The following is a 144,179-nucleotide window of genomic DNA, read 5'->3' as shown; positions in this document are numbered from 1 at the left end:
CTGTGACCATAAAAAATAAAAGACGATTCTCTGTCTAGTGTTAGGCACAGAAGCACTTAAAGAAGCAAAAAATAAAAGACGAAGTTGTTGGTTGGTAGGCTACAAAAGCAAAGAAATAATAAAAGAAGATCTTATTGGTTGGTAGTCTAAAGAAGCAAAGAAAATTAAAGACATTTCTTCTCGGTAGGCAACTGAAGAACTTTAAGCTAAAAAGTAAAGACATTTCTTCTCAGTTTGGTACTGAAGAAAAATAACTTTGACATTCATTGGCAAGAAAGAAGATTAAAGGCAATCCATCTGTGCTTGAAGATTCAAGTGGAAGAATCCAAGCAAGTTTTGTGGACTTTAGGACTTCATACTCGTACAGCTACGGTATCGTGCATTTAAATTCTTTTTTGTATTTTTACGGTCTTTACAGTTAAGTTTTTTATAACTTAAATTTTGTGTGTTTGTGTAACTTAATTTTTTTAATTGTTAAATTTAGCCCTAACATTTAATATGTCTACACTCGGTGGCGACAGGGACTCGACCGCCGTCGACTCGACTGAGTTTAAGCCTGATGATGTTCTTTGCGGTCGGGCAGGCCATTCTGGGGAGGGACCCATTAACGATGAGGCTAAGTCAGTTCGAGAGGCCCGGCATCTTAGACGGGATATTTTGACTCAAATCGGGAAACTTTCTGTGGCCCTAGGTTCTTTGAGTGATAAGCAGGAACTGTTAATTTTTCGATCTAACTTATCTACTTTAGAAGAGGAATTGCGGCATTTCCATGCTCTCTTGAGTAAAATTTTTAACTCTGCAATCTTAGCAGAACTTCGTGATAGGGTAGATCCCGAATTTAACTCGTTAAAAAATAACTTCGAACAAAAAGAAAGTGATTTCTCAGATAGGTTGGATGCTGACATACATCCTGAGGATAGCGCCTCAAATGTAAGCACTAGGATGTCTGAGAGCTCGTCACGGATAGTTGCACAAATTAACCTACAGCTAAGACGAGAGGAGTTCCAGATCCAAGCCGAGGCCGAAGCAAGAGCTGCTGAGGCCATAGCGAGAGCTGAGACCATACGAGTTGAGGCCGAAGCAAGAGCTGCTGAGGCCATAGCGAGAGCTGAGACCATACGAGTTGAGGCCGAAGCGAGAGCTGCTGAGGCCGCCGCGAGAGCTGAGGCCATTCGAGCTGAGGCTGCCGCGAAAGCCGAAGCGAGAGCTGCTGAGTTCGCACTCAAAGACGCACAGTTGAGGGCTGAACAACGTAAGGAGGTACCTTTAGCTGAATATCGTTCTGAGTTGGGCTCCCGGCGTAGCTCTAGGAAGGGCTCTTCTAGGCATTCCAGAAGTGAACATCAATCGCAGTTTAATTTACCTAACCTTTTCCAGACGCCTGTTCAATCTGTAAGTGGACCTGTACAATCCACATGTTTTCCAGCTGTTTCAGGAGGTCTCGGGGCCGCGGTTAAGGGTCTTCCGAAGGCTGTAGAGCCAAGGTCTACAAATTACAACAGAACTCCTCCCCCAGAGCGTACAGGTCACGGGGCCGCCATTAGCAGTAATGCTTTGCCCCCTTCACAGTTTTCAGCGCCGCTAGTTTTTGATCGCTCAGCCACACGTAATTTGGGTGGTTGTGAGAGGCGTATCGCGTCTCCTGATTTTAACGTGTGTGAGGATCGTGATCGGGCTGTGCATGTGACTGAGCCCACTCAGCCCCTTAAGGGATATAGCTTGTCTTCTCCCGCTAAATCGAGTTCTCAACAGCAGGATTGCTTTTTTGAATACCAAAATAGTAGGACGTTTTTCGATAAGGCGGCCTTGATTGGTTACGATGGTAATAATATTATATTATGCCATTTATCTTCTTTAAAAATCGTGTTACGGCCTTGATGGCAGCTTCGCCCTTTAAGGGAACTCGTTTGACTTTGTTGCAAGCAGCTTGTGTTAGAACAGCTGCACAAACGATTGCTAATTTGGTTTCGGACACTCCTGGCTTGTCAGAGGAAGACAGGATAGAAATGTCGTTAGCTCGCTTGTCCCAACGTTTTGGAGTTCGTGGAGGTCTTTTCGCAGAACCAGAAATTAGAAAGTATCGCTATGGTAGCAAATTGACTTCTATCTCTTCCAGTGATTTGAAAGAGTTTAAAGATGAATTGTCGCAGTGTTTGCTTTACGCGAAAGCTTATGGTCAGCGTGATAAATTAGAAGGACGTTTTGTTTTGGATTTGGCTAAGCGACTCCCGTTTGACGCTAAGCAGCGTTATCTTGACTTTTTGGTGATCAGTATGGTAGCACTGAGGAACCTACTTTTCAGAGTTTGTTTGATTTTGTAGTACGGGAGGAAACGCGCAAGTCGACTGATTTTAGCATTATGCTAATGGGCGATTCTGGTGAGTCGCAGCATTTTAAAAAGTTTGGCAAAGGAAAATTGCCTTCATGTCCGGTTAGGCAGACGTCTGTAAAACCCCATGATAATGTCATGTCAGGAAGTTCGCAGTACTCGACTGCTGTTGGCGCACCGCGCGGTGGTGAGGCTAGACGAAAAGACCTGCCGGCATGTATTTGTTGTTCGTCACGTGGTCAAGTTGAATATCATTTTTTGTCTAATTGTAAAGAATTTTTGCGCTTGACACCTAAAGATCGGAGAGATGTCATTGTGAAAGCTGGCAAATGCTTGAATTGTTTGCGCCAGCATATGGTTAGAGACTGTAATCATGCAAATAACTGTCGTAAGTGTGGACCTACCAACGATAGGAAACACTATTTTCTTCTGCATGATTTTTATGTGACGTCACGTGATTCTCTGGATTTGGTCGGTAAAGATGAGGCTGGTGCCAGAGTTCTTGTGCGTAATGTTAAGATTGGAAATGTTAAAGCAGCCTTTAACCGCGTTACTGCTGCTCGTGTTTTGAATCCAATGACTGGCAAATCGAAGTTGGTGTATTGTCAGCATGATCCTGGTTCGCAGTTGACGTTTGTTTTGAGTGATTTGGTGTGCGAACTTGGTCTTAAACCGTATGATAAAGCGTCGTTTAAAATGGATACTCTGGCTGGTCAGAAACCTACTTGTGCTGAACTTGTTAAACTCAACATTCAGTCGTTAGAGACGAATGAACTGTTTTGTGATATAACTTCGGTGGTTAACCCAGCTTGGGCTGACGATGTTAAGACTTTACCACATAAGCAGGATTTAAGTAGTTTCCGTCATTTTCATGACGTGAATATGTTTCATTTGAATGATTGTAGTACTGTAGATGTACTGATTGGAAACGACAACGCTTATTTGATGTGGGCAAAAGAAGAACGTGTTGGTGAAAATCGCAGTGAACCGCATGCTTTACTCACTCCTCTCGGTTGGTTGGCTTGTGGTGGTAAGTCACCCTTAGTTGAAAGCGTTGCTAAAGTGTGCAGAGTGCAGACGTCTTCAGAGTCGGATGTCATCTCTGGCTTTCAGCGTAAAATTGAGTCTCGCGATATGGAAATAGCAGACCTGAATAAAGTCATTCAGGATTTGACTTTGCAAAATGAAACCTGTGAATTGTCTCGCAATGATATTTTGGCTAGAGAACTTGTCGAACCGAATATTGAGTTGAAAGATGGTCGATTTGAGATACCTGTTTCGTTGAAGGAAGATATTGATCTACCTAACAATTTTGTGTTGGCGTCAGATAGAGCTGCTGCTTTAAGAAAGAAAGCTTTAAAACAACCTGAACTTCGTGATTTCCTTACTGACACCATGAAGGATCTTAAATCTAATGGCTATATTGAGCGTGCTGGTGAAGCAGGAAATGTCAAGGGATTTGAATGGTATTTACCATACTTTGTGACGTCACAATTAAAAAAGCGTATTGTTTACGATGGCAAGTCTGAATTTCGAGGAACTTATGTTAATGATGTAATGTCTTCTTGCCCTGACTGGTCTGACTTGTTAAACCCTCTGGCAGATGTCTTGGCTAGATTTCGGCTTGAAAGGTTTGGTTTCATGACCGATGTGATTAAATACTTTTTTCACATTTTGGACTCTTCAATTCGTAAGCCCAAATTTATTGAACTGCTTACGTACACAGGCAGTGCCGTTCGGATCGTGAACGAACGCCCTTTGGTACCTTTGAGTGACGACCCTAGGGATTTTACTGTCATCACCCCTGCCTCACTTTTGACCCCATACTTAGACCCATACTGTGCTGTTGGGCAACCACATGATCGTGACCAATTAAGAAGGGATTATAGGTTCAATTTGTCACTTTCTCAGCAGTTTTGGAGTAAATGGATCGATTTTTACTTGCCAGGTCTTCAGGGCCGAAAAAAATGGCCGAGAATTTGGAGCCTGGTCAACTTGTAGGCCTAGTGGTAGGTTCTCTCCAAGACATTGCTAAACGTGGGAAGTATCAACTTGGGAGGGTGCATGAGGTAGTTCCACAAATTAGGAAAGGGAAGCCTGTGGTTCGTAGAGCCAAAGTTGCCGTCTGCAACTATGATGAGAGTACGGGGAAAGTGAAAGTAGACTACGTGTTGAGGGATATTTCGTGCCTCGCCCCGTAAAGAACACCTAAGTGTTAGGGTTTGAGCCTGGTTTTGTCTGCGGTGGCCGACCCTTGTCTGAGCCCAGAACAGTCGGTTATTATCGCAACAATTGTATATAGCGTCATTTTAGCGTGTACCTATGGTACCAATTTCATGTATCGTCGTGTATTATTTCTTATTGCTGTTCATTCTTTGCATGCCCTTTGTATTTGCCTATTAACTTAAACGTGAGTGATTCAAACAATTTGTGTATCATGTGTTTTTATTCATTGGCTCACAATTGTCGTCAATTCTTTTTTAGTTATGCCATGTCAGACTGTCATAACTAGGGGCCGCTATGTTCCAGACAATGGTTCACCTATTCAAACGTCATATAAAAACCGTTCAAGTCTACTGAATATTACGTCATGGAAGTTGCTAGAAAATGTGCCAAAATTGCACCATCGTTCATAGACTTGTGTCAAACCTGTTTGGACTTGTTTGGGCCTGTTTAAACAGGAAATATTACATCAGCTTTAAACACCTGTTGGAATGACTTCATAATTGTCTTTTATTATTGCGTCACAGTACTGCATACGTGAATTTGAGATATTGCTATCTATTCTGGTCATTCGTAAAATGATTGTTTTAAAGTGGGCCGGACATTTAACTGTTGGCTTAGTGCTTGCTAGCTGGACAAAGGTTCCGTCTTTTATCCAAGTAATTTGTATTGTAGTGACAGTTTTTAGGTGTACGGCGTTGCACCAGTCATTTCGATAGCCGCGGGCTAATTTTACTGGAATACACTTTTGAATAGACGTTTCGAAAGTGTGTTTATTTTTGGGTCATTGCATGCAGACGAACGGATTTGGGAATCTTACGTTACAATTTTCCCACGAAGAGATTATGGTTTACCGCTGTGACCAGACGTTATCAACATTTGCATTAAATAACTGCTCGCAACAATATGTGCTGCCCCACATCATAATTGTCTGGACAAACTAACTAGTTTATTAAATTCATTACATGAAGGTGATTCTTTATAAAATCAAGGAAGAGTGGGTTCCCTGTGGAAAGTTTTCAAACTTTCTCGACTTTGCAGTTCAATCAATTCAAGTTGGAATTCGGGTGGCACTTCATCACACTGAAATAAAACTGAGTTACTGAATAATTTTAATTCAATTTCAATCCTTTTGAAGTTAGAAAATCTGACTGTAAATTCTTCAAGCAAATCTTCAATTCTACAAGCAAACCAGTAATTCTCATAACTTAGCATACTTTTCATAGTTTACAGAACAGTCTTGAGGTCTTTCAGATGGACTACGAAAGTATACAATTGCGCCAGCTTTCATCAGTTGTGCTATGAAAAGTTTTAATTTCCTTGTAAAGCTACTTATTCGCTCGAACATTGAACTACACTACTGACCTTTTCCTGGAAAATGCAAATTGAGCTCAGCTAGCATTTCTGTGATGTCAACTAAAAAGACAAATCATCCATTCTGCATTTTCTATCAAGTTCACATTTTGTTACTTTTTCTCCATGAACTGTTTTATTTCGGGTAACAATAATCGAAATCTTTTAAGGTGGCTGCTCTGCTGAGCCATCGGACTTATGTATAATCCAGTTGCTCACATACCATAGGCTACTAGTACTACGCCCCTAAAAACTGACTGGTACATTTTAATTAAACTAAGATTCAAAGTTCAAAATACTACTTGAAGTGAAAATGATTAGCGGGCCGCACAAACACATTCAATGCTCCAAATCATTTCACAGACCACCTCATATTGGAGTGCCCGGTAACCAAGCTTCAAGGAGGATGTCTCACAGCCCACCAATGCAACAACGTCCTTATGGATTGGCTAAATGGTTCGTTTGTTTTGAATCTTTGTCCTCAAGACTGACAAAGTCTTGATAGGTAGTTCCTGATAGTTTCGCATACTTGCAGAGGCTTTTGACGCAGGGCCGGTTACCGAGATTGGCAGGGTGAAGTTTTCAATTGTTGTTGTCGGGGAATTATTCCATTCACTAGGTGCCGCTGAATGGAGAGCAGTCCTGAAATGCGTTGCTCAAGCGCACACCCCGAGAGTCGAACTTATGCCGGGTGATCTTTAGCCGGGCGCGTAGGCTAACCACTGAACTAACGGGCGGACAATGAAAACTGCTTGGACTTATAGCGTCATACGAAACAACAAGAACGTTTTCACAAAATACAATTTATTGCACAGTCGATATAATGCACTTACAGGCTAGTAATTTAAATACGTCACTTAAGCAAGACAATGGCAAACATAACTGGGCGAATATCTCACCGTACGAAAAACAATGTGAAAGTATAATGACGTCACATTCCATTAAGCAATGGTGCGGATGGTACATCAGGCTCAAGAGGCCATTGCTGAGTGATATTTCGGTTTTCTCAAACTCCACTGTTGTATCGTTGCAAGAAGGAAATGTTCTCACACAACTTTACTTCACCAATTGAAAAACTTCTTCACTTGTGGAAGGGTCATTCTGTACCAAGTGGTCCAGCAAAACAGCAATTTTTAATTATGGAATTTCGTATTAAAATCTAACTGGCTTGTAGAACTGACTAACCTTGAATTTTAATGTGTTAACATTTTGAATAATTGTGGTAAGTTCGAGGAGAAATCACTTTAACTTATAGCCGAAATATCAAAAAATTCAAACTATCACAATTTTCTCAATTTTTGTCCGATTTCCAAGATATAATTTTTTTGAAATCAGGTTAGTGAGTTTTTCAAGCCAGAAAAGTTTGAATGCAAAGTTGCATGGTATGATATGTAGCTTTGGATCACTCGATCGGCATGACTCTAAATCAACCCCAGTGTGGCAATGTATAGGCCTTACACAATTCGAAACTTTTCTACAAGTTCCTAGTATTCGGTTAGGCTAATTGACACATGATTTGTAGAAGCTCACTAACACACAATTCGAGTTCCTTGACAAAAAATGAAAGATCGGTATTGACAGCAGTCACTCATTTCACTACCTACTTCATATACCTGTGGTTCAGTGCTAGCAAACGAAAAGTTCACAACATCCAAGTTTGATCACCTTAAAGGCGAAGTTGGCACCGAACACATCTGATTTCCCGAATTTTCAAGTTTCACAAAAAGCCTATGGTGTCTTACGGCGAAGAAATAGTGTCGTAGAAAAACATTAACCTAGTCTCCGAATATTTCAAACCTTCAGAAATTTAAAATCCTTTCAAATAGCTACAAAACTCAATAGCTTGTACACTGTACAGCAGACCAAAGTGAGCCCAATCTTAATTTCTTTTAAAAAAATTCCGAAATTTTGGAAATTCTTGTCCTACCTATGTTTTTAAAGCTTTGGGCTAAGAAGTTGATTTAGCCTATATGATTAAAAGTTACAAAGTAGCGACAATTATCTCTCACGTTACAACATCTTGTTTGATAACTTTTCTTCTTCGCTTTTCATAATTTACCAAACTTAATATTTATCACTGTTTGATAATTTTGTGAGAATTTTTGTGCCAAGTAAGCCTAATATTAATAGTTTTGCTGATAAAAAGAGAAAATTTACCCAAAACCAACAGATGAAGCTGAGCATACTTGAAGAGTACACCCAACAAATTGCTGAAATTGTGGCTTCGAGTGATTTTTTAGATCCTTTCAGTCTTTTCGTTCCACCCTGGTGCCCACTTATCATTTGTTCAGTTCTCTTGTGTCAAGTAATGCACCATCACTTGTTTCAATACATAGTTATAAGAATATCCATTCTTGTTGCTAACTAGAGAGTTAGGCAGCACCATACATTTACCAGGAGATCAGCAAGAGATGTAAAATTAAAGTGACAGAGTCATAAAATAGTTAAACAAGTAAATGTATTCTAAATTGGATCAACCATGTAACAATGTAATCAAAAAATAAAGAGCCCAAAATGTAGATACCAAACTCATGTTCAGCAAACGTTTCGAAAACTATACTGTTTTCATCTTCAGTGCTATAAATAGCTAAATGTGCTATTTATAGCACTGAAGATGAAGACAGTATAGTTTTCGAAACGTTTGCTGAACATGAGTTTGGTATCTACAGTTTGGGCTCTTTATTTTTTGATTAGATTAACCAGGCGTTCCAACCATTTTGCTCCAAAGGAAGTTATGTTAACAATGGTGTATATAAACAATGTAACAATGGTTTTAATAAACTGATGCTATGGTGTTAAGGGCACCACAAGGCTATTGACTAGCCACGCTTCATAAAGTTTAGCACCAAAACGAGAACTGTTCAATCTCCCAAAACCGATTTGCATCATCACAAGAGAAAAGAAAAACTGCAAAACTTGTACAATCGTGAAACAATAACAAGATCTGGGATCAAGTGTTTGTTAGGTCATGCCTTCAAATGCTTGAGCCACACACCCCACAACGAATTACATTCCATTACAAATGAGTTCAATAGAATGGGAAAAATATCACAAAATCAAAAAACATACAACTGAATTCACACAGCTTATCGCTGGGTTGGTTTTGTCAAATGTCGTATCGGAAAACCAATGTATCAACGGCAGCCATAATGACTAAGTTACAAATCTGCAGCACTGAAAATTGAGACAAGATATTTTAAAAAAAAAGATTTAACATGAGATTGGATTCTGCCATTTCGGCTCCATATAGTTGTTACTCAAATTGACCATGTCATGGGGAGCTAGAAACATAGGCCATGCCAACGTGCAAGCTTCAAAACTGACTAGAGGCCGACCTGCTAATTCTCAAAACTACCACAGCAAAAAGATATAAAGTATTATACATTTTGCCCAAAATTCAAAATCAGAATTACATCGGACTCCAGTCATTATTATGGAGAGAAATAACTTTGTTTGCCCATCAGATTCTATAATAGTACACACTAAGCTTACATCACAATAACACACAATTCACAAACATAGAGGAACGCATAAGTATGCTTAGTATTGAACAATTCAATCTGATTAGCCACGAGCAGTGAAAGACCATTTGATTATCCAGTCCGCTGCTCCCTAGAAGGTTTGCACGTTGGCAAGACTTGTGCATATAGGTCGCTATGGACCAAAATGAGATAAATTGCATGACATAATAATTCGTCCTGGCATCTTGAAAACGAGTACTATTCAGAACCATTTGTTTTTTCTGTACAATAGAATACGTGAATTCAAGGACCCAATTTTTACAAAGTTGTTTTCAAAATAAATGCATTTCAAATATTTTTAAAAATTTTAAATGATTTTAAAAATTACAAATGTTTTCGGCCATTCTAATGTTAGCCCTTTTCAAGTAACCAACTGAATTGCCGTTTCATTCTTATGCGTTTCTTCGATTTTTGTGTATGTAGATCAGATCTGTAATTTCAATTTATGAAGAACATCAGTCAGTAGGTTACTTGAAAAGGGTTGTCATGAGTATGGCCGAAAACGTTTGTAATCTTTAGTTTATTTTTATATTAAATGCCATCTGGTTGTTAGGTTTTATTTGTATACGGTTAAAAAACACACCTCTCTACCAAAATTGAAACATTTACTCCTCACAGTCAGAGTCTTCTTCAGTTTCACCATGGCACATGTGTGCATTCAAGGCTGTCATATACTATCATGCTTCTTCAAGATATCGTGCCAGTGATTGAACGTCTTTTACTTTTTGAGGAATTATGGAACAAGGACCTATGTAAAGGGGATCAGTGGAGTACTCAAGCAGACTGTACGGTGGCTTTAAAAGCCGAAAACTTTGCTTCAACAAGGCATTCAATCCTGAGCATGTTAAGTTGACTGTGTTTGAGGATTTTAAACTGGATGATTTTGCGGTCCTTTTTGTAACTTTTTTCTTGTAACTTTTTCAAAATTTTGTACCCCTGACCACGATAGTGAGACACCCGGTGTGGAAAACTGATGCTGTATAGTGTAGTATGAGCAATTTTCAGCTTGATGTCATCACCTTCTGAAACTTGTTTGCTTCTTTGGTATTTGGTGTGTTTCCTTGTGCTGTCAACTAAGCTATATTATACTATATACGCCTAATTTGTTTAACTGACTGAGTGCAACAAAGGTCCAATTGCTGGAGTTGGGCCCTTCCTGGTCGACAGACATTTGGTCGACAGGACATTTGGTCGATAGAACGATTTATTTTAGGGTTAGGGTTAACTAACTCTAACCCTAACCCAAATGTCCTGTCGACCAAATGTCCTGTCGACTAAATGTCCTGTCGACCAAATGTCTTGTCGACCAAATGTCTTGTCGACCAAATGTCCTGTCAACCAAATGTCCTGTCGACCAAATGTCTTGTCGACCAAATGTCTTGTCGACCAAATGTCCTGTCGACCAAATGTCTGTCGACCAAACGTCCTGTCGACCAAAGGTCTGTCGACCAAATGTCTGTCGACCAAACGACCGGCTGCAATTCAAAAAATACAAGTTTCTAGGAATCTTCCTCTACAAGGCTTAAAATGTGCCATTTCCCCATAGAAGTGCCCTTGTAAAAAATTAGACTGATTGGAGGTTGTTTGAAGGTCAATCAGATTTTCACTTTTTTACCACAGGATGCATAAAACATCATTTCTTTCAATATTCTTCTGTTCAAAGATATTCAAAGGCAAAACTTTGAAAGTTTGACTTTCTTATTCACAATATTTTGCATTCCAGAGTAATAATTGTGCTTGCAGTATAATAACATATTTGACAGGACAGTCACCTGCATAAAACTAGGCTCACTTTTTTATCCCAGTTTTGTCTCTTTGTGGCTCTTGTTTATGCACGGTACTAGCACAAGGCTCCATTAGCTGCAAGAGTTCCCAACAACGACTTGAAACTTCTCGACCTCCTTCACCGCTACCCAATATGTTATATTAAGAAAACTGCTCTGAAGGTTCTTCATCGTCACTTGTGTTATTTTTCTGAGCATCTTGCTCTGTTAGATGATCGTGTTGATGACAGAACCAAAACAGCAATGGTGACAAACTTGGCACGATCACCACATCCAAAAATTCTGAAGTGGCTGGACAGGACAGAATTCGACCATCAATCTCCAATAGAGTCATTTATAACAAGTCGGTCACTAAAGCTATTTCATCTGCTGTGCACAAATGGTAACAAAGAAGCAAGAGCATGCCTTGGCAAATACCCAGTCTCTGGGCATCAGACCCAGCATACAATAAATTTAAAGCCAGTGTCAGTCTCCTGAAGTGGTTAATGACACAGCAGAGCGAAGAATTGCACTAATTCAGTCCTAAAATTCAGCTCTAACCGAAGATGAGACTCAGAACAGTACCTACTGAAGTTAGTAAGCACCCACAGGAAAAGGTTTCCGGTGCCAACCAAAGCAACCCTCAATCTCAACAAAGCCTGAAATGAGACTGTGACGAAAACAGTGGCCGAATGTCATATCCGATTTAACACCACAGTCCTTGACGCTAACATTGTATTTTAATTCATTTATCATGATATCTCTTTGTGATAAAGAAAAATTGTATTATGTTTAAACTTATTTAACTTATGAAAATGATTGAAGTGATGACTGATGAGACTATACTGCCGGTTTCGAATGAATATTTTTCAATAATAATGATAGATGCCGAATTGCTGATAGTTTAGTATGGAAATAAGATGGGTGTTAGTTAATAAATAGTGTTTACATACACACTAAGTTTAATTCTGCATCATACAAATCTAGCTCATTCTCTGCTGTAGTTTTCAAGATAATAGGGGGCATTTCCACCTCTGTAAGTCTGGGTCTGCTACTATTCGGTGAGTCCGATTCGGTGAGTCTGATTCGGTGAGTTCCTAACTTCTAACCCCTAACCTTAACTCCTAACCCCTAACCGGCAATGATAATTAGGCTACGGTACCCGATAATTTAAAAAAAAAAATTGAAAAAAATCCCCCGTTAAGGGATCGGACTCACCGAATCGGACTCACCGAATCGGACTCACCGAATCGGACTAACTGAATCGGACTCACCGAAACGGGCCATTCCGATAAGTCTTGCACACAATATCGGCCTGTGTGCAATAGGGTTTGACATAGGCAGAATGTGGTAAAAAAGTAAAAATCTGATTGACTTTTAAACGACCTCCAATCAGTCTAATTTTTTGCAAGGGCACTTTTATGGGGAAATGGCACATTTTAAGCCTTGTGAAGGAAGATTCTGAGAAATTTGTAATTTTTTGAACCACCCTAATGTTTACATTTGAAACATTTTGCCTATTTTCAGATATTGTTTAGAAGACACTGAAAAAAATCGGAAAAACACAAAAAGTTCAATTAGAAAAAAAGCGAAATCGGGCCCTTTTTGAATTCACGTGTTCAATTGTAACCTTGCCAACAGTTGCTATAGTTGCACAATAATACAATTCGAGCATTGAAAAGAGCTCTCCACAGACTATGTTGTAATAATTGCAGTTTTTATTGAATACAATAGACAGCATAATCTTCAAAGTGTTTCGTTTTTAAATGGGATATTATTGTAAAAGTAATTAATTATTCCATCTCAGCTCACAGAACCAAATTATATATGTGCCATAATAATATTTTATTTTGAAGTAGTTATCTACCTGGCGTCAGCACAAGGCTGAATACTCACTATAGAACAGCAAGCATTGCGTATCGCTGACCATACTGGTGTAGCTAACCATCAAGGCATTTTTTAAAAACAAATGTTCCTCGCAGTCGAGTGTCGTAAGAACTAATAGCGATAGAGACGCATTACGCTTATGAGGCCAGGCTCATCAATATCGCCACCAACACTTCAAGAAAACTGACCATACAAGATATTGTCAGCAGACGATTGTGAAAGTTTAATGGAAGTACAATTGCACAGTAAAATAAAAAAAATATTATAATTAATAAAATACAGTACGGTAGTAATTCTGAAAATGCTAGAGCACGACTAACTTTTTAATATTTACTTTAATTTTTTTATCACAATTTTGAGTCTTTTTAAGATGAGTATTGAGTAAGGTTAAGAAAATTTACTATATTATTTTATTCTTATTCATTTCTGTCGCCAAGTGGTGATTTTTTGTTTAAATAGTTACACTTAGCTGTTGTTGCTAACCAATTTCAATTTATTTAATCTTTGAACCTGCAACATTTTGCATTCACTACTTTATCTTTAGTGATTGCATCATCCTTTTCCACATTTCTATCCTTCACATTTTAAACCTTCAAGTTTGGTTTTAGTTAGGCACTGCAGAGTGCAGAGTTAAAACATGTTTGTAATTCCCACAATACTCATTTCAAGTTTCATAAAGCTCCATAGTAAGTGAGCATGGTCATTTAGTTATACGAAACACTTTGAGCTGGAAGAAGTGAAATTTACATAAAAAGTGCACTTGGCACTTTGGCAGATACAATGTAGACAAAATTTACTGACATAAAAATTTTCAGTAGAGATTGAAGTAACAATTAATCATAAAACGACAGCCCTTCCTGGACCTATGCAGAGTTCATAACATGATGGTAAGATAGCTTCTTTTTTCCATTCATTAATTGCAGGATGGTAGGCTTCAATGGAAAGAACGACGTCGCCTTCATTTTCTCCACCAATGATAAATATCTTGTTATTAACTACGCAAGCAGCAGCAAGGTTTCTAGCGTCAACCACAGGGGCAACACCGCTCCAACTGTCAGTTTGTGGAGAGTACTTTTCAACACATGTAAGGTAGGTTTCTTGATTGCACCCACCAATAACAAATATTTCTCCGTTAAATGTGACAACTGCTGCACCATGTCTAGCACAACTCAGTGATGCTACCATCCTCCATCGTCCTGTAGAGGGGTCAAAACATTCAACAGAATTCAGTGGATCATCCATGTCAAACGAATACCCACCAACGGCATAAAGTAAGCCATTTAGCTCCACCAATCCATGATGAGCACGTGGTCTGTTCATACTGGGAAAGCTAAACCATTTATCAAGTGGAGCATCATACCGTTCACAGGATGAGGTGGGTACATTTTCATCACTGTGGCCTCCAGTGACATAAATGCATCCATTCAATGTGGCAGCACGAGGGTGTTCACGTTTTTCTAACATAGATTTAACTTTATGTGACTTTGGATTGGGTTCATGTATATTTGCTCGAATAACTGCATTACTGTTATATCCTCCAATCAAGTAAACTTCGCTATTTAATTCTGCAATTTCACCACAATTGGGATAGTCTTTTGCAATCGGATTTGTGACATAGAAGAGGCCATTTTTGACGTCATATGTGTACACTCTTCTTTCGGGAGTACCAAGTTTTTCATGTGTTTGACCAAAAATTAATATTCGATTTTGCTTTTCTGCAGGCACATGTTCTAGTATTCCAGTAATCAAATGCTGCATACATGCAGTCGAATCAGTTTGTATTTCTTCAACAAGAACAAAATCTTTTAAAAACTCATGTGATAATTTTTCAAATTTAATGTGTTGAATAAGTTTTGGTAAAGAGTTTTTTCTTTGTATTTTGTGTTTAATCCAACTCATAACAGATTTATATACAGTTTCTTCACATGAACTTTCTCGTTCATTAACCTGTAACAGTTCATACAAAACACCAAAAGATACCATAAAAAAATCTTCTTGCTTTGCAATCATCTCAAGATTTTCAAAGAAGAAAAGAGAAGCTTTTCTCAATGCCGCAGTTACTTTGTAAGCCTGAGCATATGAGTAAACAGTAAAGAAATTTTGCAATGTAAGATGGCTGGATAAAAAACAAGAGCAGTAGTCTTTAATGGAGGTTTGCAAATACTCAACTCTTTCTAAAATGTTGAAATCAAACCCTTTAATGGATAACATTTGCAAATATTCAGCGCACTCCAATATATCATATACATTATCTTCTCTGATGATTATGTTCCCGGTATACATGAAATTTAAGATGGTTTGCATAGTCTGAGCACTAACATTTTTAAGTGTCACAGTTCCTTCAGCTTTTTCGCGCATTTCGGTTGTAAAGAGTTTTTCAAAATAGCTTGAAAAAGCACAAATGACGGACTTATGTACACGAAAAACCTCACCTTCACATACAATGGAAACGTCACAAAACTGTGACTGATTGCAAAATCTGTTCCTGTTCAATTTATCCAATATCTCCCAACTATGGTCATTCTTAAAGTATTTAGAGGCTTTTTTGATACATCTATTTGCTGAGAGTTCCTGCTTTCCAATGTTCTTCTCCTTCATGTACATGCGACAATGCTTTTCAACAAAAGGAATCTTGAAGTATATAGCTCCAGCCAGAAGGTCTTTAACATTTTCCTCTGCAACACTAAGATCACCAGAATATATAAACTCCAACAATGCTGCAATAGTCTTTGGGTTACCTTGTTGCAATTGCATAACTTTTGCATCATTCTTCAAAAAAAAATCCTTAAACATATCAGAATAAACTGAAAGTATACATTTATTAACAGGAAATTTGCAGCCATCTTTTTCAAGATTTGCATCTGTAAATATTTCTGTGGTGAGTCGATCTTCATTGAGTTTCCGTAGCAAATCTGAAGCCTTGGCAATATCATTGTACAGCTCTTCTTCTACACAACTTCGCATTTCTAGCCTTTGTTTTTTAATGGATATTCCAGCCATTGGTGACAGCTACAAACACAAAGCCATGGATAGTGTCACACTTACTAGTGTCATTGAAAACTACAGCATAGTAGGTAGAGTACAGTATAGCTATGAGCCCTGCAAAGGTATTTAATGTGTTAAAAATTTAGCTTTCAGAAAAAATTACTGCTATACAACACAACATGTTCATATTTGTACTTGCTTTTATTAAATTAAACTGTCATCATCTTGCGTTACTGTATAGTGTACAAGCAATGGACTAATTTGACTATGCCTAGCAAGTACTTTGTTTTATGTTAGCTTAAACTTTTTCATGGCATGCTAGCTAGTACATATCGCTTGACGCTTATGCTAGCTCAGTGGCTCTCAGTTTTTTCACATTCTTTCTTTACAAAGCCAAACCCTATCAATTCCTCTTCAACAATAATCATTGTACAAATTTTATACAATAGTCCCGCTTATTAAGCCCACTCGCTTATTGAGGCTAATTTGGTTCTGTCCGAAATTACTCCTATTCATTCCTGCAATAAAAAAACTCACCATTAGTCTAATTTTTAATACATTTTCTTGAAATTGTATAAAAAGGCGTCACAGTTCACTAGTTTTTGCCCTGCTTTCAATAATTTCATGCTTTATTATACTGCTAGCTCAGTTTTTCAAGTTCTGTGATTTTTGGGTTGTACAAAACACGACTCGCGCTGTTCACACAATTCATAAAAAATCGAATTTTTTGGTACACCATAAAAATGCATGACATATAAAAACTGAAACCGATCGTTGTGTACATTTGTTGACAGATTTAGCAACTTTTAACCACAGTGTAATCGGCCATAGTCAATCATAAGTATAGGAGTGACAGAAATTCACCCATGCCTAATAAGCCCAAAATCATCCAGTCCCGAGGTAGGCGCAATAGTGGGGACTACTGTATTACAAACGAAATTGGTTAATTGTGTATCCTATTTGCCAGATGTTTTGATATGATTATCCAATTGATGTGTTTAACTAAATTGCTTAAAAAAGGAATAATACGTGAGAAATGCATATTGCATAAATCAGTTGCAATGACATTACAACTGTTTGAGATTCTGATTAAACCTGAGAGAGTTCAATACAGCTACACAACATAGTGCTTTGTCAGGGATCATCCCAGAGCATGTTGTTGTATATGTATGTATAATCAAAACATTTTTTCCACAAACTGCAGCAATCAAACTTGGTGTTACAGACGGTTGTTCGCCTGGTCAAACGTCATGTAGAAACCGTTCGGGTCTACTGAATATTACGTCATGGAAATTCCTAAAACATGAGCCAAAATTGCACCATCGTCCGTAAGACTCGTGTCAGACCGGTTTAAACCTGTTTGGACATGTTGTTGCGTCGCGCTACTGCTGGCGTGCCTTTGAGTTATCACAAATTTTTCTGATTCATTCTTGAAGTCGTGTGTTGGAAGTCGGTCGCACATTTAACTGGTTTATTTGGTGCTTGCTAGCTGGACAAAGGTTCCGTCTTTTATCCAAGTAATCTGTATCGTAGTGACAGTTTTAGAGGTGTAGGCATTGCACCAGTCATTTCGATAGCCACGGGCTAATTTTACTGGAATACACTTTGAATAGACGATTCGAAGGTGTGTTTATTTTTCGGTCATTACGTACAGACAAACGGATCCGGGAACTTTATGTTACAATTTTCCCACGAAGAATTATGGTTTACCGCTGTGACCATAAAAAAATAAAAGACGTGGTTCTTGTCAGTTGGTAGGTCAAGAAGAAATTAAAGCATAAAAAATAAAAGACAAGTTCTTGTCAGTTGGTAGGTCAAAAAGAAATTAAAGCAAGAAAAATAAAAAACGAATTTGTTAGCTGGTAGGCCAAAAAGCACTTGAAGGCATAAAAATAAACGACGTGTTTGTTGTCAGCTAGTGCAGAAGAACTACTTAGAGTACAAGAAATAATAAAAGAAGATTTGTTGGTTGGTAGTCTACACTCTTACAGAAGCAAAGAAAAGTAAAGACATTTCTTCTCAGTTTGGTACAGAAGAAAAATAACTTTGACATTCATTGGCAAGAAAGAAGATTAAAAGACAATCCATCTGTGCTTGTAGATTCAAGTGGAAGAATCCAAGCAAGTTTTGTGGACTTTAGGACTTCATACCCGTACAGCTACGGTATCGTGCATTTAAATTCTTTTTTGTATTTTTACGGTCTTGGCAGTTAAGTTTTTTATAACTACTGTAGCCTAATAATTTTGTGTGTTTGTGTAACTTAATTTTTTTAATTGTTAAATTTAGCCCCAACATTTAATATGTCTACACTCGGTGGCGACAAGGACTCGACCGCCGTAGACTCGACTGAGTTTAAGCCTGATGATGTTCTTTGCGGTCGGGCAGGCCATTCTGGGGAGGGACCCAATAACGATGAGGCTAAGTCAGTTCGAGAGGCCCGGCATCTTAGACGGGATATTTTGACTCAAATTGGGAAACTTTCTGTAGCCCTAGGTTCTTTGAGTGATAAGCAGGAACTGTTAATTTTTAGATCTAAGTTATCTACTTTAGAAGAGGAATTACGGCATTTCCATGCTCTTTTGACTACAATCTTTAACTCTGCAATCTTGGCAGAACTTCGTGATAGGGTAGATCCCGAATTTAACTCGTTAAAAAATAACTTTGAACAAAAAGAAAGTGAGTTCTCAGATATGTTGGATGCTGACATACATCCTGAGGATAGCGCCTCAAATGTAAGCACTGGGATGTCTAGGACTTCGTCTCGGATAGTGGCACAAATTAACCTGCAGCTAAGACGAGAGGAGCTCCAGATACAAGCTGAGGCCATTAGAGCTGAGACTGCCGCGAGAGCTGAGGCCGAAGCGAGAGCTGCTGAGGCTGCCGCGAGAGCTGAGGCCATACGAACTGAGGCTGCCGCGAGAGCTGAGGCCGAAGCGAGAGCTGAGGCCATACGAACTGAGGCTGCCGCGAGAGCTGAGGCCATTCGAGCTGAGGCAGCCGCGAGAGCTTCTGAGTTCGCACTCAAAGACGCTCAGTTGAGGGCTGAACAACGTAAAGAGGTAATTTTAGCTGAATATCGATCAGAGGTGGGCTCTCGGCGTAGCTCTAAGAAGGGCTCTTCTAGGCATTCCAGAAATGAACATCAATCGCAGTTTAATTTACATAACCTTTTCCAAACGCCCGTTCAACCTGTGAGTGGACCAGGGCAATCCACACGTTTTCCAGTTGTTTCAGGAGGTCTCGGGGCCGCGGCTAAGGGTCTTCCGAATGCTGTAGAGCCAAGGCCTGCGAATTACAACCGAACTCCTCCCCCAGAGCGTACAGGTCACGGGGCCGCCATTAGTAGCAATGCTTTGCCCCCTTCACAGTTTTCTGCGCCGCTAGGTTTTGATCGCCCAGCTACACGTAATTTGGGTGGTTGTGAGAGGCGTATCGCGTCTCCTGATTTTAACGTGTGTGAGGATCGTGATCGGGCTGTGCACGTGACTGAGCCCACTCAGCCCCTTAAGGGATATAGCTTGTCTTCTCCCGCTAAATCGAGTTCTCAACAGCAGGATTGCTTTTTTGAATACCAAAATAGTAGGACGTTTTTCGATAAGGTGGCCTTGATTGGTTACGATGGTAATAATATGCCATTTATCTTCTTTAAAAATCGTGTTACGGCCTTAATGGCAGCTTCGCCCTTTAAGGGGACTCGTTTGACTTTGTTACCAGCAGCTTGTGTTAGGACAGCTGCTCAAACGATTGCTAATTTGGTTTCTGACACCCCTGGCTTGTCAGAGGAAGACAGGATAGAAATGTCGTTAGCTCGCTTGTCCCAGCGTTTTGGGGTTCGTGGAGGTCTTTTTGCAGAACCGGAAATTAGAAAGTATCGCTATGGTAGCAAATTGACTTCTATCTCTTCCAGTGATCTGAAAGAGTTTAAAGATGAATTATCGCAGTGTTTGCTTTACGCGCAAGCTTATGGTCAGCGTGATAAATTAGAAGGACGTTTTGTTTTGGATTTGGCTAAGCGACTCCCGTTTGACGCTAAGCAGCGTTATCTTGACTTTTTAGGTGATCAGTATGGTGGCACTGATGAGCCTACTTTTCAGAGTTTGTTTGAATTTGTAGTACGGGAGGAAACGCGTAAGTCGACTGATTTTAGCATTATGCTAATGGGCGATTCTGGTGAGTCGCAGCAATTTAAAAAGTTTGGCAAAGGAAAATTGCCTTCATGTCCGGTTAGGCAGACGTCCGTAAAACCCCATGATGATGTGATGTCAGGGAGTTCGCAGTACTCGACTGTTGTTGGCGCACCGCGCGGTGGTGAGGCTAGACGTAAAAACCTACCGGCATGTATTTGTTGTTCGTCACGTGGTCAAGTTGAATATCATTTTTTGTCTAATTGTAAAGAATTTTTGCGCTTGACACCTAAAGATCGGAGAGATGTCATTGTGAAAGCTGGCAAATGCTTGAATTGTTTGCGCCAGCATATGGTTAGGGATTGCGTTCATGCAAATAACTGTCGTAAGTGTGGGCCTAACAACGATAGGAAACACTATTTTCTTCTGCATGATTTTTATGTGACGTCACGTGATTCTCTGGATTCGGTTGGGAAAGATGATGCTCGTGCCAGAGTTCCTGTGCGTAATGTTAAAATTGGAAATGTTAAAGCAGCCTTTAACCGCGTTACTGCTGCTCGTGTTTTGAATCCAATGACTGGCAAATCGAAGTTGGTGTATTGTCAGCATGATCCTGGTTCGCAGTTGACGTTTGTTTCGAGTGATTTGGTGTGTGAACTTGATCTTAAACCGTACGATAAAGCGTCGTTTAAAATGGATACCCTGGCTGGTCAGAAAGCTACTTGTGCTGACCTTGTCAAACTCAACATCCAGTCGTTAGAGACAGATGAACTGTTTTGTGATATGACTTCGGTGGTTAACCCAGCTTGGGCTGACGATGTTAAAACTTTACCGCATAAACAAGATTTAAATGGTTTCCGTCATTTTCATGACGTGAATATGTTTCATTTGAATGATTGTAGTACTGTAGATGTACTGATTGGCAACGACAACGCTTATTTGATGTGTGCAAAAAAAGAGCGTGTTGGTGAAAATCGTAGTGAACCACATGCTTTGCTCACTCCTCTCGGTTGGTTGGCTTGTGGTGGTAAGTCACCCTTAGATGAAAGCGTTGCTAAAGTGTGCAGAGTGCAGACGTCTTCAGAGTCGGATGTCATCTCTGGCTTTCAGCGTAAAATTGAGTCTCGTGATATGGAAATAGCAGACCTGAATAAAGTCATTCAGGATTTGACGTTGCAAAATGAAACCTGTGAATTGTCTCGCAATGATAAGTTGGCTAGAGAACTTGTTGAACCGAATATTGAGTTGAAAGATGGTCGATTTGAGATACCTGTTCCGTTGAAGGAAGATATTGATCTACCTAACAATTTTGTGTTGGCGTCAGATAGAGCTGCTGCTTTGAGAAAGAAAGCTTTAAAACAACCTGAACTTCGTGATTTCCTTACTGACATCATGAAAGATCTTAAATCAAATGGCTATATTGAGCGTACTGGTGAAGCAGGAAATGTCAAGGGATTTGAATGGTATTTACCATACTTTGTTACGTCACAATTAAAAAAGCGCATTATTTACGATGGCAAGTCTGAATTTCGAGGAACTTGTGTTAATGATGTAATGTTTTCGGGTCCTGACTTGTTAAACCCTCTGGTAGATGTCTTGGCTAGACTTCGGCTTGGTAGATTTGGTCTCATGGCTAATGTGACTAAATGCTTCTTTCAAATAAAGTTATCCGAGTTGATAGGATCAGCTGAATTTCACAACGCCCTGAGACAGAGAGAGATAAAGTGGGAATTTATGCCTCCGTATGCTCCGGCGCAAGGTGGCGCCTGGGAGGCAATGGTTAAACAATTTAAAATCGCATTTTTTCACATTTTGGACTCTTCAATTCGTAAGCCCAGTTTTATTGAACTGCTTACGTACACCAGTAGTGCCGTTCGGATCGTGAACGAACGCCCTTTGGTACCTTTGAGTGACGACCCTAGGGATTTTACTGTCATCACCCCTGCCTCACTTTTGACCCCATACTTAGACCCATACTGTGCTGTTGGGCAACCACATGATCGTGACCAATTAAGAAGGGATTATCGGTTCAATTTGTCACTTTCTCATCAGTTTTGGAGTAAATGGATTGATTTTTACTTGCCAGGTCTTCAGGGCCGGAAAAAATAGCTAAAAATGGCCGAGAATTTGGAGCCTGGTCAACTTGTAGTGGTAGGTTCTCTCCAGGACATTGGTAAACGTGGGAAGTATCAACTTGGGAGGGTGCAAGAGGTAGTTCCACAAATTAGGAAAGGGAAGCCTGTGGTTCGTAGAGCTAAAGTTGCCGTCTGCAACTATGATGAGAGTACGGGGAAAGTGAAAGTAGACTGTGTGTTGAGGGATATTTCGTGCCTCGCCCCCGTAAAGAACACCTAAGTGTTAGGGTTTGAGCCTGGTTTTGTCTGCGGTGGCCGACACTTGTCTGAGCCCAGAACAGTCGGTTATTATCGCAACCATGGTATATAGCGTCATTTTTTGCGTGTACCTACTACCTATGGTACCAATTTCATGTATCGTCGTGTTTATTCTTATTGCTGTTCATTCTTTGCATGCCCTTTGTATTTGCGTATTAACTTAAACGTGAGTGATTCAAACAATTTGTGTATCATGTGTTTATATTCATTGGCTCACAATTGTCGTCAATTCTTTTTTAGTTATGCCATGTCAGACTGTCATAACTAGGGGCCGCTATGTTACAGACGGCTGTTCGCCTGGTCAAACGTCATGTAGAAACCGTTCGGGTCTACTGAATATTACGTCATGGAAATTCCTAAAACATGAGCCAAAATTGCACCATCGTCCGTAAGACTCGTGTCACCTTTCTGATTCATTCTTGAAGTCGTGTGTTGGAAGTCGGTCGCACATTTAACTGGTTTATTTGGTGCTTGCTAGCTGGACAAATTCTCCGTCTTTTATCCAAGTAATCTGTATCGTAGTGACAGTTTTAGAGGTGTAGGCATTGCACCCCATTTCGATAGCCGCGGGCTAATTTTTACTGGAATACACTTTTGAATAGACGTTTCGAAAGAGTGTTCATTTTTCGGTCATTATATACAGACGAACGGATTCGGGAATCTTATGTTACAATTTTCCCACGAAGAATTATGGTTTACCGCTGTGACCACTTGGGGATGGGCAAAATAGAATAATTAGCTATTCTAGAATACTGAAACCGAATATAGAATACAGATATCTATTCTAGAATAATTGACCGTTTTTACCATCAACACATTTTAATGATTTTACAAAAACAATTTTCACTAAGGATGAAAGGAAAAGTATATCGGAGCTGTGTGCGGCCTGCAATGCTATATGGTAGGTTGGTAGCGAGACATGGGTATTGAGAGAGAGTGAACTGGCAATCCTGAGAAGAACGGAAAGGTCAATGGTGAGAGCAATGTGTGGGATGAAAACGAGAAGGGAAAAAAGGACTGAAGAATTGTTGGATATGCTAGAGATGAGAGAGACCATAGACCAACTGGCAAGGGCAAATGGAGTAAGACGGTATGGACATGTGATAAGGAGGGAGGAAGGAAGTTTTCTTAGAAAGGCACTAGATCTAAAGGTGGATGGGAAGAGGAAACGCAGTCATCCAAGAAGAACGTGGAAACAACAAGTGAAGGATGAATTTAAAAAAGTCGGACTGAAGGAGGAAGATGCAAGGGACAGAGTGAAATGGAGAAAAGGGATTAAAACAATTGCTGCACGGAAACAACCGGCCACCCCCACTAGTGGGGAACAAACCGACAATGGATTATGATGATGAATGAACATCACAAAATTGCTTATTGCAGTGTAACAAATTTAGGCTTTCTAAATGTTCACCCGTCAAACGAGATCTCATCTTGGTGGCAGTTACTCCTGCACTTGAAAAACATCTCTCTGAAGAAGCAGATGTGGCAGTTACACAAAAATATTTTGAAACTGACATAAACAAAAAAAATTGGTTTTTGTTTGCTTTCCACCAAACGAGGGCGTTTCCAACAGATGTAGCACTGGATGATTTCAACAACGTGAGATAGGTATCTATTTCTGAAGGTGGGGAAGCCAATTTTGCTTATTCATCTTCACTGCTCTATGTCGGAATGGCCCGTTTCGGTGAGTCCGATCGCTTAACGGGGGATTTTTTCAATTTTTTTTTAAATTATTGGGTACCGTAACCTAATTATTATTGCCGTTTAAGGGTTAGGGGTTTGGGGTTAGAGGTTAGGAACTCACCGAATCAGACTCACCGAATCGGACTCACCGAATAGTAGCAGACCCGCTCTATGTAGCATCTTCAATCCCGCAGCCCAACAGGTCATCCATGTCACTGTACTCAGTGTACTGGCATAGTAAAAGCTAAGACAAAGCCAACTACCCGTGTGTACGTCGTACTTCCGCAAGACTGTCTGCGAAGAGTGACAACTGCAAAGCACTTGACAAGAAATATCTCTTAAATGTGAACAGCGAAACTCGTGCGTTTTTCCTATGCAGGATTGCACTAAATCGATAAACAATCAATCAATCAATGTTTTATTTGTCAGAAACAGGAACATAGGTACATGTTTGAAATATGCAAGCAATATACACAATGCAAAAGTTACACAAGTTCCTATACCGACAGGGAGACAACGAGACGACCATACGGTCTACTAGTCAATTGCCACCCTACGGAAATGACGATTTTGCCATTTAAAATAAGCTTACAAGAGAAAAATAAAACGTTAAAACGTTCCCGCGCTTCAACATACGCACCAAAAAAGTTTTTTAAGATAACGTAGGCCTAAACACAAAATTCCAAGAAGCAAGCAGAGATTAATCAAGTTTCCGACTGAAACAATTCCACTTCCACCGCAACGAATTCGTTGCGACCAGACGGAGCGGTACAAAGTCGATCGTTAAAGCGGTTTCAATTATCCGATTTCATATGCATTTTGAAACCGGTTAGGCTTCACAACCGGTTATTCTATATTCAGTATTCTATTTTGCCCATCCCTAATCAAACTACATTTCATCTTAAATGATCTCTAGTATGTCACAACGCAAACAATGACCATTGACCACCAATAAGTGTGACATTTTTTATTTTCGCACTTTAAAATTTGTGCAAAGCTCAAATGTTTGCAGCACAATATCTTGTGCATGAAATTACAGCATATGATTACAGTAGCTAACTTTTCTTTTGACGACACAAGTTTGTCTTCTAACCTTATTTCTTTCGCTTCACTTTTGAACACAGACAATTAAGCGAGAGAAGAAACATATATGTTTGTCAAGCAACTCATTTCCTTTGCTTCAGTACGTCTGGCCAAAGTCAATTAAATAAACATAGCATACAAGCAAGAAGCAAATCTTTCAAAGTCTGATTTTCCTGTTTCGCTATCAAGCACGATACAATGTTCGCGTTTTGTTTCCTCTACCTTTTTTAGACCTCTGCTACATTTGGCATATATTGTCTTCTATTGTGATGGTCAGACATAAAAACAAACTGAACTGAGAATCCAAACTACTATCAATCTCTTAATATCGATTGTGCTGAATTGCAACCTTTCATTACATGCTCAAAAGCATATTTTCGCGCAGTGGATGCCAGTTGAGTGATTTGTTTCGACTTGTTGAAACAAATCACTAGCACCTTAAGTGGACAAGTTGAGCTGCTGTGGATATTTACAAGGATGTTCTGTCTTATGTTTACTTATGTTTATTGATGCAAAATTATTATTGAATTACAAAATTATATTGAATTACAAAAGGTTAAAATCTCTCCAAAAGTTAAAACATCATTTTGAACACCCAAAAGTTATTTTTTTCTATCATCATCAAACAACATATTGTGAGTAGATTCAAAGGCCAGTGGTTTTCAACCTTTGCATCTATCAAAAGTGAAAAAAATATTTTGTGGCACCCCATGGAAGGCCAACGATCTTTCATATCGAATGCAGCAGGTTATTAGACCACACCTCAACCATTTCATACCAAACAATTTAGGAAATAGTCAATAGAAAAACTTAGCTAACCATTTGAAAACAAATAAAAAAACATTACTATGAGAAATTGCCTGAGGCACCCCAGTGTACTGTAAATGGGGTGCAACCTATTTCGTCCCCTGAACACTTTGTACCCCCATTTCGTACCCTGAAAAGATTAAGAAAAAAATACAACAGAGCCGAAGTCGCTGATCAGAGTTGCCGCAATGCTGCAAACATTTCATAATTTCTCTCGATCATGTCAGGAGATGAAATAGGTTGCAGGCCTCGTAGGTTCATCGTATTCATTCTCACTCATAGAATTTTCCCTGGGCCTTTTCTTTGTTACTGTAATGCCAAAACTTAGCCTACTAGTATAATCTAATTTTGTAAACAACCTTGCCTTATCAATATTACTCTGAGATCAAAGCCAGACATTGTGATGTAACACTTGAACTAAATTGCGCTGATTAGTGTAGAAGGGATGCAACCTAATTCGTACCATGAACAATTCGTACTGTCAGTTTGTACCTTGAAAAGATCGAAAGAAAAAATTAAAAAAAGTTAAAGTCGCTGATCGCAGTTTCCGCAAACATTTAAAAATTTTCCGCAAACAAACAAACAAAAACTCTGAAGATCATTACCAGAAATTTTAAAATGTTTGCGAAAACTCTGATCAACCCTAACCCTTTTAAAATTTTGCGGAAACTCCGATCAACCCTAACTAATCCCCAACCCTTTTAAAATGTTTGCAGAAACTGTGATCAGCGACTTCGGCAAACTCTTAGGATCATTACCGAAAATTTTAAAATGTTTGCGGAAAAACAGGAACTGCAATCAGCGACTTCGGCTTTGTTCTATTTATTTCTTTCTATCTTTTCAGTTTGTTTGTTTGCGGAGGCGGAAACACCCTAACCTTAAACCCTAACCCTTTTAAAATGTTTGTGGAAACTCCGATCAACCCTAACCTTTTTAAAATGTTTGCGGAAACTGCGATCAGCGACTTCGGCAAACTCTAAGGATCATTACCGGAAATTTTAAAATGTTTGCGGGAAAACGGAAACTGCGATCAGCGATGTTCTATTTTTTTCTCTCGATCCTTTCAGTTTGTTTGCGGATACCGATACTCCGATACCCTAACTACCGATAGCTAACCGATACCCTAACCTTGCAGAAACTGCGATCAGCGACTTCGGCTTTTTTTAATTTTTTCTCTCAATCTTTTCAAGGTACGAACTGACTGTACGAATTGTTCGTGGTACGAATTAGGTTGCACCCGTGTAGAAGTACGTACTAGCTAAGAATTCACTTTTGTTACGCTGATTCAAGGCAGTGGCTATTTGACCGGCGCCGGTCTTTGAATCTGAAACACTATTTGACCGGTCATGACGTCACTATATAGGCATTTTTTTCTTTTTCTCTTTCAAAGCAAAAGACGAGAAGAGTGCAGTTCTAAATTCAACACCTATGTTCAACTGATTCTGTGGTGCGTAGGATAAGTATCGGGCTGGTGCTCCAGAGGGAATGAGTTCGATACTACGCTGAAGCGTTTTTTTTTTTAATTTTTAACTAAATTTTGACCCGAAGTGACTCAATCGTTAGGCTGCTGCATGTTTGTGGTCAATTTTTAATTTGAGTAGCCTACAGCCCAACTTTTTATGTCTTTTCAAATATGAGTAATAAAGTTAGAGTTTTTTAATTTTCTTGAATTTAAGAATTTCTCTGGATAATTTTCCGTTCGTCAATAAGAGGATGTGACCAATGACCATGTTTGCCGAACAACGCAAAAATGTAATGAAAATAGGTTGACGAAATATGTTGCATCCTTGCAAATGTCACCCTAGATTGAGAACCACTGATGTAGGCTATAAAAACAACGCCTTCAAGATAAACTATATTAATATATATATATCATTTAGTTTAAGAATATTAACTTTAGTCTACAAGAAGTCAGTTGCACATAGAGGAGAAAATAAACAAGCTCTAATAAAAGTATTTTGCATTGTTTAAATTGAAGCAAGTGACATAGTGGAGGCACTATTTAATAAAATATTGTAGTTTTGAATGAACCAAGGCAAATTATATCATTGGCAGAGTTGTAATAGGCACAAGATTTGGTCTCTTATTTTATAGCCTAAGCAATTTCGTAGGTGCAACCTATTTCATCCCCTGAACACTTTGTCTCCCGATTTTGTCCCCTGAAAAGATTGAGAAAAAAATACAACATGCCGAAGTCACTGATCGGAGTTACCGCAAATATTTCCCTTGCGAAGACTGAAAGAAAAAATATATACAGAAGTGCCGAAGTCGCTGATTGGAGTTGCCGAAACAGTTGACCACGTTAAGTATCTTGAAATAAAAGTTAATAAACCGAATTTCGAGCTAGGACTATTTTGATAGATCAAACCTCACTTTCGGGTTAGGGTTATCAAATTTAGGGATGGGGTCATCAAATTAAGATTGTAGCCCCTCCATTACAAATGATCACGAGCTGCCACACTGGAATGATCTATTCACTTCCAACTAACATTTCTAGAGAAAATTACAAAGAAAAAGTCACATTTATTTTGTGGTGGCTCATAAAAAATCAATGATTAATTCAAGGTGAAAATTTTAATTTTAAAAAACTCCGATCAGCGACTTCGGCTCTGTTAGTATTTTTTCCTTCAATCTATTCAGGGGCCGAAATTGGGAGACGAAGTGTTCATGGAACAAAATAGGTTGCATTACAATTTCGCAAGCTCTGGACAGGGTGATCTTTAAATTTAGGCAGTGGCTATTTGACTGGCGCCGGTCTTTGAATCTGAAACACTATTTGACCGGTCATGACGTCACTCTATAGGCACTTCTTTCTTTTTCTCTTTCAAAGCAAAAGACGAGAAGAGTGCGTATATAACGGATTTTAATAATTTTTCCATCGTTGGAAAGTACGATCATACATCTACACGAATCAATTGGCTACAAATCCAAAACTGAACTGGTAGGAAGGCTATGAGCTACCCTCCAAACAATCCCAATTCAAAGGGTTTAAATTGTGTTGCGTGGTCTTTGAACTGGACGAATGACAAAAACGGCTAGCATCTTGCTCTTTTCCTAGATGTGAGATGTATCAGTGTTGTCCAAATATGAACGACGATTGCTCGCTTTATAGATAAGACATAAACCTGAACTTTTCAGTTGCATAAAGCAAGACCTACCCTTTCAATTTGCTAAGGTTTAATGATTTTATTGTAAAAATTAAGTTTCTGAGAATCGGTACAAATTGGTGAAGTTTAAGTTATTTCAAGATAAAGATAGTACTTGTTCTGGATTCGTAGCCAATTTATTCGTTTAGATGTATGATCGTACTTTCCAACGATGGAAAAATTATTAAAATCCGAGCAGAAACGAGAAAACTACAGCAAGTTTAGTGGAAGCACTATTTACCGATCACTGCAAACAGGGGTGGCGTATACTGAATAAGGATCGATTCGCCTTTACAATGCATTGGAAAAAAGTGTCGCCGAGCGGCTACGTTTGAACGACGATTGCCCGTTTTATAGATAAGATACAAGCCTGAAACTTTCCATATGTATAAAGCAATACATATTCTTTTAGTTTGCAAAGAATTAATGATTTTATTGCAAAAATCAAGTTGCTGAGAATCGTTACAAGTTGGTGAAGTTTAAGTTATCACAAGATAAAACTAGTATAATACTTATTTTGTGCTACTGTTTAATTGATTCGTGTAGATGTATGATCGTGCTTTCCAATGATGGCAAAATTGTTAAAATCCGAGCAGAAACGAGAAAACTACAGCAAGTTTAGTGGAAGCACTATTTACCGATCACAGCAAACAGGGGGTGGCGTATACAGAATAAGGATCGATTCGCCTTTACAAAGCATTGAAAAAAAGCTTCGCTGGGCGGTTAAGTTTGAACGACGATTGTTCGTTTGGTAGATAAGAGATAAACCTGAAACGTTTCAGGTGAATAAAGCAACACATACTCTTTCAATTCATTAAAGGATTAATGATTTTATTGTAAAAATTAAATTGCTGAGAATCGGTACAAATTGGTGAAGTTTAAGTTATCACAAGATAAATCTAGTACTTACTTTGTGCTTGCCTTTAATTGATTCGGGTAGATATATAATCGTTCTTTCCAACAATTGCAAAATTGTTAAAATCCGAGCAGAAACAAGGAAACTACAGCAAGTTTAGTTGAAGCACTATTTACCGATCACAGCAAACAGGGGGTGGCGTAAACTGAATAAGGATCGATTCGCCTTTACAATGCATTGGAAAAAAGTGTCGCCGAGCAACTACGTTTGAAAGACGATTGCCAGTTTTCTAGATAAAATATAAACTTGAAACTTTTCATGTGCATAAAGCAATACATACTCTTTCAATTTGCAAAAGTTTAATGATCTTATTGTACAAAGTAAATTGCTGAGAATCGGTACAAGTTGGTGAAGTTTAAGTTATTACAAGAAAAAGATGGTACAAGTTTTCGATTTGTAGCTAATTGATTCGTGTAGATGTATGATCTTGCTTTCCAACGATGGTAAAATTGTTAAAATCGGAGCAGAAATGAGAAAACTACAGCAAGTTTAGTGGAAGCACTATTTACCGATCACAGCAAACAGGGGGTGGCGTATACTGAATAAGGATCGATTCGCCTTTACAATGCATTGGAAAAAAGTGTCGCCCAGCGGCTACGTTTGAACGACGATTGCCCGTTTTGTAGATAAGATATAAACCTGAAACTTTCCACGTGCATAAAGCAAGACATACTCTTTGCAGTTGCGTTGGATTGGTACTTTTATTGTAAAAATTAAAATGCGAGCAGAAATTAGATAGCTACAACACATTTAGGTACAATTTTTTATTTTTAATGTTTAATTGGGTAAATTTTTAGTTGAATTGATGCAATTTAGTAAATGTTATATCATTCTAGGTAGTTATATGCAACACTCGACGTTGGTTTAATGTTTTTATTGTAAAAACACAGTAAAATTGTCAAAAAATCCATATCCATTCCGCTTTATCACCTTCATTCCGCCGCTTTTCAGCATCCTTTTTTTTCACCCCTTATGTAGTAGTTGTGTCCGTTTTGTGACGTCATGTTGACCAGGGTGGCGGATTCTATACTTGCACCCAAAAATGTAATGCGTCGTTCGGCAAACACGGTCACATCGCAAAAATGTAATGCGTCATTCGGCAAACACGGTCACATCGCAAAAATGTAATGCGTCGTTCGGCAAACACGGTCACATCCTCTTATGACGAACGGAAAATTATCCAGAGAAATTCTCAAATTCAAGAAAATTAAAAAACTCTGACTTTATTACTCATAGTTGAAAAGACATAAAAAATTGGGCTGTAGGCTTCTGAAAATAAAAATTGACTACAAAAATGCAGCAGTCTAACGATTGAGTCACTTCGGGTCAAAATTTAGTTTAAAAAAAAAAACGCTTCAGCGTAGTATCGAACTCATTCCCTCTGGAACACCAACCAGAGACGTAACCTACGCGCCATCCAATCAGTTGAAGATAATCGTCGAATTTACAAGTTATATACGGTACGCACTCTTCTCGTCTTTTGCTTTGAAAGAGTAAAAGAAAGAAGTGCCTATAGAGTGACGTTATGACCGGTCAAATAGTGTTTCAGATTCAAAGACCGGCGCTGGTCAAAGAGCCACTGCCTTAAATTTAACAAATGTACAGCATGTCCCGCCTAAGTGTGTCGTTACAGTAGCTTAGACACATACCATATATATTTGCTACTTTCAGTCTCTAAAGTGTTGATTCTTACTTAAAGTCTTTGTGAAGTTTTTTAGAAGTCTAAAGACGCTGGTTTGACTCTCAGGGTATGCACTTGAGCAATGCACATTAATGACTGCTCTCCATTCAGCGGCATCTAATGAATGAAATAGTTCCTCGACAACAAGACTTCAACAATCAGAAACTTCACTCTGTCAATCTCGGTGATCAGGCCTGCGTCGGTGGTTCAAAACCTCTACAAGTATGCGAAACTGTATGTATGTATTACAGTGACGATCGGTGAGGGAAAGCAAGGAAAGCAGTGCTTACCTGAGCGAAAACTATGCAAAATATAATGACTGAATTCTAGGTTTAACTTATTATTTTTATCAAGTCTATTTTAACTTGAAAATTACTGTGTTCGTGACTAGAATTACTCGTAACGCTGGTGAGTAGTCTAAGTCCTCATCAAACCGCATTTCTTGCCTATAAATGCCAATTAACGCAAACGCTTTTGTCAGAAACCATCACTGAAGCTCCAGGGAAATCAACTTTCAAAGTTGCTTACCCTACATTGAAAAACGCCTTCGTTTTATCCAATCCTCAATCGTTTTGCAAAACGACACCAGCTGCTTAGCCAATCAGATGTGTTATCTGGTGTTATGGTTAAAGTTGCTTTCCCAGTGACGTCATGCGTATCTCATAGTGGCTGCTTTTGGTTTCAGGCGAAAGGAATACAGCCTCTACGCATGAGTGATTTTCGGGCTTGTAACTATAGGCTACTGAGTACGCTGAAAATAAAGCTGGTTCTCTTACCAAAAAAAACATAGATTCTACAATAAGACATGCAATTCCAAAGGGTACATTAACCAACCAGTACTGAAACAGCACAAGTGTTTTTTAAATTCTTTGGGTCAATAGACTGACATCACAAGTTCAGAGCAAACATACTTGTGTTCTTCAAGAATGGACTAGCTTAATTTATAGGCTAATTATTTGCTCTTTATTAGTGCACCAGTCCAATGCATGTCGTAAATGCTTACAGATGACATTGACAATAATTTTTTGTGCTCAGTCTAAAAAAGCAGCCAACATTCTAGACTAGTCCCAGTTTGATTGATTGATTGAATCTTTATCCTTGGACTGGAAAAGTCCGAAGATTTTGTTTTGGAAATGCTCTCAGAGCGCACCAAATTGGAAGTGTTTTTCAAAAATTTCTGGGGGAGGCCCCCCAGACCCCCCGCTGGAAGTGTTGCCTTCGGCAACACGCCTTCGGGCTTTGCCCGACGGTTACGCCCCTCGTGCCTACTACCTTGCTGCAACATATTTCCAAGTTGCTTTCCCAATGGTTTAAGCCACCGAACGTCACTGATGTATTATAAACTGTATTAAGCTCTCAGAGAAGCTTTCCCAGACTGAGGATAAAAATTCAATCAATCAATCAAATAAGGCTATAAAAATCCTTTACTTCTAGCTGCATGACAAGCAGGAATTTTGTTGCATTTCCTCATGTTTGATCACTTCCTCATAAACCACCTCTTTGATCAATTTTAAAGTCTGATTTAATCGAAAGAGAAAATTTCCTGACAAGTGAAAATCCTGCTCAGAAAAAAGGCAAACTTATTCCAAAACTTCACAACAGACCAACTGTACGATAAAGGTTGCCAGATGATTCAGAATTCCCAGCTCAATTGTTACTGAAAGTTAGCTCAAAAATGGCCCAATCGTCATAAATCAAGCCTAAAGCATAACAAATTGCAAAAAATCTAGTTAAAATGGAAAGAAAGCAAACGAAAAACTCTAACTGTTAATTTTTTTTCGCAACTGCTAAAATTTTCTCACAACTCGAAACAAAACTATCTCGAGTCTGCGTAAAAACCGTAGAACTGGCAACTCTGTTTACGAATCTGATTTACAATCAGCGTTGCCAGACGCCAACGGAAAAATTTCCTAGCAAATGTCGCAAAAATTTCTCACACGCAACCTGCTTAGTTGGTTTTGAATCTTAATGCTGGAACTGACAAATCTTAATTGGTTATTCTTGGTTATTTTGCATACTTGTAGAGGCTTTTGATGCAGGCCCGGTTATCAAAATTGACAAAGTGAAGTTTTCCGATTGTTGAAGTGTTCTTACAAGAGAATTATTCCTCTCACTAAGTGCCGCTGAACGGAGAGCAGTCCTTGCAATGCGTTGCTCAAGCGCACACCTCAAGAGTCGAATCAGCGCTGCTTGGCTAACCAACTGAGCTATCTTGCTACAACTCACCAGAAATTTTCTTACCTACTTACTGGCACGAGAGCTTCTCAAAAAAATTAACTTTCACTAGTGTCAGCTCAAGAATTCGGCCGCTTTCGTTCGAACATGCACAAGTGGGGCCTGGCTTCTTCTCAGAATGCGAGTGTATTGCCACTGAACAAACCGTAGACCATGTCATCCACCACTGCCTAACCCACCGGCCTCCACACGGTGCGCATGGTCTGAGGGACCTGGACGACGAGACTATTGATCGCGTGGTTGATGATTTCCTGTCCTCCAATCTAGCCTGGAAATATCTACTCATACGCCTTGGCCATTCATTTTGTAATCTACGACCAAATTGAGCTCACGTTGCTCTGGCGGGGTATTGACCTCACGATGTTACAAAAACCTAAAATGTGAGTTAACTTTGACCACATGGCGGCGTGTAGTTAACTCACTATTTCAAGTTAATCAACATCATGCTAGCATTCCACTCTGCACAACATTGTTGAAAAGACATTAATGAAGCAAAAAATAGGATAGATGTCAACTACAATTACTACAGTACATTTCTTCACACGTAAGATTCGAAAGCCTTCTGGGTACCGGAGGCCTACTGGCAACCTTATGAGTTTTTGTGCTTTTTTCTCTATAGCCTATTCTATTAATGCAGTTATTATAAAACCATTTGGGAAAACATGTTGAGTTATTTGGACAAATTACCATTTTACCAGTTTGAAGAAACTTTGCAGCCTATTGTGTTGTATTTTGAAGTAGGCTACCGGTACATTGACAATTTTCTTAAAATGTAGCATCATCAATATTTGAAGCTTTTGTATTTAGTAGGCTATTGCAATTTGGGCTGAATATTAAGCTTTGATTCAGTATCTGCAAAATTAAATGTAAAAGAATGCAATTGGTAAGCAGATGTAAGCTTATTTCAGACATTCATTAGGATGCTAGCATTTCTGTCATTTGCAGTAAATAGGCCTAGACCTATATTTCTTCATCGGTACGGTACAATGTTGAAAGCCGTTTGTTGCAATAATAGCCTACGTTTGTTGAAATAAAACTTTAAAAAAGCTTTACTTTGCAGAATTGTTCAATGTTCAGTCCAGTTTTTCTTTGTTTCTGAGCATCACAACGAAAAAAATATAATTATGCCAAACATAGCAAGGGTGTAGGAAAAGGTACAAGCGACAAAACGCTGACATTGCAACGTGAACAATACCAAAGCAAGAAATTCAGTTTAAAATATGGCACGATCGCAACACCTTAATAGAATTTTCTCTCTCTTTTTTACAAAAACAAGAGAGGGAGAAAAGGCTAGTGAAATTTGTTTTTTAACAATGTAGGCCTATATGAGCAAAGAATGAAGATAAAGTATTTTTATTTATGTGTTTATTTGTATCAGACAAGAATGCCCATATTCGAATCACAAAAGAAACAGCACAAAGAAAGTACAAAAATAAGAGGCATACTAACAGCAGCAACGCAAAAGCATTCAAAATGAAAATACGAGCTCATTTTGATCAGACAACTAACCTAAAATTTAACGTTTTTAAACGGTGAATATCCGGCATTGATAAAACGGTAATTTGATTTTCGATGGCAGTCTGACCTCATCAGGGAGGCAACAATAGAGTACCGGTATGACGATAATTCGCATCTTCCAACAAAAGAAAAAACATATTTCCGAAGTAATGCATCAAATATTATACTGTTGAATGTAGCGTCTGAGAGCTTTTTCTCTGACGTCACGCGCTTCACTGGCGTCGAGTCGGATTCTGGAATATTCTTGCATTTAACAAATACCACATGCTGCTGTCCGCGTCTCGGAATTCAATCTAGCAATCAATTTTTGTAAGATGCCTAAACCGGGAATTTTATAAATCTAAATTTGAAAAGTAAAAGTTTAATATGAAAGCTACTTGGCGAACAATCAACAATCTATTAGGTAAATCCCAGTCTAAGACTAACCATGGCATCAAAATAAATGATAGTACAGTCATTGACAGATTAACTATTGCAAATCACTTTAATGATCACTTTTTCTGTGCTGCCCATTCCCTTGCAAAAAAAATTCCCAAATCAAATACAATATTTTCAACATATCGTGATTCTCCATGCTCTGAGACAATTTATATTTATCAAACTACTTTGAATGAAATTAACAATATTATTCATGCTATGCCAGCAAAAACTAGCAATGGCATCGATGAAATACCATCCATAATTATAAAGTCAACCCCAAACAATATACTGCATGCTTTAACTCATATATTTAACTTATCTTTAACCGGGAACATAGTGAGTATCGGGACGCGAAGGCGATTTCAGGCGTTGTTGGGAGAAGGGTGATTGTAGCAAACAACTATTTTTGCACAAATAGGTTGCTCGTAACCGTTCCACTGCATTTTAATGCGCAAAAAGCATACATGACTATTGTAGTTGAAAATATAAATTTATTGCAGGTTTGTAAACATTATATTATACGGTATTCATTATTATACGGTGTTAATATATACGCGCACTAGTCCAGCACAACATTGAATGCACTGAAGCACGTACAAGTCGTACATAGACTACTGTCATTGACACATTATAGTTACGCAATACGCATGTTACCTAACACTATTAACAGCTACACAGTAATGAAAACGATAACATCTATATTCGTACGTTTCGTCAATCAATATAATTGACTTCTTCAAGAAGATACATCAGATGGTGTAACATGACAGAGCACAATACCATGCAATAGTGACAATCAAGGAAGCAAGTAAATGATAAGATTGATGATACAAGCAATTTGAACAACGTAATTAATGCTTCCAACACCTTGATCAAATTTACCCAAGTCAAATATTTTACAGTGTAAATGTCTACTTTATATCGCCATTTAGATTACACTATGTTTCGTAATATAGACAAGTAAACGTAAATATACAACAGCAACTTCACCAATACTCACTTCATACGATTGGTTGTAAATAAATGTGAAGTAAGCATATAATAAACATTACAGTACAATACCAAGCAAGCTTGAAAAAACTGTTCAGGTGTTTATGAGAGTAGCAACTCTATTGGCTGTGAGGTATAACAAATAAGAATAAAGTAGCAATAAAAACGTGTAAACAAAACATAACTAACTTTTGTGTGTGCTTTTTAAAGTAAGTTTTCGAACCTTTCGGTTAGTCACCATTGTGGAAGGTGCAATCTCCGGGGCATTAAATCGTTTCAGTTCATTTTTAGCAAAACAGTTAAATGCAGTGCACACAATTAAGTTAACGTCGGAATGTCCATTATCACATTTTTGCTGAACTAAATCGCCAATACCACAAGACTCTTCGACATTCAAGATTGAAGAAGTAAAAATAAAACGCTAATTCAACAAACTAAACAGTTTCGACTTAGCCAAGTCATCACACAATATAGCAGTGTAATATTGAACAGCCAGCGCTGTCACTGCAAAGCAGCATTCTGTGGGAGCGGATAAACCACCACGGTCAGCTATTTCAAAAAGATGTGCACGATAATGTGGTACCGATTCAAGGAGACTCGGCCCATCAACATTTTTACCAATAACATCTTACAAGCACTCGAGAGATACGGCCAATGTATCCGCTCACAAAATACGTCACATTAGCATTAGCATCGGAGAGGTCATTCACATTAACCGCAGAAAAAAATTAGTAAACCATCAAACATCTGTAAACGGAACAGTTGACATCGAAACGTCAAAGCCGAGTGGAAAAGCATCAAGGGTTGTGAGGTTACCTGCTGCAAGAAGATCATGTTGCTGCAACAAACTAAGAGTGCAAATTTTTTTTCAGCTTCCAGAACTTGTTTTACAAACATGTAAAAATTACCACCATTGGCTTGCTGATACCACCCAAACCGTCCTTCTAATAAATTGGACAAAAATTCTCCAGTGAGAACATAGGTGAAATGATGGTTGGTTATCAATGTTGCGCCAACTCCGGAACCGCACCCATGGTCTAAATGCATGCAGTAAATGTCTGTGAAGTGAACCCAGAAAGGTTTCTTTTTTTCCAAAGTATAAATAGATCTCTAGCTTTTCCCAAGAAGGTCAAACTCGGTTGTTGTTTGATTCCATCAGCTTCAATTGGAGAACACATCTCATCTCTTTTTCGAAAAGCTGAAAAAATGCAGTGCACATTAGTAATTTCTGAGTAGTGTACTACTGTACACCCATTGGTACACAACATACAATTTAGACCTACTATCCTCGCCAGAACGAACCTTTTTCGCCTCGAATCAAAGTCAGAAGATGGTGAATAAACGAGAAAAAAAACTTATTTGCTGGGCCGTAATAAGTACTGTTGTCACTCTACACAATTTCAACCTAATTAAATAAATTTAACAACCAAACTAAAGCCATTCTTTTGATCTTATTCTTACCTTTTGTAGGTGTTGTAACAGACATGATTTTCCACACATTGCAATTAAATTTATGAAACAAGCAGCATCTTTTTTTCATTTCTTCATCTTTCGGAAATCAAAACATTGGTACTTTCACTGCAGTCTTGCAAGACTTGTACCCACTTTTACAGCTTGTTACACAACACACAAACCCCATTTCACAAATATAGATTATTAAAGCACTGAATTTATCACAATAAAACCTAAATGAAAGATCAGATTAAAACCTTGGATTGCTACTAAAATTTAACATATGTATACTTTTGTGTATAAATAACTTTCTGGACTACTAAAAAGCTAGCCCTTTAGTTAGCCTATACTGATGTACGGTACTTCATATTATCGGAATGGCCCGTTTCGGCGAGTCCGATTCGGCGAGTCCAATTCGACTAGTCCGATTCGGCGAGTTCCCTATTCGGCGAGAGCCTTTTTCGGCGAGTGCCCTATTCGGCGAGTTTTTGAAATTTTTAAAAGGAAATTATCGGGTACCGTAGCCTAATTATAATTGCCGTTTTCACATCGTTTTAACGTCGCTAAACGTTGAAATCGTGCAGAAAGGAATAAAAATAAAATGTTTGAACTATTAAATTAAAATTCGTCATGTCAGTTCAGTTACTTTTATTTTTGACCATCATATCAAAAACAATACACGTCAGCATAGCAAAGGTAGAAGCGACAAAACGCGAACGTTAAAACGTGCTTGAATTCGTCATGTCAGTTCAGTTGTTTTTATTTCTGATCATGATATCAAAAACAATTCACGTCAACATAGCAAAGGTGTAGAAAAAGGTAGAAGCGACAAAACGCGAACGTTAAAACGTGCTTGTGACCGAAGTAAGTTATTGAGTTGAAAGAAATTTGGCAAGGTTGCATCACCTTCAGAAAAATTTAAGATATGAAGGAAAAATAAAACCAAGAAAATGTTACAAAAAAAATAATGTTTATGTCTATAAGTTAGTACTTTTGAATAGTTAAAATCATAGGCGCCTAACTATTTTTTTGGCCGTGGGGGCGAAAGCGTGTTTCATCAGCAGCAACGTAAATTCAGCGAAATGTCACGCAGATGGATGACGTAATTATGTCGTCACACTAGGATTGCTTTTATTGCCACACTCGGAGTTATCGCTACGTTCGACCTGCCGGTAATTATTATAAACAAAGCTCAACCAAAACACATGCTTTGCGTCTGCGTTGGCTAGCGGTTGATGGACTGCGACTCTTTAAGCTAAGCACAACATAAAGTTTAGCAACGAACAAGAGACGAAAAGGTTTACTAAAAGGTATACTGTAAATGGAATGAAAATACTAACTTGATCATATGCTTGAAAATATACCTGTTGAAAGCAAAATCATTCATGTTTACATCAATTCAACAGCACGTCACCTTTAATAAATTTAAAAGTTGCTGACATCCGTAAACAGCCCTTGAAAAATAGTTACAGAGAGACGTTTGATTAAGTTTTCGACTTGACATTGCTCCCTTTTCACTACAATATCGCAACTTATGGCTGACTAGCTTTCAAGTTCCAATTCGCTGTAATACGCCCGTTTTCGTGTTGCAGATGAAACAAAAGATGCGCATATTCCCCACCTTTGATCGGGTTTCCATGGCAACGGACGTGTGAGCGCCTTGCAGTTTGCGCGAGTCCGTTGTTGTATTGATTATGCCGCGTGTGCGCAATGCGGTTTGTACCAGCCCTTGTTACGTTGGTTAGTGGTAACCTCGGGCCGAGACTTCAAGTTCATTTTCACAGCAACCGATTCACTGCCGCAACAATTCTCTGCAGAGGTTTCGACTTTCAAAAGCGACAGCGAGACTGTTTGCAAGCGTCTGCAGACGTTAAATCAATGTAAATATGACAGATTTTTTTCTGGGGTGGGATTGTAGCATCGCTACTCGTTCTAGTGATTATTTACTGCAAAGCTGTTGCGGTTTGCATTTAGAAATGTTTTCCTGCTGCCGATCGCTAGTTCATCTATTGTTTTATGTATCAATGCCACATAAAAAGTTGCTCCCACGCGGAAATATGCGTGGGGGCCTGGTCCCCACGGCTTAGGCGCCTATGGTTAATATGATTAGTTTGGATCAACAAATGTGTGACCTACACTCCTACAGCTTAGATTGAAAGGAAATTATCGGGTGGGCTACCGTAGCCTAGTTATCCCGACCAGCAAAAATTTGTTCCAAGAACCCAGTTAGCCTAACAGTTTATTTTTACATTGTAGTAACAGAATGAAAAGGCTAACCAAGTGTGTGGCCTATCGTTTTAACGTCGCTAAACGTTGAAATCGTGTAGAAAAGGGTGCTTTTGCTGACTAGGATACGTTGAAACTGAGAAACATCCAAGCACGTTTTAACGTTCGCGTTTTGTCGCTTCTACCTTTGCTATGTTGACGTGTATTGTTTTTCATATGATGGTCAAAAATAAAAACAACTGAACTGACATGAAGAATTTTAATTTAATAGTTCAAACATTTTCTTTTTATTCCTTTCTGCACGATTTCAACGTTTAGCGACGTTAAAACGATGTAAAAACGGCAATTATAATTAGGCTACGGTACCCGATAATTTCCTTTCAAAAATTTCAAAAACTCGCCGAATAGGGCACTCGCCGAAAAGGGCTCTCGCCGAATAGGGAACTCGCCGAATCGGACTAGTCGAATCGGACTCGCCGAATCGGACTCGCCGAATAGTAGCAGACCCTCATATTATAGCATAGGCCTACAGCTATATCCGTACAAAGCCACTTTAGGGGGTAAAAATGTGTGCAATTTTAATGAAAGTGCCCAAATACCAAAACAGCCATGGACTGAGTTTAAGAATATATAGGCCTAGCGTATATTACAACTACGGCTACTGTGAAACTGGCCAACTCTGCACTTTACGTTCACTCTGTCTGTTATGCAGTAGACTACCAAGACCTTCGTCCTTTAGAATAAAAAAATAACTATGGTCAGTATGATATTAACAAAGTATCATATTGTATTAGCTAGTATTAAGTAAACAAAGTATATATGGTATTCAAAACTGATGAGCAGAGCTGCATGTCAATTTTCTCTAAAACAAGGTCTTTCCATAATATATATGTATATTTCTTATTCCTAAACTGAAGAAATGTTTGTTTCATAAAGGAGTGATTGAAAGTATTTAACATTTTTAGTCAAGTAAACAATTCTTCAGGTGGACATGAAGAAGCAAAAAGTGTACGCCTATTCAGTATGTTTACAGGTTTTTGCAATTTCTATTTTGGGCAGATGCACAAAGGTTTACAAATGATTTCATGTCTGTGGGTGTAAATATTGCTATCCTGTTATGAAGTTGTAGCCTATAAACAACAAATTAACATAGCCTACTTTATCAGATTGTGCTAGTTTTGTAGTTTCCCAAACATTGCTTAATTACATATATACATTTTTGCCAAAATTAGTGACTTTGTTGATGATAGAGCCCTGGGCAACTGCTTCACCTGCCTATGGCCTAGCACAATTTAATATGCACAAAGCTACATTGGATTAGTCAATGATACTAGTCAGTGTATGGATGGTGTGATGTATTGAAATTAACCCATACTCTTACTACTAGCTCTTGTTCTGACAAATTAACTCTTGAAAGCTCTCACTACAATGACAAGGCTACATATCCAATGTACCGTAGGCCCACAAACTAATCATTTGTATAAAAAGTATCCTCAGACCTCAGTCATGCTTTTAATACAAAAAATAAACCTTAATAATCTCAGAACTGCCTGTTTTGTTTCTTATTATTCCACTTTGCACAGAAAACAACACTGGTTCAACAAATTTGCTTCAATGGACAATACAAAATACCGTAATGTCTTAAACCTAGTCTAAATCCACTTGTAAAGTATTTAAATGTTTATTTGCAGATAGCCTACAGAAAACCAGCATGCAAAAGACGTTCATTAGCCTTTCTGTCCCTATTGCACAACTAAACTTCATTACTAACTAGTCTTCAATGTGCAGCCTAACCACCAACAACCCTGTTTAAACTTTGAATACTTGCCAAACAGTGACACTACTGTGCGCAGAAGTGCTCTCGCGAGGTCACGTGATTTCGTATCCCGAAGCTCATTATATCCCCGTCTTTAACGAGTGGAAAATTCTTAAATTCATTTAACTTGGGGAGGGTGATACCTATCTTTAAAAAGGGTAGCTGCAAAGATTCAAACAACTAACAAACAACATTGAAAGAAATTGAAAAACACAAATAGTAAAATGAAAAAAAATACTAGAGGGCCCTTTTTGAATTCACATACCGGTATTCAATTTCTTTTGATTGAAAGAAATCAGAAAGCACAAAAAGTGAAATGAAAAAAAATGGAGTTGGGCCCTTTGTGAATTCACATACCTATATATTCAATTTATTTTATAATTTATCATTTCATTTTTAACATTTACAATACTGTAATTATAAATATCCTTGACTAGTGATGTCACGAGCAGAAAAAACCTTTCCGCTGCTGCACTGCACATGTCTTCCGTACACTACAATGCAAAACATCTCGAAATGTCATACTGCCTCTGCAGTCTGCACCATAAAGAATAAGAGTGCACATCAAATGCAAGGGAATCTATTAAACAAAAGCAAATTTTGGAAAAAATTTAGGGCCTATGTAGGCAATTGAGAAACTTGCACCACTTGTTATCCACCTTTTATAGCTCATCTGAGTTGCTTTTTATTGAATGCTGGATACTTTTAGCCGAAACTTTCTTCTGTATTTACTTTTTTCTGAATATATGCACATGAAATTTCTCTGATCTTCAAATACCTTATAGGCCTGGCATATCACATGTTGTATGGTAGCCCACTGAAATTGCTTTGATACAAAATAAATATCATTCTTTTACAAGTGACCTGTTTAAGTGTGTATTCTTGACACTAACCAAGGCTACCATACCCTAAAAACTTTAATTAACTTGAATGCCTGCATAAAATAATGAAAGCTTTGCCTTGGAATGAAATAATGTTAAATAAAAATAATTAAACACCTGATTCTCAAAACTCTTGACACTGCTTTTGTTTACAAATTAAAATTTACAATCACAATCAGGGTTGCCAGATACTCAAGCTATAGTAAGGCCAAATCCATTATAAAATAAAGCCAAAAAAAGGCCAAATTTTTTATTTACTTCTAAGGCTAAATAAACGCTAACAACTTAATTGAAATAATTTTTTGAAAATACCATTTTACGATCAAATATGACAGATAATAATTTAGCACTGTCAGAGCATAATGACCGGTTCGTTTGCATAATTTGATTAATGAAAAATTACTGTAGTAGCAGATAAACTAGAAACCACTATTACTTCAATTCATGAACAGTGCTATTCGGAACATCTAGCTAAGCAATAAGCATGAATTTGTCTTATTGAGTATATGTACCAGGGATGTCTACAACTAAAGGATTGGAAACTATTTTCAGTGCTATACATGACTACAGAAGAATTATTAAAATAAAACACTGTTTGTATCAACTAAAGAATGTATAAAATTCACTTTCGCAATAACAATATAAAATATAGCCTTCACTCACATCAAAACTTATTTGATGTATAGAAGTTTAAAACCACGAATCTAAAAAATCAAAAATAAACGAATGCAAAGATTTCCTGTCGTTCTGTAGCATTTTGCATATTGCAAACCGGATCAGAAGTAAACGTGGAGTGTTCAAAAATCAGTGAAATGTGTTGACGTAGACTTTTATAATAAACTTATTCACAGACCAACCCAGTACGAAATCAATACGTTTAAGATGTCATAAGAACTAAAACTAATACTCGGTTTTGAAATTATTTAGCAGCAAACAAAATACGAAAAAATTGCACAAATGGAATGCAAACACATCACATTGCAGGGGTTCGAGGTTTTATTTATATTAAATGTTTATAACCCCTGATAACAGCAGAACCGCTGCTGGCGTAACAAAGCTTCGATGGCACAAAGGTAACACGATGAGTCTCAGTTAATTTCCAGTAATATTAAGAGTCTCTGTTAAAATTGAATTTTATGAGTAAATCTTATATTATATTATGAGTCAAAATTGTTTTGTGCAGAGGTATATAAAGCACTTTCGGAAAAAGGAAAAAGAAACAGTTTCGTAATTTAAAATTGGCGAATTCCAACAATGTTTACAAACTAGGTTGAACTCCTGCTAGTGAGATTCCATTGCAGAGGTGAATCGCGGATATACTGAATAAGCAATAAATGGCCATTTTAACAGACTCACTTGAGAAAGCTGCGGGTGGTAGGTTATTTGAGTAAAAAATGATCCATCAATATTATCTCGGTGCACAACAACTGAGTTTTCTTAAGAAACGCAACTAGCCTATTTATTCTCACTGTTGGGTTCAGTGAGTTTTTAAGAAACGTAAATGTTACGTGAGAATTACATTTTGTAGAGAGCTAAAAACAATGGAAATTCATTCGGGTCCCTACAATCACTCCCTGCAAATTTTAAGACCGTGGGATCGAAGATCACACGTCTTAAAATTAACAAAAAAGTAAAATTAAAAAATAAACACGATAATTGATGCAATAATGTGGTTATGCAGGTCATAAAAATCGGATTAAAAAATCCTTTTAAAAAGCATGAAGAAATGGCGTTAAATGATAAGCAAACAAGGGCACAACAATATAGAAGCGTGTTAAAAATAATCGCAAGTTTCATCGGATGAAAGTCTGGCGCAAGCAAGCCTTGACTTGCCATGTTTAATTTTTATTTTTTTATGTATATATATATTTTTTTTTTTTAAAGAGAAATCATGCGAGCGTGGCGTGTGTTCGTCTTTAAGTCTCTGGCTTGATTCGGATAATGTCTTTATACTTCAGAGTTCGATATGATTAGGCTTCTCGTTTCTCGCTTCATCAGAGTGTTTTGTTGCGTTTCGAGCTTTCCGAATCGAACCAGGCTTTGTGCGTCACTGCCAGTAAATATGCTCTGTGTTGATTTCTCCTGAAAGTAATACAAATAAAGGGTGCAGAAATAATGTGTTGTAGCTAAAACAGTATATAAAAACGACATCAAAACAATGCAAAGCGAATTAATTCACGCAAGAGCAATTAACATTAACAGCAGCCACTCACTACAGGACTTCTTATTCCGAAAAAAAACAGTCTAATTATTGGTGGCGAATTAGAGATAATTTAGAAATACCGTCTGGGATGTAGAAAAAGGTAAAGAAACATATAAAAGGTCGCAAGATAACGTTGAAAGAATGTAGAGGTAGAGTATTGAAACGAAGAGAGAAAAAAACACACACGCATTTGGCTAACGCGATCGATTGACGAGAACCAAAATGTCTGACCACAACTGAAGGATAGCAACTGTGCTGAAGTTGAACTCCGTTTATGAAGTTGCAAAAAACTTCAACAAAAATGCAGCCAGCGATTTAGCTGGAGCTGTAAAAAATCTGCTATTTGCAGTATCGCGATGCGATTGAGGGCCTAAGCAATGTTGTTTTACAAATGAGAATAGACTGTGCTATTTCTCAGGCTATGTCAAAACATGCCCTTCAACATGCCAGGTTGACCTCGATAAAAAGTAAAAAATAGCTATGTGGGGACCACATTTAGGTACCATTAGCCACATGCTTTGAAAGGGTACGTGGGGGCCAAGTTTGGACTCCATTAGCCACGTTGCCCAGACAAGATTGCGTGGGGGCTTGATTGCTCCATTAGCCACGCTGCTCAGACAAGATTGCGTGGGGGCTTGATTGCTCCATTAGCCACGCTGCTCAGACAAGATTGCGTGGGGGCTTGATTGCTCCATTAGCCACGCTGCTCAGACAATAAACAAAAAGTTCAAGCGTAGTAGCTTGTAAAAATCAGTGCTATCAAAAAAGGCGTTATTACGTCAGAAATTTTGTCTCACGTCAACAAAATGCGCCAGCGCAAATTTGTATATATTTAGAAAAAATAGAGATTTATTTATACTGTAGTAAGAACTATGCCGAAATTTTGTAGAACAGGGAATAAAGATACATGAGAGAAAATAGGGGAAGTGAACGATAGGCTATGACATGTGTTAGTCTAAATAACGCTTTGGTCGCTTGATTAAACGACCGCGCCGATTGAAGTATTGATGCGAAGGTGCTTCGTCAATTTCCTCATTGAGGTTGAAGTTTGCGTCGACCTGACAAAATGGCAGTTCAGAGCTGGGCGTTGTGGTTGATGACGTAACAGGCTCGTGATTAGAGGCTGACGCAACCTCCTCTTCAAGTGTTGGTAGCCTAGCTGGCTTGAGGCGGTCTATTGACACCGTATCTGGTTTTCCTTTGATATCAAGCGTAAAGTATTTGTCTGTTCTTTCTAAAATGAAATAAGGTCCATGGTAAGGTCGTTGTAAAGGGGCGTTTACTCCGTCGCATCGTACGAAAGCGTGTGAACACTGTTTCAATTCGTCTTCAATGAAAGTGTGTTGGTTTGTGGGATGACGTGGGCGAGTGGGTTTTTGTGTTCGCATATATGCAGACAGATTGTTCACATACGAAGAGATGGGAGGTTCCTCTCCTTCATAGTCAACAAAGAACTGACCAGGTAGGCGCAACGTGGTGCCATACACCAACTCTGAAGCGGAACAATTCAAATCCTTTTTTAGGGCTGCCCTTAAGCCTAAAAGGATCAAACCTAAATTGGAATACCAGTTTTCTTTTTGGCTTTGCGCTTTTACAGCGATTTTTAAGCTTTTATTGAATCGTTCATTCATCCCATTGCATTGAGGGTGATAAGCTGTAGTATGGGTCAATTTGCTCCCAAAGAAATTTGCCATATCTCTCCACAAAACGGACGTAAACTGTCGTCCACGGTCAGATGTAATTTGTATGGGAGCCCCAAACCTAGCAACCCAGCCGAGTAAAAAGGCGTCGGCGCAACTTTTTGCTGTGATGTCAACAAGAGGTATAGCTTCCGGCCAGCGTGTGTATCTATCGATGATTGTCAACAAATAAGAATATCCCTGTGAAGATGGCAAAGGTCCAACTATGTCTACATGTACATGGGCAAAGCGTTGATCGGGCAAAGCGAAATGCTGCAATGGCGTTGAATTGTGCCTGTGTATTTTAGTCTGTTGACAAGCCATACATGTCCGGCACCACTCGCGTATGTCCACCTTCATCTTTGGCCACACGAAACGTTGGGAGATTAAGTTTTGCGATCCTTTAATTCCTGGATGTGAAAGCTGATGCAAATAATCGAACACTTTTCGTCTTGACGATAAAGGAACCAAAGGCCTAAACAGACCAGTGCTTATGTCTCCAAGCAATGACACGCCATACTCAGGCATGCGTTGTTCTATAATATTTAAGGAAGAGTTGCCCGAACGTAAGGGTTCGAGAGTTTCGTCTGTCAATTGTTCACCGGCCATTTTTAAGAAATCCAAACCGCTATTCTCTTTAAATACCGCGTTGATTTCTGATCTACTCAAATAGTCAGCGACGACATTTTCCGTGCCTCTTACATAGCGTAATTCACTAGTGAACTCCGATATGTAGGCAAAGTGTCTGGTCTGCCTGGCTGTGGCATGTTTTAGCGTCGATTTAAATGCTGTGACAAGAGGTTTATGATCAGTCAAGACAGTGAAACTGCGGCCTTCTATGAAGTACCGAAAATGGCGAACGGCTAAGTAAACAGCCAGTAGTTCTCTATCGAAAGTGGAATACCTTTTTTGTGTGGGGCTTAAGCATTTTGAGAAAAAGGCAATCGGTCTTTGTTCTCCTTCGACAGTTTGTTCTAAAACGGCCCCGACCGCGGTCGCACTGGCATCCACGACGAGATTAGTCGAGGCACCGGTTACCGGAAATGCCAACAACATAGATTCTTCTAATTTATCCTTCACATTTTCGAATGCTTGTCTTGATGCATTGGACCATTCCAAAATTTTATAATTTTTTGTTTTGTTAGACAGCATGGATGTTAATGGCTGCAAGAGAGCGGCGACGTGTGGCAAGAACTTTCTATAGAAATTAATCATACCCAAGAAACCACGCAGTTGCTTCATCGTTTTTGGCAAAGAGAAATTTTTTATAGCTTCAATTTTGGATGCTACAGGGCTTAAACCGTGTTTGTTTATCATGTGGCCAAGAAACCTGATTTCGGGCAAACCAAATTGGCATTTTTCTTTGTTCAGTATCAGTCCGTACTGTTGTAATCGTTGAAAGACTGCACGTAAGTGGGTTTCGTGTTCGGCGGCGTTTTTCGAAAATATTAAGATGTCATCGACATAGCAGAAAACGAACGGCAGGCCACGTAATACTTCGTCTAAGAAACGTTGGAATGTCTGTGCTGCTGATGACAAGCCCATTGGCATTTTTCTGAATTGAAAAGATCCAATCGGGGTGATGATGGCCGTTTTAGCAACGTCTTCTTCGGCGATTCGAATTTGGTGATAACTCTTAAACAAGTCTAAATTAGAGAATATAGTAGCACCATGTAGGTTTCCGGCAAAATCGTGAAGAAACGGTAACGGGTATCGATCTGGTTGTGTTTGATTATTAAGTGAACGATAATCGCCCGTTATTCTGAAACGACCAGAATCTCCTTTTGGGACCATATGAACTGGTGAGGCCCATGGAGAGTTAGATGGTTCAATGACGCCAAGTTCTAATAAGTGTTGCATTTCCCGCCGCAAGATGTCTATACGTTCGGGAGAAAGTCGCCTTACGCGTGCATGCACTGGAGGCCCATTTGTTACAATATGATGACGGGTTGTGTGTTTACATGGCTTGTGATAATTAGCAAGCTCAAATACTTGAGGAAATTCTCTGCGTAAAAACAAGTACTGGGAGTTGCAGGTGTTTGCTTCACTGTTCTCACCTGAAGGTTTTGACCTTTTGTTTGTAGATAGTTGGGCACAAGGATGGTGTTGGTTTGGTGATATTAATTTTCTATTGCGGATATCTAACATGAAACCAAAATGATGTAAGAAATCGATGCCGATTATAGCACTTTGAACGTCTGCAATGGCAAAGCGCCAAGAATATTCTTTAGTTGTGCATAATGAGACACGTTTGTCAGAATAACCCAATATCGGTACGGAAGTGCCGTTCACAGCGCGGAGACAAGCGTCTGTTTTACTAGAAGGCATTTGGGAGACGTTGCAAATGTTAGCGGGAAGTATGCTCACCGTGCTGCCGGTGTCAATTAAAAAATTAATGTTGGTTATTGAGTCTTTAACGTAAAATGTTTGCGGGCTTTCCTCTATTGCACCAACCGTCCCCACTAAGCGGATTGGCCGTTCCCATTTTTTGGAAGGTTCCACGTGCATGGTTTTTCACACTTAGTTGATTTGTTGCCGAATCGATTGTGGTAATAGCATAGGCCATCGTTGGTTACAAAAGAAGTAGGCCTACTGTACCGTGGATTGTTGAATTGGTCATGACCTAGATTTCGGGGGCGAAAGCGTGGGCCGCGAAATTCCGATTCATGGCGAGGATGTCTTACTGGAGTCGATGTGTTTGGTCTGAAAGTGGAAACTTTATTTTGTAGTCGATCAACGTTTTCCGCTAAATTTGAAATTTTATTTTCTAGTAAGCTGTTTATTCGCAACTGCGGAGGGGCCGGTTCGCCCGCGCTGCAATTTAAGTTTTTTACCGTCAGAATGTTGTCCGCGCGTTTAGCAAGGATTTCTAAGGGAACGTCCAAATCCCCTGATAAAATTTCTCTTACCCTTAGTGGCAGCTTTTTGAGAAACAATTGTTTGATCAACGGCTGAAAAGTTGCATCCCGGGTCAAATTATTTCCGGCTAAACGTTTTATTTTGTTTAAAAGAGCTGTTGGTCTTTCGTTAGAAATACTTTGATCTAGTAAAACCGATAATTTGTCTTCCACCGGCGTAGCGTAGACTTTACAGATTGCGCTTTTTAGTTTGAAGTAAGGGTCAACTATTGGACGCGCAGCTATGACGTCTTCGACCTCTCTCAATTGATTTACTTTAAGCGTGCGTACAATGGCGTCGTATTGAGCGTGTTGAGACGTGATGTCTGCAGCCCGAAACTGTGATTCGACGCAACCGAACCAAAGTTCGATGTTGTCCAACCACAACTCCGGCAGTTTGACAGAATTATTTAAAGTTGCCTGGTAACACTTAGTGAGATTAGACAGTAGTTCCGAATTATCTCCATTTTGAGAAAAATCATTTGAATTTTCATCCCCAATAGTCATTGTGTGGTGAGTGCGCCTTCTTTGATACAGCTTAATTAAAATAATGACCGCCACAATAGGGATATACACAAACAACATTTTAATTGAGCATATGGCTCGTAAAAATACCCATAACATAGTTTGCATCTGTATCATCAATGTTGTCGACATATTTTACAATAAAATAAATGAAAAGTATAATAGCACTCGCCGTCAGTTGATTTCTTCAATGGAATGTTGGAATGGAATGTTGTTGAATTGCGGAAAGTCTTTGCTGTTCGTTCTTCGGCTTGAAGTTGACTATAAACTAATACTCCTTTTTGGTTGAATTCTTCTCTTTGGATGAGTTTCTTGTTTTCTTCTTACTTCTTTCTTGCCAAGGAAACACTCGGGGCACCAATGCAGGGGTTCTAGGTTTTATTTATATTAAATGTTTATAACCCCTGTTGACAGCAGAACCGCTGCTGGCGTAACAAAGCTTCGATGGCACAAAGGTAACACGATGAGTCTCAGTTAATTTCCAGTAATATTAAGAGTCTCTGTTAAAATTGAATTTTATGAGTAAATCTTATATTATATTATGAGTCAAAATTGTTTTGTGCAGAGGTATATAAAGCACTTTCGGAAAAAGGAAAAAGAAACAGTTTCGTAATTTAAAATTGGCGAATTCCAACAATGTTTACAAACTAGGTTGAACTCCTGCTAGTGAGATTCCATTGCAGAGGTGAATCGCGGATATACTGAATAAGCAATAAATGGCCATTTTAACAGACTCACTTGAGAAAGCTGCGGGTGGTAGGTTATTTGAGTAAAAAATGATCCATCAATATTATCTCGGTGCACAACAACTGAGTTTTCTTAAGAAACGCAACTAGCCTATTTATTCTCACTGTTGGGTTCAGTGAGTTTTTAAGAAACGTAAATGTTACGTGAGAATTACATTTTGTAGAGAGCTAAAAACAATGGAAATTCATTCGGGTCCCTACAACATTAACAAACAAGGCAAGTGTATACTTTACGGTTTACGGCAGGTGCAACTTAATAGAACCGCCCTGTCCACCGCTAACACATTCTCTACTCTCTACCTATGTCTCTACTCACTAATTAAAACGAATATAGGTCAGGCTCTAAGACTAAGTGATGATAAGTGATAGCCTACTCCGCTTTTATATTACAATTGAAATTGAATTTCCTTAAAATAATACTTTCTAAACCGGTCAAAACTTGCAGCCATAAAAAGGGCCAAATAAGGCCAGATTTTCTGGCCTTATCAATTTTTCAATCAATTGCTGCATCAATTTTTTTTAGGCCAACTGCAATTTAAAAAGGCCAGTTTTCTGTAATTTGGCCTAAAAGAAGGACATCTGGCAACCCTGATCACAATCATAATGTTTTTACCTTGGTTGACTGAACAAGTAGTGTTGCCAGAGAAACCATAAAAATGGTGAAAAACAATAATGTTACCAGACCAGATGACCAAATCTAAATGAAAATTAATAATTTCTTCAGTTTTGGTTTTATCCTCAGATTTTATCCCGGTACCGCGACGCAAAGTTCAAACAGTCAAAATTCTGCGCGGTACGGTGGTATTACCGCGTCGTGATTATACTCCATTGCCAGTATTTTTTTTATTAGAAATTGTTAACACTTTTGGCTTTCATTCCGAGCAAAGGTGTAGCTAAAAAATGATAGACCTGTGTTTGCGGCTACTTACACTAGTGTTGTTTTCTAAACTGGTGAGAAAGTCTATTGAAGTGAACCACATTTCCATATCAGTGCAGTGAAAGTATACACAATACTATAGGTCTGCTTGACGATAGAAGGCCCAAAATTATTCTGGCCCGGGGCCCACAAAAGGTTTAACACAGCACTGGTCAGATATTATATATTGTATCTCAACATGGTGTCATGAAAACAAAACTATATTGCAAAAGCTACAACGTAGGCTACATGCAATAACTTTTTTCGTACTGTATTTAACATACGCTATTTAACATAGACTGTATTTAACATACGCTAACCGCGCAGCCGTGGCCGAGTGGTTAGCGCGTTGAGCTCGCAGTCGAGAGCCTGCATGTTCGACTCCAGCCACCCGCACTTGCTGTTGTTTCTCTGGGCAAGAAACTTTACGATAATTGCCTCTACCTAGTGATCGATTTCGAGTAATGGGTAGTACCAAATTTAAGTCATACGTAAAGTAGACAATCGGAAACAGACATTGCTGTCGGCTGCAGCGTGGGTCAAGTGTATGTCGGAAGGCGTACACCGATGCATAGCGCTCAAGTCCGCTTTCCCGCAATGCAGGATAAAGATAAACAAACAAACAAACAAATTGACCGCAGAGAAAGCATAAAAGGTGTAATGGAACTCAACAATTTAAAATCAATTAACCACATGAAAACTACAGAGATTGCAACTTTCATGTTTAAATATTCAAAAAAGCTACTTCCCACAACTTTCAATGATATAATTATGTGTAAACGATCAAGTAGCCTAACAACAAGAAGTAGGGAGACCGGGGAGATCTGTTACAAGGGAGGGTTGTTACAATCCTTTTAACTTTTAAATTAGTTCACATCAACCGCTGAAATTAAGTTGTTTTTTTCAGGTTTTTAGTTTCCATGTGCAAACGAAGCTTCAGCCGTTTTGAAGGCTGCAGTAGAAAATTATTGATGAAAAACTGTTTTAGGGTATGAAAAGTAAATTTTTGCTTTGTCAAAGAAAATGTTATTGCTACAAAATTATGAGTGATATTTAACTGGCTTCAAAGTTAAATCAGACTTGAAGTGCAATACCTTTGATTCATTATAAATATTTTAAAGCTGAGTATCACATGTTTGACATATGTTGATCTTATTCAGCCAACTACTATTGGGGTGAGTTGTTACACAGTGTAATGCTTGCTCATCCCAATTGGAAAAAGTGCTTAATTTGGTACCCAAATAACAAATTTTGTATTATTTAAAATAGTTGATTACATTTTTAAGTTCTACTAATATCTGTTGTTGCTGTATCTGTGCCTAAACATGCCAAAAACTAATAAAGGGTGCCTTATTGAGGCCAAATACCATGAATGGTTGGATAGAGATCATGCGTTTGCAATCCTGGTGACAATGCATAGTCAATAATGATGTTATTTGTTTGTTCATGATTTTTTCTATTAAATTTGGATGTTCAATAAATTCAAGAATGCTGTGTCAACGTACTCCATCAGTTTTAAGTATTTTAGTAAGAAAAATTAGTTAATAGAACAGCCTATTTGAAATTGTAACATTTCAACCCATCTGTGTAACAAGTCACCCCGACACTGGGGTGACTTGTTACAACTGACTCATTGATACATTAATGCAAATATTTTCCTGTAAACATAACTTTGTTAAATTTTGATGTTGTATTTATAACAACTGGTGATGTGGCAAGATTACATAAAATTTTCAGCAACTTTGTGCAAATATTGAAAGAGAAATCTTAGATTTACTGAAAATTGTAACAACCCTCCCCGGTCTCCCCCTAATTCTCCTTATATTCCGATATATTGCAGAATTAACACTTGCAAACAATCAATACGGTAGCTACATGGGGCCAACAGTTTGGAACAAGCTTCCCCCTACTATAAGAAATGAATGCAAAACTGTAAAAGGCTTTACATCAAAAATAAACAAGCTAAATCTTCCTTAAAATGATCCTATCTAAGTATTACATACACCAAACATACTAATATTTTTTTTGCCCAGAAATGATAGGCCAATGTGTGTAGATTCATTAGCAAAATAGTAAGGTTATAAGTACACCTACCTACTGGCCTTCTGGTTCTTGTGTTTTTTATCCACAGAAGTTCTACAGAGTCTTCAAAAGTTTTTCCATCCTCTTCGACCAATCGCCATCTTTCGGTGAAGCGGTGGCCATGTGCTCCAACCAGTTGTTTGTATATCAATATCTTGGACTGGATCGTCATGCTATTGTCTGATTGTTTATCTATTTTTCTAACATGCCGAATTGGATTTTTTTTTCACTTGTTATGGTTTAACGTGTAAAACATACGGTAACCCAAATTTATCATATTACTGTGACATGCCACTATCACATCCCAGCTGGCGATGCCTGTCGTTTTTGCATTAATTCAACGTTTGCTAACGTTGGATCAGTGTGGAGGTGACGAGTTTAGCTGACTGGGGTCTAAAATTATCGCTTTATCAATGCAACTGTTATCAAAGCACGCTTGATATTTTCAAGACATAACTTCCCTGGGTAAAATAAGAATTTCCGAAAGATGATGATGTTGTTCTTGCTAGTTTGTTTTATTTGTTTTGTCATTGTTTTCAATGTCGTCAAGTTATAGGCTATCTATTTTGTGAGTCATGCAAGGCCTATGGTGCGTTGCGCTTGAAATGGCTTTGCCCGTGGTAGGATTTCTTTGTGGAGTTTTCTTTGCTATGAGCTAAACGCATCAAGACGTGTTCCCCTTACGACCATCAGCACTCTTGATTACGCACCATGGCCGATCTTCATAGCAACTGTCCATACAAATCTTAAATAGCCTATATCAGCTAAAGCTATGTGGGCTAATAAAGCTATAGCCTAAATTTATTTGTTTTTTGTTTTGTAACATTTTCTTTTTTTATTTTCCTTTATATCTTAAATTTTTCTGAAGGTGTTCCGACCGTGCCAAATTTCTTTCAACTCAATAACTTACTTCGGTCACAAGCACGTTTTAACGTTCGCGTTTTGTCGCTTCTACCCTTTTCTCGACCTTTGCTATGTTGACGTGTATTGTTTTGATATAATGGTCAGAAATAAAAACAACTGAACTGAACTTTCTATGGTCAGACTGCACAGCACACAATAGCCTGATATGTAGGTCTGATTTACACTTTACACCAGGCCCGGATTTAGGGGGGGGGCAGAGGGGGCAGTTGCCCCGGGCCCCCCGATTTTTAAAGGGCCCCCCTAGGTGGAAAAAAAATGTGATTTTGTGTTATTTTTTCCTTTTGGCCTTTGAAGTTTTTGCAAAATGCTGTGCAGTACTGGACTGATGCTGCTGTAGACGTAGAGATGGTTTTTCGCGAAAAATTTTTTTGCACGGGGGCCCCCCGATCTAAAAGTGCCCCGGGCCCCCCATCAGCTAAATCCGGCCCTGCTTTTCACCCCATTGTATTTGTACGTAATATTTTACAAGCCGTGTACAGCTCGGCTTGGCTAAGCGTTCTCCTTATTTCAGTAAAGTCAGGATACACCTAGCTGCGTCCGACAATATCTGCAACCTCCACTTGTGTCAACGCGCGTCTTTCTCCTCACTGTCCAACAGCAGACCAATTGTTCGGAGTTTTAGCGGTTTTCTATTAAAGAACGAAACACATATGAATAGGCTATTGGCACAGAATACTAAATAGACAGAACGCTAATAATTTTGGTTTAGTTAGTTTGACAATTATGGATCTATGGTACGGTACTATAATAAATTCACAATGTTATTTACCAAACTATTTTGTGTCCACGGTGCAGATAATCCAAAGTGACGCAATTAAGCGGATGATTCCAATATACAGCAACAAACAAAACAATACCACTGCAAAGGTCTAATACAAAGTTTTGCTGTGAAGTAAAACAAATAACATACGGTAACTACATTTCAACTATTTCTTTTCTCTGCATTATGACTACTAGGCCTACCTCTAGCTCTGACATTGCAACCATACTCAACAAATCAAATACTGTACATAAAACTCGGTCAGTGAAAGAATTTACATCATAGAAACGACGCTTTCGTTGGTGTTGTCCATCTGCCAATCTTCTTCGCTATACTCGACTGCCCAGAGATACCAATAAAATGAGGTCATCGTCTCTTCGTCGCCGAAGCGAAAACCTTTAGCAATCCAATTTACGCTTCATTTAACTGACCAGCGTGATGGCGTCGTACACAACTTACGGCACAAACAAAAAGATATAAAATATTCTACACTCCACCCAAAATATGCTACTACATCTAAACAACATATTTTACAAGCAAAATATTTTAACAATCATTTTCTTCATTTCTACACAACCACATGGGTGGCGCGCCTCTAAGTTGTTCGTCAGCAGGTATGATTAAACACAATTTGGTGATGGGACGTTTAATTTCGTTGTTTTTTGTTTTAACCAAAACCGACCGAACCACTTCATTTTTGTCTGGATATGTCTCTATTACACGCCCTAACAGCCATTGCGACCTCGGAACAGATTGATCAACTATCAAGACGATGTCATTTTGCACCAAATTTTGTCTTAACTTTTTCCACTTCTGACGATGGGCAATTGTTGGCAAATACTCCTTGATCCATCTTTTCCAAAAGACGTCAGCGAGGTATTGTACCTGTCTCCAACGATTAGACCAGTTTACATCCCTTTCCGTGGTCTCAGTCAAGGGCAAATTGTTACTTGGTTTTACCATTAGCAAATCGTTTGGTGATAACGGTTTATCGTTTTTTTCTACAAAGGTAATTGGAGTCAAGGGCCGAGAGTTTACAATTGCTTCTACTTCCACAAACAGTGTGCTCAAATTCTCGTCCGTATATGTACTGTGTGGAGACAAAGACAACAGGATTTTTCGTACTGAGCGTATCAACCTTTCCCACGCTCCTCCGTGGTGACTGGCTGAAGGGGGATTGAAATGCCAGTCTATTTCCTTTTGAAGAAGGAAGTTTTCAATCTTTTGCTGATTCCAGGTGCGCATAGCACTTCTTATAACCTTTTCCGCTCCAACAAAATTCGTTCCATTGTCCGAATAAATGTGAGCTACCTCGCCTCTTCTGGCGATGAATCGTCTCAAGGCGTTTATGAAGGAATCAATAGTCAAGGAATGTGCAATTTCCAAATGAACTGCTCTTGTTGTTAGGCAGGTAAAGATACATCCATATCTCTTAACTAAACTCCTACCCTGTTTCACATTGATAGGACCGAAGTAATCAACACCCGTGGCAAAAAAGGGGGGTTGATTTGTTTGCATACGACATGTTGGTAAATCAGCCATCAGTTGCTCACCAGGTGTCGCATTCTGTTTCCTGCATACTGTACAGTCCTTTATCACTCCTCGAATGGCAGAGCTACCTTTCTCCACCCAGTATGCAGTCCGTAGCGCTGTGAAAGTATGGTTTATACTGGAATGACCAGCAGTCACGTGAAAATGTTGAATTACCAGTTTAGTTAGCCATGAATTATGAGGCAAAATGACTGGATGCCTCAAATTGAAGTCTACTGGTGCCTCAGACAGACGTCCGCGAACTCTAAGGGTTTCTTCGTGCAAAAAAGGGTTCAACTTAAGCATAGCATTAGGACAATTTTGTTTCGATGCATCTTTACCTTTGGACAAAAGTCGAAACAGTGCTGGGAAACATTTCCTTTGCTCATGTTGTAGCAAACGTTTTTCGGCTACCTTCAACTCATCTACAGATAGCCGCGGAGATGCATTTACCTTTCCAGAAGGCCTTGAACTTTTCGACTTAAGAAACTCAAAGTATCTCAGCCACCAGGCAGTTGCCTTTTTCAATCGATATAGCGATGAAAAACTACTAATCAAACGGTCGGTAGATGTTTCTGCATTGAAACATGAAAAGACCCGACTGGTAGGAACAACTCGTCTTTCAAACATAGGAAATTCATCCGACAGTTCAGATAGTTTCTCCAGCTGATACGGCCAATGTTCAGGAGACTCGACCAGGAATTGTGGACCTTTCAACCACCGAGAAGATTCGACAAGTGCACCAGCAGACATACCACGAGACACATCGTCTGCCGGGTTGAGCTTTGTAGGCACATACCTCCAGTTCGCAATCTCACTGTGTCGCTCAATTTCCGCCAGTCGGTTTGCTACGAATACAGGAAATCTCTTGCGGCTGTTGTAAATACTCTGTAACACCGCGGTAGAATCAGACCAGAACACTGATTCGCAATCTTTCAACCTCAGCTCCTCCCGAAGTAATACATCCAACCTCACAGCAGCAACTGCGGCAAGCAGTTCCAATCTTGGAATTGTAGTGGCATTGGAAGGAGAGAGATGACACTTGGACATTAAAAACGTACAGTACGCGTTTGAGTTTTGATCGACCATCCGAAGATATGATACGGCACCATATGCTACACTAGAAGCATCAGCAAAATGGTGCAGCTCATATTTTGTGATGACTCTATCGCCGGGGGGTTTCAGACATCTTTCTACACGCATGTTCTCTAACAAGGGAAGACTGGCGAGCCACGCCCTCCAGCGGTTAGCATGCTCTTCAGCAATCGGCTCATCCCAGTCGTATTCATTCAAATTTCTCAAGATCAGTTTGGCTTCAAGCGACACCGGGGCTACAAATCCAAGTGGATCAAACAAGGAGTGAGACATAGACAAAATCCCCCTCCTCGTATATGGTTTCTCAGGAATTTCCACTTTCACTAAAAACTCGTCTCTTCGAACGTCCCAGTGGACCCCAAGAACACGCTCGTTAGCGCAACTATCCATAGCTAAACCTTTGTGAAACTGAGAATGTTGGTCGTTGGGAACCTCATCAAGCACGTCTTCATTGTTAGACAGCCACTTGGTCAAATTGAAACCGGCCATGCTTACAATCGATCGGAGTTCCTTTATTAAACACTTAGCCTCATCTACGGTTGCCACTGACAACAGACAGTCATCAACATAGAAATTATTGTTCACAACCTCTGAAGTTTTTGCAGAAAACTCATTGCCAAACAGATGCGCGGCATGCTTCAGACAAAACGAGCAACAACTAGGCGATGACGTTGCACCAAATAAATGCACAGTCATCCTATACGGGACAGCAGGCTTCGCGACATCACCGTCAGGCCACCATAGAAAACGAAGTGCGTCTCTGTCATCAGGCTTGACCTTGACCTGATGGAACATCGCTTCAATATCAGCAGTAATGGCTATGGGCTCCTTTCTGAATCTATTCAGCACACCAACCAAGCTATTGATTAAGTCAGGTCCCTGCATAAGGTTTTGATTAAGCGAATCTCCTCTGTACTTTGCTGCGCAATCGAAAACGATTCGCAATTTTTCAGGCTTTTTAGGATTAACAACGCCATGGTGGGGAAGGTACCAAGACAAATCGTTCAATATTTCGTGTTCAGGAACTCTTTCCGCATAGCCTCGCTCGACGTAACCTTGCATCACAGAAACGTATTTCTTATGATAAGTGTCATCATTTATCAAACGTTTTTTCAATGTCTTCAACCTGCCTTCTGCCATGGAGCGATTGTTTGGTAACTGAATATCTTTATTTCTCCACAGTAAAGGAAGTTGGAAATGTCCATCAATTAACTCAACAGAAGTTTCCATCATATCCAAAGACACTCTATCCTCTCTAGAGTTAGGACAGTCCAACTTTCCAGGGTAAACGTGTTCATGAGGCGGCAACAAGATCTCATCATCACGAGAAGCCGACAAGAACATGCAAGAATAGTCACACGTTTTCTCTAATGCGCCCGATGCTTTACAAATGGATGGGCCATACAACACCCAGCCAAGTGGAGTCTTCATAGCAGCAGGAGAGCCTCTTTTGCCGTAGCGACTATCTAACACAGACAGTAAAAATGGCGCATCGGCACCGATTAGAAGGCCAACCGACTTGTCTTCCAATTCGGGAAATCTTATCCCTTTCAGGTGGCTAAGCTCCTCAATTGCTTCAATATCCGGGACAGGTTTTGCTCTGACTGGTACCTTGTCAACAGTCAAGACTTGGGACAAACATTCCTCTGTTTCACTATCAAGTGGTTTCACAATCAGAGACAACATCATGCCCTTCATTGTCTCACGTTTTGTCGCCATAGTCTGAATGGGTACTTCTCTTTCTTCCCCAGTAGCGTTCAATCTTTTGGCAATGCTGACGTCACAAAACGACATTTCCGAACCTGAGTCAAGAAACGCGTAAGTGGTGACTTCCCTGCCGTTGCAGCTAACCCTCAATGGAACCGTGAGGAGGAAAGGCTTTCCAGAAGACCTTTCACCGTTTACGCTATGGCACGCGTTTGTGCATACTGTGGCATCTTGACCGCCGTCATGTTTGTGCAGCAACGTGTGATGTGGTCCCGTGCATCCTTCCACTGTACAGCTTTCCTTCGACTTGCAATCAGCGGCTATGTGCGATTTTAAAAGGCATCTAAAACACAAGCCTTCTCTTTTTAACATCGCAAAGCGTTCATAGCGATTCAAGTCTAGAAACTTGCTGCACTTGTCCAACCTGTGCTGGCCCTTGCACAAACAGCATTGTTCAAACCTATTAACACTAGGAGAGGGGGAAAGACTTTCTGATCCAGTGTTGAAAACCCCAACTTTGGGACGTCGGACAGGCGGTAGTGGCTTAGACTCCTTAGGCTTCCTTCCGGGACCGAACACATGACGACCAAATAGCGAGTCTGCAATTTCAGACTGCTCACGTACAAAAGCCGCAAAGTCACAAAACTTTGCTTGATGACCTGTTTTTCTTTGGATTTGGACAGAGGTCTTTACCCATTCCACAGCCAAATCATGGGGCAACTTGTCCACTAAATGCAGCATGGTCCCCAATGAGTTGAGGCTCGCATACTCTCCAATGTCTCTGAGCGTTGTTAGAGACTTGTCCAGGACAACGTAGAATTTGGCCAACCCCTCTACATCTTCTGCTCGCAACTGCTTAAAGGCTTTCAGGGTCTCCTCACAGCAGTTCGCTATGATATGAGGCTGGCCATAAACATAGTACAATCTCTGTCGTGCAAACTTGTAGCCCTGAGTTTCATCGGCTGTGTAATGCTCAACCTTTTCTCTAACACGAGGAGAACATTGCTGAAGCAGGTATACCAGCCGCAGCTCGTCGCTTGGCAGTTTTGAGGCGATATGCGCTTCAAAGTTATGAACAAACGTTGAATACTGTAACGGGTCACCATCAAATTTCTGGATAATTGGCCTTGGCAAAAAGAAATCTTCTATTGGGCCTCCGCTATGACGACTAGCTCTCTTTTCATGAACTGGTTGCCGCGATTGCGAAAACCCTACCACAGTTGGCTTTTCGCTTTCTTTTGTGTCACCAGTGGCAGGAACATAAACGGACCGTCCAGTGTCTAAATCTTCATTACTGTCCCAATTACCATCCGATTGTTGGAGATATTTCGACGGCAGTGAAGCAGAATTATCTCGCATCGAAATAGGTGGACTGCGTTCAGTGGTATTGCGATGCTGGTTGACACTTTCAAAACCAGTCTCATCCAAAACCGTAAATTGGCAACCGCTCTGAGATTCTTCTTCCCAAGCTTCGGCTTCCAATTCAGCCATTTCAATTTCCCTATCCGCCTCTCTCATGGCGGCTGCCCGTTTAGCAGCTTCTTGTCTTTCAGCTTCCAAAAATCGCTCTGCAGTCTGTGCCTTTGCGAGTTTGGCCAATTTCACTTTCACTCTACTCTCTCGTTGCTTGAAGCGTGTCGACGACGCTGCAGAACTGCGACTGCCTCGCGAAGAAACATTTGAAACGCTATCAAAAGCAGAAACTGAACTTTCGGGCAAAGGGGGATAACCTTCTTTAACTGACATTTTAAATTTAGGTCTGACGAACAACTTGAGATAAAGTGAATAACAAAACACATGCAATTTAAATCAAACTAGTCAACAATAATCACAATCAGTAGGCTATGTAATAGCAAATATCAATTAAATCGAATTAGTCTACACAACAATAATAGACTAAACAGTAGCCACAGAATCTTACAACACTATAAAGGAAGAAAAGGCACAATTACAATCAGTATGTAATAGCAGATGTCAATTAAATCAAATTAGTCTACAACAACAATAATAGACTAAACAGTAGCCACAGAATCTTACAACACTATAAAGTAAGAAAGGCACAATTACACTAGTTTGAAAACTGATGTACGTAATATTTTACAAGCCGTGTACAGCTCGGCTTGGCTAAGCGTTCTCCTTATTTCAGTAAAGTCAGGATACACCTAGCTGCGTCCGACAATATCTGCAACCTCCACTTGTGTCAACGCGCGTCTTTCTCCTCACTGTCCAACAGCAGACCAATTGTTCGGAGTTTTAGCGGTTTTCTATTAAAGAACGAAACACATATGAATAGGCTATTGGCACAGAATACTAAATAGACAGAACGCTAATAATTTTGGTTTAGTTAGTTTGACAATTATGGATCTATGGTACGGTACTATAATAAATTCACAATGTTATTTACCAAACTATTTTGTGTCCACGGTGCAGATAATCCAAAGTGACGCAATTAAGCGGATGATTCCAATATACAGCAACAAACAAAACAATACCACTGCAAAGGTCTAATACAAAGTTTTGCTGTGAAGTAAAACAAATAACATACGGTAACTACATTTCAACTATTTCTTTTCTCTGCATTATGACTACTAGGCCTACCTCTAGCTCTGACATTGCAACCATACTCAACAAATCAAATACTGTACATAAAACTCGGTCAGTGAAAGAATTTACATCATAGAAACGACGCTTTCGTTGGTGTTGTCCATCTGCCAATCTTCTTCGCTATACTCGACTGCCCAGAGATACCAATAAAATGAGGTCATCGTCTCTTCGTCGCCGAAGCGAAAACCTTTAGCAATCCAATTTACGCTTCATTTAACTGACCAGCGTGATGGCGTCGTACACAACTTACGGCACAAACAAAAAGATATAAAATATTCTACAGTATTTCTGCGCTGCAACTTTTCAGATTATTCGATAGCCGCTCCGATAGCTCATTTGGTTAGGGCGTCCCTTCTGGAACGAAGAAGCTTCAAGATCAAGCGGCGCTGGTTCGACTCTCGGGGTGTGCGCTTGAGCAACGCACGTTAACAGGGCCGGATTAAGGGTACTGAAGGCCTAAGGTTGTTTACTAGGGAAGGGCCTATTTTTGCAAATCAAGGTACCAAAAGTAATGAAAATACATACGGTACATGAAAAATTGAAATTATTAACGGCAAAATAACTTAAACATAAAAGAAAAATGGGGAGTGGCGTAGCCAGGAATTTTGAATGTTTTTTTGTCTGGCGACTGGCGACACCCGTTGGCGTGTTCGCCCAAGACGACACTCAAGGGTGGGGGGTCTGGGGGGCCTCCCCCAGAAATTCTTGAAAAATTACTTTGAATCTGGTGCATTCTGAGAGCATTTTGAACAAAAATGGGGATATGAATAGCCTATTCTTGTAAAATGGTGCTGTCCGGTGGCATAGCAAAAGGATAAGATCATGTTTTCTTCGACATTTTTCGGAAACAAAGCTAAGTCTCTATATTTTTTTGTTGCTAATTCCTGGCTGAGATATTTGAATGTTTGGTATTGGCCAAACTCGCTCTTTTAATGCAGTTTCGTAAAGGCAAACTTTGTTTTAGAGACATAAAGAGACTGAAAGCATCATTTTCAATATCGTGACGTTACACGCGTGCCAAAAGTTTAAACCTTCAACCCCCCCTAGGCTACGCCACTGATGATGGCGCATAGGCCTAATTTGTTTTGGAAACAAACCCAATTTTTATTGTCAAATTTGAAGCAAATGGAAAAAATTTTGGAAAGAAAGAAATGGATAGTAGGTAGTGTTCCAGACGGTTGTTCGCCTGGTCAAACGTCATGTAGAAACCGTTCGGGTCTACTGAATATTACGTCATGGAAATTCCTAAAACATGAGCCAAAATTGCACCATCGTCCGTAAGACTCGTGTCAAACCTGTTTAAACCTGTTTCAGTTGAAACCTGTTTGGACATGAAATGCTGCGTCACACGAACTGCTCTCGTGCCTTTGAGTTATCACAAATTTTTCTGATTCATTCTCGAAGTTGTTTGTTGGAAGTCGGTCGCACATTTAACTGGTTTATTTGGTGCTTGCTAGCTGGACAAATTCTCCGTCTTTTATCCAAGTAATTTGTATTGTAGTGACAGTTTTAGCGGTGTACGGCATTGCACCCCATTTCGATAGCCGCGGGCTAATTTTTACTGGAATACACTTTTGAATAGAGGTTTCGAAAGAGTGTTCATTTTTCGGTCATTATATACAGACGAACGGATTCGGGAATCTTATGTTACAATTTTCCCACGAAGAATTATGGTTTACCGCTGTGACCATAAAAAATAAAAGACGAGTTCTTGTCAGTTGGTAGGTCAAGAAGAAATTAAAGCAAGAAAAATAAAAAACGATTTGTTAGCTGGTAGGCCAAGAAGCACTTGAAGGCATAAAAATAAACGATGTGTTTGTTGTCAGCTAGTGCAGAAGAACTACTTAGAAGTACAAGAAATAATAAAAGAAGATTTGTTGGTTGGTAGTCTACACTCTTACAAAAGCAAAGAAAAGTAAAGACATTTCTTCTCGGTTTGGTACAGAAGAAAAATAACTTTGACATTCATTGGCAAGAAAGAAGATTAAAAGACAATCCATCTGTGCTTGCAGATTCAAGTGGAAGAATCCAAGCAAGTTTGTGGACTTTAGGACTTCATACCCGTACAGCTACGGTATCGTGCATTTAAATTCTTTTTTGTATTTTTACGGTCTTTGCAGTTAAGTTTTTTATAACTACTGTAGCCTAATAATTTTGTGTGTTTGTGTAACTTCATTTTTTTAATTGTTAATTTAGCCCCAACATTTAATATGTCTACGCTCGGTGGCGACAAGGACTCGACCGCCGTAGACTCGACTGAGTTTAAGCCTGATGATGTTCTTTGCGGTCGGGCAGGCCATTCTGGGGAGGGACCCAATAACGATGAGGCTAAGTCAGTTCGAGAGGCCCGGCATCTTAGAAGGGATATTTTGACTCAAATTGGGAAACTTTCTGTAGCCCTAGGTTCTTTGAGTGATAAGCAGGAACTGTTAATTTTTAGATCTAACTTATCTACTTTAGAAGAGGAATTACGGCATTTCCATGCTCTTTTGACTAAAATCTTTAACTCTGCAATCTTGGCAGAACTTCGTGATAGGGTAGATACCGAATTTAACTCGTTAAAAAATAACTTTGAACAAAAAGAAAGTGAGTTCTCAGATATGTTGGATGCTGACATACATCCTGAGGATAGCGCCTCAAATGTAAGCACTAGGATGTCTAGGACTTCGTCTCGGATAGTGGCACAAATTAACCTGCAGCTAAGACGAGAGGAGCTCCAGATACAAGCTGAGGCCGAAGCGAGAGCTGCTGAGGCTGCCGCGAGAGCTGAGGCCATTCGAGCTGAGGCTGCCGCGAGAGCTGAGGCCGAAGCGAGAGCTGCTGAGGCTGCCGCGAGAGCTGAGGCCATTCGAGCTGAGGCTGCCGCGAGAGCTGAGGCCGAAGCGAGAGCAGCTGAGGCCGCCGCGAGAGCTGCTTAGTTCGCACTCAAAGACGCTCAGTTGAGGGCTGAACAACGTAAAGAGGTAGTTTTAGCTGAATATCGATCAGAGGTGGGCTCTCGGCGTAGCTCTAAGAAGGGCTCTTCTAGGCATTCCAGAAATGAACATCAATCGCAGTTTAATTTACATAACCTTTTCCAAACCCCCGTTCAACCTGTGAGTGGACCAGGGCAATCCACACGTTTTCCAGCTGTTTCAGGAGGTCTCGGGGCCGCGGCTAAGGGTCTTCCGAACAGGGCCTCTGAGAGAAGTTTTCACTAAGGGTACGAAGAGTCATTCCGGGCCCCCCTCTCACTCCGGGCCCCCTTTGTCTTGGGCAAAGCGCGTGATGTTTGCTTAGGCGACAGGCGTATTGCACACCATACAACATTTTACTGCAAAATTAGACATCTGAGCGAAATAATCGGAATGGCCCGTTTCGGTGAGTCCGATCCCTTATTGGGGGATTTTTTCAATTTTTTTTTTTAATTATTGGGTACCGTAGCCTAATTATCATTGCCGTTTTAGGGTTAGGGGTTAGGAGTTAGGGTTAGAGGTTAGGAACTCAACGAATCGGACTCACCAAATCGGACTTGCACCGAATAGTAGCAGACCCCGAAATAATAGTATCAGGCTACAATAAAACTATTATTTAATTTTAATAGACTATGCACAATAATATTGAATATGAAAGATAAATATATCACTTACCTCATATGATATAGGCCTACCCCTGGGGCTTTTTTTCGCTGAGACTTTTCGGTCATTTGTCCGAAATGACTTGAAAAAATTCGGCTATTTTTTATTTATTTCGGTCATTTTTGGTTATATATGGTCAATTGACTATATATTTTTTCGGACACTTTGACCAAATTGACCATACCTTTTTCGGACATTTTGCTAAAAAATCAGTCAATGACCGAAAAAAAAACCCCAGGCCTACCCTACTGCCAGATAAGATTGAGCATCATAAAATACAAGTTTATAAGAACAGAGAATGGGATTGGCCTATTCTAAATTAAATTCTATTTTTATGCATCTGAATAATGACATAATATAAAGTTTAGGTTAACTTGAAATTGTCCTTTTTACACTAAAGAAATGCCAAGCATGAAAAAGAAAGAATATCATAGATTTGTGAATACACAGTACTGATAGATTTGTGAATAGCCTACACAGTGCTGATAAAATGAGTAGAAATACCAAAACTTTGAATCAAATGTGAAACTAGAACAACATTGCTGTGCTACACCAACTGAGAAAATTGACCTGATGTGAATTATGTTTCCTCTTACTTTCCAAAAAAGAAGATGCACGTGTTGAAGACAAAAGCAGAAAAATGCACTTGTATGTTATATAAAATAGAAAAAGATGAAGATCAAAACACAATATATTAAGACATTCTGCAAGTTCAACTAAACGGTGTAGAATACAGCACTAAGCTGGTAAGCAGGCAATAAAAGTTCACTGGAGCATACAAACCCTAATAGTGAAGGTGTAAACGGTTAGAAATATAATAAACAAAAACAAAACAGATGTCAGATTTCTGATATATGAAAAGACAAAAAAATGCTGCCCATGAATAGTTCATTACATCCAAATTCTGCTGTACATGAAAAATTCACTATTTATATATAGTTATTAAATTTTCAGTCCGCCATTTAACTTGAGCATGTACAAAATTTTGCTGAGAATGACAATGACCGTCCAAAAGCAAAAAAACTCAAGCACTTTCAAAAGTTCACACTTCAACAGGCTCAAGAGCATCAAATTAGTAGCTGTAGTATGATATGATTGCAAGTCAGCCCGCAATCAAAACTAAGACATTACTTGTACTACAATAACTCCAAGATCAGTATTTAGTTACTAGTTAGCATAACAGCTTGTCTGGACTTTTCCTTCAAAAACTTTTATAACTTGGTCAAAGTAAACTTTGTCATGGTCTTCTTTAACTCTTAGCCAATGCTTGCATGTCAACTATATACCAAAAGCAGTATTTTGTACATCACTGACTTCATTTATTCAGCAAAACAGATTTTTCTTGCCTTTTTTCCTGCAAAAACTTTAATAAGTTCTTTATCAAAGTTAACTTGTCTGGCTAACTTTGATTCTATGCTGAGCCTTGCCAGATTGACTAAACGCTCTTCACCTGTTGTTGATCTCAAATAATTTTTGATCAGCTTTAGTTTGCTGAAGGATTCTCTGAGGAAAGATATCCTATGCAAAGCCTACTGCACAAGACTGCCTGTCACCTTCATATGCTGAAGACCTGAAGTAGCACTACAAATTGATATTGGTTCAAGTTCTCTATTAGATTGCATGTTTTGTGCTTCACTTGGTTCCTCATAAGCACATGGCTGTTCTATGCCATCCTCAGATTCTAATTCAATAGAAATTTGTGAAAATAGAAAAATGTGGTAATGAAAAATTTGTGGTAATATGGAAATTTTGTGTGGAAATGTTGCCAAAATGTGGAAATTATAAAATTTGACATAAAATACTATCAATAAATAAGAGCATTTAAAGTTTTAAACTGTTGTCTTCCGAAATCAAACAAACATGCAAAAAACTACTTATAATAGCATGCGACTAGCATGTTCCGCTGTTTTCGGTTCTGATTTTGGAATACATCCTGACTTTTGACTTTGAACGTAGGGTGACCATATTCATAGTCAAGATGTCTTTCAGATTCTAGCTGCGGTGTCAAGTACAGTACTTTGCTTACTTATTTTGGACATTTTAATAACTGTTAATAACCGATACTGTTAATAAACTAAGTAGTTGTTTTAGACCTTATTTTACACTATAGTGGAAATATAGCCAAGTAATAGCGTTGCCAGATTAGGAATTCTGTCCTAATTTGAGAAGAGTTTAAAGCTGTTGAAAACAAAAAGTTGCATTTTGGAATTTTTTTAGTTCTGGTTAAAGATCAAAACCCTAACTTTGTTCCTAAGTCTAACCCTTACCTTAACACTTCCTAACTTTAATGTTAACTCTGGCAACACCTGATTGTAACCATGGCAACAAGTGAGAAAAAATAGCCACTTTGTTAATGTAAAAGTAAGTCAAAATACCGTTAAAATCGAGAGGAAAATTACAGTAAAAAATGTGGTAATCTGAGGACAAATGTGGTAATACAAGTGGTTAATCTAGCTTTGTAAAAGTGGAAGCACCATCTGGCTCCTACTACTGTTCTCCTAAATTTATTTTAAAGTGAAATAAGCGTGAAACTACCTTTTTCAAATAGTTTTTAAAAAACCCAAAAGCACTCGGGCTTTCAAAAAAAAATCTGGCGGGTTAGGCAATCTCAACCCTGCTTTTACTACACTATGCCCTTCCGGACAAGAGAACAACCAACTTTTATGATTTAATTTAAGGTGTTTTAACAGAACATTTTTAACGTAAAGCATTAAATCACCACTTTGGGCCCCTAATTTGCGCACAATGCACTTAGTTACCTTTCCGGGCCCTCTTGCTACATTACGGGCCCCCCTCAGGACTAAAGAATAACAACTTTTATGCTTGAATTTAGTCGCTTAGGATGGTTTTAACCAAACATTTTTGCGCGTAAACTATAAAATCACAATTCCGGGCCCCCCAACAATCACAGGCCTGGGCTCTCAAGGGTACGCCGTACCCTCCGTACCCCCCTCTCATAGGCCCTGCTTCCGAAGGCTGTAGAGCCAAGGTCTGCGAATTACAACCGAACTCCTCCCCCAGAGCGTACAGGTCACGGGGCCGCCATTAGTAGTAATGCTTTGCCCCCTTCACAGTTTTCTGCGCCGCTAGGTTTTGATCGCCCAGCTACACGTAATTTGGATGGTTGTGAGAGGCGTATCGCGTCTCCTGATTTTAACGTGTGTGAGGATCGTGATCGGGCTGTGCATGTGACTGAGCCCACTCAGCCCCTTAAGGGATATAGCTTGTCTTCTCCCGCTAAATCGAGTTCTCAACAGCAGGATTGCTTTTTTGAATACCAAAATAGTAGGACGTTTTTCGATAAGGCGGCCTTGATTGGTTACGATGGTAATAATATGCCATTTATCTTCTTCAAAAATCGTGTTACGGCCTTAATGGCAGCTTCGCCCTTTAAGGGAACTCGTTTGACTTTGTTACAAGCAGCTTGTGTTAGGACAGCTGCGCAAACGATTGCTAATTTGGTTTCTGACACCCCTGGCTTGTCAGAGGAAGACAGGATAGAAATGTCGTTAGCTCGCTTGTCCCAGCGTTTTGTGGTTCGTGGAGGTCTTTTCGCAGAACCAGAAATTAGAAAGTATCGCTATGGTAGCAAATTGACTTCGACCTCTTCCAGTGATCTGAAAGAGTTTAAAGATGAATTATCGCAGTGTATGCTTTACGCGCAAGCTTATGGTCAGCGTGATAAATTAGAAGGACGTTTTGTTTTGGATTTGGCTAAGCGACTCCCGTTTGACGCTAAGCAGCGTTATCTTGACTTTTTAGGTGATCAGTATGGTGGCACTGATGAGCCTACTTTTCAGAGTTTGTTTGAATTTGTAGTACGGGAGGAAACGCGTAAGTCGACTGATTTTAGCATTATGCTAATGGGCGATTCTGGTGAGTCGCAGCCAGGGATATCTATAACTACGGGATTGGAAACTCTATCCAGTGCTATACATCAGTAGGGTCATCACATTACTAGGACTACAGAAAGATTAACAAAATAAAATACCGACTAAAAGATATACAAAGTTAGATTTTGCAATAATAATACAAAATGTACACTCACATAAACTTAATTGATGTATAAAAGTACATTTACGCTGCTAGAAAAAAAAACGATGAATCCAAAAAATGAATGAATGCAACGAGTCCAGAAACAGCCTACTGTTGTTCTTTAGCATTGTGCGTACTGCAAATCGGATCAGAAGTAAATGAGGAGTGTTCAGCAATCAGTGAAATATGCTGTTGTATTAACAACTTGTTCACTGATTGATCCAGTGCGAAACCAATCCGTTTACGACGTCATCAGAACTAAAACCAATAGTCATTCTGGAAATTTTTTAAGCAGCAAACAAAATACAACATAACTGCACTAATGGAATACAAACAAATACACAAAGCAGGCAAGCATAGACCTTACAATTTACAGGTGAATTAATGATTACACTTTTGGTTGTTCGTTTAGCCTACTACTTGCTACACTTTGAGGTCAATTTATGTGATTATTTATCACAGCAGCGCACAAAGAAAAATGACCCTACTGGTGTATAAAATGGTTTTCAGTTCCACAGAGTTTCCAATCCCGTAGTTATAGATATCCCTGGTCGCAGCAATTTAAAAAGTTTGGCAAAGGAAAATTGCCTTCATGTCCGGTTAGGCAGACGTCCGTAAAACCCCATGATGATGTGATGTCAGGGAGTTCGCAGTACTCGACTGTTGCTGGCGCACCGCGCGGTGGTGAAGCCAGACGTAAAAACCTACCGGCATGCATTTGTTGTTCGTCACGTGGTCAAGTTGAATATCATTTTTTGTCTAATTGTAAAGAATTTTTGCGCTTGACACCTAAAGATCGGAGAGATGTCATTGTGAAAGCTGGCAAATGCTTGAATTGTTTGCGCCAGCATATGGTTAGGGATTGCGTTCATGCAAATAACTGTCGTAAGTGTGGGCCTAACAACGATAGGAAACACTATTTTCTTCTGCATGATTTTTATGTGACGTCACGTGATTCTCTGGATTCTGTTGGGAAAGATGATGCTCGTGCCAGAGTTCCTGTGCGTAATGTTAAGATTGGAAATGTTAAAGCAGCTTTTAACCGCGTTACTGCTGCTCGTGTTTTGAATCCAATGACTGGCAAATCGAAGTTGGTGTATTGTCAGCATGATCCTGGTTTGCAGTTGACGTTTGTTTCGAGTGATTTGGTGTGTGAACTTAATCTTAAACCGTACGATAAAGCGTCGTTTAAAATGGATACCCTGGCTGGTCAGAAAGCTACTTGTGCTGACCTTGTCAAACTCAACATCCAGTCGTTAGAGACAGATGAACTGTTTTGTGATATAACTTCGGTGGTTAACCCAGCTTGGGCTGACGATGTTAAAACTTTACCGCATAAACAAGATTTAAATGGTTTCCGTCATTTTCATGACGTGAATATGTTTCATTTGAATGATTGTAGTACTGTAGATGTACTGATTGGCAACGACAACGCTTATTTGATGTGGGCCAAAGAAGAGCGTGTTGGTGAAAATCGTAGTGAACCGCATGCTTTACTCACTCCTCTCGGTTGGTTGGCTTGTGGTGGTAAGTCACCCTTAGATGAAAGCGTTGCTAAAGTGTGCAGAGTGCAGACGTCTTCAGAGTCGGATGTCATCTCTGGCTTTCAGCGTAAAATTGAGTCTCGTGATATGGAAATAGCAGACCTGAATAAAGTCATTCAGGATTTGACGTTGCAAAATGAAACCTGTGAATTGTCTCGCAATGATAAGTTGGCTAGAGAACTTGTTGAACCGAATATTGAGTTGAAAGATGGTCGATTTGAGATACCTGTTCCGTTGAAGGAAGATATTGATTTACCTAACAATTTTGTGTTGGCGTCAGATAGAGTTGCTGCTTTAAGGAAGAAGGCTTTAAAACAACCTGAACTTCGTGATTTTCTTACTGACGCCATGAAAGATCTTAAATCAAATGGCTATATTGAGCGTACTGGTGAAGCAGGAAATGTCAAGGGATTTGAATGGTATTTACCATACTTTGTTACGTCACAATTAAAAAAGCGCATTGTTTACGATGGCAAGTCTGAATTTCGAGGAACTTGTGTTAATGATGTAATGTTTTCGGGTCCTGACTTGTTAACCGTATCTGTTACTGGCGTAGACCTTATGGTCTCGCCCTCTGCTAATTCAGCAATTTCACATAGAAGCAGTGACGCTAGAAACCTGAGATTTCTTGACTTTTTCTTTTTTTTCTTGGCCCAAATTTTAATCCCGATTATGTTGGTATCGGATAATTGTGAAGTTCACAATAAACCTTTTGTCACAGCCAGTTATAAAATGCAAGAAATTTCCTGATATTCAATAGCTTGATTGACAGTTTACTATTAGCGTGCGGTTTCATTTTGTGTTTGTTATTCATTACGCGACAGCGCTAAAATTCCATTCTGTACCCAGGCAGCAAAATCCGTCATTTTTACATTGATTCAATGTCGATTTTGCTGTCTGGGTAGGGAGTTGGTCTTTGACGCGATATGAGTCATTCTTTGATGGCAGACAATGATGAGGAAGGTAATTTATTATTTGCGCAAATTGCTTTGTAGTGCAAAAAGTGCATGGAATATTGATTGCACAGAAACGCAAAAACCAAATTGATGAAATTCTGTGTTCTATGCAAGAGGATTTTCAAAATAAAATGTGAAGTGAGAAATTTGACCAAGAAATGGCGAAAATAAGTCAAAAACCGAGTTTTTATCACCTTTTCTACCTAAAATACACAACCACAAATATATTTTGCAAAATAAATTGATTGAAGTGATAGATAAGGCTTTTGACCAACGGCATACTTTTTCCCGTTGTTATTTGATATAAGCCGACGGAGTAATTAGCAATAAGAGAGACGTAGACCTGATGGTCTCGGCCAGTAACTCTTGACGCCAAAAGGAAGCAGTGACAGATACGGTTAAACCCTCTGGTAGATGTCTTGGCTAGATTTCGGCTTGGTAGATTTGGTCTCATGGCTGATGTGACTAAATGCTTCTTTCAAGTAAAGTTACCTGAGTCGCAAAGAGATTTGTTTCGTATATTGTGGTTTGAAGATGATGACCTTGAAAATGGTAGGATGGTACCATTTCGTTTTTGTGTACACCCTTGGGGAATAAAGAGTAGCCCGTATATCGCTTGCTTGGCTATAAAGAAAATGATCGAGCAGAATCCCAGCAGTGCTGGTGAATTGACTCTCTGCAATATTGCAAATAATATGTACATGGATGATTTTATATTTTCGGCTGATAGCTTAGAGGAAGCTCAGCAAATCACTCATGAATCAATTGCTTTGTTTGATAGCCGTGGGTTTAAACTTGGTAAGTGGAGTGCTAACAAGGAGGCTATGATTGTCTTGTCAAATTTGGATAATGAGATGCTTTCACCTTTGATTCGTGACATTGACTTTCAGACTGAAAATATGACTTTGCCATCAGCGAAGACATTGGGTTGTGTGTGGCAAACCGAGTCTGACGAGATGCGTATCGCATGTTCCTTAAAGCCCTTAGCTAAACACACGGGCCGAAGTATGCTCAGTCAGCTTGGACAAAATTTTGATCCGCTAGGCTTTGGAGCGCCATTTTTTCTAAAAGCACGCCTTATACTTCAGCAATTGGCGATAGACAAGTTTGATTGGGACACCGAGGTCCCTGATAGCTTTGTTAAAGAGTGGGAGTTGTGGCTTCGCTCTTTGGACCTGCTTAAGGATTTTTCGTTACCGAGATGGTATTTTGCAAACTCTGGTGTGTGCAGTCCGGATGATATTGTTTCATATCAATTGCATGGGTTTAGTGATGCTTCGAATCAAGCTTTCTCTTCTGTTGTTTACTTACGTAGACTGGTTAACGGAGTTCCGAGTGTATCTTTCGTTCTGGGTAAATCTACCATTGTTGTAAAAAATCAGTTTTCTTGGCCGATAGCTAGAAAAGAGCTTGTTGCCGCTTTGAATACAGCAAGACTCGTGAAGCAGGCCTACGAGGCATTGAAGATGCCCGACTGCCTTAAGTATTTTTGATGTGATTCTCGTACTGTGTTGCTGTGGGTTAAAAACCCTGATTTACGTTTGAATAAGTTTATTACGCGTCGAGTTGAGCATATTTTATTGTTGTCTGGAGCCCAGGATTGGCGTTTTTGCCCTACCGATATGAACCCAGCTGATGTTGGCACAAGGCCAAATCTTATTACAAAGAAAGAATTTCGAGAGTTGTGGTTAAATGGTTCTTATAGTCTTCTCTACCAGTGTGAGGAAATTCCATCTGTAGAAAATGCCACTCCAGTACCTGTCCATAGCCTATATCTTCGTGACGAAGAGGAGTCGCTTGACGTTGGACAGGGTGGTCTTCACAGATTGATCGAGGCCGCACCTTCTTTGTATGTTATGAAAAAGAGAATCGCTTGTTTGGTTGCTTTTGTTGAATTTTTGTGCTGTAAAACGAGAAAGCGTAGCTTTGTGAAGCCAAAACTGGATGCATCTTATCTTAACAGTGCTTCAGAGTTGGCTGTGAAGTTTGTTCAGAAGAGCGTGTATGGCGATGTGGTACATTTAATGACCAAACGATCGCCGGATGCCCTTGAGGAAGTGATAAAGCGAGGTAGTGTTGGCGCTTCGCAACGTGAGAAGGAACTCTTGAAAGAATTACGTTCACTTAAAAAGTACAGACCTTGTGTAGATGACGCTGGTGTAATCCGCATTGAAGGGCGCTTAAGTAATTCTCCCGAGATCTCTCTTGAAGCAAAGCATCCGATTGTTTTACCTTCGAAGCACTTCTTCACTAGGCTTGTTGTACTGTCGCATCATAATGGAAATGCGCACTGTGGAGTACAGCACACTTTGTTGTCTACGCGACAGAAGTTTTGGATCGCTAATGGTAATGCCTCCGTGAAGAGGTATCTTAATGACTGTGGTGTATGCGCGATTGAGAAAGCTCGACCTATAAGGCAGCTCATGTCTGATTTACCTTTGTCTCGCACAACTGCGCATAGGAAACCCTTTTTTGATTGCGGCTTAGACTATCTTGGACCTTTAACTTTTGTCGAAGGTAGAAGTCACAAAAAAGCTTGGGGACTCTTGTTCACATGTATGGCATCTCGCGCTATTCATGTTGAGCTGGTTACGTCATTGTCGCTGAGTGATTTTTTACTTGCCTTTACAAGGTTTACAGATTTACGTGGGCAGGTTAATGCTATCTATTCCGACAATGGAAGTACCTTTCAGGCAGCATCTAAGAAGTTACCCGAGTTGATAGAATCAGCTGAATTTCACAACGCCCTGAGACAGAGAGAGATAAACTGGGAATTTATACATCCGTATGCTCCGGCGCAAGGTGGCGCCTGGGAGGCAATGGTTAAACAATTTAAAATCGCATTTTTTCACATTTTGGACTCTTCAATTCGTAAGCCCAAATTTATTGAACTGCTTACGTACACAGGCAGTGCCGTTCGGATCGTGAACGAACGCCCTTTGGTACCTTTGAGTGACGACCCTAGGGATTTTTATGTCATCACCCCTGCCTCACTTTTGACCCCATACTTAGATCCATACTGTGCTGTTGGGCAACCACATGATCGTGACCAATTAAGGAGGGATTATAGGTTCAATTTGTCACTTTCTCATCAGTTTTGGAGTAAATGGATCGATTTTTACTTGCCAGGTCTTCAGGGCCGGAAAAAATGGCAAAAAATGGCCGAGAATTTGGAGCCTGGTCAACTTGTAGTGGTAGGTTCTCTCCAGGACATTGGTAAACGTGGGAAGTATCAACTTGGGAGGGTGCATGAGGTAGTTCCACAAATTAGGAAAGGGAAGCCTGTGGTTCGTAGAGCTAAAGTTGCCGTCTGCAACTATGATGAGACTACGGGGAAAGTGAAAGTAGACTATGTGTTGAGGGATATTTCGTGCCTCGCCCCCGTAAAGAACACCTAAGTGTTAGGGTTTGAGCCTGGTTTTGTCTGCGGTGGCCGACACTTGTCTGAGCCCAGAACAGTCGGTTATTATCGCAACCATTGTATATAGCGTCATTTTTTGCGTGTACCTACTACCTATGGTACCAATTTCATGTATCGTCGTGTTTATTCTTATTGCTGTTCATTCTTTGCATGCCCTTTGTATTTGCGTATTAACTTAAACGTGAGTGATTCAAACAATTTGTGTATCATGTGTTTTTATTCATTGGCTCACAATTGTCGTCAATTCTTTTTTAGTTATGCCATGTCAGACTGTCATAACTAGGGCCGCTATGTTCCAGACGGTTGTTCGCCTGGTCAAACGTCATGTAGAAACCGTTCGGGTCTACTGAATATTACTTCATGGAAATTCCTAAAACATGAGCCAAAATTGCACCATCGTCCGTAAGACTCGTGTCAAACCTGTTTAAACCTGTTTCAGTTGAAACCTGTTTGGACATGAAATGCTGCGTCACACGAACTGCTCTCGTGCCTTTGAGTTATCACAAATTTTTCTGATTCATTCTCGAAGTTGTTTGTTGGAAGTCGGTCGCACATTTAACTGGTTTATTTGGTGCTTGCTAGCTGGACAAATTCTCCGTCTTTATCCAAGTAATTTGTATTGTAGTGACAGTTTTAGCGGTGTACGGCATTGCACCCCATTTCGATAGCCGCGGGCTAATTTTTACTGGAATACACTTTTGAATAGAGGTTTCGAAAGAGTGTTCATTTTTCGGTCATTATATACAGACGAACGGATTCGGGAATCTTATGTTACAATTTTCCCACGAAGAATTATGGTTTACCGCTGTGACCAGGTAGGCTGCCTATGGTAATACTTTACCTAATGACACTCTAAACCAGGGGTTTTCAAACTTTTTTCCACTGCGACTCCCTCAGAGCAATCAATGTAGTCTCACGCCCTCCCCCCCATAAAAGTATTCAACAAAAGCATATTTAATCAAAAATTTAACCAAATTCGATTTTGAATCATTCTGAAGCATGGATGTCATGCCGGCATCCAGTTATGTTTAGTTTTGCTATTCCAACGTAAACTTCCGAAACGAAAAACGTTTTTTTGCGATGTTATCACGGCTTTGTTACATTTCCAAATTTCCTCCGAATGTTGTTTCCATTTTCTATCAATCTTAGCTAGATAATAGGAGAAAAATTATGAGAATATAATTAATCTACGTTTTCGCACTTTCACCGATTGAATTTATTGCAATCTTTTATGGATTTATTTAAATCAATTTCAGTGTGATAGTTGGTGCTGCATAGGCTATTTTTAACTATTAAGTTTGTCAATGCGTGCACCTGTTGCTGAAAGAACTTTCAAACAAAATAGCCGACACTAATTTTTTTCAATGCCATTGAAAACGATACTGAGAAATCTATATTTTGCATAGGATTCTACATAATTTTTCTTTTTTACCATAGCGTTATTACTGGATTTAGTCTGTACAAAACAACGTTCAAGAACTTTGTGAAAAGTATCGAACGACATAATAACCTCAAGTAGAGGAATGGGCGATTGCGAAAAAACATAGTTTTTATCTTTTCTGGCAAAAAAGAATTGAAAACAATACCGGTACACTGGAATTTCAAGCGCCTCGCGAACCTCCGAAAAACGGCTCGTGACCCCCAGATTGAAAAGACCTGCTCTAAATTCAATTTCGGTAAAAGTGGTGCCTACGTGGTTTTGAAAATGGGCTCTTCATATGTATTGACTCAACTCAGTCATTCGTTTTTAAGAAAAAACTGTACTGTAATGGTATTGGATCTGTATCACTATCAGCCTTACAAAAATTGAGGGCCGAATTTTTCCAGGGGCTAAGGCTATAGCCTTATTAGCCTAATGGTTAATCCGGCCCTGCACGTTAAGACTGCTCTCCATTCAGCGGCATCTAATGGATGGAATAATTCCTCGGCTACAAGACTTCAACAATCGGAAACTTCACTCTGTCAATCTCGGTGACCGAGCCTGCGTCAGTAATTCAAAGCCTCTACAAGTATGCGAAACTGCCAGGATTAAGCTCTGCAAGAAGCTTTCCCAGTCCGAGGATAAAGATTCAATCAATCAATTAAATTTTTTGGTTTGATTGCGTTTGCTGTTTTTTGTTGACGAAGAGTGAGAGTTCTGTCCAACATGATTCCGAGCCTTGAAGTATTCAGGAAAGAATGGCGCAATTTATCGAATTAGCGACATCTGGTGAACAAAATGTTGCACCACTAAGTTATTTTTCAAACAGGTGCTTTTTGTCTGGGGACTTTCCCTTGTTGGACTTTTATCAACAGCAGAATTTCAAAGATATGGGGTCTCTCGGTCTCTTGCTGCAAGGAGCTCAGATTGGAATAAACAATTCAGGTTAAGTTTGATACGAAATGTAAAAGTTTTGTAAAAACACTACTGATGTAATATTGCAAGTGAAATATGGTAGCCTACTTGAAATATAGGAGCTGGTATACAAGTCCCCCCCCCTTGGTAACTCATGACAAAGAGGAATTGACCAAAACATGTGGATTGAAGTGTGTGAACAGTAAAGCAAAGGTAAAGTAGTTTCACCCTATATGTTTGGTCGAGTCCTGTCTTTGTCATGAGTTACCGGGGGGGTGGGGGACTTGTATACCAGCTCCGAAATATAGAATAAGGCTAAACTGTACATGTTCCTGGAAGACTTAGCCAACAGTTCAGTTCAGTTGTTTTTATTTCTGACCATCATATCAAAACAATACACGTCAACATAGCAAAGGTCGAGAAAAAGGCAGAAGCGACAAAACGCGAACGTTGAAACGTGCTTGTGACCGAAGTAAGTTATTGAGTTGAAGGAAATTTGGCACGGTTAGAACACCTTCAGAAAAATTTAAGGTATAAAGGGAAAATAAAAAGTTACAAAAAAAAAAAATTCATACCATCAGTTCGTACCTTAAAAAGATCGAGAGAAAAGATAAAAAAAGCTGAAGTCACTGATCGCAGTTTCCGCAAACATTTTAAAAGGGTTATTGTTTAGGGTATCGGTATCCACAAACAAACAAACTGAAAAGATTGAGAGAAAAAAATAGATCGCAGTTTCCGCAAACATTTTAAAAGGGTTACTGTTTAGGGTATCAGAGTATCGGTATCCACAAACAACAAACTGAAATGATTAAGAGAAAAAAATAGAACATAGCTGATTGCAGTTTTCGTTTTTCCGCAGTTTCCGCAAACATTTAAAAATTTCCGGTAATGCTCCTAAGAGTTTACCAAAGTTGCTGATCGCAGTTTAAAAGATCGAGAGAACATCGCTAACCAAAAGCTACCATACTTTACAATTGGCAATAACTTACCGTACTCTTTAAAAATCTATTCATTATTAGCTGGAACTTGCGGGGGTGTCTTGTAGCGCCACAGACCTCTGTCTCTGACGTCACGCGCTCCATGTCACTAGAATTGTATTCCAGAAGATTCTGGCCCTTGAGCGCATACCGCGGACTGCTCTTCACGTCTCGAAAACTCAATCTAGCAATCAACCTTTTGTAAGGCGCTTTGCCGAATTCCAACTGGGTCATTCCATGCCAAATGAGCAAATTTTTTGGAAAAATTACTCCACATGTCATAGATTTTATTGAAATTTGGCATATCGATCATACAATATGGCTGAAAATTGCTAGACAGACATATTAAGACCCAAGGAATCCAAAAATATAGATTAAAAAGTCGTCAGAGTAATGCTTGATATGATTTTCAATTTGATACATACATTTTTCGGAGGCCAAACTTTGGGGGCCTATAAAAAATGTGTATAAAAATTAAGAACTGAAATTCACATGTCTTATCCTTATACCAATACTCTTTCATGTCAAATAAAAATTATAAATTAATTTTGATAACTACTATGATAAAAGCTATATAAAAGCTATGATAAAAGATTTTCTGACTTGCAAATTTTGTACTTTTTTACACTCATTGTTTAAGATTTTTGTCTATGACATCACAATTTACATTATTGCTTGTTGATGACATCACAATTTACATATTGTTTGGCATGACAATTGTTATGTAGCTGATGAATGAATTGAATACTGGTAATACTAAAAAGCTAAAACCTCAATTGCTAAGGCAACAGGGATCAGTTGTCAGTAGATGTAACAGAAAATATATTTCGCACTTGCTAGTGCGTCGTCAGTTCTGATAAAGGGCAGTTAAAGCCTACAAGTAATGTTTTAAAGAACAATACAATAATATATTTTCTGTTACATCTACTGACAACTGATCCCTGTTGCCTTAGCAATTGAGGTTTTAGCTTTCTAGATATGGACCAGGGATCGTTTCAGAACAAGACTAGGTCAGAAAGCGAGGCAAACTCCGACTCAGCAGCAGCCTAGAGCAGTTAGCTACTGGTAATACTAAGATTTAGTGTTGTAGGCCATGTACCATAGTAGTGGTAACTTGTAGAGTTAATTACTCTTTTAACTGTGATTTCAATTTTAGGTTGTCCTCTTAGTAATGTATTATTCCTAACATGCTTGCCAAATCTTACAACCAGGAAATATAATTTTCCCACTGTTCAAGTGTTCAAAGCCCATCTATCTGCTTGAAGCAGAGAAATGTCAATGATCATAATAAACATGTTCCGGTCCACGACATTAAGACGCGAACAAAACGGCGCAGAAAAAAACGGCGCAGAGACAAAATGGCGCAGAGGCAAAACGGCGCAAAAGCAAAACGGCGCAAAGGCAAAACGGCGCAAAGGCAAAACGGCGCAGACAAAACGGCGCCAAAGTCAACGTAACAATTTTTTTTCTTTTGAAAATACTTAACTCAAGCGCTATAGTTGCTCAATAATAGTTTTAATTCAAACGCGTTGCTCACTTCAAGTTCATTTGGGAAGCACGAAATAACATTACTGTAAAGAAAAACTACCGTGCCATAATATCTAATTTGTGATAATTAAATGAGTTCAATAACACTCAATGACATTCTTAATTCAAATGCGTTGCTCCTTATATTCGAAGTCAAGTTCAGTCGGGAAGTAAAGACCACATTTGGTCGGGGAGCAATTTGAAACAGCGTAAATTTGTTTGCAATAAGTTCAAAGATTATGTCGCATCATTTTCAAGACAAAATACGGCGCGATTAATATTCCCGCATCACACTTTGTGTTCTGTCTCTCACACTAACAACCGTGACGGCTTATCAACTGCCAAGAAACTATTTATTCTGTAATTATCCAGCTGGCAAAAGTGCGACCACGTGCTTAGATGTGAAAATTGTTTGTTTTGAAAGGTGCGAAGATCGGAAACAACTGTTTGCTTGAGATGTAAGCAGATTTGGCTACAAGCCGCAAAAATTATATTCTTACACAGCTAACAATTCCATTGTTATTCCAACATCTGGCAACGTTGAATCAAAGTTATAATGACGGATATTGTTACCTGGATAATTGCTTTGTAGTACAGAATTAGAGAACGTGACAGTTCAGAGAGATGGGTGTCAAAGATAGGATGCAAATCAATATCACAGTTGGACGGAATCTATGGCAAACCAGACGGGTTTTATTTTTACTTTTCGAGCTGAGTACAAATTGCAACGGTTTGCCGATGTTTAGAACGATTCAATTAGCGAAATCAGGAATTGTTTATTTGCCACGTTTCTGCAGAAACAGATGCAAAAATATATAGTTACAGACTTTTCGCAGTCTATACTTACGAGTTACGTCATTTTACATTGATTCAACCATGATGATAATAAATCAAAGCTAAAACAGCAATGTGCTGGTACAAGCTAAAAATAGCACGCTTGAATCAAAAACTTTAACGTCAAAGTTCACGTTGTGACGCCACAGAGATCGGTGAGATTAAAAGAAGTCCGATTGCAGCAGTTTGCAGAAAAATGCTTTGATCATACAATAAGCTCTCCCAGTCAGCAAAGCTGGTCATTTTTACATTGATTCAATGCCTGCAGACAATAAGTCAATGTAAAAAGGACCAGTTTTGCTGGCTGGAACATACTGCGAGTGCGTAGTGTTCTGTAACACAGAACTAGTAAATTCTTTAAAGTCTTATCGAAACTTTTCCTCTGCAAAATAAATAAACAAGATGACGATAATCTCTCTCTTGTAGTCTCATGCCCGATGACGATAATAGCAAACCGAATAAAACAAAATCTATCAAGCTGTCTAGCTCTCAATAAATGACATATGCTGGTCCGTATTTAACTATTTATACCATTAGCCAAACTGGATCAAACAGAAAAAATAAAACCCGTCTGGTTTGACACCCATCTCTCTGAACTGTCACGTGCGCTAATTCTGTAGCCAAATCTGCCTACATTTCAAGCAAACAATTGTTTCCGAATTTTCACGTCTAAGCACTGTGGTCGCACTTTTGCCAGCTCGATAATTACTCATTTAATTATCACAAATTAGATATTATTGCACGGTAGTTTCTCTTTACAATAATGTTATTTCGTGCTTCCCAATGACTTTGGCGCCATTTTGTCTGCGCCGTTTTGCCTCTGCGCCATTTTGTCTCTGCGCCGTTTCGTCTCGCGCCGTTTTGTTCGCGCCTTAACAGTTCTGCTGCTGGAAACGAGTTAGCTCGTGCAATTGTGATGTAATTTAACGTCACATGACGTCACAATGCCGCAAAAATCATAATGTGTTGCCAGTCTGGGGGCCTGACAGGTTGCTTCAATTTTAAACCAAAAAAAACGATTTTTAACCCATTTCCCCGCCAAATTCTTAAAATTAAATAAAAGTCAAAACACCAATCAGTGTGAACAAAGCTTGAAATTCAGCAATAACTTCGAGGTCTAGAGATTCTTAGACTGGGATCATGTTGCCAGGCAACTAGTATATTGATCAATGCACATAGGTCATGTGAAAGAGCTTAGTTTTTATGCAGCAAGGTAATTGAAATATTCTATTATTTTTTAAGGTTTAGACTAATATACCTATTCATTTAGAGTCACTAGACTAGACTGCTTACTGGTACTAGCTAGAAGTCCTGTACGGTAGGCTATCTAACCCTAGTCGCTAAAAAAATCCAAGCAAGCATTTTCTTATGAATATAGGCCATGACTAATTGACTATGCTATGATGTCAACAAAACTTATGAATGTAATGTAAAGGCAAACCAAGCGTGGTAGCCTATAGGTTTCATCGAAAGGAAATATGTTTGCAATCGCCTAATTGGTGAAGTTAAACTTCGGTACCGTACAGTAGCCTAGCTATCGGCCAGCAAAAATTGTCATTTTTACATCGTTTCAACGTCGCCAGACGTTGAAATCGTGTAAAAAAGGAACTTTTGCTGACCAGGTATAGGTTGCAACTGAGAAATATTTACAAAAGCCATTCGATTTGTTCAAAGAACCGAATTAGCCTAACAGTTCGTATTTACATTGATTCAATGTTTAAATACGTTGAATCACTCGGCCTATTATTTTTCTTTACATTGATTTCACGTCTGAACAGGTTGATTCAATGCAAAAAAAACTGTTTTGCTGACTGGCGCGCTTGTAAATGCAATGGTCATTTCGACGATCAATTGCAACACCGATTTGCTCCAAAATTTCAAAGTGCGTTTCAACAGTTTGGCAACCCATTTTTTCATTACCATGGCAACAAGAGAAAAAGGAGAACTCCTCTCACTTTTTCAAAACGCTGGCAGCTAAAGTGTTAATGTCCTGCTTCGAACATGTTCATCTGTTTCTGCAAGTCCACCAATGTCCACAAACTCAATGCTTCTAGCAAAGTGTATTTTATGGCATAATTCCTCCATTTTTTTCCAATGTTGCATTGCTGTGATGAATCCATAACAATTGTGTCTTTGTAAAACTAATGTACCGGTAGTACTAATAGGACAACCTGAAATTGAAATAACAGATAAAAGAGTAATTAACTCTACAAGTTACCACTACTATGGTGCATGGCCTACAACACTAAACCTTAGTATTACCAGCAAAGACATTTATTCTCACACGAGTCAGTTCAATCATATATAGCTAAATATCGATTTCGATCAGCTAGAAGCTAGATCATCTTCAGTTAAGCTTATTCAAATAGTTTCTAACCTTTATAATCATATCAAGAAGTTCTCTGTCAACTTTTTAATTTGCACTTTTAGGTTCCTTGGGTCTTAAAATGTCTGTCTACCAATTTTCAGCCATTTTGTTTGATCATAGGTTAAGAAATTAGAAATATAATAAGAAATTGGACAAAATTACTGAAGCAGAACAGGCAAAAATGGTGATTTTTCTAATGACCATAACTCTACTAATATTTAAAATTTTCCAAAATTTTTTTTGCATTCTTCATATTTCTTTGACATCTACATTCTACAAGTATGCCAAATTTCAATCAATTCTATGACATGTGGTGTAACCCATTTGGCATGGAATGACCCAACTATATTTCATCGACACGTAGATTTGCCGTTGTGTTGCGTTATATGATCATGTATAAAGCTTGCAATTCCAAACCAGAAGCTTAAACCATGATTCTGCATTATTTTTACTAATACTATTATTATTACTAGACTGCTGCTACTAGTATAACGTTCTTGGATCAGTATAATATTATGTTTAGAACTTGTATGCTATGATTTTGGTGCAGCAGTAATATGATTTCTGACTCAAAGCTCAATTCTAAAGTCAATTCCGGTTGTAATCGAGCTAAGTTAACAACGTAGAAGCGACGACAGATTGTATCCAGTTTTGGTGGTGGAGTGTTAGTCATTCGGGTGTTTTTTTACTTTTGGTGTTACTGGATTCTATTCCTTGAAAGCGCTATTCAGTCGAAGATTAAAATCAATAAACAAATACACTTGTAAGCAAGCACTATGCGGTTGAATTTGAGTCAGTGGACGATACAGCAGTAAAGACGACTTCGTGTCCGATCATTCCTCACTGACTTTGCCCAGGAATGTCCCCGTCCTACTGATGGCTTTGTATGAGCGTGTATGCTGAACAACAGCGTCCGCTACATATTTCTACAATCGTCTTCAACATACTTTTTATTTCTACTTCTAATCCTCACAGGGATATCTAAAGAAGGGGATACGAAGGCTTTTATTTAGGGATGGGCAATTCAGAATACCGAATCCAGAAGGATTCGGATCCTAAACTATCCGAATCCAAAATGGCAATAAAACCAGGTAATAAGATTCGGTTTTAAAGATACGCATAAGTCTTGTGCAAGCTGTCAGCTTGAGACAGTGAACTGAAAAAAGTGTGGTTTACTCTCTTTTTCTTTACACTGACACCATTCGCAGTTTCAAAAACGTTTGCACGTGGTTGTGCGTGCACGCGCATGCATCCCTACGTCACTCGCCCGCATGAGCAATCAAAGAAACTAAGCGCGCAATTGTCTTCACGCTTTGTACACCATGCACAATTGTACAATGCTTTTTTTCAATTCATGTGCATATGCGACTCTGCGATAGTTTGACTGGTGGCGTAACAACATTGAGCAGATGTCCCTGCTAAAGGAGTTGGATCTGAAATATCTCAGCATGCTTGCCAATCAGCTTCTTCCGAGCGATGCTTTTCCAGTGCGGGCTTGACGGCAACTAAGCTGCGCTCCCGTTCAGCGTTGCCAGATGGGAAAGTAGGATACTAAATTAAAAAATTCTGGTGAAATTTAGAGGTCTTTGGTGCCAAGCTTTTTGACCTTGGAACCAGATAACTTTTTGGTGAAATTTTCCCCACTCAATTTTTTCAAAAAAAGGTTTTTCAATTTTTTTAAACTTTTTAGCAAATAATCCCTGCTCGTATAGAAAACGTTTTGCAAGGTTTGCGTATGCCTGATGGCAGTGTCTTATGTCTTAAAAAGTATGTGTATTTTAGGCGAAATTGATTTATTTAGGGTGTTTTAAATAGCTGGTGAAATTTTAGTTACTTTTTGGTGTCAAGCAGCTTCCAGCATCTGGCAACACGGCTCTCGTTTGTCTGGCAGTCATTTGGAATGCCATAGCCCTTGATGTGTTGCAGTGTTGCACTACAATAAACATCTACTTTGATTGTGTTGCTTTTGTGTCTAAATTTGCAAATAAACATTGCATGAAATTTTTTTCTTTTTGCGTTGCTGGAGCCTAGAAGTTAATAGGATTCGGTATTCTGGATTCGATTTAGTATTCCGGAATAATTCTGGAATAGTGAATTATTCTGAATTGCCCATCCCTACTTTTATTACGTCTGACAATAGAAGGGCTTTTGTTTATCGTAAATAATCTGTGTTTATCGTAAAATGACAATTGGCACCAATAGTAGTTTAATAAATCTTGTTATGATAACTTGCATTGCGCTATTAGAATCAGGCCTAGGTATTCACAGCATGATCATGGTTGCTTGTTAATTCAACTACCAATATACTTGCTTTACATCTAGCCTACTGCAAAGGCTTTGTTAAAAAAACAGCTTACTGGGAACTTTTCAACTGTCTTTGTAAACAAATATTCTTTAAATATGCTCTACGTAACATTTGCTAACTATCTTCTGTAGATCACTGTACCAGCTGCAGTACAAAACTTTCTACGATTAAAAAAGAACCACATGTTTAAAGCACTACAAACTACCGCCCTGGTAGTGTCATGAGAATAAGGCAATCGCTGTGAGCCTTCGTATCCCCTTCTCTAGATATCCCTGAATCCACATAATTAGAGCTCGACCGATATCACTTTTTCAGGCCGATACCTATATTTATGAAATTTTTAGGCCGATACCGATATATATCGGCCGATATATATCAACTACGAAAAATTTGTTACCAACAAGGTTATTAAGCAACAAACCAGTCCAAGAAAGTTTATGCATTGGTTGCTGTCATAGGCGCCGAGTTTTCAAAATAGCTGGGCGGGCGAACACATACTGTCACGTCACGTCGTGATCACCAATAATAATGTAGAACTCAACTGTTGTTTTCCTACCACCAAGGTCCAAGATCTAGGCTTCCTAGTTCCTACTACTATAAATTGCAAATATCTAGCGATAAACTGCGCTATTGAACCGAGCTTACATTAAATCTACAATAGAACAGTTAACGAAGGAGCTGAATTGCAACTAATGACAACTAACGGTTTCATCCGGCCAAACTAACACGTGTGCAGTAGTGCACAGTTTAATATCAGTGACGTAACAGACGCAACTGTGATGGTTGAGACAAAATGAGCATTTTAGCAGCAGAGTTAATTGATGACGTCGTTTGAGAGAAAATTACTCCTTTGAAGAACAATGCTACAGTTTTTACACCGATTTAACATCTGGCGATGTTAAAACGATGTAACAGCAGTGGAAATTGCGGTCAGACTTTTGCTGCAAATGAAGTTCCTCACAGGTTTGCGCAATTTAGCCTACTTGATGTATAGCACTGGGCTTACGAGTGGCAGAGTGGAGACAAACGGTGCGGCTGGACACTTTTGCTCGTTTAACGGCGAATCAACGTTGTTTAACGTTGCATGAATGTAACATGGCAATAATTGACGAAAACTAATCGCTTAATTAGTAGATCTAGTAGGGCCTATCATATGGCGACAAAACCTTGCGAATAAGGTAAGTAGGCTAGTATTATCTTTGAGTTTATTTTTGCAACTTCTACAATGACGCTACTATTTTCTTCTGTGCAAAGTTTCACCAGGATTTTTTCTTTATTTTTGCAACTTCTACAATGACGCTACTATTTTCTTCTGTGCAAAGTTTCACTAGGATTTTTTCTTTGGGTTTATTTTTGCATGTCATGTGAACGAAAGTTAATTTTCCCTGGACCTTTTCTTTCTTACTGTAATACCAAAACTTGACAAATTTTGCTGCATCTTGCTGCGATAGCCTACTCGTATGATCTAATTTTGTGACGAATCTTGCCTTATCAATATCGCTCGGAGATCAAAGCCAGGCATTGTGACGTAAGACTTGAAATAAGCTGTGCGTGGTTAGTGTAGAAGTACACCCGCACTCCCATTGATTCTAAGCGAAAAATTCACCTTTGTTACACTGATTCAATGTCATCAATCGTTGAAGCAATGTAAAACTCAAAATTTTTCCTGCTTGAATGGAAGCTAAGGGATACAGTCATAACATTTTCTAGATGCGCGCACTAGAATAGGCGGGAATTTATATTCTCACAGCAATTGTTTGTGCTATGCAAGCACGTTTGAGCAACTTGTGTTTTTTCTAAAGGCATGTATGGCTGGTTTTAAGTGTGCTCTTGCTGGCCGATGTTTATCGGCGAAAAATAGCCGATACGATATATCGGCTACACCTGATATTGGCCGATACATATCGGCTGACCGATATATCGGTCGAGCTCTACTCATAATACACAACTCTAAACATAACACTCAACACAACTCTAATAATAATTGTAATCAAATCACACGACTATTTATAACAGGTTTGCTTGGACCAGAAGCTTCCAGAGACTAGGGTAACACAAGAACTCATTCTTCTGGTAAACAAGTCAAAGAAGTTCCAGAATGTCACATGCACAAAAAATGTTCGAAGCACATTTTGCAATACAAGATTGCTTATCTACAGGTAACTATCGTTCAGTGATCGTCAACACACCAAAACAAAGTTATACAATAAAATAGTTCACCTGTTTAAGAACATGAATACAGCCTGTCGCCCGAGCTACTCATATTGATTATGACCATACAGCTAGCAAACCTACTTGTTAATAGTAAAAACATAATACGGTGCTTACAATCAGTTATTCCCCTAAACTAGGCTAGTAAATATCTCTACAAAAATATAATTTGACTAAGTACAAAAATATAATTTGGCAAGCAATTCAGCTGTAAAGATAACATGTAATTTTGTTTGGAAATTGTGGCCATATCCCGTTTTTTGAACTTATTGAATAAGTTAAACAATTGAACTTTATTAATATTATTCACCATTAATAAAGCATTCAAAACAATCTTCATTTAGAAAAACTACCTTAGCTAAAAACTACCAACCAACTAAAACCGTATTAATGGTTTTAGTTGGTGGTCATTATGACAGCATAATGACAGTACAGCTAAAATGTGGCGCTAAATACAGCTGGAAGCAGCAAAAAAACCCATAAAATTTCAATTTAAATGAAACTGTTTTTTTTAAGTTTTTTAACTTTTAAATTGTCGGAATGGCCCGTTTCGGTGAGTCCGATTCGGTGAGACCAATTCGGTGAGTCCAATTTGGTGAGTCCGATCCCTATTTAGTGATTTTTTTAATTTTTTTTTTTTAATTATTGGGTACCGTAGCCTAATTATCATTGCCGTTTTAGGGTTAAGGACATAGGCGCCGGGTTTTGAAAATTGCCGGGGGGGCAAACTTTCTAGCCGACTGATTGCTTACATTCATAATGCTGATGTTTGTTTGCGTTTATCTGCCATTGTATATCGCCAAGCTTTATAATGTAGGCTCAGGCCTCGAAATTCACGGCGGACATGTCCGCGGGAAGTACCATCTAGATCGGTCATATTTGTCCGCCGAGAAATAACACAGGAACTAGCGATACAAATCGTCATTGCATAGCACGAACAATTGTTGCAATAATATATTTTCCAGCGCATTCTAGCGCGCATCTAGAAAATGTGAATACTGTATCCCTTAGCTTCCATTCAAGGAGGAAAACTTTCGATTTTTACGTTGCTTCATTGATTGATGACATTTAATCAGCGTAACAAAGGTGAATTCTTCGCTAAGAATCGATAGGAGTACTGGTACTTCTACACCAATCACGCGCAATTTAGTTCAAGATTTACGTCACAATGTCTGGCTTTGATCTCCGAGTAATAATGATACGGCATGGTTGGTTATTAGATTAGTACAGCAAGATGCAACAAAATTTGTTAAGTTTTGGTATTACAGTAAGAAAGAAAAGACCCAAGGAAAATTCACTTTTGCTCACATGACAAGCAAAAATAAACTTAAAAAAAAAAGCCTGTGAAACTTTGCACAGCAGAAAATAGTAGCGTTGGTGTAGAAATTTTCCGACTCCTGCCCAGAGTATTGTGACGGAATAAGCCACACGACCTCGTTCGGGGAAAGTTAATCAGTTATGTGACGTATTGACCAGCTACACGGCGCTTTGACTCTTCAAGCGCAAGTCGTTGGTCTGATGAAAGCCTTTCAGAGTGACTTTACTGATTTTTTAAAAAGCCTTCTAAAATCGTAATTATAGTTCTGAAATGGCAAAGAATTATTATCAAGATAAAGTGATTAAGCATGACGATCGACCGCTAAAACTGGTGTGTCCGCCCATAGGCGTAGCCAGGGGGGGGCGAAAGGGGCCATGACCCCCAAATTTTCAAAGTTTGGATTCTGAAGTTGAACCCTTTGTTGAAAATATAATATAATTTGTATAAATTTATATCGTTTTCCAAGACATCTGGCTATTAACACCCCCCAGGACTTATTTTAGACACACAAAAAGACACCAATAAATTTTGCAAATCTTAAATCGCGCAAAGTTTACGCGATTTACGCTTCTTTTAACTAATCTGTGGAAGCAATTTCAGAATCGCCTACTCTGTTGGGTTTTTGTGTAGCTGAGTTTTTTGTGTTCTCTAATTTTAGCCGCAGTTTTTGCCCGTTCGTGTGTAACAGCTACCTTTAATAAGTTATTAGCTGTTTATCGGCTAATAAATTTCATACAAATATTACCCTGAAAGTGTTTCCAGAAAGCATTATAATCCATTATTTGAGTGTAATTTTGCAAAAAATTTCTGTGGGAGCATGCCCCCGGACCCCCCTAGAATACGCATGCCTTCGGCACGCTCTAACCCTCCACCAGCTTTATTGCTTTCCTTGCTTAACCCACCAGGATACGCCACTGCACATCAGGTGACGATGTCTTAAATCAAACACTTTATCGTTCTCTTCAATTCATTAAATATTTGGCCCCCCAAATTTTTTTTCTGGCTACGCCACTGTGTCCGCCATGAGACTTGATTTGTCCGCCGAGATAGCTGCTCAGACCGGACACGTTTGTCCGCCGTCAAACGAATTTCGAGGCCTGTAGGCTACTTCAAATTATATGCTAGTCACTTTGAACTTTAGCTCTTAATACGCGTAGATACTAAACTGAGCAAACTGCACCTCGTTATTGACACTCCCAAGAAAAACAAACCGGAAGAAATTAAGAAAAACGTTTTTCAATCATTGTTACTATGCTTCAAAGGCACCATGCTGGCGTTTATCAGCTACCGTACTTCTGTTTCTTTTGTTATCTTAGGAGCAGCGCTCTTGTTGCAACAAGTATATAGATCTTTTAATTGAGATCGATCCGCAATGAAGGTCAAACTAACGTAAATTTGAACTTACAAACATTTGCTTTAGGATTTTTTTAAAAATAATTTGCGGGGGGGCAGCCACCCCGAGCTAAATCCACGGGGGGACGCCGCCCCTCCACCCCCCCCCGGAGTCGGCGCCTATGGTTAAGGGTTAGGGATAGGGGTTAGAGGTTAGGAACTCACCGAATCGCAGGGATGGATCCAAGGGGGGTGTGTGGGGGGTGCGCACCCCCCCAAAAATTTCAAACTGCTATTATTTTAATAAACTAATGGTATTAAAATCTACTAGTATTACTTTATATTTTTATAGATCATAGCATTTTATCTCAGCATGTAACGAATTGATGCTGTGTAGATTATGGAATGTGTACCAATGGAAATAATCATGTGTTTTGTAGGTACTGCTCATGTTTTTAAACTTTAGAATATTTCCTAAAATTTCATCACGTTCTTGAATTCTGTTATACCATAAGTGTTTTTTATTAATGCTTGTTTTTAAGACTTGATTTTTCATGCACACTTTCTCCGTTTTCAGGTCTTTATTAATATTAAACAAAAAGGATGCAACCTAGTTCGTACCCTAAACAGTTCGTACCCTGAAAAGATTGAGAGAAAAAATTAAACAAGCCGAAGTCGCTGATCGCAGTTTCAGCAAACATTTTAAAATTTTCCCTCTGAAAAGATCGAGAGAAAAAATAGCACAAAGCCGAAGTTTCCATAAACAAACAAAAACTCAGGATCATTACCGGAAATTTTAAAATGTTTGCAGAAACTCCGATCTCAACCCTAACCCTTTTAAAATGTTTGCAGAAACTGCGATCAGTGACTTCGGTTCGGAAAACTCTTAGGATCATTACCAGAAATTTTAAAATGTTTGCGAAAACTGCGATCAGCGACTTAGGCTTTGTTCTATTTTTTCTCTCGATCTTTTCAGTTTGTTTGTTTGCGGAAACCCGATCAGCGACTTCGGCTTTTTTTAATTTTTTCTCTCAATCTTTTCCTAACCCTAACCCTTTTAAAATGTTTGCGGAAACTGCGATCAGCGACTTCGGCAAACTCTTAGGATCATTCCAGGAAATTTTAAAATGTTTGTGGAAACTGCGGAAAAACGGAAACTGCAATCAGCGACTTCGGATTTTTTTAATTTTTTCTCTCGATCTTTTCCTAACCCTAACCCTTTTAAAATGTTTGCGGAAACTGCGATCAGCGACTTCGGCAAACTCTTAGGATCATTCCAGGAAATTTTAAAATGTTTGCGGAAACTACGGAAACTGCGATCAGCGACTTCGGCTTTGTTCTATTTTTTTCAATCGATCTTTTCAGTTTGTTTGTTTGCGGAAACTCCGAACAGCGACTTTGGCTTTTTTTAATTTTTTCTTGATCTTTTCAGGGTACGAACTGAGGGTATGAACTGTTCAGGGTACGTACGAACTAGGTTGTACCCAACAAAAACATCTGTATTAACAACATGAATGCTTATCAGTATGCCAAATACAGCAGAGACACATTTTGACAGTGCCACACTGATCGATCTCCTTAAATTAAAATAGATTTCAGCAGCACCCCTCCAAAAATTAGAGGCTGGATCCATCCCTGCCGAATCGGACTCACCGAATAGTAGCAGACCCTTAAATTGTAGCCTACTTTATGTTGTCAAGATGATGTCCACCAACTAGAATCATTATTATAATATTTCATTCTACATTTTTTGAATGAATTTTCTTTTTTATGATTTTTTATTTGTAATTAATAAAGTTTATGCATTAAGTTTTTTAATTATGTTACTACCTCTTTTATACTAAATTCAGTAAAAGACATATGTTTGTAGCTGTTTTAATTAACTAGCATATCTAAGGATTTGAAGATGTCTCAAGAATCGTTTCAAGCAGCTATTGCAGAGTTTGGATTGTGTCAAGATACTGCGGATAAATTGTGGAATGGTGAGTTTTGTTTGGCAAGCTGTTTGCGAAGCAACAAGGTACCAATTTTGTTGATTAATTTACTGCAAATGACAGAATATCCTAAAGTTATTTAGTTTGAAAAGTTATTCATTCAGATTCATTCTTAATTGAGCGGGACCTTATTAATTAATTCATTTCATTGTTGCCTTTAGACATTCTACCATTTGTTTTTTTGGCTGTTTTGATTAGAAGACTCAAAGACAAGTTGATTTTGATCAAGCTCTCTTGGAGTAGCCTCCGCAATTGAGAAGCAGTTTTTTGGTCTAAAACATTGCTCTCACACTAGTGTTTGGTGAAATTTTTTCTACAAAAGAATATCCAAGCTAAAGTTACCTGGATATGCAATAATCACAAAGTTTGACTCTCTGCAAACTGCAATACCCATTTTTTCAAAGTTTATTGTCTAGTGTTTAGTGTTTATCCGTATAGTAACATGAAACTCTTCAAGGTACCGGTAACTAATAAAGATCTATTTCACCATATTTTATTGGCTTGTTTTGTGTAGGTAACATTCGTTCTATCAAAGAACTTGCATCCTCCAAGACATCTGTTGTACAAGGACTAGTTGAAGATAGTGTTCTCAATACCATTTTACCAGTTTTACAAAAGGTAGGTTTGGTTTCAAGTAGGGTCAATGTCATAAATAATATCCATTTACAATGTTGAAAAGTGGGAAAAGCTAACTGGAAAGGCGATCTGGCTCTGGTACTACCGTAAGACACTTCCTCAAATAGGTTATCTACCTAATACAGAAGCAATTTAAGAAAACAAATTTGAGCTCCATTTTGGGATATTTTTCTATCATTGTTCTGACATTTCAACAAGCAAGGTTCAGTCACATTTCCTTTTCTTCTCTTATTTCCCTAATATTTCCTTCTCCTTGTCATGGCAAGCCAAGTGAGGTAATTTGAAATAAGTTTTCATTGAATACACATTTTAAGTATACACAACATTTCTGTATTTTAATTTCAGTATGCCTTTCCAATCGTGATGGCAAAGGACCCGAATAAACACTCATTGAGTTTGCTGCGTCGTCATGCTGGTGTTGGAGATGAAGAGCCCACCAGCGGAACCGCCAGTGATTCCATACCATTTACTGATGCCGGATCAAGGTAACAGTTTGAAGCTGCAACTTTAGACCGTGCCAATGTTTCAATTACTGTTTTCTTACTATTAGTGTGTGGTAAATTTAAAGCTTAAGTGAAATATTTATATTTTGTAACAACTTGATTTTTATTGAAATATTTATTCTCAAATATTGCAAGTAGATTGAAGTGTAACATTAACAACTTGTCTCAAAAATAAAAGTCGACCTTATCCCAAATATATAGTATATGCGTAAGGCACGGCTGCACCCGCTGGTGCGTGATCGTTGTGTAATTGTGTATTAGGAAGCGGAATGGCCCGTTTCGGTGAGTCCGATCCCTTAACGGGGGATTTTTTCAATTTTTTTTTTTAAAATTGTCGGGTACCGTAGCCTAATTATCATTGCCGTTTTAGGGTTAGAGGTTAAGAACTCACCGAATCGGACTCACCGAATAGTAGCAGACCCATTAGGAAGCAATGATAAGATACAAATTTTTCAATTTTGTTGTGATCGCTTAGCGCATTGTTGCTATAGGTAAAACATACATCCAGGCTAAATTTTGCATTAAAATGAGCTCATCTTCCCTAGTTTTCTACCGACTTTTCATGTCAAGTTTTAGCTAATTTTGACTATAAATTCTATACATCTTGTGTAGTACAAAGTGTTAATGTATGTAAACACTAACCAATTTAGTCTATGAAATTTTATTCAAACATTGCAATGTCTTAGCATCAATGATTTTTATTGTTGATTGAAGCTGAAATGCTTCTTGGTTCCACATGTAAACATAATCCTTCTTCTTCAAAGCCGCTGCTTCAAGTAACCATCTCTTGCCTTGTAACCTGCCACCTTTATGCAAGCTTTAGTCATGATCTACAGTAATTCCTCTTTCCACTGACTTGACTTGAGTGTTTGGCTACCGTACCTTGGAATGCATAGAGGTTTTTCAAGGATGCCTTATACGTCTTCATCACTGAAGAATATCAAAATTAGAGACTCAGTTTTCAGTTCAGTGTTCCAATCAATCATATTATTATGTTAGTAATACATTGTGTAAAAGTTTAGCTTTGGAAAAATTACTTGAATCTTGATATTCTTGGAAGGCATGTCACATGTATTTTCTATCACATATGTAGTCTGTATTTTTATTTACTTCATTATCTGTTGGTATGAGACGATTTTATAAATGTGAGGCCTCTCATCATCCCCTTCCACTTTGAGAAAAGCACTATCTTCAGTTTTTGAAATGTAGCCGACTGATCTTTTAGCTTCCTAATTTTATTAGCAGAGTCTTTACTCAATACTGCATCTTTATATGAACACATGGCAAGCAGGAGTTGGTCTGGATGAGCAAAAAAGACATTTCTAGCATCACCTCTTTTACAATTTTCATGATGTTCAGGTGTTGTAACAACTGCAAGCATATATACAGGAGTGTTGTGTAGCCCATCTGTCATGTACAAATGTCTCTTGATTGACACCACATTAAAACAGAAAACTTTACTAACAAGTTAGCGATCATATGAAGTTGGTTACTTGGTTGAGCAGTGGCAAATATACTTTTAATCCAGAGAGTGCTCCACCTGGACACCAGGAAGGGCGATGTAGAAAAATCATTAGCCCTGTTTTTTTTTTACTTTGAACAAAAATCTATCAATGATTTCAATAAAGTTGAAACAGGCTGTTAAGTTTTAAGTTACCAATGTATATACCTAAATTTGGTATAATTTTCTCTGCTTGGCATTGATAACTTTTTGTAGTATTGATAGTATTTCTTATAAAATAATACATATTCTATTGAAATTTTATATTTGAATAAAATCTTTTTAATAATTCCAAAAAGGGTAAAACAGGTTGTTAAATTTTTAGGTGAATAATAGACTAGCTGTATTTAATATATAATATATAATATTATTTTACTATAGAAGTGCCAAAACTACTGTACATTTTATTAAAACTTGTTAAAGTATGGGTGATGCTTTTTGTATCTCATACGATTAGATCTTAGTGGTTGTTATGTGTGCTCTTCGGCCTAAATCGCAGGCCAGTAGCAACCTCTTCCCTTGCAACGAATACTTCCCAGTCGTTGCGGTTTGGCTGCGTTCTTGACTCTTCCCAAAACCAGACGTGGCAGTGTTGCTGGGGAGGTTTTTGTTTTGTTTGTTTGAAGTTTCACAGCCGTCTCGTGGCTCCGTGTTGTGCACTTGGATTTCTGATCACTGGTTCATGAAAGTTGAAAACGTCAGATGCATTTTTCAAAATTGCACTGATGTTAAACTCTGTGAGGTTGTACAGCTACACGGCTGTGTGCAGCATGGTTCATTCTGTTACTTTCATTTCCAGCAATCATGCGTCCAACCAAGTTCCTTCCAATTTAAGCAATGGTTCTTTTTCCACAAATAGAACACAAATGGAAAGCAACAACCGAATGAACAGTGAGTGGATTCATTTTTAAAACCCATTTGCTAATGCGAAACTAATTGCCACTAAATATAAAGACACATTGCTTTGTTACATTGTACTCACACAGTGCGATTCGTGCATTGGTGAACATCGTAAGTAACGAACTGACTTTGTCCTTATTTTATGACACTAGAATCATATAATTATATATATACAGTTATACACTCTTAGAAATCATACTTAAATCCTACACTCCTCAAGCTGTAAGAAATGCCACTCCGCCAGTTCTAAGTCGGAGAGAAATTTCCATGTTTGTGTTGGTGAGGCGTTGCCAGATACTCTATTTACTGCGCTCATTGTAAGAAATGGATTCACCACACTGCTATCTTGGTGACATGATTAGGCAATCGGGAGGCTGTATAGTGACCACCGCAGAAAGTGTGTAATTGGCCTGGAAGAGTTTCCGTGAGATCATCCCTATTCTTACGGACAGGAACATTTCAGTAGCCCCTGTCACATGTAAAATATGTGTGTGATGAGTTCTTGTAACGTCCTACTGTATGCAAGTGAAACCTGGCCCATCACTGTCAAAGAGCACAATTGGCTATGTCGCAATGACAATACCATGGTATGATGGATCTGTTCCAAGTGCCTTTTTGACCGAGTGACGATGAAAAAGCTGAGATCCAGGTTTGGCATCCATGAGCTTGAAGAATGAAGATGTCATAAGATGCAGAAGGCTGCGTTGGTGCGGACACTTGTAACGCATGATAGAAGTTGCGTGGCCTAAGAAAATCCAGTCCTTTGACGTCCATGTGAATAACCCTTGAGTACGTCTTGAGAAGCGTTGGCTCGACAACATTCTGACAGATCTGCGACTGGAAAAGTTTGTTTCGGTAGACCCTCAGAACCTGGTGGCAAAGAGAAATGCCATCAGACAGAGTAGACATTCGTTGGCGTCCACCCCTCGCAATGCGGGGTACAAGAGACCTTAAATCGCATAGATAGATAGTCATTTTGTAAAGTAATCCAAATAGAAATTTAACTTATATTCGATTTAAGTATTGTGAAATAAATTCGAATAACTGACTAGGCCTATTTGAATTTGTTCATGTTTCCACCCAACACAATCTTCTTCATCGTTCTACTCAAACCCAACATTGCGTAGGCTGCTGTGTCTTTCCTCACAACTTCATTATAACTGTTCTCAACCATGCAAATGTATTCAGTGCAACTTTACAAGCACTTTTGTTTCGAAGAGTTGGAGTTGTTGTTGGTCTGTGGTGTTTGTTTCATAACGTTCCTCCATTGTTGCTTTACAAACATTGCAACACAGATAGTATGATTGGTCTCAATCCTTTTGAGCCGGGATATACTTTCGTATTGCAAAAAGTTTGCAGATTACGAAGCAATGCGTACACACTAGACTACTGACTAGAGTTATAACATTTGGTATCTTTTTTCACACTAAACATTTCCTGTATCATCAATGGATGAAATTTTGTATAAAAACGATTAAAGGGAACATATTTTCTTCTCAAATTTCAAAAAGGATTTTTTTCTCAACCTCCAAATCAAAACTTCGATCGTCATTTATTTACAGTGCTACAGTAAAGGCAATGGTTGATCTGTAAGTACGGAAACTGTTACGTCATAGTTACACATTGTGTGATCTTTATTGAGTCACACACAACGCGTATCACATGACATTCTACAAGTAAGGCCAGACCAGTGTTACAGGATTGCAATTCCACTTCCTGGCAAATGTCCTGAATTAGCCATTTCACCTTCATGTTTGTTTCAAAAATTACTTTAAAGGGGCAGACAACCCCATTTTCAAATGCAAATTGAGAGTTGAAATACATAAAGGGGATATTCAAAAACACGTTGCACTTGTTTTTATGAAAAAATACTCATTTGTTCTCACGCAATCTTAAAACAAAGTTTTGGTTTTGTAATTCAAACACACACCGCGCGAACTGTTGTCGAAATAAAATTTTTTCTCGGGTGACGTCATGCGAGTACTACTGGAGAAATATTTTGCTTGCTTTAGGTGTGGCATGCGTTTGCAGCAGTGGATAAGATTATTCCAAGTTACAATTGAAGTTCAGATTTAGTTTATTGTAGCCTTGGTGCTAGCTTACATCATTTTACAGACTACACTAAACGTTTTATTGGACGTTTAACCTAAACATTTTGGGCTAGACCTTGCAGTGTTTGCATAGTTTTGATGGTATTTAACAGCAGGAGATTTAGACAGTCAAGGTTTGCAGAGATTTGCATTTATTTTTTACTTCATGATTAGTCAGTGCTGTTTCCTGTGCTGTGTGCACGATAGGCCTACCTACCAGTCTCAGTATTTACTCATGTATTTCAATTTGTGATTGTGTATTGTCTAGACAAGTAGGCCTATATCTCAATATGCATTCTTCCCCAGTGCTGTGTGAGTAAACTAAGCTAAACCTGTTACAATTTGGTACTCATCATGCCAAATCGGTGTGTTGTGCCGTTTATAACTGTTCATCTGGCAGTTCTTCTAGGCTACTGATAAAATTTCTTTGTTCCATTTTCCAAAAAATCGTACCATAAAAAAGAAATGGAACAAGTCTGTAAACACCACAAGAGTGTGGCCAGGATCAACAGAGTTCAGCACAATATGGCGACTCCATTTCAAGGAAACAGATTTTCAAAATCTTTTTCAATTTGACATGGGTCATGCCACACGTCTCAATTTAAACCTTAATGCATACCCTTCAATTTTTCCCAACAAAAACATTTCAACAACTTTGCAACCGTTGGATTCAAAGTCCAGTGGAGAGATAACTCCACAACAAAATTCCACTTTATCCATGCGACCGGCTGCTAGGAAGCGGCAAGTTCTTTAGGTAATTTTAAGCTAACAATTATTTTACTACATGTTTGTTATAAAGTACCGTACATAAGTAGGGAAGTAGCATCCTTGAGAAATTGTTTTCTATAAGTTTACAATATGTATGCTGCCTGCTGGTATAGGGATTCCCAGCTACATGCGCTTTTAGAACATCCCATGTATAATTCACCAAGTGCATTAACAAAAAATGTTCCTTCATATATACATTGTTGTTTTCTTTTTCAGTTACTGGCTAGGGATGCACCCAAATTCGTACCCTGAACAATTTCTACCCTCAATTCGTACCCTAAAAAGAACGAGAGAAAATTTTTTAAAAAAGCCGAAGTCATGCCAAACAGAAATGGTTACTTGTGATGCTGTAACACAATATAACGTGTTAGATTTCCGTGCTTGTTCATCAAAAGGATGCCAAGCTGCCTTGAAGCCAATGAGTGCGGCGAAAGGTAAGAAACTTTGACTCTATAATATAACATATTATGAAATAACAGTAGTGTACATTTTAATAGCTTTAGAAAGAGAAGTGATGCCAAATAATACTGTAAAAGTTGCTTTGCTTGATTTGGAATATGTTTATTGCAGAACTCAGGCTAATGCCCTGATATTAACACAATCTGTAGGTGTGACCTGCAACTTGCAAGAAAGAAAATGAATTCCACCAGATTACCTTACTTTCACTTCCAAAAAAGCAAGAATGGCTTTGCAAGACATATCTTTTGAAGATAATGAAATGCACTATCCAAATTTCTCAATAAATACATTTTCGGAGGTGTCTACCAATGAACGTAGTGAAAAGCCGGGGTAAGTTTGTAAAATTCCAAAACAAAACTTCGTTCCTAAACTTTTCATCAAACTTTCCTATAATTTAACTGATGATCCACTGGGATGCACGGTGTGACAAAACATTTTAAATAAAGTAAACAATATCACACCAAATCAGAAGAATCGGTTTATTTAAATACAGAGCTTTCGCCACACAAGTGTGGCTTCATCAGTATAAGCTTATTCAAATAGAAGTTTGTAAACAATGATATATTTGTTATAGATATTTTATGAATGCTTCCTGATGTATGGAAACACACACATACTGTAAACGGAAGTGCTCAATCTTTTCTTTATAATAGTGTCATTGATAAGAATTTTTAATATGTCATTGAGCAGAACACTGTACTTCAACAATTGGAAGGTGATGGTATTGACCTCATGTTAGCAGGAGATGGAAGGGTAGATTCTCCTGGACATTGTGGGAAGCACGGCACATACACGATCATGGACACAAGATTGAATAAAATAGTGGATTTGCAACTTCTTCAGGTATGGACTTCAGCCAGTACATTTTATACTTTATCTAGCAAATCCAGCTTCTTTTACATGACTCATTGAAAAGCCAGTGTGTCTTGTAACAAATTTACGTTTATTTTACGTATGTTTGTACGTTATAGTTTCTCTGCTCGGCGCGCTTTCCATTGATTGTTTTCTCTGAAAGCCCATTTTCATAAGAGCTTTTCTTGCTGTGTTCAGTAAAAGGGACTTTTGTTACTATTAAGTTCTGATCGTGTGAGACTGATTTAATTGGTTCGTTTTATATTGTTGGCTTGTGTTTTGCAGATGTACTTCGTCTCTTACCTCATTTAAACCTAATAAATGGTCGTTTCAGTGTGAACATACCCAGATAACAAATCAGTCGCTTTTTACATTGATTCAACGTCTGCAGACGTTGAATCAATGTAAAAAAGCGACTGATTTGCTATTATGTGTACTTTTCTCAAAACTGCTCGTAAACGGGCCAACTTCGCCCAGAAAGCAACAACGTGATGATGATTTATTGATGCTAAGCTATTTCACTGAAACAATACAAGTTGTATTTGGCTGTACAGTGTACAATGTACATGCTTCCATTGCCAAGTCAAGAAAAATTTGCGGCCATGGCCGTCTCCCATCGAATCGGCACATACAACACTCGCGGCCATTTAAAAAGTTGTTTTGAATTTGAAGGAGTTACCGTAACAAGAGTAAATGTAACCAAAAGTTGTTTTTACAGACGTTATAGGCACATTGCCTATAGACAGTTTGTTCGCTGGATCTGGGGTTACCTTGGACGTTCAATCCGTGTGCCTCTGCCGTCATGCGTCGTTTCGGCAATTAGGTCGAAATTTTCAAATCAAGATAGCGGCGAATATGTTGGATTTAAATATCCTGATTTGAAATAAAAAGTCAGAATTCAAAGTCTGCTTTGAAAAAAAGCTTTTTTGTGTGCACAGAGAGAGTGAATTTTGTACATGTACAGACAGTACAGTAAGCTATACTAGAGGTCTTAAGAATCTTCTTGACCTAGTTCTTTACAAACTAATATGGTACTTGTCGAAAGGTAGTTACTTTCAGTGTTCATTTTATCAACTACTAAGCCGCTTACAATCGACATAAATACATGTAGTTCATTGTATTTGTTGGAAACGACGCTACGAACACTTGCTTACAATGCATCTTGCGCGAACATAAGATCAGCTAGTACTCTCATGACGTCACACGTGATTATCGCACGGTTCAGTGAGCACGCGTCGCTCTGAAACTAAGGGCTAACTAAAACGGCCCTACAAAGGAAACGCAATAAAATTAAGGGAAAATTTCAACGACAACTACTTATTATACATGTCTAGAGCACTTACAAACAAAAAAATCGAAAAGTATGGTTTGGGGTTTACTGCCCCTTTAAGCTATACTTAAAACAGAAATATGTCATATCTGAAAAGTGATATCGGATGTGAAAAAACAACCAGGACATTTAGATCAACAACTTAACAAAGTTCCAACAGACACGCAGAAAACGAGGGACAATGGTACCAGAAAAAGTCACTAACGTAAGTCATGCAAGGTGGGATTCAAGAATCATTTTTGCCTTAGTAATCAGTGAAATAGCTAGAAAGAAAATTTTAGGAGAACAAACATCATTTAACATGAATTACAATGATATTAAATCGTTGTAGTAGTTTCAAAACACGTTTTTTTGGGGAGACAAAATAAATGTTTTAGAGTCGATTTCTCCTCCAAGCCTCCCGTGGCACGTCACTGCCTCACTTTCTTTTTATTCTCATTTCTTCAAGAAAAAAGGTTTTGGAAAAAAACTGCACATTTGTTTCGTATCATTGCGGCGAAGAATCGGTTGATTGATCAGATAATTGATCAGATACCATGAAGATAATTAAGAATTTGGCTGAAATATTTAATCATTACAAAAATCTTCAAAGTCATTGGAAAACCATTGGAAGCAGGAGCCATCTGAAGATCCCAAGAAGCAATCAATTTGCAGAACGTGCAATAAAAGTTATGTAGTAGTTGTGTGCTCCCTACCAAAACAAAGACAATTTGCAATTTCAGTTTATTCTGAGCAACAAACTATGAATTATGAATTCATGTTAAGATTGTGCAAAGTTTAGTAATATTTTGCGATATCATATGCAATTTATGCATCTACGCTATTTCATCTTGTGGCCTTGTTTTATATGTTCATTTTTGCTCAAGTGTGTTTCTTTTCGCCACTGCAACCTACCTACATATATGCAACATACAGCAAAATCAGTCAAAGTGAATATTTGATTCGGGGGTGATGTTTTTTTAAAAGTAGGTTAAAATAAAAGTTATTTGCTTTGTTTTGAGACAAAAGTTTATCGAATTATGATACAGGAATCATGAATATGACTCTGAGGTTGTGAAAATGTTATAACCCTAGTAGTAGTAGCACGCACATTTAATGCGCTCACACAGTAAACACAGATACGGTACTGCTTTAGTCTTATTAGAATAGATCCTCACCACAATGAGCATAGTGTATCACGTGAGAATATATAATCGTTTGGAATAGGTGGCTGTTTGTCGCGAGACATAGAAACACCAGTTAATCTTTCTTTGATCAAAATGCACTTTTGTTGTGGTTGATCGTGGTGTGCTACATCAGGTTTCGATTGTACAGGCACTGACGCCCGCCTTTCCGACACAGCTGACAATCACCCAGATATTTAAACCAATCCTTTTGTCTGTAGACGTTGAATCAATGTAAGAAAAAGACTGATTTGCAAGCTGGATAATACTTCAATGGACTCACTTATTTCGTCATCCGCTCGTTGAGATTTTTCAGTTTATTCTTTTTATAACTGATGACTTGATTTCACTTTATTTTGTGTTTGAATTGTCACAGAGCACGCCAAGGTTATGATGGGTGGTGGTGTGCCACAAACAGTCAATTACGGCAACGCTATGAACCTCAGTCTGTCTGGCTGCAATATGACGCAAGCCAACTTTGGAGGGAATGTGACCTACAACAACACCAACACGACCATAAGCTCATCAAGTAAGATGTTCATTAGCTTATGAGTTCTCATAGTCGGGCATATGCTGATGTGGTTTCGTTCATTTGTATATCGGTGTCCGATGTTTACCCCACCTTTTCTAGGGGCTTCCCCATGTGGGGTAGGCTGCGGGAAATCCTAGATAGGCCAGCCCAGACACGGGTCTTGCTACCGGAACCCACTGTCACCGCAGTTCATTGGGAGACGATCATCATAGATCCGCCACCAATGTGTGAGACCGGGCTGGAGGCTTCCATCTCTATCAAGCCTGCCCCCGTTACCCGTAATATCATCGCCATTGGGCTTTGTTTGGTCCTAGTCCAAATTTGAGACAAAGGCCATTTGCTTGTGTGGTTGTTTAAGATGGTCGTGACTACGCGAGGGCTACGCACACACTCTTGGCCAGCTCCATGTCCACTACGGTCCAATAATATCGGAACGTGCAGATTCAGGGGAATCGGTTGCAACGGGCTGCCGGGTGCTCTGTTCATTGAGGCCCGCCTTACAGGATGCCTGCCCGTCAGACATTGCCCTCTTCCGCCAAAAAGAGATTGCCGTTAGGGACTTTTACGTGTGTCAATGAGCCCCAGGAGTTGCTAGGAATGAGCCTAGTTTTCAGCCTGGGTTCACTTCTACACCACGTTGAGGCATCTCCATAAGATGGGGGCTGAACAAAGTCAGCTCCCTAGACACTCCGATTTCGTAGAGGCATATACATTGAAGCTATTATATCATGATTAGGCCTAGGGATGTGAGTTGCTTTTTTGCGCTCGTAAAATAAAATAAAAAATGTTTTTTTTTTGGGGGGGGCAAACGATCAATTTAAATTAAAAAAGCTTGAATTTGCCAATTTTGTGTGGTAATATCTACTTTTTTATAGATAAGGTTGACATTGATAAGTTAACCTGTATCAGTCGGCTAGACTGCAGATTCACCAATTAGACTTTAAAGAGCATTTACTCATCGTAATAGGGAATATGGCAATGAAAGAAATGAACAAACTAATAAGCTAAATTAAGACAAGCAACAAATGAGGTCGACTGTTAACATGGTCACCACTGGAACCATTTCCCAGGTTTCGTCATCCGAACAGTCCTCATCCTTACCATTGGTAGCACTTGAAGTTTGGTGGTTCATTGGTACCACTTGCAGAACATGCGGCCACACTTCTGACTTACAGAACTTAGTCAAAACTGCAATAAACTAATTTATCATATTATAAGTTATTCAGCAGCTATAATTTTACAGTTTCTTTTGCAGTTTTTTGTTATGATATATGAAAACAGTTTGTTTCGGATGCTGGATTGCCCTCTTGGGTGTGCAATTGTACTAACTTGTTTTATGACGTGGCTTGCCTGGGGACGACAGGCGTACCATTCTTAATAATTGCTTCTGCTGCCTGCCAAAGGCGATTGTGTTTGAGAAGCCATGTTCATTTGTGTTGAAACAGCAGTATTCGTTGGAATGAGCTGCTGCCAGGACAGCTTCTTGTAGTTTCATTTGAATGTAAATATGTATGAGATGAATTGCAGACCGTAGCCCAAGGTCTCCTACTACCAGATAAGATATTTTATCCTCATCGAAGCAGCCTGTAAATAAAAGTTATAGTTTTGCTTATTTTATAATTCAATCATTTATGAAGTTCATCCTTGGTTTCGCTGTGAGGTAAGAATAGTAGAACAGCATCAAGCTCCTTCCAAAATAAGAAACAAACAATTCAGAAAGAAGATTTCTCTAGAAGAAACAGAAAATAAATATCTTTATCACAGTTGTTACTTGAAAATATGTATGAAACGATTAGAAATACAGTGGTATAAAAAACAACGACTTAAAAAAGGTTTTTAACCATCCCTAAGCACCAACTGCTGCACAATGTTCACTGTCGAATTCACAAAAACTGGCAAGGTCCTTTGGCTTGTTATCTACAATATTTTTGAAGCAGCGCTTCCAAGAAATTGTTATTTCTTTGCAGTGTATATGGATTCAAATGAAGCTCTGGCTAAGAAGCGCGCGGAGAAAGTTGAGCCAAGTTCATTCAACATTGAAGGTCTCGTCTTTAGGAAGATTGCTTTGAATACTTTTGATATTTAAAGCGTTGGATTATTAAAAATGGTCTTTTGTTGAAATTTATAAACAGTTGCAATAACAATGGAGACTGTTAAGTTGTGTTTTAAGATCTCTAATTTTAAACAACTTGTATTTTTTCGCACCATCTCTGGTTTGGAGGCGAAAGAAAGTGGGTTTTTATATATCGCTGCACGGACAAGACACCAATTCTCCTCCATTTCTTTCCTGCAGGAGTAAATGTTTCTACTTCTTCACTGGGTTTCATCAGTGAGCGAAACTTTTGGCTTAATGACGTTGAAATTCAACGCACTTCCGATCAGGAGTACCAGCGCCATCTGCAGGACAAGAGTGTGAGTTGGTCATGATCTTCAATAGCAATTTAAGATAGTTGGTTGTCCGGTCGAGTAAGCAGCTCCTATGAATTTGTGTGCTCGTCAATTCTTTTGCTGATTGTCATTGCTTGACGTGATTGCTCGCACACTGGGCAAAACAATCCACTTGGAAACTGATGTTTAGTCTCCGCACATGGCAAGAATATTTAACCGAGTTTTGATTTCAAGCAACGTAAAAAGACGCGATAGTATTCCCAGGCCATGTCTCGACAAAGAGCGGCCTGTTTATATGCGAAACATTTTTACTGATTTTTCTATATTGCGTTGAATTTCTGCCACAATAAGACGTTAAAATGTTTACTTTTGGTTTCTTCAAATTGTTTTTATCGCTGGACATTCACGTCCATCGTTTGTTATGCAGGTGTACCCGATCGATCCGCGGAAGTCTGGACGTGCGCTCATTATCAACAACATCACTTTCAGGGGCGCTTCCACACGAGAAGGCGCGGAAGTGGATTCCGCAAAGTTGGAAACAGTTTTGAAAAGGCTTGGATTTGATGTTGAGTCTCATAAAAACAAGAAAAAGGCGGTGAGATATCTCTTGGTTTCCGCGCTGATAAAAACAAATGTTTATTCACTTGCGTCGTCGCCTCAGTCCGTAGTCAGCATTACAAATGGGTCTGCTACTATTCGGCTAGTCCGATTGGGCTGATCCGATTCGGCTACTCCGATTCGGCTATTACCCTTTTCGGCTACAGCCCGATTCGGCTAGTCCGATTTGGCTGATCCGATTCGGCTAGTTCCCTATTTTGGGCTACAATCTTTATCGGTTAGTTCCCTATTCGGCAATTTTTTGAAAATCCAACGATAATCCTTCTGTAATCCAACATCGTTTCTTTTGCATTCCGACAAAGAAAAACAAATTGAAATGAAATTTAGCAAAAATGTTTGAACTATTACATTGAACTGTTTGCTCACATAAAATCGACAACGCCGCCTTCTGTTTATGTAGAGAATGTTGTATTCTATTCCACAATATGGTTTCTTTTGCATTCCGACAAAGAAAAACAAATTGAAATGAAATTTAGCGAAAAATGTTTGAACTATTAAATTGAACTGTTTGCTCACATAAAATCGACAACGATGCCTTCTGTTTATTTAGAGAATGTTGTATTTTATTTCACAATATCGTTTCTTTTATAGTTGAAATTATCGAAGCTTTAGATGAGTGGGGTTTAGACCTAACCATTGAGATCTTAAAACTAAAAAGCGAATTAAATTTATTTTTGAACTATTAATGTTTCTCAGATAAAATTGACGTGTATCATGCGTCGCCGTCTGCATGCAAACTTAGAATATATTAGAATCCTCAACTATTACGAAATTCTAAATCCAACGACGCCTTCTGTTTATTTGCAGTAGAGAATTTTGTATTTTATTCCACAATAGTTGATCTCGAAGCTTTAGATGAGTGGAGTTTAGACCTAACCACTGAGATCATAAATCTTATTTATGACACCGGTTACATCCCTAGTGATATGGTACGTTCCATATTCATAACTTTACCAAAGAAAACCGGAGCAGCACAATGGTCACTCCACAGAACAATTAGCCTTGTGAATTACGTAACAAACAGCTTACTCCGAATCATGTTGATGAGATTGAGACCAAAACTACAATCGGAAATTTCAACAGCACTGTTTTTATTTGTTCCAGACAAAGGGACCACAAAAAGGAATTTTTACATTAAAAATGATAACAGAGAAATGTATGTCCGGTTCTTCCGTTTATTTAGAGAATTTTGTATTTTAATTCGACAATATGGCATCTTTTGCATTCTTGCATTTTATCCAGTGTTTACCTTTGAGTGCCTTCCCAGACGGCAAAATCCGTCGTTTTTACATTCATTCAACGTCTGCAGACGTTGAATCAATGTAAAAATGACGGGTTTGATGTCTGGGTTCGTTCAAAATATGTGTTTTACATGAAAACAACAGTTTTCATGATTACCAATAGGGGTTAATGAGATAAAGTCTCAGCGAAAACGTGTCAACGAAAAAAAGACAGTTGCCAAATAGCGTTTGCCATAAAAGATGAAGTTAAACTTAAGTGGCAGTTTAGAGTAAACCTGGGTTTCGGCGTTACATGACCCGAAATTCTTTTGGTTAGTTCCTTCGTTAGACTCTCAGTTGATGTTACTTGATCATGGCAGAGGAATCGATTAGTACGCAGCGCAAAGGTGAGGTTTTTCTACATGATGGCTACATGTTTCAACTAGCTCAATATAGTCCAGACGGCTTAAGAAATACTGGCGTTGTTCCCGACGTGATGAGAAATGCAAGGCTCGCATCCACACTTGTGTGGCAACAAATCAGGTAATAATGTGTGTTATGATGACTATATTTTGATCCTTTGAGAAAATGTGCCAAGAAATGTCAAGTACTTGAATTGTAATAATCGCAACCATTGTTCACCTGCATTGACGTTGGACCTGGGAATGCACCACGGACTGGCCTACCCTAATAATTACAACTGCTTTGATAATGACGTTGTGCTATTACTTATTACTAGTTACCTAAAAAATTGAAAAATATGACTTTATTTTTTGAAATATATGATAATATATGACTTTGTTATAAAGCATCAAATTTATGCTAATCTCTAATTAATAACTCGTATGTAGGCTAAGGTTTTACATGTATTTTGAACAATAACACACTCGAACAACTAACAAAACACTTCTATTTCGCTTTAAAATCACTACAAAAATTCAAATGTCTAATGCATCCACTGGCGCCGACTTACGGGGTTACGGGGTGGCCATCCACGCCACCCCATAACCTCTATGGCATAATGGCAGCCACCCCGTTTAGGTTACATTACTTACTGCAAATAAATGTAATTTGAACGGACGTTTAAATCTTTTTTTGATCATTGGTTTTCGCTTCAAGTCAACGTAAAGCAAGAGGTGAACCAATACAGTATTGCGAAGAAAATGATTGTTTTTGTCACAAGCATGATACTCGCGTAACATCAAGCAAGCTACGTGAAGATTACGCAACACGTGGCTACGATTTTTTTTCCTTGTTGTTGCTGTCGTTTTATTTGTTTCTTTTCATAAGTCATTGTTACATTTGTTAGGTTTACAATGGGATTTATTAATCAATAAAATACGATCTTTCCATTGCCTCTCCCAAAAATCTTTTTTGAAAAATTTTAAACTGCTCAATATCGCTATAAATTATGACAGCTATAAAATACTCGAAAATAAAATTATCTCGATGATTAATAGCTCCACCCCCTAAATGAATATCTATTTTCAAATTTCATTAAAAAAAATGCAATTTTCGAATGCTTAGTAAAAATCAAACAAAAACATGCAGTTTGAAAGTTTATAGGTTGCCATATTGTGCTATCTGCCATCCCGTGCAAAAATAAAAGTCGGCTCCTATGTGTAGGCCTACCTACCAAACCAGCTACTTAGTAGTAAGAGTCAAAGCTCTGTACTCGAAAAGTACCCTTGACTCTTGAGGTCTCAGCACTGGTTGACTTAGTCGTCGTTAATAAGCTGAACTATCGTAAGTCCAAATTTTTCAAAAGTGCGTTTTTGATTGATTTGATATCTTTATAAACTACAGTTTATTTTGTTAAAGCATTGTAAGTCCATCTGCTTTAGTTTTGATGATACAGAACGATGAACTATCGTAAATTGGAGTTAATAATTTTGCAAAAAAAATAAAATAATAAAATGGGACTTACCATACTCTGCTCTGAAAGTAATTTTACACACTTCACGTTAACACTCCCTTTTCTTTTAGTTAATTTTTCTTTCAATCGTTTTTTGCATGTTGATATTTAAGGCTTACTTATATAATATTTCTTTCTATTTCGCATAACAATTTTGCTGTTTTATTGTAACTACAATTCGACAATTTTTTATTGACTATCGTATGTCCATACTCATTTTTCTAACGTTCAATTTTTGCAAAAAAGAATTATCTTTTTTTTCAACAACAAAGCTCCATGAAAAACAATGTATAGTTTTCATGTTTTTCCGTTAGAGAACTTTTAGAATAACCAAACAATGTACAGCAAACACAGCGTGAACTTTAAAATTCGATTTTCTCAAAACTGCATTTTTGGAGTTACGATGGTTCAGCTTATTAGCGACGTAGTGGCCTACTGCAAGTGTTTATAATGTTCAAAGACTGGATTGTGTGTTGCAAAATAATGTGTCAAGATGATGTCACAATGCAAATTAACATCAAACAGCAAGCGCTATTACTAGGCTACAGAAAGTAATAAAAATGTTGCTTCCAATGCTTCGTGAGACTCAGCGTGAGAACTCTCATTGCCTCCCTTATTGACAAATTATCAAATTTCAATGTTTACAGGAGCTGTTTGAACTGCATTTACAAAGTTACTCCGGCTCAATCTTTGTATTTTGAAGTATAAATGAAGTCATATTTTATTATCTAAAACAGAAAATATAACTTTTTATGACTTTATAACTTCTTAAATAGACACCGTAGAAACGTCGTTGTTTCACTGTTATCGGTTTGACAACTTTCTGCATTACCTAAAAAATATGACTTTAATGACTTTTACTGGCCCTACTTATTTCGCAGGTAGTGAACACTGGCAAGAATCAGCATTTTTAGAAATGAAGACGATGTTCGATCAAGCTCAAACTTTCAGGAATGTCGTTTTATGATTATTCGCAAGAAAGAAAGTTTGTAGCAACGAAATCGGAGAAAAAGTCCGTTTCGACCCACCCTACTTGTTATGTACCGTATTGATTGTATTGACTTGTTAAACTAAAAACTAGGGATTGGAATTTTGTAATAGTTGAGGATTCGAATATACATATTCTAAGTTTGCATACAGACGGTGACGCAGGATACATGTCAAGTTTATGTGAGCAACATTTTAATTTAATAGTCCAAAAATAAATTCAGTTCGCTTTTTTTGTTTCGCTAAATTTCAATTCAAATTATTTTTCTTTGTCGGAATGCAAAAGAAACGATTGATGATGATTATGTGTCCCATCTGATACAGACGTTGGCGATCATGGTCTTCCAAACTTCTCTGTCATTTGCCATTCGTATAAAATCGTTCGTTTTGACTGTTGTGTTTGTGGCCCATTGATTCAATCTGTTTAAATAAGTTAATCTTTGACGACCACTGCTTCTTTTTCCCATCCCAAATTTTTCCAAATCTTCATGTCTGTGAATATGACCTACAAATTGCATCATGGCGCCTTCTAACTGTTCTTATTATCATATCGTTACTTATTGTCCAGCATTCACATCCGTAGGTTAGAATTGATTCTACATATGCTTTCAAAAGTTTAATTTTGGTCTTTGTTGTCATGTTGCGATTCCTGAAGACTGTGCTCATTTTACTGAAAGTATCCTTTGCTAGAGCGATTCTCTTTTTAATTTCAGTGTCACTTTGCCATCGCAAGTTATAGTGTACCCAATCAACTTGTTTCACACCATTGAGTGCAACACACCATTGAATGGTTGCAATTTGGATAAGTTTTCTTTTTTGATACGGTCATACATTCTGTTTTTGAATTTAACTCTAAACCCATTGGTGTACTGTTATTGACAGCACAATTTAATAAGTCCTGTAGATCGTTTGCAGATTCTGCTATCAGGACTGCATCATCATTCATCGGCGTATCTCAAGCTTGTTACATTTTGTACCCCAACCTTTACTCCATTCATATGTCCGATGTCTCTCAAAATCATCTCACTGTAAACGTTGATAAGATCTGGAGATGGGACACATCTCTCTGTTATCATTTTTAATGTAAAAATTCCTTTTGTGGTCTCTTTGTCTGGAACAAATAAAAACTGTGCTGTAAAAATTTCCGATTGTAGTTTTGGTCTCAATCTCATCATTATGATTTGGAGTAAGATGTTTGTTACGTAATTTACAAGGCTAATTGTTCTGTGGAGTGAGCATTTTGTTGCTCCGATTTTCTTTGGTAAAGTTATGAATATGGAACGTACCATATCACTAGGGATGTAACCGGTGTCATAAATATGATTTATGATCTCAGTGGTTAGGTCTAAACCCCACTCATCTAAAGCTTCGAGATCAAAATACAAAATTCTGGACTGTAAATATACAGAAGGCGTCGTTGGATTTAGAATTTTGTAATAGTTGAGGATTCTAATATATTCTAAGTTTGCATGCAGACGGCGACGCATGATACATGTCAATTTCATCTGAGCAAACAGTAATAGTTCAAAAATAAATTTAATTCGCTTTTTAGTTTTAAGATCTCAATGGTTAGGTCAAAACCCCACTCATCTAAAGCTTCGATAATTTCAACTATAAAAGAAATTTAATAATTCAAACATTTTTCGTTAAATTTGTTGGAATGCAAAAGAAACGATGTTGGATTACGGAAGGATTATCGTTGGATTTTCAAAAAATTGCCGAATAGGGAACTAACCGATAAAGACTGTAGCCCAAAATAGGGAACTAGCCGAATCGGATCAGCCCAATCGGACTAGCCGAAACGGGCCATTCCGTTACAAATATCGTACAGTGGATGCACTATTAGAAGCAAACTTACTTTTTCTTTGGCGGCCCGCAGAAGTGTAATGCAGGCGATGAATGCCCGGTCATAGAATGGATGCCTTTGTTTCGTATTTGCATTTTCTTTCGTAAATTATTCCAGCCGCAGGGAATCTTCTACTTCTTGACAAGCCGCACCATTGAGGGAGAATGTTGCGTTGTCTATCTAATCAGATTCTAATGCTTGTTCAGTTTCAAAACAAAAATCATATGTTTTCCAATGCCAATTTATGGTCCATCAATTCGAAACTTTGTGTTGTAATACGTATGAAAGTGTGCACACCGGGTTATAGGAAACTTACGGTTAGCTCCATCTTAATCAACCATTCAGTGGTTGCATCATGTTTCCTTGCAGCTTATTAAGTGCCAACGGTCATTCAACTCATAGGTTGTTTTCAAGACAAGTCTAGTTGTCCTACGCCATACGAGTTGTGCAATTGTTCTTTTTGCACTTCATCATCTTCCAATGTGGAGTGTTATATTTCACATAACCGATGGATCACCTTTACGATTGGTTGTCCACTTGGAGGTCGGTGCCCATGTAAGGCAGTGTCACAAACCACGACAACGATTAAAACATCTCCAAATACCGGACGCGTATTTGGAACCTGCAGGTCACTGCATGTGGTGGTGGGATGGTGCAGCAGATGAGGCGCTTGCTTTCCAGTTATGCAATCCTGGTTCTACTCCCGGCTTCGGCTGGTTGTTAAAAAACACCGCTCACCTCTACCCAGGGTGTAATAAATTGGGTAGGCGTAGTTGCTGAAGGAAAGGCGGCTGAGAGAAAGGAACTGGCCACCCTACTCTCGTTAGTACCGAAGGCTTAGTACAATGAGAACCTTATCTTCTCATCCCCTGATGTTTGGATCAAGTATGGGACTCAATTAGGTTGCTGCAGCAGATGAGGCATTTTGACCTGTATTTTTAGTTTCTAACGTGCGTGAGTCGCATTACTGCAATCAGCTGTGATTGGTTGCCTTCTGATTGGTTAATAAACCTCATATGCTGCAGCGACCTGCTGATTGCAAATACGCATATCAGACACCGGCCAAACAATCTTGCTATTGCAAAGACGATACCGGAAGCTGTTTAAGTTTTGCTTTTTTACTTTTCAGGAAATCATGGTCATCTTGGACGCATTTTCTAAAAATTCGAGAAACAAAGAGTGCTCTGTCAGTCTCGTCTTCATCGGCTCGCATGGGGAACGAGGTGAGAGCGTCGTTGTGTGGTGGTAGTTCTGTGACGAGACAAACACTTTCTATTGACAACATCTGGTTTTGACTGAATAAGGTAAAGAAATTGTCAACCAATAAAAAGTTGAAATGCAGGAAATGCTTCTGACAACAATCAGGCCTGTTGTGTATTGTGTCAGGTTTTGTGTGCTGAACTACAACACAGGTAGAAGTTTTTTTAATTGTTGCCTCGTGTAGCTTGATAATCACGTGGTATTTCCTTTCTTTTGCTACAAGAACAAACTCATGCTCTGCTTGTATACAAAGTTTTGCATGGTCTAACCCCTAGTTGTCTTCTTTAAGTCTTCATTATAAGCTTGGGTCAGAACTTGCGGTCTCAACACCAACAACTTTCATGCAATCATGAAAACTTATAACTTTATGGCAGCCGCAGCTTCTTGTTGTTGCTGATATCACACTTGTTAAAATACTTGGATGTTTAAAAGACACAAAATGTTTAAATGAAGTTAAAAAAAAGTTATAACAGACAAATGTGAAGGCATATGTGCAGTTTGGCCAGGGACTCTTGATTTTCCAAAATTTGGTAAACGGTTTTAAAAATCTACTACCGTGACAAACAGTGAATTTGTATCAGAAAGTGGCCTGTTTTTAGTATTAGTGTAAGCTGATGTTTAGAATAATTGTATATGTAAACTTTTCCATGTGATGGAGTGGTAGCCTACTTGGTTTGTGCAAGCCTCACTCATCCAACAAAAACAAAGCTTAGATCTACTACTTCTACTATGCCGTTCTACTTCTTCCTGCATTAAGCCAAGCTGTGCGCATGGTTTACTTGGCTTGTATTGATAGTCTCGAAGCAGTCATAACAAAACTATTCAAAAGTTAAGAATTAGTCTTAGTAAGAAATAACAAAGTCGTGCATCATTCATGCGTTGCGGCCTCGATGGCGTCATTCGTGTTCGCGTCATTCGGACCGCGGCGTTAAGTGGTAGATCGCGCTGGAATAGACCTTAAAAAACTGATAGCTTCACACAGTACTTGCGCTCAAGGCGTAGAAGCCAGGGGTGCAATTGCATCCCCAGACTTTTCAATTAGTCGAAAATTTGGGCAAATTTGATAAACATTTGGGCAAGAACTTTCAGTATGTTTCAAAAATTTCATTAAGTATATCGTGTCCCAAAAACTAGACCTGATAGAAAAAAAAGATTGTTGGTATCAGTGCTGCAAGTATACCCCAAAATAGGTCTAACATTCCAAGCATCAAACAATTTTGTTTAGTTGGCTGGTGTTATCTATCAACTGAGCCCTTCAACTGCATTAGACTGTTAAAATACTTGACATTCAAGACATTGACATTCATTCTTGACATTCAAGCCCCTGGATGACGCTAGGAGCTACCATCCTATCTCACTCCTATGCATCCCCTATAAAATCCTCGAAAGGCTCATCCACACCCGAGTCGACCCAATCATCGACCCACTCTTACCATCAGAGCAAGCAGGTTTTCGCCGTGGCCGATCAACTGTAGAACAGGTCACTTGCATGAGCCAAGACATAGAGGATTGTTTTAAGGAAAAGAAAAAGGCTGGTGCCGTATTCAATGATCTCACTGCAGCATATGACACAGTGTGGCACCACGACCTCGCCTGCAAACTTCTTCACCTTCTCCACGACCGGCACATGGTCAGAATGATTATGGAGCTTGTCTACAACCGCAGTTTCACCCTCACCACCGGACGCGGACGAAGAAGCAGGCCAAGACGCCTCAAGAACGGTGTTTCCCAGGGATGTGTCCGGCTCCACTCCTTTTTAATGTTTACATCCAGCTGTATGCCTATGCCGACGACCTGGCTATGGTGCATAACGCTTCGGAATGGTCTCCACTGAAAAGGGCCCTAACTCAAGATATGGCTCAGATGTCCGACTACCCCCACAAGTGGAGACTCAAGCTCAGTAAATCTAAAACGTTGTCAATCGCTTTCCATCTAAACCAGTGGTTCTTAACCTTTTTTTCCCCTTTTCAGAGATTTCCATAGTCTGGCGCCCACCATAATATAAGGGCTGTAGCCTACTAATGACATTTTCTTCCAAGACTATAAGGCTAGCCTACAGCCAGTAGTAATTAGTTATTAGTTAGTAAGAAAAAACTAGTTTAAGCCGATGTTAGTTTTAATACTAAAAAATCAGCACAGATGTGCCTTAAGGCTCTTAACTTAAAAGTCTTAAGGCACATCTCTGCTGATTTTTTAGTAGTTAGTAAGAGTTACACTAATAACCATTATTGACTGACTATTATTATGACCAGTCCTTATGGTTTGCTTGCACTGCCTGCCCGCTGTCCCTGCCAAAAGCTGACCACAAAATGCCATTTACTTACTACAAGGACAGGGAAACAATGCCCATTATCAACAACAAAGGCCATGCACAACACCATCCGACGTCCACGCTTGTCGGATGGTGTTGTGCATTGTGCTGTATAGGCCAACATAGAATGCTCTGAGAGAGAATCACTACTTCCCTTGTTAAACACAATCTCTATACTGTATATAGCTCCTCATCCTCGGTGGATTCTCGTACCCCCAGCAGAACTACTAAAGCAAATTTGCAGTGAGGAAAATATCGTTACACCTTCTGAATGCAGCGCCCCCTATAACGCCCCCTGAATATTTCCGCCCCTCTAAAAGTTAACAGCGCCCACTAGGGGGCGGTAGCGCCCAGGTTAAGAACCACTGATCTAAACAATAAGGAAGCAAAGCGTGAGCTGACCATCAACATCGATGGAAACATTCCGCCCTTTAACACCACACCAGTCTATGTTGGTGTTAGTTTGAACAGGACTCTCACGTACCGACACCACTTGGAATCACTTTGCAAGACTTCGACTGGCAGGTACGAGTTGGGGTGCGACAGCAACAACTCTGCGCACCACTACCCTGTCTCTTGTCCATTCCACCGCGGAGTACTGCGCCCCTGTATGGTGTCGTAGTGCTCATACTCGCTTGCTCGACAAACCCATCAACGACGCCTTGCGTATTGTAGCGGGATGCCTGAAACCTACTCCTACTGAATTTTTACCAGTTCTTTCCGACATCGCCCCTGCTGAGCTTCGCCACAAAGGTGCTACACTCTCCCTGGCTCGCTGGTCACTGGAGCCACACCACGCGCTCCACAGCTACATCACCAGATCGGTAATAAAGAAACGCCTCAAATTGAGAAGCCCCTTTGTCGCTCAAGCACAATCCTTGCTGGAGCACAACACCAGTGCCTCATCCTGGATCGCCAATACCTGGCAAGAGGAGTGGACAGACAACATCTCCAGACTCCACACCTTTGTTCCCGACGCTGGACCCATGTCACCAGGAAAGGAGCTCAGACAACCTGCCTGGGTATGGTTGAATCGCCTCCGCACAGGGGTTGAGCGCTTCGCTTCCTTGATGCACAAATGGGACCTATCAATATCTGCGGCATGCAACTGTGGTGCAGAGGAACTGACAGCAGATCACATCCTCTACCACTGCCCGATGTTTACTCCTCCAAGGGCAGTTGGCCTGTCAACGCTGGAGGACTCTACAATCAAGTGGCTGCTCGAAGAATGCCCGGACATTTGACCCCGATAAAATGTAGTCCAAAAAAAAAAAAACCTCTCATACGAAAGAAGAAGAACTGCATTACATATCTCCCGCATGCGGATGTAGCGCTGGATGATGCGGCGGGTGGAAAAGATCGATGGAACAATTTTTTTTCATTTCAAAACTTTGCTACTTTGAATGTAAACAATATTTACAAACAATGAGAGACTAGAAGTGAAGGTGATTTCTTTCTATTTAGAAAACAATCGAGATTACTTCATCGACGTCGAGAAGCAGAGTATCCCGGCGGAAGACGTCATTTCCAACTTTACTGCACGCAACTGCCCAAAGTTGAACGGGAAACCAAAACTCTTCTTCTTTCAATTCTGCAGAAAAGGTAAAGAAGATAGTTTAGTTAAATAATGCTGATGTTGGTGGTCACGTTTCGTAGTCACGAAACCTGAGTGAGGTTCGACAACAGAACAATGCCGTTTACCTGGCCTTTCAAATGAATGAATTACTTTTAAGAGTCCGTTGTTCACTTTACAAATGTACCACTGTTAACTCAAAAAATGTAAAGTTGATATGATTTGTAGTTCTTTGGTATGTTACGCAACCACACTACGTCACTGACTTGTGTAGGACGTACTAGGTCAATTAGAAACTGTCAGTTGCAATATTATATTATGTTTCCATGGGACGTCTGGTCAGATAGCATGATTTACATGTTCTCGTGAAACGATGTGCCACTGTCTGCAGTTTTTTATTTATATATAAACAAGTACATTTCAAGGTTATGGCGAGTTCCGGTTTACATATCGTTGTTGAATTGACTTTGGTTACAACATGACTCCATTGAATTGACACGATGCGCTTTGTCTGGTCGACTCAGCTAATTGCCAGCTAAGCTTGGCTGAGCTGGCAATCCACCACTTTGGCCTGCCCATGATTGAGATTCATGGTTGCTGAGGTATCTCTTAGACGGCTTAGTCAATTATTCTTTACTTAACATCGAAATGTTCTCAGAAAAGCACAATTATCCGACGATCAGTTCTGATTCCATCGCGGAACAGCCGAGTTCTGCAGGTAAGGTAAATTGTGCTGTCTGCTACACAAGCTTGAATGAGCTCTACAAGTGATAGAGACAGTGAAAGTTTTTACTTATATACTGACAATTTAGTTAATTCTATATATAAGCGTGAGTTCGATAAGAAATATTCACATTGTAACAATAGCGATGTTGCATTCCTAGTTAATTTGTAACTAAGCCTACTGCTTTGAAAACGCTGCTAGTTTCAATATTTCCAAGCCAATACTTGCGTTTTTATGCAGCTGCACTTTTATCATCAACTCAGTCTGATGCTGGGCCCGACAGCGAGTCTGCGGAATCCATGATCCCTCAGGATAAAGCAGACATGCTAGTTTCATTTGCCACAGCTGCAGGTATGTGCCGCGTTTCAACTTTCATTGAAAGCAGGAAAGTCTCTTGACTTTGAACAGAGATGACGCAAGAAGTGCCATTGTTGATCATCTGGCAGACCATTGTTTTTATCTCAGGCTAAGTTGTTCGTAATTATAATAATCAAAATAATATGTTAAGGGACGAAAGCATATCGAGACACAAAAGACGGTTCGTGGTATGTGACGGCGCTAGTGAAGACCTTGCAAGAAAAAGGCAATTCTGAAGACATGTTGAGCATGATGACAATGGTGGGATGTTACTTTGAATAATTCAAAAATTTAAGTATTAATAGCTAACGTAATCTCTCCAAAGGCTTACCTAATATTCAATAGCTTAGAATTGAATGAAGGTATTCATCAGGCTTCTATAACAAATCACAATGCTGTTGCAGGCCTATCAGGTAAAGCTATCAGAAGATTCTTGAAACAATCTACATTGCTAAAATTTGATGGAGTTTCGTTTCTATCATTTAGTTGTCAGAAGGAAAACACAAGCAGTTGAAGGGAAGAATTAAGATGTAACATGTATGTGGCTAGAACAGTTGTCGTGGAGAGTAGAGGATTACACAGGCAAAAATATGTCACAGTTTGAAATCTTCTTCTGGATTTGTTCTCACTTCAAATGGAGTCGCTAGTACAGATTGCAGTGCTCCACATCACTTTGTCAGCAGCATCTTCTCCCCCCCTACTGTTTCCATATCTTCTGCCACACAGTCTCGCCATCCACTTGCGTTTTCCTCCCAATGTTTTCGTCAGGATTACCGCCTGCATTCCATACAACATTCCTGGTCTTACCATCGTTTTATAAAGTTTTGCTATCAACTTTTGTGGCATCTTTCAGGTACACATGACTCCTGTTATTTTCTTCCATGTTTCCCATCCTACCTGGCATCTCGTTGCCACCTCTTTGTCGCTCATTCTGTTCTCATGAACTGTCTAACTAAGACATTTGAACTATTTTTTTCGTATTCCACCACTTTTTTTTAATTGTGTTTTTATCTCATTTTCTTCATTGTAGTCATCTGGGGTTTGAGATTTTCTGTCCTTTGCCTGCATATTTTCATACCTTCATCCTCCATCTCTACTCTCCGAGTCTCCAGCGTCTGTTCCGCTTTCTTTCATCTCTGCACACAGCACCTCGTCGTCTCCAAACACTCTTATATGCCTTTCTTCATCTTGAGAATTGGAATCAAAGTGCTACTTCCCCACCCATCTGGCATGTTCTCTGTCTTCATTATCGTCCTTGTAAATATCGGTTAGCCATTTCGTTCCAGTTGCTCCCAGTACTTTCCAAACTTCTATTGAAATATCATCCGGTCAAACTACTTTTCCTTGTTTCATCTTCTGTCTTTCGTGTGAGACAGGATTGTACAGATATCAGGGCAGGTGATGGAAAACCAGGTGAATGTAGCTTCGTCCAGTTTTGCTATACCATGTATTCCATTTTGCGCCTTGTAAATGGGACATTCAAGAACGACATGGTCAGCAGTTTGTTCCTCCGTGTCACACTTGCAGGCTGATGAGGGAACCAGACCCCACTCAGGAATGGAAGCGACCGACTCCTGTTTGAATTCTATTGAGCTTGACCCACGTCCGCAGGGGCAAATCCATACCAGGGGGGCGTCACTGGGTGAGGTATAAAATTATAGAGTCAAGTATCGGTGGCACACCATGCTGTGTTCCAAGTGTCACCCATGTAATGTGCTGCACTGGTGGTATAATTACTGAATGGTTGTAATACTCTGTTGGAGTTGGGCGCAGATAATCAGTCACAGTACGCAATGCGTCGTTGATCATTTTCTGTGAAGCAGTTGTTATCTTTTCCTTAACTTCAGTCACATCTTCATCCACTGCTGGGTTTATTGTCACATGTTTTCTTAGATTCTCGACATTCATCAATTGATTGTACAATATTCTCTCCATCTTTACAGAATTTCTACATCACTTATCAGTACGTTCTTATCCTTCATCTTTGCTTGGTAAACATCTTGGGAGTCTGTATTCTTTTGTTTGGCCTTTCGGGTTACCTTCAACTGTCTGTGTTTATTTTCCAGGTTTTTGTAAAGGTCTTTATATCCCACACTCATTGCTTTCACCACTTCCCGCTTTGCTTCTTTGTTTGCACTCTTGCATGCCGAGGTAGCTAGATCACATCTGTTCAGTCTCTTTCATTCTTGCACCTTCTTTTTCTTGGTAGCATTCTGCACCTCTTCATCCCACCACAATGTCTTTTTTTTCTTTCCTGGTTTGCCTAATATGTATCCAATTACTTTCCATGCAGTCTCTTTCTCTGCTTTGCTAAAAATCATCAAAGTATTTTTTTTTCACAAACGACTTCCTTCATCTTCTTCACAAACTCTCTCTGGTGATCTTCTGAATTTAATTTCTACCAACGAGTTTTCTGTATCTTCATCGGCTTCTTTCGTTTTTAAAATTCTAATTGTTTTACGTATCGACAGCTTTGGTTGCGTTGCCACTGCCTCATGTGGTACTTTACTCCTTTTCGTGCAAGCTTATGAAATGGTTCTGTCGTTGAAGATAGGTTTGGCAAAAACTTGCTGTAAAATTGCACGGAACCAAGAAAAGACCTCAGACTGGACACGTCGTTTGGTGGTGGCATCTGTAATACTGCGTCCACTTTATGTCCTTTTGCAATGCCTGTCTTGGATAGCCGGTGACGCAGGTACTCAACGCTTGGTTGAGCAAAGGCGCATTTTTCCAGACGACATCTTAAACCTTTTTCTTGCAAGCGATGCATAAGAGCTCTCAAGTTTTGCAGATGCTCCTCGGCGTTGTGTCCACTGACCAAAATGTCGTCTAGGTAAACGGCTACTCCGTTCAAATCAGAGGTGAGTTGACCCATAATTTTTTGGAAATAGCCAGGAGCTGAGCTGATGCCAAAAAGTAATCCCATCTGGAGTAAGACTCCTTGGGTGCTCACTGCTCAGAGCAAGCTTCTTTTGGCTTTCTGGACTGAGCGGTATTTGATTACAGGCAACAGCCAAGTCGATCTTTGTGAATCCATAACCACCTCCCAGCTTGTGCATGAGCTCTTCTGGCAGAAGAAGAGGTTGTCTATGTGTTTCCAGCTAAGAGTTGGCGATAACGGAATAATCTCCACAAACTCGGAGGCTGTGCTTTGCCCTGGAAGTTTTGTCTTGCGTACAGGCACCACAGGAGTACCGTAATCATTAAACTGGGTTGGCTTCCAAACCCCTTTGGCAATACCAGCGTCATACGCTTGGGCTAAATCAGACTGTATGGCAAATGGTACCGGTCTGGGCCTGCAAAACACGGGATTGACATTCAGTTTAAATTTGACATCATCTTCTTCTTGAAACATGTCGGTTCGATATGTCCCTTTTTGTTGCAGTAGTTTGGAATCTTTGAAAGGGCAATCTTTTCCAGTGTGGCCCTTATTCCCGCAGCGTCCACACTGTAAGTTTCTTTTCGGATCTGCTCGCTCTCTATGGTTAAAGGAATTAGTTTGTCCTCTGTGCCATTGTCTCTTTACCTCGACCACGTTAACTTGGCCAGGTATAAACGTCTTTGATCCGTAGACTGTCTCTTTTGCTACCTTAGCAGCATCTTCTGTCTCCAAGGCAATTTGTCTGGCCTTGGCAAAGCCTAATTCTTCAGCATATACTTTGAACAAGGCTTTCAACATCGCTTCATTGCTGACGAACAAATAAAGCGTGTGCACATGGCCTCATCTTGAGCACCCTTTATGGAAGAAAAATCGCATGTTGAAGCGTCCTGTCGGATTCGAGCTGCCAGCGTGTTGATAGACTCGCCTGGCTTGCGGTGCATGTCGTTCCAGAACTTAAATCTTCCCCGTATTGTAAAACGTTTCGGGTCTTTCATGAACTTTGTTATTTGTTCCAAAACAAGTTCGTTATCTCCACAGGAGGGCTCTGTTGTGCAGCAAGATTCTGCAACATCTTGTATGTGACTGCACTTTGATTTGTCAAGAAAACTTGCGCAGCCTTTCCTTCGGGGACAGAGTGTGCTTCCAAAATTGTTTTGAATCTGTCGTGATAGTCGTAACTTACTCGACGGATCGAATGCGCCGAAGTAGCAACAGAACTGTTCTGTTTTAGTAGTAGTTGTCCCTTGGTCTTTTACTCTTTGCAGCTCTGCACTTTTTTTACACACTTTGCACTCTTTTTACACACAGTCTTTTACTCTTTGCAGCTCACTTTTCCTGCATGACGTGACGTAGTCGACTTGACGTGACGTAGTCGACTTGTGAGTTTATTCCTCCATTACTGTGCGTCGAGAGTTGAGGGGGTGTTTGGCAAAAATAAGTGTTGGTCACTGCCATGTTATTTGCCAGCGCGAAATCTACTATACCTGGTCCAGTGGTTCTCTTCCCTTAACCTTCGTTTCTGAGCTCAGATTTCCATGTGTTCGTTAAAATCTTTTATTACGCACACTCCTTCTTCGTGATCAGGCACTTTTACCATAACACTACGAACAAGCTCCCAAAAATCCTCCTCCTACACCCCACAACTAACTTGTGGGGTGCTGTACACAATGATTACATTAATCAGAATCTTTTTAACTTCAATTTGTATACATATTACTTTATCTGATTCCCTGGTTACTCGTAAAAGTTTATCTTCTTTTATCTCTGGATTCAGTACAATTCCTGTTCCATTTCGTCGGTTATCCATTCCCATGTAATATAACTTGTAGCCATTTCTTATTCTTTGGCCTTCTGCCTATCACCTTGTTCCTGCAGACATAGGACTTCAATCTTTCGTCTCTTGATCATATCTACGACTTTTCTACTTTTGCTGGTCATCGTTCTGATGTACAGACTTCTAAATACCATTTTCCTACTTATACGTAACTCTTCATATTTTTCTCATAGCTAGCTTCTTTAGTCGTATCCACCATTGATAAGATGGTAGCTCGCTTCTCGCAGCTGCACGGCGATGTTGCGACGCTTCGCTTCTTGGGTATGCCCCAATAATCCTATCTGTGAATGATTGAATCTGCATCTTCAGTTGGGTTTTGACATAGGTTTTACGGCCAGATGTCCTTCCTTTGGCCAACCCTTCCCATTTACCCGGGCTTTGGACCGACAATCAGCTGGTCAGTGGAGGTCCACGTCCCGGTTTGGTAGACTGGGCTGCACAGGCAAAACATGTGATAGTTTGAAATCTAAAAGAGATAAAGCAGACTAAAGCGAACATGGAAAGACTTTTACAGGGATAACTTAGATATGACGACTTTGAAAAAAGGGTGCCATGCAACAGAGAAATATGCCCCACAGATGACCCCGGGTAAGGTGCGACTAAAAGTAGTACATATTTATTTATTTACAGAAACATGGTTCAGTGTTCTGTTACGGTCATGTTCTATGTATCCTCGAAGAAGTCATTCGTGTTTAATTAACGAAACTTTGGAATAAATGCATATTGTTACTGTTTATCTTGTGGTAGTTTCGCTTATACGTACATACAACAGACCAATGTACATAGTTCTACAATATATCCAATTGCTCCCTTTAAAATTTGAAGGCCCACCTCATAACCCCAGTGCCCACCATGGTCTGCACTACCCGTCGGTTTAAATTCTTCAGTTTTCTATTTCTTGGCCGGTTCTTGGTTGATCAAGAACAATTCACAACTTTGAATAATTTTGTATATTAAAGAAACGGACGAATTATCGTGTGGTCTATCCATGGCGTTTCATCTTCATAACGTGAGTTTGTACGTTCAGGTCAACAACTCTGTGATGGCCGAGAGGGGAGAGGAAAGCATGCAGCTCGCCGTTCAGATGGCAGAGTTCAAGAGCACCCTTGCAAAGAAAGTGAAGTTCTTTAGTTGAACAGAAATTCGTTGCTTTCATCGGCCTTTTAACTTTTAACAACTCTTCCTACTTCCCAGACAATGTTATCGTCCACATCTTTGTAATATCGACTATCTTCACATGGGTTGATCTCTTGCAAATAATGAAACCCAACTGATCACAAGAAACGGGTCAATCTCGTTTTCTACTTAGCATTGCCAGTTGTCACTCGGGTTTGAAAAGTACGGAATTTATTATTTAATGTGTTAAAACACTCTTTTTATAATCAATAAAGTTTCTTTCACTATTGCTCCACATTCGACACAATGTAGCCTACAAAAGCAGACTGTGAAACAGATTACTTTTGTTCATGTTAAAGCTATGACCTACCGTGGGCGTATTTGTAATGTGAAGGTCGCTGCAGCAGATGAGGTTAATTAACTAATCAGAAGTTAAGATTTTAATTTGCTGGTTACAGTAATTCTGACCAAACAAAGTTGAAAGCAAGAATCAAGTCTGACTGACTGCTAGAAGGGTCACAATGACTGCAGTCAACTGGTTCAGGGAAAATTGTCCTACGGTGAAGTCTACCAGTCAAAACACCCCATCTGCTGCAGCGACATACAGATTAAAAATACGCTTACCGTGGAGGTACCGAAAAACAAAAGAGCATTCGGTTACCTACGTCAAGGTTCCATGTGGGATATATTGTAGGGATTGAATGGTTAGTATGGAAAAAGGCAAAAATCAAATGCAAAAACAACGCAGAAGTTACGCTAACAAAACGTCACACACTCTGATACGTTTTTGCTAAGGTTGTTGCTTCGGCAGATGTGGATTTGCATCATGTGGGTTCTTGAACAAAACTGATCTGCTGTTTTTGATTTTTGAAACGATTTTTTTTGTAAATATCCTAATTAGGACTTATGAGAAGGCGGGTCGAAACGGACATGCTAACTTCAAAGTGTTCTATCTGAGCAAATAAATTACATATCATGGACCTATTGCGTATTTTGAATTAACATGTCACTTAACAACTGCCCAGAGTATGAAACTTAATGTGTTTAAAAAAGCATATATCCGTCTTGCCCTGCCTTCCCCTATTTCTATTATTTGTTAAAATGTAAGAGGCCTAACTTGTCTTCAATCCATGCATCCATGACGTGGTATGTGGAGCTTGTTGTACTTAGCTGATGTGATGGTTCAGTCTCATCATTTCGTAGATCCTATGAACATTAAACAATTGTGCGTTACTTCGTTTTGTCAAAGTTGTGTATTCCATCAGCTACTCATCATTTGTGGTCGAATCTGCCAGCAGCGATGTGGGAAATTCAAAGAATCGTTACAATTTTCTACAAGTGCTGGTGGAAGAGAGAATCCTGTCGTCTGATACATCAATTAATTATTGTTGCTGAGTTTAATGAAGTTCAAATATGTTTCATGAGTCCCATACGTGGTTTGTCGTGCGCCTCTAGTTTCGCTGTATGAGGCGACGCTTGTTTGTTGCAAGACCAATCGACTTCTTGCACTTATGAATATGGAGTAAATCAGCGTTTTATTACAATTTTAATAGAGAGGTTACTTGGTAGAACTACATCAACACGGCATTTATCTATTATGTTACAAATGAAAAGATCTTGCGGATGAATCTTTTTTTGTATCAAGGAAAACCTCGTGTTGCCTCACCTGTGTTTAATGTTTATAAAATCAATTTTATTCCTGCACAAGTTTTTATTGTTCCTACATTCTGTTGCATTTGCATCGAATCTTATTCTCGTCTTGCCGGGTTCAGCAGAACATTTTGTGTTTCAACAATATAGTGACGACGTTGTGAAATCATAAAGTTGGGTTTGGACGTAAAATGAATGGCGTCGTAAACCACGTGACATTTATCTTTGTGTGTATTTAATTGTCGGTAATTTTGCGCATATAACTGGACATAAGACGTACCCAGTGGCGTACGCAGTTTAGGAGAGGAACATTATAGGCTTTGCCTTCCGTTTTAAAAAAAAGTTTCGGTAATTTAACGAAGCATAGTGCGGCTTTTGATATGTACTGAAATGAATAGTACTGTCAAAGCAAATAGGGGAAGTCGGGAAAAACGGCCATGCTAACTTCAAAGTGCCTAATTTGAGCAAACAAATCAGATACCATGGAGCTATTGCGTATTTTAAATTAACATGTCACGTGGGAACAACTGCTCAGAGTATGAAACCTAATGTTTTTTTATTCATTTACAAAAAATGATTTTTATTCTGGCTGTCCATTTTGCCCCGGGCATGGGGCAAAACGGACATAGTATAGTATAGTATAAGACCACTCTGCCTCGTATTTCATTTTGTTGATTAGATGCCAAGGTCAGCAAATTTTTGTGAACTTGTTAGAATCGCTATCTATTAACAAAAACAGTCAGGTTTAGTGACCAATAAAGTTATTTTATATAAAGATTTTGCCGCCATAAAACCAGCTTCTTCAGTAGTCTTATTCAAATACATAGAATCAAACCAACTGTTTGCTAAACAGCGCTTGACAAATGCATCTTTGCTGTTTTAGTTCTCCAAAACAAACTAGCTATCCGTTTGAAAACAATTTTCACGTCAAAAAAAAAATTCTTTCTTTTAGGCTGTGTTGCAAGTGATATCGAAATGTCTGTTATGCCCCAAACAAGCTACTGAAAAAAATCTATACTTATAAGCAAAACTAGAACATGTAGAAAGCTTATTTTTAGAAGATGTGATCCATTAGGCTATCCACCAATGTTCAAAGCTAAAAGAGAAGCAGAAATTTTTAAAAATCACCTAAATATTATCACATTTTAGAAAACAAGTTTTTATAACAAAGTAGGCCTACTGAGAAAGCTATTTCGACCTCTTTGCCACCGAGTGTGGCACGAAGGTTTCAAATTTTTTTGTATTCATTCAAGTTAGGGATGGTAGAAGTAGGGGATTGCTCACTCAAAAGTAAGATGGACAACTGGAGGGTCATAATGTTATGACAAAAATTGATGCAACTACAGCTTGAGGTCTACTGCCATATGTCGCATACTCAGGTGCAGTTTATATGACCTGCCCACGTGTGTATCGTCAAAACAAATGTAGGAAATATGTGATAGCATGTTTATTTAATAGTATTCAAGTTATGATAATGCACGGGTAGACTTCGCGCAACACCGGTAACGCTAGGTAGCCTCACACTGCTGCAGTAAGGTTTTGAAGATTTTACCCAAAATTTTAACCAAATATAGCAATTCATTTGAGGAGAATGAATTTACCTAAAAGCAAAGAAAACGTTGTGCAGTTCTGCTAATTTTTGAACTTCTTAGTAACCCTCCAGCTGTCCATTTCTCAAGAAAAATCAGTAAAGTGAGTCGTCCCGGTATTCCACTGTCCCTAATTCAAGTAGTTTTAGAAGATGTGAAAAAATGTGCTATTGAAAAAAAATGCCTGTCATCGAAGACATTTACGTGTCATAACTGGTCATACTTGGCCAAACAGTCTTATCTCGAACAAAAATCTCTACAAAATATGCAACAGTGAACCATTGTCTTGCAAGATCTCCACCATGAGATGGAACATGTTTGGACACATTCTGAGACTTCACCAGGACTCACCTCCTCAGAAAGCCCTTGAATTTGCAATAATTGGCAGCAAAAAGTACCAAGGCCGAACCGGACGTCACCGTACCAATTTATTACAACTGCTGAGATCTGACATCAGAAAAGCTGGCCTGGGATCCTTGCTCAGCACACCACATCTCCATCGATTGCAAAACATCGCAAAGGACAAAACAGAATGGAGATCCTATCAACCTTGTTGAAAGACTGATCGAAGCCAGCGGATGCCAAACGATTTGGCCACACTGGCGGCGGAGACAGTTACAATAATAATTGAAAAAAAAGCAAATGTCCGTTTTGCCCCACCTTTCCCAAGCACTGTTATCATAGACTAACCAAATACTAAATCCATGACTCCTTGCGTACGCCACCGGACATAACCTATTGTGACATATGTAGTGTACGATGTGTAGTTTACTCCTTTTTGTAATTAATATGGAAACGCAATCGTGATTAAACGTAACTCGTAGACTATCGACCACCTGTTGCGATTGCGTGAGCTGAATAGCCTATTCATGGAAGTATACAGTAGCCTATATCGTATAAACTTGCTCGCATTGTGCATGGATTGTCACAAGGTACCTCCCGACAATCTCGGAAGATGGTCAAGGTTGGCGCCGGGTCATGAGAGCACTGAATGAAAAAGGCAACCAAGTTAGCAATAAGGTCGATGTGGGAATTTCTATCATTGGACCAAGGAAACCTTCTTGCAGTTTTGTATAAGTAAGATTGTTTTCTTCGTTTGAACCTTTGGGGTTTAGGATCCAGACCAAACACAGATGGCTAGAGTTGGTGAGAGAAGATATCAGTGCAGAAAACCAATTACCGACATAATAAGATAGTCACTGCGCAAGAAACTGATAGTGAGCCTACTGTGTACCGACTGCTGTCTCATATTCGTGCACCAGCGGCATATTCTATGTGAGCACTGGACTGCGCTACAGAATATGCCGCTGGTGCACGAATATGAGACAGCAGTCGGTACAACCGTATGGTTCCCGTATTCACCATGCCGTATACCATACACTCCGAGTATCGCGAAACAACGCACCACCAAAATGCTGACGCCTTGAGCCGTCGTCCGTCCAAAGATGATCCAATTTTTGATGGGGAAGAAAATGCAGATGATATTGTTTACGCAATTGATACGTTGGCCTCGCAGGTGAGTCATTCCGATTCTTCCACTTTGCGCAAGGAAGCTTCTAAGGATCCGGTCTTATCTAAAATCATTCACTTCACACAAGAAGCATGGCCTGCAAAGTCACATGCTAACGATCTGTTGTGTATCGCTACGGATCATTGCTTTTAGATTCGATATACAGTATGATCTGCAGAAAATTGCATGGAAGCTCAAGCATTTAATGAGGCGTAAACTCTCATGTTAAGACGTGGTTGTATCTTTATCCAGTGCAGTGGCGGCTCGTGGTCATTTGTAGTGGAGGGGCTGCGATGTTGATAGACCTATAACACTGTATTAAATGCTTTGGCTATAGCCTACAACGCGGTCTAAGCGCAGAAAGGTTCTTTTATTTCAGTTGAAACAGTGGAGTTTAACAATGAAAGAGAGGTCGAGTTGGAGGTTTAAAACCTATGAGAACGGGAACAAATTACAAACTCTAGAAAATGAGATTTTCATTATTCGTTGACAACTTTACCAAGTGCAACTGGAAAATGCAAACATCAAGCTAAATTGCAACACAAAACCAGGGAATGGAAGGCATATTTTGCGATGGACGATGGAAAATGTCAAAGGTGGAAGATTTAGGTGATGGGACGGAAGACAGTCTTCCATTATTCCATCCCAATTCCACCATTAACTTTCTAACACGGTTTTAAGACATAAACAAAATGTAAAATAACTTGAGTAAAAGTTTCCGTTTGATAAAGTTTCTTGAACTGAAATAATTTGATTTTCGATTCGTATTGAACCAACGCGACTGTTGCCCGGACCTTTGTTCAAGAACGGGAAGTCGACAACATTCACAGTGAAACAAGCATGCTCGTGAGTAGGTAGCATAGTTTCACTTCAGTCATTTAAATGCACTAAATCGCTCTTGAATCATTCTATTTGTGTGAAAATGTAAAAATCAATCAAACAGTTTGAGAAACAATAACATTATGCGGTAGCATGCAGAGCGCTTTGAAAACCAAAGCGCTGACTGTGATAATATAATAATAAATCAATCAAGTTTTTCAGAGTAGCTTCACATGCCGGTCCGGTATATTTGACAAAGTCCGAGACAAAAATAGTAAGCTATATCAAATACATAGCCTTACTTTTATCCATATCGAAGCTACACGGAGGCACCGAAAAAAAAGGCGGTTATCTAAGACGAGATATAATAAACAAATATAAAAACTAAAGCGATAGAACAGAGCAGCGATTCTTAACCGGTGCCACGCGGCGCACTGGTACGTCATGGAAGGTCGCTAGGAGCGCTGCAGGAAAATTGAAAAGTATAATTTCTAATTATTACAATATTAAAAGCTTCATTTCCTATAAAAAGTTTTGATTTCTTTTTCGGCTTATCTCACTTAGAATCTAATACGTTAAAGATAATGCAACCATAAAGCCCATGTAACAAAAACTTGCAAGCAATTCTAGAGAAATACCGGCATACCCAAAAATATTTCGCGCTCGCTTCGCTCGACCGGTGCGCCACCATATTTTCAGAGGTCTGCAGGTGCGTCCTGAGGTGAAAAGGTTAAGAAACACTGGAATAGAGAATAAGCTAGCCCCGCTACCAAACACACTGGACAGAAATCACCACGAAAGCAGAACAAATAAACACAGCTGCTCCTACGCTCCACCAATCCGCAAAAACACATTGACAATACACTCGGAGACATCGAAAAAAACAAACAGTCATCTAAGTGAAACAACCTATCTATGTTTGCTTAACATTACAGGTTTCTCTTTTGCATGTTTTTCAGCTCCTTCTGACGATCCCACAAAGGGTGAAACAGGCTGTAAACAAGACCACAGATATACTGCAGGTCGTCTAGTTGTAATTTCTGACACCAAACTGTACGTAATCCTTACAAAAAGACTGCTGTTAAATTTTTAGCTTAAATTTTGCTTACAGTCGGTGGGCTTACTTGTGGCATACACAATGCAGAAATCACAAAATTTGCACATGAAAGATGGAATGAAAGATGGAAGAAATTTTTGAGATGGAATGGAAGATTGGTATGATGGGATGGAAGATGGAAAAAACGTCTTCCATTCCACTCCATACCCTGCACAAAACCTACGAAAGAATGAAACTAAAACAAATTACTTGAAACTTAAATCAATGCGACGATCTTTTGACATAGAAAAGTGATCAATCACAAGACTGTTAAAAATTTTTATCTCTGAAATCATATCATTGGCAATGGAGATCATTGCTAACGCTGATAACCTGTCTGTAGTCATGGTACTGCGCAGAAATGTCTTTATCCTCTTAAGGGTTGAAAAGCAGCGCTCTGGTCAAGGCCGGATTTACCAATAGGCTAGGCAGGCTGAGGCCTAGGGCCTCAAGGTCCAGGGGCTTCGAAATTCGGTTTCGAAGTTTGTAATTCTTTCAAAAACTTGACAAGTTTAAACCCTACCTAAAGTGATATCAAGCTTTTCAGAGTAGACAATTCTATACACAACTGGTTTCAACCACGTTCTAAGCAGTCATTATTACGTCGTTTGCATCATGATCAAGGCAATTATTACGCGCATTCTGCTGGAGGCTTCTATGCTAAAGTACGGTAGTCTTCTCTGCAAAAAACAGTATCTGCAGGTGACATCAGGGCTCCCTCTCTTAGTGGTTTTCCACTAAGGATCTAATGGTTTTTGAAATAATCTAGTGGTCTAGTGGTTTTCTTGGAGAATCTAGAGTTGTTTGTTGTTAATTTTGAGAGTGGAAGCACCAAATTTCCTTCTGTTGTTAACGAAGAAGATTTAGATAATTTGCAAGAAGAATAAGGACTAGGGAGCTTTGCCTCAAGCGTACAATGCTCTCTATGATAGTGATAACCTTAGCCCACCAGAGTTTTGGCTAAAAATGAAAATGGACAACCAAGGTTTAAAACTTTTAAAAGAAGGGCATCCGGAAGATGTTGACCCGAAACTTACAGATGAACTTCTACATTTTCATTGGTACGTGAGACAAACACAAAACCGAGGGCTTACCGGTACAGAAGAGCAATCTATTTCCTTGTCTCATGGAGACCTTTATGAAATTATGTGCAAGGAAAAAATTAACACTGCCTTTCCTAATGAAGCAATATTAAGACTGTTTCTAAGCTTAATGGTCAATAACTGCTCAGGAGAGAGATCTTTCTCAAGGCTCAAAAGCATCAAAAATAAACTGAGATTGACAATGTCTCAAGAAAGGTTGTCCGCACTGAGCATTTTGTGCATTGAGAGTGACAAACTTGTAACATGTACCATGTTTTAAGCAACAAATTTATATTTTAACATTTAACCGAAATTATTAGAATTGAAAAATGCATTTAAACGCTGCAAATTCAAAACCTAAATTCTGTTCTCACGGAATCTAGGTCAAGCTTTCCCAGAAATGCCACTCTCACGGAATTAGCTAACCACAATCGTATTTCTGAAGCGATATAATTGTGTAACTGGTTTTGCTTCATAATTCTCACGATAAGCTATTACTGATAAAAATGTACCATATTATTAAATAAGCGGGGAATTGGAAAATGCTGATAACATAAATATATAAAACAGAGATTTTGAACGGCAAAAAGAGAGAACTAAAATTCACAACTGGAGAATGTCGCTATTCTGACACTGGTTGAAAATAAATTAAATAGATGTTTTTTCAATTTCCCGAATTTGTAACTTTGATTTAAATAAAAAATGTTTAATTCTTTTTAATTCGTTTGCTTTTTTTGTAGGAAGTCATACCCCTAGACTAGACAGCCAGAAGCCTAAATTATCCTCTTTTAGTTAGAGACTTAGAGTCTCTCAATAACCTCTAAATTATCCTTTTTATATTTATTTTTATAAACAAATTAGCTTACGACAGTAAGTTAGGCAGAACCCTACACTAAAGGGAGCTTCAAACACACGAAATCCCTACACTGGGGGCTCGTCCAAACAAAACGATGATTACCCTTTAATTAATTCCACAATATAAATGAACAGCAAATGAGTGAATATAAGGTTTAGTGGAGTCAAAATATATAGAAGTTTATGAGATAGTCAGACAGTCTTAATATAATTAACTTATTAAACCTTTAATTTAACATTATGTAATATAAATGTTAGCCTACCACATTGGTGACACTCAGACAAGTAAGTTTTGAAAGATTTTCTCCAAACTAGCTATGACAAATCTGGTAAGTACGCTATGCTACAATGTTTTGCTTCTAAGGTTAAAAAGCACGTACTCATAAATATCTTTTAAAAACATGTAACTTGATAATATTTCACACGTTGGTTCGCCAATAGATTTTGTGTAGCCTACTGTACTATTAAGCGCAACGCCGGCAATTTATTGCTTGTCAAACGTAACTGATTTTTGTTGTTCGATCATGGGAGGTAATCAAGCGAATTGTTCAGCGGTAGACCGCTTATTTAGACGCCGATGTCAACAATTTTATTTTCATACCGAAGCGGCATTTGCCACTTTTAATATTTTTAGACGTTCACATTAGAATAATTAGATTTACTAATTAGTAATTACCAACAAGTTGCCTTTTCAGGGAAACATAACCATGTAATTTTTTTAGAAAAATCGCAGTGTCAAATGTAACTTGAATTTTTAGCTCATTTTAATATTCCTTTTGTTTTGCCTTACTCGGCATCGCAGATTGCAGGACACCCCGTCCCAATCTTATTTTACTCCGGCTAGGAGACACTTTGGTACCCTTATACGTTCTCAGCTGAAGCAATCAGTTCGTGTAACTGCCTGGGGCAAAGGATAGGGGAAATCATGCGAAGCCGCCTGAGCCCATACAGGTTGTTATCGTTCCCCCCATTTTTTTTTTAGTATTATTAGGAGCTAACATGATTTGAGAAACATTGTTTAGCTATGTTTTAGCCGCTGTTTTCTTTTGTTTGGAATTGCAGTATATGCACAGTTATTTACCCTGAATATGGAACTTTGTGTGTAAAAGCTTGGTTGGCATTTGGCCATGTAGTTTCTTTTGTTTCTTGATAAGGCAGGAGCGCTGCCACGTTCTAAAATCGATTAAACAGCACCATTCATCCCACGTCGTTCAAACGTTGATTAACCATTACAAAACATGCTAGACGTTTTATGCCTACCGATTTTATCTCGGTATGTTCTATTGAACCATTGCTTTTTCCTGTTACATATGCCCTATTAGCAGTAAGCTTACGCCATGACACTGTCATGTTACGTAGTATTCTCATTTATCATATGCTATTATTTGCCGCTTTTCCATATCGTACGTCAAGCTACGTCATGTCTCACTGACATTGTTCATTCACTAACATTGTATCCCCTGTATTGTATCATATTGTACACACTTAAACTTACAGTCTACCAATTTTTCCTGCCTGTTTTCACACTTGAGCAGCTTCACGCATAAGCTGGCATTTGCCGCCATGACTAAATCATGCCGCCTAGTTGTTTCAACAATTTTGCTATACTTTTATTATTGTGTTATACTACCGTGTACATACTTTACTTATTGTACCGCAATTATGTATCTTGAGGATGCTACTTTGTATCGAATTTTGCAGATGCGCCACCTCACTACATGGTTGCTGCTAAGACGAGATGCGAGAGACCTTGAGAGACCTTGAGAGACTACAGCACTACGACGGATGACACGACAGAGTTCTCTATCGCCACCACACGGTGACCTTCATTAACTTACGTCCACGCGAGATGCCTCTATTTAGAGATGCCTTTACTTAAAGAAGCTCTGCTCAGACGACGTCAACTCGGCTAACCTCATAGCCGCCAACATGCACCGAAGCTGCATCGTTACCTTTCAACATGGTCAATCCCATGTCCACTGCTACATTGCGACACCACGCGTAGTTGCATTGTTACGCACTCAAGCCTTCTTCACACAAGAAGCACTGCTGCTTGCGACACACCGACGTGCACCACAGTTGCACTGTCTATCCAGCATCCAGCTGCTCAAGACGTCTGCTTTACAGCTTGCGACCTTACAAACTGGCCACTCCCATGTCGTGCTCATTATCTGTCAACAGACATAAACTGAACTGCTCATCAGCACTGCTGTCAAAGTCTCGAACTCAACATTGCTCGAACTCAATAGCATATCTGGTCCTCAAAGACATTACTCTTATGAACGCCATCTCAGTCTCGCACAACCTTCGCGCACGCGTAGCTCACCGCTATTCTATTGTTATTATGGTTGCTTCTATGAGTGTCAAGCTTATCTCCCCGGACGCGGGGCATGAACAGTCAAGGACACTCACGTGCCTATATAGCCTACTATATTTGTGTATTTTATTTTTAAAATTATTCGTAATGCTTAATCAAGAATGACGCAGCAACGTAGCAGCTGCCAAATCATAGTTCCTCCTGAGCATGAGGTAAAACTGTATCTCTCCTGGACAAGAGGTAAAACTGTACCCAAGCCATTAGTTAAGCCACTGCTGCCTTGCCTACATAAGCCAAAGAGCTTCCAGGGAATTAAGACATCGCCTTATCTCTTATGATAAACGACTGTTACCACTGTAACCGCAACTACTGTAGCTTATTACAGTCCCGCAATTATTGTAGCCTATATCGTAGCCTACTAAGCCAAATGGCTCCCAGGGAACTTAAGACATCGCCTTATCTCTTATGATAAACGACTGTTACCCCTGAAACTGCAATTTGTGTATATCGTCCTAAGCCAAAGGGCTTCCAGGGAACATACGACATCGCCTTATCTCTTATGATAAACGACTGTTACCCCTGAAACTGCAATTTGTGTATATCGTCCTAAACCAAAGGGCTGCCAGGGAACATACGACATCGACTTATCTCTTATGATAAACGAGTGTTACCCCTGCTACAGTATAATGCTACAGCAGTATGCATTAACCTATCTACTTGCTTATGTGTGCGATTAATCTCCTCATCCCACGTAAGGAGGGGGGTCATGCGTCTTCTCCTAAGTTACTAATTGTTAGCCTACAATTGTTAATTTTGTTGTAAAGTATCTTATAACCACACATCTGTACATAGTTGCATCTTGTATAACCGAGTTATTGTAATATGATTCATCTGTTACTTTGCCGTAAGGAGGGAAGTGTGTAACATGTACCATGTTTTAAGCAACAAATTTATATTTTAACATTTAACCGAAATTATTAGAATTGAAAAATGCATTTAAACGCTGCAAATTCAAAACCTAAATTCTGTTCTCACGGAATCTAGGTCAAGCTTTCCCAGAAATGCCACTCTCACGGAATTAGCTAACCACAATCGTATTTCTGAAGCGATATAATTGTGTAACTGGTTTTGCTTCATAATTCTCACGATAAGCTATTACTGATAAAAATGTACCATATTATTAAATAAGCGGGAATTGGAAAATGCTGATAACATAAATATATAAAACAGAGATTTTGAACGGCAAAAAGAGAGAACTAAAATTCACAACTGGAGAATGTCGCTATTCTGACACTGGTTGAAAATAAATTAAATAGATGTTTTTTCAATTTCCCGAATTTGTAACTTTGATTTAAATAAAAAATGTTTAATTCTTTTTAATTCGTTTGCTTTTTTTGTAGGAAGTCATACCCCTAGACTAGACAGCCAGAAGCCTAAATTATCCTCTTTTAGTTAGAGACTTAGAGTCTCTCAATAACCTCTAAATTATCCTTTTTATTTTTATTAACAAAATTTACGACAATGAGACAGCCAAACCCTACACTGGGGAACTAAGTTAAGCAAAACCCTACACTAGGGGACTTAAGATAGTTAAAAACCCTACAAACTCAAACAGATAAATTTTGATTAACTTTTGCATGATTTTGCTTTGACGAAAGCTAGAAAAAAATTTGGTAGCCCAGTGTTACTCTGTTTGATGGCTGTAACTATTTCTTATGTCCTCGTAAATAAACTTTACAATTATTGTAACGGTTGTTTGATCAAAGAAATTAAATTAAAAGCAAAACTGCCTTAACTAAATTTTTATTCTTTTAATTAAAAATTTGCACCCAAGAATGTGAAAAATGAAAAGAACGAATTTAATTCACTCATATTTTTAACATTAAGGAATGACATGTGATGTTGGTTAGAGAGAAATTCTGAGCTCAAAAATAGGGAGGGACCTCACTAATGGAATAGCCTAGGGCCTCTCATAGTCTAAATCCGGCCCTGGCTCTGCAGTGGTCATTGGTGTAGTAACTACAATTTTTAGTAATTTTGTTAGCTCTGGAAATATTTGTAACAACATTTCTTGTGATGTCAGTGCTTGCAGTAAACTTGATAAACTTTTACCACTGAAGATATCTTCTCTAGAATACAACAATTCAAGTTCACTTTTAAGCTTCTCTCCCACAAGCACAGGATAAGCCTCCAAACAATGCCCAAAGACTGATCTGGAAAAGACTGCAGGTAATGCTGGGCATTACTAAACTTAAGTAACTTGCAGGCTTCTAGATGGCCAGTGAACTTGAAACGTTCTCCACACTGAAATACAATTGTATCACACACTTCTTTTGCTTCCTGTATTCTGTTGCAATTCTCTCTCATCTGAGAATTTTCACACAGGCCATCACGAATATTCTGAACAGTATCAGAAAAAACAGTTAAACAAACACTTACTCTCACTGCATCAATTGTTGATGACTGTAGTTGTGCAAACAAAATATCAACATGTGGCATTATTCTGGAAAAAAAATCTAACCAAAACAAGAAGTTTGGATCATTCAACATTCGTTTAATGCCACTTGCTGCATTCCCTGTACTTTCTGACCTGGATTCTTCTAACTTACTGCAGCATTCAATGAGGAGATCTTTCAATTCAAAAACAGTTTGGACTACTCTACTTTTGAAGTTCCATCTGGTTGCTGAAGAAGCAGGAATTCGGCGATGTGCAACTTCTTCCAACACAGCCATTCGTTGAGGAGAGTGAGAAAAAAAAGTTGGTATCCCTGATAAGTTGTTGAAAAATATTCTAACACTTTTACATTGCCAGCAAGCTTTTTGTACAACAAGATTTAACTGATGGGCATAACAATGAATGAAATGTGCATGAGGATAGCGGGTTTTTATTCTTGATTGCACACCACTTCTGGAGCCACTCATTGCAGCTGCACCATCATATGCTTGGGCTATCAATTTTTCCGGACTGTTGCAAGTTAATACTTCCAATTCCTTGAATAAAACTGAAGCCAAAGCTTCAGCTGTTAGGTTAGGCGGATTAAAGAAACCCCAAAATCTCTCGACAGCTTTGCCTTCCAATGTATATCTTAATACAACAACCATTTGTGTAATGTCATAAATGTCAGTAGTTTCATCACACATTACAGCCAGAAATTCTGAGCTATGAACATCATCTCTGATCTTCTTTTTACATACTTCAAATATTGACTCCAAAAGATCATTTTGTATTGTTTTCGATGTGCCTTTAAAGATAGAACTTGAAGTTAAATGGCTGTTCAAGCTTGAGTCAAGTTTACATGCAAAGTCAAGCAAACCTCAAAACACACCAGGGCAGTGGCGTAGCTAGGGGGGGGCGGGGGGGGGCGGGGGGGGCGGACCGCCCCGGGCGGCACGTCTGGGGGGCGGCACTTTCAGACAGGACGTTTTTTTTTATAATGCAAAAGTACACGAAAAATAAAAGCAAACAGAATGGCAACGTTCAAAACACAGGGCCGGATTTAGCCTAAGCGCTGCCCTAGGCAGATACGAAAAGTGCCGCCCCCCAAAAAAATTATTTGATGGTGCGCTACGATTTATATTTTCAATTCCTTACAAAAAAGTTATTTGCACTGTTTATTTGAATACATCAATGAATGTCATTGTAAAATGAACTAATTGTTTAAAATCGCTTGCGGCGGGCTTTTTCTCTTGCAAACAAATCAATAATTTTTTCAAAGTCTGTAGAAACAAGTAAAGATGAGTTAATCCTCAAAAATGTGAGATCATTCATGGTTTACATACTTTAAGCATCAAGGCAAGTACACAAAATAGCCTGCAACTTTTCCATCAACCTAACATTGACTAAAAACATTTTTTCTAGGCTCCTTTAAATTTACTAACAGTGAAACAAACCGAACAAAGATTAATAAAAATTGCACAGACAAACCCTAGTCCTCCATACTAAGCGAGACAGAAAAATAAAACAAGCGCTAAGCAGCACATATTGTTGAAAACCAACCAAACGTGAAGTACTCTAGGGGCGATGACTTGCCGCACTGTTTATAAATGTGTGTGATGTGATAACATATTTATTAATTCCTATATATCTGTTGTGAATTATTATATTCACGTACAGTATTATCATTTATCAATGTAATATATTCGTATATTTTGCCGCCCCCAATAATTTGCCGCCCTAGGCAACTGCCTACTCTGCCTACTGCTAAATCCGGCCCTGTCAAAACATCTTAAATATCTAAAAACGTTTCAAATTTTCATGAATTTTTCTGCCGTTATGTTTTTAATACGTTACAAAATTCCTACTAGCCTTTATTAAGCAGAGGCGGAAACATGCTCTTCAAATTTGGGTAGCCTTGTAAAAGGTTACAAATTGATTATTTTAATTCTGCAGCAGTGTTTGTGCTTTTGCATTCAGTATTACTAAATTATAGTGGTCAGTGGCGTAGCCAAAGGGTGGGGAAGGTTAGGGGTTTCAACCCCCCTTTTGAGAAAAACTAAATGGAGAAAACTGAATCACTCTTTGCATTTTACGAAGCAGATCTGCCGTGTATAAACGCCCTTGCTATTATATCTGAACTGCGTATATGTGGTATCGATGTCTTTTCAATTCTTCCCGAACCAGTTTGCCAAAAAGTGCTGTAAGTGCATTGCCATTTTGCCCGCAGTCAACGTTTCCAAACATTAATATTTTACTCCGCATTCTGGTTACTCTTCCAGTTAGCCTACCACTTGCACCAATGAAAGATCTTTTTCTGCTCTTAGAAGACTTAAACTTATTTAAGAAATTCAACCTCTGAAAACCGATTAAATGGTTTGGCTTTGGTTAATCTGTATAGAAAATTGGTGCCAACTGTTGAGGATGTCATTAACAAGATGTGTGAAAAGGTTCGTCGACTTCCTTTTTCCCTTTAGTTTCATCAGTATCAATGATTTTTTGCATTCTTATTGCTTGTGTTGATGAATTTTTCATAGCTGTTAGCTGTAAGCATGATTCTACTAATTCGACATGTTAAAGCAATTCTGGTGCTTTATCTTTTAAAATGAGTAAGAACTTGTGTGTCATATTATGCTTTATAATTCGAATGACCTTTCATAATTCATATAGCAGGGTGTGACCGCTCTACAACTGTTCAGTATCCATGGTATCCAGCTAACTCGTGCAGTCGATGGAAACACCGCAATATCTACAGCTGTGAAAAATTGCACTAACCTTTTATAGCCTATACCCGATTCCAGTGATTCGTTATACAAAACTTGAATATATCAGAAATAAAGTAACTTCTTTGTCTCAAAGCTTTTTGTCTGACACTCATTAAGATGGATGACGTGTATGACGTTACATTTTTTAAACTTCGGGTTAACTTTAAAATATAAAAGTTAGTGACTTACCGGAGTAAGATCGTTTTTTGGATCAACTAAGGAGAAAATTGATAAATAATAAAACTGTAATAATCTCGCAAAAAAAAGCAATCAACCTATGTCTCTAAAAATAAGTTTGCCTAATTTTAAATGAAACTGCATTAAAAGAGCTAGTTTTTCCAATACCAAACATTCAAATATCTCAGTCAGGAATTAGCAACAAGAAAACATAAAGACTTCAGCTTTATTTTCGAAAAATGCCGAAGAAAACATGATCTTATTCTTTTGCTATGCCACCGGACAGCACCATTTTACAGGAATATTTATACCCACATTTTTGTTGAAAATGCTCTCAGAATGCACCAAATTCAAAATAATTTTTCAAAAATTTCTGGGGGAGGCCCCCCAGACCCCCCGCCGATAAGTGTCGTCTTCGGCGAGTACACCGTTGAGCTTCGCCCGCCGGCCGTCAAAACCTCTCCCTTTCACAATTCCTGGCTACGCTACTGATAATGGTACGTTCGTCTGACTTTGCACCGCAAATTGAAAATAGCACGTTGCGTATTGCCATGCTGATAAAAAAACGCATTTCATTTTCATATGCTTTTTCTTGAAGGGGCGGCAAAATCTGAATCCGCCCCGGGCGGCACATTCCCTAGCTACGCCACTGCACCAGGGTTCTTGGAATCAGCATTTTCATTGTGACCTCTCAGTGGCAGCTCAAACTTACCACACATCATAATGCAATCAATTATTTTTGATAAAATTAGTCTGTTTTCTGCAACTTTATCGTTGTGGCGGTCAATTGCAATTTTGTACCCAGCATCTAGTTGTGAAGCAATATTCGCTGTTCCAAGGAATGATAAGTTAACGATGTTGTTCAAATGAGATTTTGAACTTTTGTGCTTTGCAATTTTAGCCTTTAAATGCTTTAAATCTTGAATACCATGCTTTGTCCATGATGAATCACCACCAAATAACAAACATGGAAAACAAAACAAAGCATTTTTTTCAGTGCATCCACACAACCACAGGTTAGTTTGATATAACCCAGTAAACATTGATTGTTGGGGCAACATTGGCAAGAAGTTGGCCGCAACATTGGCAAGATGCAGACGCCAACGTTGGCAAGATGTTTTATGCACCATTTGGATGCATCTGGCCAGCGTTGGCGTCTGCATCTTGCCACCGTTGGCTTCTGCATCTTGCCAACGTTGGATTATGCATCTTGCCAATGCTGGCTACTGCATCTGGCCAACGTTGGCTTCTGCATCTTGCCAACATTGGCAAAATGTTTTATGCACCATTTGGATGCATCTGGCCAGCGTTGGCGTCTGCATCTTGCCAACGCTGGCTTCTGCATCTTGCCAACCTTGGCTTCTGCGTCTAGCCAACATTGGCTTCTGCATCTTGCCAACATTGGCAAAATGTTTTATGCACCATTTGGATGCATCTGGCCAGCGTTGGCGTCTGCATTTTGCCACCGTTGGCGTCTGCATCTAGCCAACGTCGACTTCTGCATCTAGCCAACGTTGGCTTCTGTATCTTGCCAACATTGGCAAAATGTTTTATGCACCATTTTGCTTCATCTTGCCAACGTTGGCATCTGTATCTGGCCAGCGTTGGCAAGATGGCTTGTGCACCATTTTGCTTCATCTGGCGCCTAAATTCTGGTTGACTTTTATGCACCATGACGCTGCTTCATCTGACCTATTGACTATTGTGATGCCCGCGCTTTGACCAAGGTTGGCCATGCGAAGCAAGCTGGTGCATAAAACATCTGAACAGCATTGGCATTTACATTTGCCAAACGTCTCTGTACCTAAACCTCGCTCATCACCAAAAGTTTATTGTTGAACCTAGCTAATCCTTGGGCGAAAGAACAGCAGCAACACGAATTTATAAGCAACACTACTCCCTTTGTGACAAAGCAAAGTAACAGCCGAGCTTCTTATATTTTCACATTTATTAGAAACAAGCTACATCAAATCGTATTGACAGATGGATATTCATTGCACATCAGCAGCTTTTTCTTGCGTATCTTTATCATTCTGAATTCCTGCGAATGAAACAAAAATTTTTAATTCAAGAGGGCTGTTTGGCAACAGTGTAGGATTTTGATCAGTTGTTGTCCAGGATAATACGAAGTTAATTGACAATCTGCAATATTAATGTAATATCCATGGTAATATCCCTCTCTCCAACGTGCGTGACAAAAAACTTATCATTCGATTCTGCGCCACGCAGAGCGATAATCAAGTTCCA

The 144,179-nt window shown here is 39.0% G+C and overlaps 3 protein-coding genes and 1 long non-coding RNA gene across 4 annotated transcripts; 2 read left to right on the top strand and 2 right to left on the bottom strand.

Moving 5' to 3' along the window:
- Window positions 1–49,978: 49,978 nt before the first annotated feature.
- Window positions 49,979–50,718, bottom strand: LOC145786846 (uncharacterized). The gene is made up of 2 exons (XM_082598587.1): window positions 50,149–50,718; window positions 49,979–50,017 (listed from the first exon to the last, which is right to left on the bottom strand). The coding sequence occupies exons 1-2, from the start codon at window positions 50,716–50,718 to the stop codon at window positions 49,979–49,981; spliced, it is 609 nt and encodes a 202-aa protein (XP_082454713.1).
- Window positions 50,719–56,710: 5,992 nt separating this feature from the next.
- LOC145786845 (uncharacterized) lies at window positions 56,711–63,373 on the bottom strand. Its single transcript, XM_082598586.1, has 2 exons — window positions 62,901–63,373; window positions 56,711–62,760 (listed from the first exon to the last, which is right to left on the bottom strand). Exon 2 carries the CDS (start codon window positions 62,240–62,242, stop codon window positions 56,711–56,713), a length of 5,532 nt encoding a protein of 1,843 aa, XP_082454712.1. The 5' UTR covers window positions 62,243–62,760; window positions 62,901–63,373.
- A 30,356-nt stretch (window positions 63,374–93,729) lies between these two features.
- On the top strand, window positions 93,730–127,567 carry LOC145786861 (uncharacterized). Its single transcript, XM_082598601.1, has 14 exons — window positions 93,730–93,862; window positions 94,389–94,492; window positions 94,856–94,995; window positions 97,314–97,405; window positions 104,453–104,605; window positions 106,576–106,650; window positions 106,902–107,020; window positions 107,424–107,591; window positions 114,712–114,805; window positions 118,618–118,755; window positions 119,385–119,444; window positions 119,691–119,801; window positions 119,959–120,068; window positions 125,550–127,567. The coding sequence occupies exons 1-14, from the start codon at window positions 93,787–93,789 to the stop codon at window positions 125,655–125,657; spliced, it is 1,548 nt and encodes a 515-aa protein (XP_082454727.1). The 5' UTR covers window positions 93,730–93,786; the 3' UTR covers window positions 125,658–127,567.
- Window positions 100,495–102,498, top strand: LOC145786862 (uncharacterized). The gene is made up of 4 exons (XR_014291322.1): window positions 100,495–100,706; window positions 100,881–101,061; window positions 101,422–101,574; window positions 102,302–102,498. It is a non-coding gene; the product is annotated as an uncharacterized LOC145786862 (long non-coding RNA).
- Window positions 127,568–144,179: the final 16,612 nt, after the last annotated feature.

This window comes from Aplidium turbinatum, chromosome 17, assembly GCF_918807975.1.
Source record: "Aplidium turbinatum chromosome 17, kaAplTurb1.1, whole genome shotgun sequence".
Lineage (NCBI taxonomy): Eukaryota > Metazoa > Chordata > Ascidiacea > Aplousobranchia > Polyclinidae > Aplidium > Aplidium turbinatum.
This window is presented reverse-complemented; position numbering and strand designations above follow the sequence as displayed.

Excerpts from the sequence above, each read along its gene's own strand:
- LOC145786846 (XM_082598587.1), bottom strand. The coding sequence starts at position 50,718 with ATGACTATTGGGGATGAAAATTCAAATGATTTTTCTCAAAATGGAGAT. Across the intron at positions 50,018-50,148 it reads GCGCGGACAACATTCTGACG|ACCAAACACATCGACTCCAG; the intron begins GTAAAAAACTTA and ends TTCCACTTTCAG.
- LOC145786845 (XM_082598586.1), bottom strand. The coding sequence starts at position 62,242 with ATGTCAGTTAAAGAAGGTTATCCCCCTTTGCCCGAAAGTTCAGTTTCT.
- LOC145786861 (XM_082598601.1), top strand. The coding sequence starts at position 93,787 with ATGTCTCAAGAATCGTTTCAAGCAGCTATTGCAGAGTTTGGATTGTGT. Across the intron at positions 118,756-119,384 it reads CTTTCAATTCTGCAGAAAAG|AAAAGCACAATTATCCGACG; the intron begins GTAAAGAAGATA and ends AAATGTTCTCAG. Across the intron at positions 119,445-119,690 it reads GGAACAGCCGAGTTCTGCAG|CTGCACTTTTATCATCAACT; the intron begins GTAAGGTAAATT and ends GTTTTTATGCAG.